Source organism: Sorex araneus, chromosome 1 (assembly GCF_027595985.1).
Source record: "Sorex araneus isolate mSorAra2 chromosome 1, mSorAra2.pri, whole genome shotgun sequence".
In the NCBI taxonomy this organism is placed as follows: domain Eukaryota; kingdom Metazoa; phylum Chordata; class Mammalia; order Eulipotyphla; family Soricidae; genus Sorex; species Sorex araneus.
In genome coordinates this window covers 11,874,996-11,989,724 of record NC_073302.1, presented here as the reverse complement: position 1 = coordinate 11,989,724, position 114,729 = coordinate 11,874,996, and the positions used below count along the sequence as shown (strand labels likewise).

General features: G+C 52.9%; 1 protein-coding gene across 4 annotated transcripts; it reads right to left on the bottom strand.

The window, feature by feature from the left end:
* Nucleotides 1-19,273: 19,273 nt before the first annotated feature.
* GGTA1 (glycoprotein alpha-galactosyltransferase 1 (inactive)) lies at nucleotides 19,274-95,709 on the bottom strand. 4 transcript variants are annotated; one of them, XM_055136253.1, is made up of 8 exons: nucleotides 95,612-95,709; nucleotides 53,989-54,093; nucleotides 43,572-43,660; nucleotides 37,286-37,321; nucleotides 34,197-34,262; nucleotides 33,194-33,280; nucleotides 26,634-26,771; nucleotides 19,274-22,077 (listed from the first exon to the last, which is right to left on the bottom strand). In XM_055136253.1, the coding sequence occupies exons 3-8, from the start codon at nucleotides 43,649-43,651 to the stop codon at nucleotides 21,384-21,386; spliced, it is 1,101 nt and encodes a 366-aa protein (XP_054992228.1). In that variant the 5' UTR covers nucleotides 43,652-43,660; nucleotides 53,989-54,093; nucleotides 95,612-95,709; the 3' UTR covers nucleotides 19,274-21,383. The 4 variants fall into 4 exon arrangements, with proteins under 4 accessions (XP_054992228.1, XP_054992218.1, XP_054992233.1 ...); XM_055136243.1 differs by lacking the exon at nucleotides 95,612-95,709 and adding an exon at nucleotides 94,270-94,330; XM_055136258.1 differs by lacking the exon at nucleotides 95,612-95,709 and adding an exon at nucleotides 93,988-94,047.
* Nucleotides 95,710-114,729: the final 19,020 nt, after the last annotated feature.

The following is a 114,729-nucleotide window of genomic DNA, read 5'->3' as shown; positions in this document are numbered from 1 at the left end:
GAAGGAGGGAGGGAAGGAAGGAAGAAAGAAAGAAAGAAAGAAAGAAAGAAAGAAAGAAAGAAAGAAAGAAAAGAAAGAAAGAAAGAAAAGAAAGAAAGAAAGAAAGAAAGAAAGAAAGAAAGAGAGGAAGGAAGGAGGGAGGGAAGGAAGGAAGGAAGGAAGGAAGGAAGGAAGGAAGGAAGGAAGGAAGGAAGAAGGAAGGAAGGAAGGAAGGAAGGAAGGAAGGAAGGAAAGAAGGAAGGAAAGAAAGGAAAGAAAAGGGAAAACCTCCAAAGAAAACTGCTATGGATATTACTAATGTATCTAAGAACCGCATTTTCTTACATGTCATTAGAAATCAGATAAACTGAAGAAAGAGTTTCTCGGAAAGGGCTAGGTCCTTACAAAATAGCTCACAATGGTCGTAACTGTACGCACCGAATCCCAAGATCTTCTAGCACACATAGTTGAAACAGCCCAAAAGCAAAGCTACATTTCCCCCTTCTATTTGGACAAAATCTCTTGGGAGTAGGCTTTTCAGAGACCTTATTTTAGAAATTAATTTGCCCCAGCTTTCATAATCTGAAATGCCAGTGCTTCTGGGATTGTCTCCTGTTCAAATCAACTTTGTCAGGACTTTGGAAAAAGAGCCAAAGGTTTAAACCAACCCGGTCAAGGTTAAACTGAGAAAAAGGTGACTCAACATGATAGAAAGCTCCTGGTGTCCCAATTAACCGTGGCCAGCCCCTGTTCTCTGCTTCCAGAAGAAACGCAGACCTACTCCAAGAAGCATGTTACTCGACTTTGACCTGTAATTTCCCGGAGGACACATTCCTCCTGCTTCCTTGTGCTCCGTTGACATCAGAATGGGAATATGGTCAAGCAGATAACACTCCTTGAAAGCATTTTTAAGATTTCATTTCTTGGAGCTGGAGTGATAACACAGCGGGTAGGGCATTTGCCTGCACGCGGCCGACCCGGGTTTCAATTCCCCAGCATTCCATATGGTCCGCTGAGCACCGCCAGGAGTAATTCCCTGAATGCATGAGCCAGGAGTGACCCCTGTGCATCGCAAGGTGTGACCCAAAAAGAAAAACAAAAAGGAATTTCATTTCTTGACCTTTGACTCTCCACTCTCCCCTGAAAACTTACTTTGGGGGCCACACCTGGTGGTGCTCAGGGTGTTTCCTCCTGGCTCTGTGCTCAGGGATCACTTTTGGTGAGACTTGGGTGCTAGTGATCAGACCCAGGTCAGGTGAAGCAAAGGCCTTACCTGCTGTACTCTCTCTCCAACTTCTTGAGAACATTTTAAAGCAGAATAGGTCCTTGATAACTGTTGGGATTGGCAGGAGATAACACTGAAAGCCTGAGAACAAACTTTTGGGAGAGAATTCTTTGGAAAATCAGGGCTTGGACAGGAGCCCGTGTATAATGAGGAACTTGAGAAATCCATGGCCATGTTCAGGGATGCAACTCAGGAGAGTCTAGACTTCTAACTCTGGCTGATATTTAGACCCAGTGTAAGCTGAAGACTAAGACAGAGTTATAACAGCTAAGCAGTGGTAAGAGCGACCCCCCCCACACACTCAACCTTCAAAAACTGTGTTTCTGTTTTACTTTATTATTCTGGTTTGGGGGCCACATCCAGCAGTGCTTGGGAGCTACCCAAATTTGTTGGTCAGGAGTCAATCCTGGTAGTGCGTGGGAAAAAATATGATGCCAGGGATCAAACCCAGGGTCTGGCACATGCCAGGAAAGTGCTTTACCACTGAGCCATATTGATGGTCCCTTTGAGAATTACTTTTCTTTCTTTACATCCCCTTCCTTTTCTTTATTCTTGGGATGGGGTTGGACCAAACTCTATAGTGCTCAAGGATTACTCCTGGCTTTGTGCTCAAAGATCACCCCTGGCAATGCTTGAGGGACCAATGCAGTGCAAGGGATCATACCAGCATTGGCCATCTGCAAGGCGAGCCCCCTAATCTCTGTTCTATTTCTCTGGCCCCACATCTCCTTTCTTTCCATTTTTTTTCCTTTCCCTTTCTTTCATTTTTCTTTCTTTTTCTTATTTTAAAAATTCTTTTTTAGGGGTTTTGTTTTGTTACTCCTGGCTCTACACTCAGGAATCACTTCTGGCACTGTTCAGGGGACCACACGGGATGTTGGGGATTGAACATGGGTCAGCCGTGTGTAAGGCAGATGCCTACCCAAAGTACTATCTCTCTAACCCTCCTCTCCACCCCTCTCCCTTCCCCTTCCCGTCTCCTCTCCTCTTCTCTTCCCTCCTTTTCCTTTTCTTCCTTTTCTTTTCTTTTCTTTCCATTTCTTTTCCTTATTCTATTCCCTTGCCTCTCTGGCTATTTAAGGAAATCTCTGTCAAAACACTAGCTGACCACAAGTTAAAGGAATGAGACCATACAAGACAAAGAATGCGATATTTAAAAACTAGTTTTAAAAAGTCACCAAAGAGAAAATTACAACCCACAGAAAGCAAGAACAACAAAGTCCCAAGGAGCCAAAAGAATCTGATTTTCAGAGTGAACAAATTAAAAATGTATTCAAAATGTCTAGTTTTCAAGACTGGGAAGAAAGTCTCACATATGTGAGACCCTGGATTCAATCTTCAATCTTTGAAAAACATTAATGTAAACTGTTCTCAAAATCATCCAAGAAACTGAAGAGGAAACAACACTTTCTAGGTCATTCTATGATATCAGCATTACTCTGATATCTGGCTTTGATAAAGCCAGACAAAGATATTTCTAGAAAATAGTAGACCACTGTCCATTATGTACATGGATACAGAAATACTCAGCAAATTATTAGCAAATTGAGTTCAGCAGCAACGGGGAATCATGACCAAGTGGGACTTATTCCAGAGATGTGAGACTGGTTCCACATACAAATAGCAATCAATGTAAAATAATGGATTGATAAAAATGAAAGAAAAAAATTCCCTATTATCCTAAGTGATGCAGAAACAGCATTTGATGAAACCTCAGTCTTTCATGATAAAAATACCCAGCAAACTTGGAATAAAAGGGAAGTTTCTAGTCATAAAGAGCATCTGTATAAAACTCATGGCTGATATCATACTTATTGTTGAGAGACTGAAAGCCCCCACACAAAAAAAATAAAGAACAAGACAGTGATTTCTATTTTGTCCATTTCCATTTCAGCATTGGACAGGAAATTTAGCCAAAGCAATTAGGCAAGAAAAGTAATTAAAAGCATCCAGTTGGCAAAGTGCAAAGTAAAATGATCTTTATTAGCTAAAAAAATTACTAACAAGGGGCTGGAGCGATAGCACAGCGGGTAGGGCGTTTGCCTTGCACGCGGCCGACCCGGGTTCGAATCCCAGCATCCCATATGGTCCCCTGAGCACCGCCAGGGGTGATTCCTGAGTGCATGAGCCAGGAGTGACCCCTGTGCATCGCCGGGTGTGACCCAAAAAGAAAAAAAAAAATTACTAACAAATCTAGAATCAAGTATTGGAACCAAGACATGAAACTAGTGGAATACAAGACAAACATGAAAAATTAATTGATCACACACACAAAAATGAACAATTAAAAACTTGAAACAACTTCATTTATAATTCGATCAAAATGAATAAGTTATCTAAGAATAAATATAGCCAAGGGAGTTAAAGATGGTTATGATGAAAACCAAAAAACATTGTTGGAAGACATTAAGAAGGTCTAAATGAATGGTACATAACCCATGTTTATGGATTGGAAGATTCAATTTGGTTATGACAGCAATACATCCCCATTATCTACAGTTCAATGTGATTACCCACCAGAAGCAGATTGAAGGGCTTCTGACCCAATTCACATTCTCTTGGAATTCCAGAATTTTACCTTGTTTTTTTGTAATGTCATAAAGGGTCTCACACACTCGGGGCAAATGCCCTACTGCTGACTCTGTCTCTGACCTGAATGTTACCCTCTTTGAAAATCCCGTCTTCACAGATGTAATTAATGATGATGAGGTCATTATCCGTAAGACTGCACCCAAAAATGCAAAGATGAGTTTCTTTCTTTCTTTCTTTCTTTTTTTTTTTTTTGGTTTTTGGGTCACACCCGGCGATGCACAGGGGTTACTCCTGGCTCATACACTCAGGAATTACTCCTGGCGGGGCTCGGGGAACCATATGGGATGCTGGGAATCGAACCCGGGTCGGCCGCGTGCAAGGCAAACGCCCTACCCGCTGTGCTATTGCTCTAGCCCTCTTTCTTTCTCTCTTTCTTTCTTTCTTTCTTTCTTTCTTTCTTTCTTTCTTTCTTTCTTTCTTTCTTTCTTTCTTTCTTTCTTTCTTTCTTTCTTTCTTTCTTTCTTTCTTTCTTTTCTTTCTTTCTTTCTTTCTTTCTTTCTTTCTTTCTTTCTTTCTTTCTTTCTTTCTTTCTTTCTTTCTTTCTTTCTTTGTTAAGAAAGGGTTGCTCCTGGATCTGCACCAAGGAATTACTCCTGGTGCTGCTCAAGGGACCATACGGGATGCTGGGGATCCAACCACGTCTGCCGCATGCAAGGCAAACTTCCTTCCCACTGTACTATTGCTCCAGCCCCAATGATGTTTTTTTTTTATAAAATGAAAGGACATAATGGTAACAGACCCTGATTCTACCTATAGATCAGTACTCCCAGTCCACCAGAGCAACGGGGCTGGACTTCTTTCAGTAGCCTATTTGGAATCTATGTAAATAATCATGTGGTTTTTGGCTTTTTTTTTTTTTTGGTTATTGGGATGAGTCATTACCCTTAATGACCAGGAGGTGCCTGCATAGATTGTTAGTGAGATGTGGTGGCTGTGGTGATGCTGTTGTCATATAGGTAAACCCTCCACACTACCCCCTGCTTCCTTAAGCCATGCTGGGCCTCTTCAAACCCCAGTTGTTCTTGGCCACGTTCTGAGAATAGAGGGTATTGGACCCAAATTACAAGCTGACGGGAAAGAAGAGCTTGCTCTTCCTGTTTCCGGTGGAGTCCTTGGCTCACTTCTCGTTCCTGCCATTCTGGCAACACAACGGAAATTTCTTGCTAGAGCAAGTGCAAAATGCAGGTTTTGGTTTACCCAACACTTCCCAAACCAGGCTCACTGAGCTCGTGCTGAGAGGTCTGATCCATTTTCTTGTCCTAAGTGGCTTCGCTTGTGCCCAGGGACTTTGACACAGGTTGAGTAGCTGGCCTGGAGTCTAAGCTCTGCAAGCTGCTTCTTTCCTTCTATTATTATTTTTTTTAATTTTGGGGTCACACCCAGCTATGCTCAGGGGTTACTCCTGGCTCTGCACTCAGGAATCACTCCTGGCAGTGCTCAGGGGACCATATGGGATACTGGGAATCAAACCTGGGTCAGCCGCGTGCAAGGCAAACACCCTACCCGCTGTGCTATTACTTCAGCCCCTTCTTTCCTTCTAGTGCTTGGTCATCTCAGCCTCTTCCTCTTGCTTCTTCAGCTGTAGAGGAAACAGGTCCTGCCTGTTCTTCTCCCCAACATTCGTATTCTCATTTCTGTCACGCAGAGTTACGTACATAACACGTGTATACCAGTTCAGTATCTTTATGTTAGAGGCTGGGGGTGTAGAGCAGTAGCAAAGCACTTGCCTTGCCTGTGCGAGGCCCTGGGTTCGACCCCCAGCACACACACAAAATAAAATGACTTGAAAGAACTTGATGCTAAATTCTCTGCCTAAGTGACGGGTAGGCTGCTCATTTCCCGAGCGTCATAACATAAGGGGAGGAGGCCTGAGGGCCTCGAGCCTTTCATGGGCATAACAGAACATCTCGTTCAGAGTTCTGATGCCAAGAAATCCTAAATCCTCAGGAGACACTGTGGGGGAGGTAGAGAAGAGAAGACGGAAAAGACAGAGGAAAGGAGCAGGCAGTCACCCAGTACACAGGCGACTCCTTATCTGCTTTGAGCTTTGATTCTCTCATGGGTGATGCCGAGAATCAGCCAAATGATTTCAAATGCATCCTTAGACTTTGGACCTGCACCGTTACATGACCTTTGCATTTCTGTCACCCCCAAACCCACTTTTGTCGAGGATGCATCCTCCCACTGGACACTTAAAAATGCAACCGAAGATCCATCTTCTCCCAAACTTTCGGCATTTTCCAGTGGGGAAGTGTTGCCTTCTCTTAGCTTCTGGGGAGGGAACTATGGTTCAGAACGTGTGTTGGGTGTGGAATTCTTACTTGGGTCTATACCAGTCAGACAGCTGTAATTCTCCTGGTGGCTTATTCACAGACCTATCGGGGAAAATAAGGCAAGGAGTCACACTCGACTGGAATTTGAGATAATCAAGTGTCTATCAAATCATGGACTAATAGGAACTATGTCTTATAAACAAGATACAAAGTGGCAAATAAGTGTGAAGGAAAACGGGTTCAATTTGATGGCAGTCGCAAGAAAAAGTATATATATATGATTTCCAATCTTAACGCTAGGGGTCGCCCTGAAACCTTTCTGTTTCTATAATTCTGCCACTGATTCTCATTCTTCTAATTCACAGAGGAAAGAGCAGAGCTTGGATGAACACTTTCCCTCCGTTTTTGGCCTTCTTACCTGTAGCACTGAGTCTTTTCTCTCCTCAATCACAATGAAAAAAATCACTATTTGTATTTGTTCGTTTTGCTTTGTGAGGGGTCAGGAGACACACTCAGCGATGCTCAGGGCTTACTCTTGCCTCTGTGCCGAGGGATCACTCTTGGCAGGGTTGGGAGTCCCTATGGGGGTGCAAGGGGCCAATCCCAGGTAAGATGCCTACAGGGCAGGCACCTCCCTGCTGCACTGTCCCTCTGTCCCTGGGTCCCTTCTGTCTAGCCTCAGATATCCTCTCAGCCCAGGAGACTTTATTTAATTCATATTCTCAAGCAGGGGACGGGGTGAGGGGTGCCCTCTTAGACCTTCCTGTGCTGGCTACTCCTGTAGGCATTTTCCTGCAGCGTCAATTTCCTATATACAATTAGAACCTCGCTCATGTATGTGTGACTCATGCAGCTGTGTTCCAACGTCTTCCCCACTCAGATTTTGGAACCTCGCTGTGAGTAATGTTAAATGCTAAACTCAGATTCTCATCTCCAAATGAGGTTTTCTTCACATATGGCTGACATCATTGGGTTCATTTGGGTGGCCCATGTAGAAAGAGGTGATTGTTTCATATGTGAGCATCTCTGAACCCCAGCATCACACCCACTCCCAAACTCTGTGCACTTTAGCTCTGGCCATCTAAAGCCACCATCTAGTTAAAAATTTAACTCTAGCTGTATTACTCCATTTAAAATTTTTTAACTCCTGGAGCACGTGACATCTAAAACTCTACATCACTGTTAAACCAGGACTAGCACATCTTATTGGATGGGATGGAAAGTAGAAGGCAACATCTCAATTAAGAAAATATAAACACACAAGACTCAACTGGTGACACGTTAGTAATCTCTTCTACAAGGGCTTACTGGCTCCGTAGTGAGATACAACAATATTCACGTACCTTCTTCTGAGAAAATATTTTTGATCATTTTTATTGAGTTAAAACAAGCAATATAAAATAAATCATCAAGGTCCTGCTATACGGGCAGGCTTGAGGAGTGGTTGGAAAAGTTGGAAACAATGGTGGTGGGAAGACGCACTGGTGGGGTGATAGGTATTGGAATACTGAATGCAGTAAATCATGAGCAACTTTATAAAAAATTATATATTGAATGTAATAAATCATGAACAACTTTACAAAAATTATACACACACACACATGCACACACATACACAGTGATCTTCCCAGGGAGTTCCTTGCCCTCTCCACGACGTGACAACTATCTATAAAACAAAAGTGAGCTTTATTAGAAGCCAAAACTTCCTTACTCTGCCCTTGGGCCTCTCATTCCCATATTTGCTTTCATCCATTAGAAACAAAGATTTTTTTCCTATAGGTAATATTTGTGCTTATCATTTAGGTATATTTGGGGTCTAATTTATTAAAGAGGTGAGTCTATCATCTTTCTGACATACCCCATGCTTTCCAAACACCAGAAAAACTTATGTTTTTATTATTATTTAAGTTACCTGAAAAGAAACTTTTTTTGCAAAGTCCAAAGAAGCAGTAAGAACAGTAAGAGCAGTAACAACTGAGTTTTCCTTTTGCATCTTATCCTCCCCTGGGAAAGAAAGAAATAGAAAAGAGTAGATTGAGTGAATTATGCCAGAAACAGAGGAGACAATGCCGAATCTGGTGGTTTGGTGAGGACCTAAGGTCCTTCTGTTCTGGATGTATCTCGGTATGGAAACAGAATCTTGTGAGTGGAGACTATTTTAATTCCTCCAAGTCTTAGGACATTAGCTGGCCTTGTCTTTAGTAAAGTACAAAACACTTTTCCTATACAAAAGAAAAATACAAATGTCACGTTCCGGTGTAACTCAGGGTGGAGAGAAGAAGAGGAGGTGGTAGAGGAGGAGGAGAAAGAAGAGAGAGAGAAAGGAGAGAGAGAATTTTGAAAAGACTCGCTTGAACTCTGAAAAGGGCATATAGCTCTGAGGGAATGTGTTACTTTTAGTTAAGTAATATGATGAAGATCATGTTCAAGAAAAGTGATAGGATCGATATATAACAGCATAAAATAAAATGTCCCCTCTTAAAGTTATTTGAAATTAATTCAGGGAACTGGCTAGAGGCTAAACTATGCATTGAAGATTATTTGTACATTGAAATTTTAGTCATGAAGTCTAATAGAACTCCTCTGTGATTCTAATCTATGCCATAGGAAATTGTGTGCAGAAAGGAGCTGTCTGTGCATCAACTTTGTTGAAATTAAGGACGAGCACTTACAGGGCTGGCGCAATAGTACAGCGGGTAGGGCGTTTGCCTTGCATGTGGCCAACCCGGGTTCGATTCCCAGCATCCTATATGGTCCTCTGAGCACCACCAGGAGTAACTCCTGAGTGCAGAGCCAGGAGTAACCCCTGAGCATTGCCGGGTCAGACAAGCACTTACCTTTTCTTTTCCTAAGATCATGTCAAAATTTTACAGCACGTCTTCCTGGAGATGTAACACGCATGGCATGGCGACTTCGGAAGATAGGAGGGAAATGCAAAGGAGACCCAGGGTTTCCAAGAGGGACATGCCAAGACCTTTGAAAGTCAGGGGTCCGATAACCAGGTAGTCCTCCTGTGGCACTCCTCAGTGTGTATGTTTGTCATTTCATTCTTCAGTGATTGCTGATGTCATCAGATTCTCTTTTGATGATGACAGAACTGGATCCTTATAACCATCACAATTCAGTCACATCTCCGTCGTTACTGAAGACCAGACATTTCTTTTAAGGCTCACGTAAGTTCCTTCCATTTTCTTGGTGCTATTTCTAGTGCTTTATAACACATCTACCACTTGAATCCTTACACAAATAAAGTATGTGCCATTTTAGTGTCCAGTTCATTGGATGTGTAACATGTGTGCATGCATGTATGAAAATTAGTTCAAGATCTGGAACTTCAGGGTTGGAGCGATAGCACCGCGGGTAAGGATTTTGCTTTGCACTTGGCCAACCTGGTTTCAATCCCCGGCATCCCATATGGTCCCCCAAGCACCAACAAGAGTAATTCCTGAGCACAGAGCCAGGAGTAACCCCTGAGCATCACTGGCTGTCACCCAAAAAGGAAAAAAAGATCTAAGAACATCTCCATGAACCCCACAATTTTCCTGGTGCTCCATTGGTACCTGCTCTCCCTCAACCAGGAAGCCAATGTGCTGATTTCTACTGGCCTAGCCAAGTTAATGCTGTGAAACTTCATATCCATACAACTGGATAGCAAGCATGTTTGGCATCTGGCTCTTCACTCCTGGATTTTGCAATTGGCCCATGTGGGTAACTGTATATCACACAAAGAAAAAGACTGAACTCAAAATGAATTTTAGGCACAAACATAACAACTAAATCTTCATCTTTTAGCCTTTTTAATGTGTGTCTGACAGGTAATAGGAACAAAAAACTTTAAAAATATGAGCTAGCTAGTTAGGATAGAGGAGGGGCCAGTATGACAATAATAGTTGAAAATGATGACTCTGGACAAGAACTGAGTGTTGAAATAGGTAAATGGGATATACCTGATAACATTTCAGTGTCTGTATTGCAAACAATAATGTCCAAAAGGAGAGAGAGAGAGAGAGAGGAGAGATGCTGGTGAGGATTTGGGGAGAAAGGGACTCTCCTTCATTATTGGTGGGAATGCTGGCTGGTTCAACCTTTTTTTTGGAAAATAATATGGACTTTTCTCCCCAGAACTAGAAATTGAGCTCCCGGTCGACCCAGCAACATCACTTCTGGGAATATACCCTAGGGGTTCAAACACATATAGCAGAAAAGCCATCTGAACTTCTATGTCCATTACTGCACTGTTCACAATAGCCAGAATCTGGAAACAACCCAAATGCCTGAGAACAGACAAGTGGATACAGAAACTATAGTACAGCTACATAATTGAATACTATGCAGTTGTTGGGGAAAATGAAGTCATGAAATTTACTTATAAATGGATGGACATAGAGAGTATCATGCTAAGTGACATGAGTCAGAAAGAAAAGGACAGATATAGAATGACTGCATTCATTTATGGGATATTTAAAAAAATAGTATGAAACTGATATCCAAGGCCAGGGAAAACAGGGGCCAGGACAGCTGGTCAATGGTTAGAAGCTTGCCACAAGTGTGTGTATGTTGGGGGGGTTTTGGGGGGTGAGGGAAGAAAGGGCAGTTTGGATAGAAAAGGGACCAGTGCGACAATAATAGTTGGAAATGATCACTCTGGACAAGAACTGAATGTTCAAAGTATGTAAAGGTATATGCATGATAACCTTTCGGTATCTCTATTGCAAACCATAATGCCCAAAAGGAGATATATATAATATATATATTATATATATAGAGAGAGAGAGAAAGAAGAAAAGTGCCTGCCATAGAGGCAGGTGGGTAGGGGGTGAGAGGGAAACTGGAAACATGGGTGGTGGGACATGTACACTGGTGAAAGCACGGGTGTCATTGTATGACTGAAACCCAATCATAAACAATTTTATAACTGTGTATCTCAAAATGATTTGATTAAAAAATAGCACTGTCTTCCCGTTGTTCATCAATTTGCTCAAGCGGGCACCAGTAACGTCTCCATTGTAAGACATGTTGTTACTGTTTTTGGCATATTGAATGCACCACGGGTGACTTGCCAGGCTCTGCCATGTGGGCGGGATACTCTCGGTAGCTTGCCGGGCTCTCTGAGAGGGACGGAGGAATCAAACCCCAGGGTCGGCTGCGTGCAAGACAAGCGCACTACCCGCTGTGCCATCATCGCTCCAGGCCAATTTAAAAAATCACTGGTCACTGTCATCCCGTTGCTCATCGATTTGTTCAAGCAGGCACCAGTAACGTCTGCTTTTGGCATATCCAATATGCACGTGTAGCTTGACAGGCTCTGCCACGCGGACTCGATACTCTTGGTAGCTTGCCGGGCTCTCCGAGAGGGGTGGAGGAATCGAACTTGGGTCGGCCACGTGAAAGGCGAACGCCCAACTCCTGTGCTATCGCTCTAGCCCTGGCTGCGATAGCAATTAAAAAATAAAAGGAAAAAATACAAAGTAAAAGGAAAATATACCAAATAAAAGGTGTGGTTGCAAAAAAAAAGCAAAAAAGGAAAGCAAAGGAGTTGGGTATTTTTGGGTTTTTGTTTGTTTGTTTGTTTATTTCACTTTTATTTTATTTTGCTTGCATTCAGTAGACTGGGAGCACCTATAAGGATGATTAGAGACTGCCTGAAAAGCCTCCGTCCCTCTTGGAGAGTCACTCCCATTCCTTTGTTTATCTGTAGACTCTTCTCTGTGCTCTCTTCCCCAACCAGTCTATCACCTTTTTCCCCTAATCAGATTCTGCTAACTTGTAAGGTTAGATCCTTCTAAAGCCACTGAACTTGTAAGTTAAATATTGCTCTTCTCCTTCTCTTATGTCTTTTGCACAGTTTAATTTAAAGCAATGTCTTTTTTGTATGGACACAGGAAGACAGTTAATATTATGCTTTTGTAACTTGGGAGTTAATTGACTCTGAATAATATTCACTCCCCGGCATTTGCTTTCTCAACTTAAGCCTCAGTTGCCCTTAGTTCCTAGCACCCCAAAAGCAGGGTCCCGACGAGAGACTGAATGTACACAGGTCAAGCTGTGAGCTACCCCAGCATCAAAATGCTCCAGGCCAGAGCACCACATTACTTTACTATAAGTTAAGAGCTTGATCATGGACAAATTCTGTCATGATCCAAAGAGTAACAACTGGACAAGGATCCTGCTGAGGTTAGGAAGACTAACCTGGCCTGAGGACTGTGGTCTGAATATATAGTGAGATGTCCTCAGGAAGAACCAAACTTTAAGGTTGATATATCTCTTACTGTGCTCATACAAAATGACATTGCTAGAAATATTAGAAGTAAATTTACTACAACTATTTAAGTGGATTACTAGCTGGGGAAAAAATAAAGCAATACACCCTGATGGAATCCCACCCTTGAGCATCTCCTAGTATCACTGTATCACTGTAGTCCCATTGTTCATCGATTTGCTCAACGGGCATCAGTAACGTCTCCATTTTGAGACTTGTTACTGTTTTTGGCATATCGAATACATCATGGGTAGCTTGTCAGGCTCTGCCATGTGGGCGAGATACTCTCGGTAGCTTGCTAGGCTCTCTGAGAGGGACGGAGGAATCAAACCCAGGTAGGCCACATGTAAGGCAAATGCCCTACCTCTGTGCTATTACTCCAGCCCATCTCCTAGTAATCTGGAGTAATCTCTTTAGATGAGATTTTGTCCTTGAGTTAATCTCCTGGAGGAGAGGCCTTGCCTCTCTTTGTTGATTTGTTAATGTTCAACCCCACCTTTGTATCCCCACCCTACATGATTCCTGTATGAACTAGGCTGTAAGAGTGGGCTGGGGGAGGAGAGAGAGAGAGAGAGAGAGAGAGAGAGAGAGAGACAGGAGAATCAGAGGAGATGAGATTGGAATAAACTGCAATTGAGACCAACCAGCCTGGCCCTCGTTCCTTCCTTCGCCTGCCCGTCGCCAGGATGGGAGAAGCAGCTTGGCTTTTCATATTTTATTTTTTGAATACACAGAAAACAAAAGTGGAGTTACAAACCATTGTTATACGATTAGCTCCCCAGCCTCCCAGCCCACTTCCTTCCCTTCTCTTGGTTGTTGTTTTGGTGTCGGGGAGTTACACATTTGGTTGCAGTGGGCCAGAGGTTACACACACACTCCCCGCCTCAGGCTCGCACACTCGCAGGCTTGCACGTTCACACTCATGGTTGCAGCTCTTTCTGTTTTCTTTTTGGGTCACACCCGGCGATGCTCAGGGCTTACTCCTGCCTCTGCATTCGGGAATTACTCCTGGCCATGCTCAGTGTACCATATGGGATGCCAGGGATTGAACCCGGGTCCACCACACACAAAACAAATGTCCTCCCCACTGTACTATGGCTCCGGCCCCCTTGGTTGCAGTTCTTGCACAGTACTATGATGTGCCCACAGTTGTTGCAGGTTGTATGCTGAAAATCACACCTACGGTGCTAGAGATGGCACTTAGGAGCATGGGGCAGTGCCAGGGATTGAACTTGAGGCCTCATGAACACAAGACAGGCTCTCTGCCACTAGTCACATCCTTGGGCCCAAGACTATATGATACCAAATAGATTTACTTTTATTGAGCTACTTCTTTCTCCAGGTGACTTCAAGTTTCTGTCTAATGTCTTCATGTCTTTCTTCAGTCCTCTGCAGTTTTTGATGAGAAATCCACCTATAACCTTATAAAATCCCCGATATGTGAATGAATCAGTTCTTTCTTGCTGCTTTCTGGATTTTCTCTTTGTCTTTCTATTCATCTTCTCGAAGTTTAATTAGGGACTGGAGAGAAACCAGAAAACAAAGAGTGTGCTTTGCCTGTCAGAGACCTTGGTTTGATTCCCAGCACTGCGTGGTCCTGTGAGCACTGCCAGAAGTGGCTTCCCGAGTACCACCATGGGTGGCCAACCTTAAAGTGTTTTTTTTTTATCATTATGTATCTTGGATGGATGAGAATTCTCTGAGTTCATCTCCCCGGCAGTTGTTGATGGTTATATTCATATCCTTCATCAAAGTCGGGAAGTTTTCAGGCATTATTTCTTCCTATAGTCTCTCTTTTTTCACTCCTTGTGTGAGTTTCCTATATTGATCTCAGCTTACGTTGATCCTTAAGTCTCTTAGAATCTGTTCACTTTTCTTCCATCTTTTTTCTTTCTGTTCTTCCAATTTAGTAATTCCCTGTGTCCCTTAATCAAGTTCACCGATTCTCTCTTCTGTCTGAACAAAATTTGCATTTAAACCTGTCTAATGAATTTTGCACTTCAGTCATTGCTATTTATATCTCCCAAATTTCTTTTGGGGAGGTCGCTCTTCATTTATATTTGCGTTTTGTCTAGATATTATTTTGACTTTTCCTACAGCTTCTCTGTGTTCTCTGAGCATTTGTGACAAATAATCATTTAAAAATTTCTCCACTTTATCTACGCATAGGCATATTTTCAGGACTAGTTTCTATATTTATTTTTTTTAGGTGAGAATACATTTTTGCTTATTTGTATACCTTATGGATTTTGGGGGGTGTTGTTGAAAACTGAACATTCGGACCATATATTGTGATGAATCTGGAAGTCAGATAATCCTTCTTCCCCAGGGTTACCCATATTTTTGGTTCATGCTTTTATTTTTATTTTTATAGTTTATCTCTGCACCAAAGATTAGCCTACATTGTACATATATGGTCTTCAGAAGATCTCTTTCTGAGTCTCTGAGTATGCACGATCACTTACTAAATTCTATTATACATGGTGTTGTTGTTGTCGTTTAAGATCCCTGTGTCTAATATCTGAATCACTGTAGCACTGTCGTCCTGTTGTTCACTGATTTGCTCGAGCGGGCACCAGTAAAGTCTCTATTGTGAGACTTGTTACTGTTTTTGGCATATCGAATACGCCACGGGGTTGCCAGGCTCTACCCTGAGGGCAGGATACTCTTGGTAGCTTGTCTGGCTGTCCGAGAGGGGCGGAGAAATCGAAAATGGGTCAGCTGCTTGCAAGGCAAACACCCTACCCACTGGGCTATCGCTCCGCCATCTCACTCACAAAGAAGGAAAAAAAGCAAAGGAGGGAAGGAGAGAGAATCAATCAGTTGTCCCTTTAAATCACCCAGCAGTCACTTTAACCTGCGGGGTGGGGGGTGGCGGGGTGGGGGGCAGGCCTTTCAACCATAGGCCTCAGCTGGAAGAAAATTGCCGGAAGCAGTTGCTGGGCTTTCCATCCCACAGTGGTTGTTGGTGATCTCTTGTAAGCTACAAAGACCCGTCACGCTGTAGGTGTCCAGTGGCCAGCGGACTACCCTTCCTCGCAAGGCCCGAGAACCCAGAAGCCAGAAGCTCACCATTTTAAGCGCTGCTCTGGCCATGAGTGCCATCCTCCTGGGGCTTCTGCATCCCGGAAGCCAGAATGTCAGATGTCAGAAGTCTGGGGAGGGTTGGAGAGGGGTCACAGTGGCAGAGCGTGAGGAAGAACTCGGTTATCACGGAGGGAGGCCTTTGGGCTCCGCTGACTCCTCGCAGAGTACTAGTGATGTGCTGGCAAACCTTCCTAGCTCCTAAAAACAGAAAGGTGGAAAGGCAAGGGTGGGGGGGGGGAAGCTAGGAAATAGAGGAGGGAGGGCGAGCCCTGATTTCTAGTGTTTTCCGGTTCTTGCCATGTAAATGCTTCCCCTGGGCTGCTTTCAAACTGCCACAGTGTGGGGCTGGAGTGATAGCACAGCGGGTAGGGCATTTGCCTTGCATGCAGCTGACCCGGGTTCGATTCCCAGCATCTCATATGGTCCCCTGAGCACCGCCAGGGGCAATTCCTGAGTGCAGAGCCAGGAGTGACCCCTGTGCATCGCCGGGTGTGACCCCCCCCCACAAAAAAAAGCAAACCGCCACAGTGACATCACTGCATATAGATTGTTGGAAGAGTTTGAAGCTGGCCAGCAGGTCTGATTCAGCACCAACTGGTCTCCAAGGTGTTCTTTGCATTCAAGGTCAGTCCCCATTACCCGCCTCCCAGATTTAGGCAGTGTGGGCAAGGGATGGGGGTGACGGGCTCTGTTCCTTCCCATCAAAATATCTGTAAAACAAGGGATTAGAGAGATCATACAGCGCATAGGGCACTCACCTTGCATGCAGCTGACCCGGGTTTGATCCCCAGCATCCCATCTGGCCCCCAGAGCCCCGCCAGGAGTGATTACTGAGTGCAGAGCCAGGACACTGGATGTGACCCCCAAACTAATAAATAAATAAATAATAAATAAATCTTAATCTTTAAGACATCCAAGTAGAATATTAGCCTGAAAGACAGGCTCCTCTAAAATATCCAGCGCAGATTCTCCCAAGATCCATCTCTTTGGCCTGTGCCTCTTCAAGCTGAGGTCTATTCAGGCATCGGTGTTTAAAAACACTACTCCTTTAATTTCCTAGAAGACTGAAAATTAGCGGTGGGGGGGGGGTGGAGTATTGGCCCAAATTAGGATTTTACCAAAAATGACCTGTTATAAAGCAGGGCAAACATAATGATAGACTGGTCATCGGAGTCCCTATCCTGGTCAAATAGTCTCCATCTCTTCTGCAAACCCCAGGACCCTAACCCAGGCGGTCATACTTATAGACCCTGTTTTACCTTTGTGCTTTTGGGATCATATGTCTGCGCAGATTTTCTGTACATGCATCATTTTGGACTGGAGCAACAGCACATGGCCGACCCGGGCTCGATTCCTCCGTCCCTCTCGGAGAGCCCGGCAAGCTACCAAGAGTATCCCGCCTGCACGGCAGAGCCTGGCAAGCTACCCGGGGCATATTAGTTATGCTAGAAACAGTAACAACAAGTCTCACAGTGGAGACATTACTGGTGCCTGCTCGAGTAAATCTGTGAAAAACGGGACAACAGTGCTACAGTGTTACAGATTTTCTAGGATTAGAGGGGATGAGTTCAAGTCTTTGACACTACTGGGGCTGTTCCCGAGGTACAAACAGGTGGGTGTTATGGAAACTGAGTCTCCAGAATATTATGGCGGTGGTGGTGGTGGTGATGGTGGTAAGCCAGGGGACCACGTGCAGTATCAAGAATTGAACCCATGTCAGCTGTAATACCTTGCCCTCACTCTCTCTGACCCCAGAATATTTTTCTCAAGCCCAAGGAAACTTTTGACCAGAGTTTCTCAGCTGCATCATTATTGACATTTTGGCCCAGACAAATCTCGGGGCAGAGGGAACTGACACGTGCACTCAGGATGCCTAACAGCATTTCTGGCCTCTGCCAACTGTTCTGACTGTTTGCATCCACACCCAGTTTGACAGCCAACAATCCCTTTGTACATCACCAAATGTCTGTGGGGTTGGCTCAGAGGAGTCCCAGTCCATGGTGCCTGAGGAGTCCCGGATTTAGTCCTACACCCACATGGTCCCTCAGCACTACCAGGAGTGACCTGGGAGCGTGGAGCACATCCTGAGCACTGAGTCTGGCCCCAAAAGAAAACGGATATAGAGAGCATGCACCGGGGGCCGGGCAGCAGAGAGACAGCCCAGAGGGCAGCACACATGTCTTCATGTAGAAGCCTGGGCTCCTTCAACCATCCCACACCAACTTCCTCATCCCACTCTCAGCACCACTGGGAGTAGCCCTGGAGCCCAACCAGAACAAGAGAGAAAGAGAAGGAAAGAGAGAGAGAATGATAAAAGAGAGAGAAAGAAAAAAGAAAGTGAATGAGAGGGAAAGAAAAAAGAAAGCGAATAAGAGAGAAAAATAGAAAGAGAAAGAGAGAAAGAAAGAAAGAAAGAAAGAAAGAAAGAAAGAAAGAAAGAAAGAAAGAAAGAAAGAAAGAAAGAAAGAAAGAAAGAAAGAAAGAGAGAGAGAGAGAGAGAAAGAAAGAAAGAGAGAGAGAGAAAGGAAGGAAGGAAGGAAGGAAGGAAGGAAGGAAGGAAGGAAGGAAGGAAGGAAGGAAGGAAGGAAGGAAGGAAGGAGGGAAGGGAGAGGGAGGGAGGAAGGAAGAAAGAAAGAAAGAAAGAAAGAAAGAAAGAAAGAAAGAAAGAAAGAAAGAAAGAAAGAAAGAAAGAAAGAAAGAAAGAAAGGGAGAGAGAGAGAAAGAAAGAGAGAGAGAAAGAAAGAAAGAGAGAGAGAAAGGAAGGAAGGAAGGAAGGAAGGAAGGAAGGAAGGAAGGAAGGAAGGAAGGAAGGAAGGAAGGAAGGAAGGAAGGAAGGAAGGAAGGGAGAGGGAGGGAGGGAGGGAGGGAGGGAGAAAGAAAGAGAGAGAGAGAAAGAAAGAAAGAAAGAAAGAAAGAAAGAAAGAAAGAAAGAAAGAAAGAAAGAAAGAAAGAAAGAAAGAGAGAGAGAGAGAGAAAGGAGGAAGGGAGGGAGGGAAGGGGAAGAAGGGGAGGGAGGGAGGGAGGGAGGAAGGGAAGGAGTGAGGGAGGGAAGGAGTGAGGGAAGGAAGGAGGTAGGAAGGTAGCAAGGTAGCAAGGAAGGGAGGGAGAATGTGAGGGAGTAAGGGGAGGGGTGAGAAGGGGAGGGGAGGGGAAGAGTGGGGAGGTGAGGGAAGGGGAGGAGGGAGAGACAGGTCAGTGGGCCAAGAGTATACTGTATATTGGAAGCCTGGATTCAATTCCTGGCACTATGTGGCTTCCTGAGCCAGGAGTGATTCCTGAGTGCAGAGCCAGGAAGAAGCCCTGAGCACTGCCCGTTGTGGTCCCAAACCCCAAAAATGTCATTACAGTAAATGAGAATGTTTCCCTGCTATTAGGGACTCCTGTCCTGTTGTATATGTAGCACGCCTCACTTCATCAGCCTGCTCACTTTTAGTCACTGTTCACGACAAACACACCTGCTCAGACTTGCTGGAAATCCAGCCTTTTCCCACGGCCTTCCCAGGAGGCCAGAACAAATAACCCCCAGACATAGCAACGGCATTGCATTCTGTCCTGGACCCAACCTGGCTTCTGGCACAAACCTTTCCCTCTTAGTTCTTCCCACAGTTTGCAAAGCTCTGTGCTAGCAGAGATTGTTTGAGAAGTTTGGGAGATCTCCACTAGTCACCTTCTCTTTCTAGCAGCAAACACACTTCCAGAGGGTCTGGCAAGTTTCTGCAGCCTAAGCATTCCAAGTTCTACCATTGACAATTTTGAACGACTTGGGAGAACACTTACAATCCATGACCAGACCAGGGCATACTGAAAAAATAATTTATTTGATTGCAAATCAGGAATTTGATTTTTTTTAACGTTGAAGAATAATTATGAATGATGTCTTGAATGTATTGATTTAGGATTTAAGTTTAAATGATTTTCTTTAAAGCAAGATTCTGCAAAAGTAAATCTCAATCCTAGAATCTTCGAGGATAGATCACTGCTTTGGTTCAGGCTATAATCTCCGTACTTGTAAACGGACCCCAGACGAGTTGAATTTTAGAGAAACAAGACTCCTGACTGATGGGGTCTCCTTGTTCTTTCTCAACGCTTACTCTCAGGATCCATGTGGACTGAGTTCTACTGGCCAAGTGATGAGGGTCTCCCGGCCTTTTGCCATTGTCATGACCGGGACTGATGCTTGCACACACTTGATTGTGGGGGACTTGCCCGGAGTGACACAGTGGCTCCTCACACATGTTGGTTATCTTGTCTGAAGGATGCATACTTTGGTTGTGGTACCAGGGATTTCCAATGGCAATGCTACTAGGATCCCATTCGGCATGTGGGGTGATGGCTGGCACCCCCTCCCACCATCGAGTTCCCCTCGGACCCTGTTGCTGGGATATTTGGGGGGCACAGAGTGAAGAGTAGGAGGCACAGGGAGGGCCCTGGCAGGGAAAAACACAGATTTTGTGTTATCAAAGAGGTCCGGGGCGCTGAACACCGAGCCAGCACAACGGTGATTCTCATAAATCACTTGAGAATGAAAATATACGACCCAAGCTGGGACACAAGCAAAATATAAATATAAGTGCACGTGTCAAAGTTGCTCCCAACTGCCTTTGCACTGAGTAGCTGAGCTTTAAATATCATAGAGGTTTCTGGAGCTTCTCTTAGAGAAGGGAACTGAACTCGAAGCTGTTTCAGCAGAGGACTCGGGCCTCTGCCACCCGCCTTTGTAATGAAATGAAATGAATGAACGACTTCACAAAAGGCGTCTGGTTCCTACACATCCATAGTGCAGATGGGGCACAGGGAAATGAGAAGCCGTTTGATGAAAGGGCTTCTCCAGTCCAGCCCTTGGTCTCAGCCTTCCACCAGTAGAATGAGAAGGAGAGCAGCAGCTGGCGGGCCACCACGGAACCCAGTCCTGATGACTGCCTGCCTGCATGTCACGCCAGGAAAACGTCACTCTGGGCAAGCTTCTTCTGTTCACTGTAGGCACTTGTCTTCTCCAATGCCCTCTGGCCTAAAGTCCTAAGATACAAGCTACAGAGTCTGATACATTATGATTCAGGCCATCCAAGAAATCATTCATTCAGATTTCCCTACCACTCCCCAGACATTCATGGGGCAAGGGGCAAGGGGGGGCTGAAGACCACCCATGTGGCTTCCCATTGAAGGCACGGATGGTTTTAAATACCAACTCCCGGTTCCAGGCCCCTCCAAGGTGGCATTTCCCCACTGTTATGAGCCCTTCTCTTTCCACCCATCTTAGCTGTTTCAAGGCAAACTCTCCTTGATGCTCTGTTTCCACTTCACCCTGAGCACCCACTGCCCATTGGTGACTCCAAACATTCACCACCGTGTCAGCTGTTGGGAATCTCAGTCCAACCTTATGCACAGAAGCCAAGCAACATCCTGAGGAGAAAAGGACCGTGAGGACTGAAGCCACATTCTATCAAAACCGTCTGAGGATTGCCAAGGCAGCCTGTGTTCTCATAACTGTTCTCCTACCGCCAAGCCACTCTGGGTTGCCTGAGACTCACCAAAGACAGGAAGACAGTGCGACCTAGGAGACAAGTGCCCACAATCATACTTTGTTGTGAAACACCTGCTGTAGCTCCCGTTAGTCCAGTGGCACATGTCGAGTATTTCTGGCTGTTAATTGGCCTTTGGTTCAGCTGATTGCATCTCCCCCCAAACCCAGAATTGAGTCAAAATCACTGGGAAATAATCTCTGACCACCATAAATTCATTCTCCCATATTAGAAGGCTCGAGGTTAACAGGAAGAAATAAGTTGCACTTGTCCCGTTGGTATTTGATTAGTATCCTTTGGAGTTAGAATTATGTGATTTTTTTTTTGTCTGATTAAGTAGCCAGAGTAATACTCTCTTGAATTCAGAAGGCCAGTGGCACCATTCCAAGTCAGATGTTGTTCCTGACCACACTATACTCTTTCGTCTGCCAAGAGATCTTAACTATCTTAATATCAGAAGTCTCTCCTATATGATAATCCCAGCAGTATTCTGGGGATAAGATCTTGGTGGGTTTGTGGAGAAGGAAATACTTGTTTAAGTGGCTCTCATCATGCCACTCGGCTTCTATATCATTTTTCTTGTCCTGGAGGATCCCCTCGTAGCACGCCTGGGTGATGTTTAGGACCTGCAGCGGGGTTCCCCCGAAAATGGCCGCGTGGTAATAGAAATCCCCCTGGCCAAAGGGAATGTAGGCAGCGGATTCCTTCCTCCTCTCGTAGGTAAACTTAATCGGGTCGGCCTTGTACCACCAGGCCTGCAGCTGGGCCACCGACTGACCCAGGGTCTCCAACCCGAAACTGTCCTGGAAGACCTGGTCCACGTCCATGCAGAAGAGGAAGTCCACCTCGTGCTGGATGTGGGCGGCGATGTGCTCGCCGATGGTCTTCATGCGCATCATGCTGATGTCCTGCCAGCGCTTCTCGGGCTTGACCCTGAACACCTTGAAGGAGCGCAGCGGGCTCAGCTCGATCCAAGGCACGCGGGAGACGTCGTCCACCATGATGTAGAAGATGACCCTGTGGCCCACCATGAAGTACTGGTTGGCGGACGTCAAGAACTCCTCCAAGTAATGCTCGATGTACCTGAGACAAAGCACAGGAGGTGGGTGAGATGAGAATCCTTCCGTGGGAGTTTGACGGCGGAGGAGAGAGGGGGTGCCCCCTCCCCTCGCCTCCAGGTGGCCTTTTCACCCAGAGGGATCTCTGTGAGCTATAATAGTCCCTGTAGCTGTTCAACCCCCAAGGGATCGGGGCTCAGCAGGAGGCTGAGTTGACTGAAATGAAGAGGCAATGGAGGGCCGGAGCAATAGCACAGCGGGGAGGGCATTTGCCTTGCACCGGGCGGACCCGGGTTCGATTCCCAGCAACGCATATGGTCCCCTGAGCACCACCAGGAGTAATTCCTGAGTACAAAGCCAGGAGTAATGCTTGTGCCTCGCCGGCTATGACCCAAAAAGCAAAAAAAAAAAGAAAAAGAAAAATAGTCAATGGACTATCTGCAAGGACTGCCATCTGCCCACTTAACTTTCAGGGTCTTCCGTCTCAGTGGGTTCAAATGCCAGGCAGGCCAAGAGAGTGGCGTCCTTTGCCCCAAGTCTTATTGAGGAAAAGCTGGTGAACTGGCACCTGACATGGGTACGTCTAAGGTGGACGGCCTCGGGCTCTCTGCCAAGATGCGACCCGGGTGGCCGCACATTTATGCGGCCCGCTCTGCTGCTGATTGACCACGATCTGAGGCCAGCTAGACTACTTTTGGTACCAGCAGCTGCTTGCAGAAATATCTCTAGACTGTGAACTAAGCCTTAGCTCCATGCTGCCCCAGGAAGGGAAATGATGCAATTTCTAACATAAATCTCCCCAGACTTAGTTACTAAAATACAGAAATCCTAAACTTCATATCTCTTCATTATCAGCAATGGAAAACTAATTATCAAATGCTTCCTTTTCAGCAGGGCTATTTTTTGGGGGGAAACTCCAACAATAGTGAGTTTTGTGTTGAAATATGGATTGTAATCAAGGTAAAGAGAAAGTGAAGTGAAATTTATCAGCTATGCAGGCGGGGGTGGGGGGTGGTGGGTTGGGAGGTATACTGGGGTTTTTGGTGGTGGAATATGTGCAATGGTGAAGGGATGAGTGTTCGAGCATTGTATAACTGAAACATAAGCCTGAAAGCTTTGTAACTTTCCACATGGTGATTCAATTAAAAACAATTTTTTTTTAAAAAATAAGGTGGACGGCCTCTGGATTGGATGCCTAAGACTTAATCGTGGTATTACAAAACGCCGAGCGTGCTGTCAGCTAACACGGCTGTCCTATCAGATCATTCGTGTTTCTTTGTTGTGGTGAGACATTATGACCTACGCACCTAATGATTTGCGGTCTGTAACAGACTCTTGTTAAGTGGTGCCCCTCAAAACTTACTCATTTTATAACTGGGAGCTTGGCTCCTTTAATCAGTGGCTGGGTGCTAGTTCTTAAGTCCCTCTCAAAACCCCAGCCTCTACTGCATGCTGCTGAGGTTGACATGACCTTCAGGGGAACACTTGGCCTAATCATTGCCAAGGCTCTCTTATCTAAGTCCCTCTGGCACAGAAGGGACCTGGAATGGTAATGACAAGTGTCAGCCTCCAGCTAATCACCCCCAAACACTAACCCAATAAGGTACCTCCCTTCTGAGACCTCTCCAAACGCCAGAGAAAATCTCCTCTGAGCTTACACTAATGTAATTGTTCTCTTCCCATTTGCTCGAGCGGGCACCAGTAACATCTCCAAGTGAGACTTGTTGTTACTGTTTTTGGCATAACGAATACACCACAAGTGGCTTGCCAGGCTCTGCCATGCGGGCGAGATACTCTCGGTAGCTTGCTGGGCTCTCTGAGAGGGACGGAGGAATCGAACCCGGGTCGGCTGCGTGCAAGGCAAACGCCCTACCCGCTGTGCTATCACTCCAGTCCGGTTCTCTTCCCATCTTTTGAAAAAGAATAACTTATGTCTAGAGTGTTTTAAGGGTCATAGCACCATTGAGTTAAAAGCAGTTTTTTCTTCTCCACCCTTCATTTCTTTTCCATACATCCTACCCTCAGTCCCCGGCACAGTTCTGCACCGTCGCCATCCGGCAATGAAGCAGCACATTTCTCACCATGAATGTTCCCTGACACAGCTGGATCACCCTACAGCCACAGCTGTCAGTGGGAGTCATTTTCAGACAACTGTGCAAAGAGCATCTGTCATCATGCTCTACCATACGGTCACTTTTGCTGGCCTGTGACCCCTCTGTGCTCTCCCTATTCATCTCTTCCCCATCCCAATCCCTGGCAACTGCTGATTTTTTTCACTCTCCAAAATTCTTTTCCAGCTCAGGGAGATGTGATCACACAGTCCATCATCATATCTTCACATTGGTTTCTTCTACTTGGTTATACATAATCCAGTTTCCTCGGGTCTATGCAGGACCGAACAGCTTTTTTTTTTTTTAAAGTGCCAATAGCATCCACTCTCTTAGTGATCACCCCTTCGCTTCCTGAAGGACACTGTGATTGCTTCCAAAGGTTGGCCTCAGGAATAAAATCTCTGGAAACATCTGTCTGCAGGTTTGTGTGTGAACAAACGTCGTCAATTCCTTAGACTAGGAGAGCAGTTGCTGGAGCTCCCGAGCTCCTGGTGGCTGGGCAGCGCGGGGTAGAGCAGCTGCAGTTCCTGTAAGAATCTGCCACACAGCCCTCCAAAGGGCGGCACCCTTTGACGTTCCCACCAGCAGGGAAGGAGCGTTCCCAGGGCTCCCCCTTTGGGTTGGAATTTGCTGTTGCCAATGTGTGGGGATCGCTGTGCCAGGAGGCATTTCGTGGCGCTTACGCCGTTCATCTAGTCACTCAAAAGGTGCCATGCTGATGTTTTCTGGAGCCCACAGCACACGCTGCCTCGTGAAGGCAGGCAGAGCTGAGCAGGGAAAGGAGACGCAGTCACGTGGCATGACCTGCTACATGCCGACCCCAGCCTCGAGCTAGTAAACGTGGATGAACTTGATTTGCTGGTCACATTGCCGGCCCACCCGTATGCACCAAGAATGAGAGTCACTGGAGCTTTTTCTTATTTTTGGTGTTGGGGTTACATCCGGTTGATGCTTGCAGGGGAGACGGTGGGGGGTTACATTATCTTGCCCCTGTGCTTGGGGTTTAGGGATGAAACCAGCAGTGCTCAGGGGACCATGCAGTGCTGGGAATCAAACTTTGGACTCCTACATGCATGCTCAGCGCGTTGAATTATCCCTCTAGCCCCAGTAATAAGCACTTCTCTTCGCTTTGTTCTTGTTGTTGTTGTTGCTACTTGAATTCCCTTTCTTTACTCCCAAAATTAAGTCTGTTTCTCATGTTGGCCTTGGCAAAACCAAGGATTTACCTTATTGATTCTTGAAATGGAGAGAACATATCAGAGCAAAGTAAAGAGTGGGGCTGGCGTGATAGCACAGTGGGTAGGGCGTTTGCCTTGCATGCGGCCGACCCAAGTTCAATTCCCAGCATCCCATATGGTCCCCTGAGCACCACCAGGAGTGATTCCTGAGTTCGGAGCCAGGAGTAACCCCTGTGCATCGCCTGGTGTGACCCAAAAAGCAAAAAAAAAAAAAAAAAAAGAGCAAAGTAAAGAGAGGCATTGATATGGTTCTATGGCTGGTGGCCAGGAACTGGAAATATCTGTAATCTGAAGAGAAAAATCTACTGTGCCCTGAGGCTCGGGGAAGGACCCTGAGACGTGTCTGGGAGGTTGGACACTGTTATGAGATGTAGGCCCGACAGTTTGGCTCCGTGCAGAATTATTTGAAAACAAACTGAGCATCACACTTCCTAAAAGTCAAACTACACTCTGGGGAGGACTGTCTTGCTGCCAAGCACAGCCCGTCCTGTGTTTCTGTTCTGTCTCGGGGCTGAGAGCACAGAGCTTTCCCCGGCCTCGTCTGCTACTGAGTTCTGAAGAGGGTCAACCGCACAGCAAGGCTTTGGGACAGTCTGTTCTTTTAGAGACACCAGGATTGAATTAATCTGCAGCGTGGCTGGTTTGTCCCCTCTCGCACCGAGGCTTCTGCGAGCTGAGCCTCTGTTCCCAGCCCCTCAGAGTAAGAAAGCCAAAACTTCCGAGTCATCCTTTCCTGTCGAGAAAACCACCTGGGGCCCCAGAGCAGTGTATAATGACTTTCTAGGAAGTCCATTAAGATCTTCCCAGTGCTCTCCCCCAGGCTGCTGCTAGGCAGGGCTCAGCCTCAGATCCATCTGCTTCTTTGACGCTCTCTGTCCAAGGCAAAGGTCTCCCTGGGGCTTTCGGAAAAGTACAGAAGGAAGGGCCTGGGGTAGATCAGAACATGGACTTACTTTTCTTGGGAAATTTTTTTAATTAAAAAAATATTTAATTGAGGGGCTGGAGTGACAGCACAGCGGGTAGGGCGTTTGCCTTGCACGCGGCCGACCCGGGTTCGATTTCCAGCATCCCATATGGTCCCCTGAGCACCACCAGGGGTAATTCCTGAGTGCAGAGCCAGGAGTAACCCCCTGTGCATCGCCGGGTGTGATCCAAAAAAGCAAAAAAAAAAAAACAAAAGAAGGAGAGCAGGAGAGAGGCCAAGTTCCCTTTGACGACCAACGTCTACCTACTTTCCGATCGCAAACACCGTCAACCCCACGGTGACTTTCTGCCTGGTGTAGTAGCTGTCCAAGATGGCTCTGTCGAAAGTGCCTTCCCACACGACGGGCGCCTTCCACTCGGTGACCGTCACCACTTCAGGGCGTTTCCTGGGGACAAGCAGAAAGAAAGACCGTGAGTTGACTGGCCCCGAGAAAACAGGCATCAGCTGTGAATGTCCACCATGGCCCTTGAATCCCGACCAGAGCTCAACCCCATGCAGCCTGGGGGACATGAACACGGTTCTTGGACCCAACTTCACAGTCTGTGAATATTTGGGGACAGGGCGACAGTTTCCACAAACCAACCTGTAGGTCCGGAATACCAGCTGGGTCCCTACAACTCAATTCAATTCCCACACTGCCAATGCTGAGCTCATATGCGACCCCACAAGACTCTCCCAGGACACTTGCTCTCCCCTGCCCCCTTCATCACCTCCCCTCCACACCCTTTTCTTCAGATGTCACTGGCAAGGCGGAGGTGGGGAGGGTGTTTGTCCTTTGGGTTACAGGCCAGCCAACTGGCTCTGATCCTGAACTCCCGCTACCCCCACCTTGGGTGGGATTGATTTGCCGGGGCACTCACAGACCTCAGAGACGCGTTCTAGGCCCCAGAGTCACTGGGATGAGGGCAGTGTAGGGGGGAGGGGCCCGGAGCATCCATGTGACCTCACATGACCCTCAGCCTGCCAAGTGATCTCCCAGATCCCGGAACTCCACCTTTCGGATTAAGATAGAGGCTTCAGGATTTAGGCTGATGGGTGAAATCATCAGCCACTGGCAAGGGACCCGAGCTGTCACCGCCCTCCTGCCCCTGGAGGTGGAGGGCGAGGGCAGAAAGTTCCATGCCCAGATTGTCCGGGTTGACTCCCTGGACAGCCAACTCCGATCGTTGGGGTGAAGGGTCTAGAAGTGTCAAGTTTCACATTAAAAGACTCCGTTGAGGGTAAATCTCTGAAAAGTTTTTGTTTTGTTTCGTTTGGGGGCCACACCCAGCCATGCTCGGGGGGGGGGGGGGGTTGCTCCTGGGGGAATTTCTGGACTCACTCAGGAATCATTTCTGGCCGTGCTCAGGGGTCCCCGTGGGATGCCGGTGATGGAACCTGGGTCAGCTGCACGCAAGGACAGTGCCTCGCCCACTGTACTGTCCACCCGGCACCCTCGTGTGGGGTTTTAGAGCGCCGGGCCAGAAAGGGGGGGGGTCAAAGACCAAAGACAAGTCCTGACTCTAACTCCTGAGCAGGCGTCTCTCTCCTGATACGGGACGACACGCTGGGTGTCCCAGCATCCCCGCATCCCTCCAGCTGAAGTCTTCGTCCCCTGGACACAAGATGTGCCCAGGAAAGGCTGCTCTGTTTCCTTCCACCGGGAGAGAAGCTACTCGGACCTCTGCACTCACCAGGCCCTTCATGGCCGCTTTCTCCCTCCATCCCTGCCACAGGGGAGAGGCCCAGGGCCCAGAAAGGATCTTCAGCCTGTCCCTGCATAGCAGGTGCTGAGGGGGTAATGGGCTCACTCCCCCAAGCCGAGCACTTCCTGTGCAAGCAGGACCCGTGCTGAAGGTGTCACCCTTCAGAGGTGGGTGCTTCTGAACCTCCGCTTGATCAAGGAGGAAACGAGCTCAGAGAGGTTAAGTAACTAGCCCGAGGCCACACAGGCAGCAAGGGACACATGTGGGGCTCTAATTTCTGGTCTAACTGTGGGGCCTTGCTCTGCGCCCCGTTCCCTCTCGCCTCCCCAGCTTCCGGCCCTGCGTCTCTGTATTTTCCTAAGAGCAGAACGGGGAATGGAGAGCAGTTTTGTTTGGACTCGTTTTAAGGTTCCCCGGTGAGGCATCGCGTCACTTAACTGTCCCCACCCAGTTCTGGCGAGTGGCCCCGCTTCCCACCCGAGCACACCCAGGCTTCCACCAGCGCCCCCACCAAAGCTGCTGCGTGCAGACCTCCCCAGGTCTCATGCCCTCCCCGAACACGGTCCCTTCTCCGGGTCTCTGAGGGGTCTCTGAGCAGTCCCGGGCCAGCTCTGGCCTCGGTCTGGCAGCAGGACTCCAGAGCCTTAAGGAAGAGAGAGGAGGGAGGGAAGTAAGGTATACGGACTTGGCACAATACTGAAGAGATCTGAAACATGGGACTTAGCACTAAGCACTGACCCTCCTTTTCTTGTTCAGGTCTCACAAGTGGGAACACTCTCCCCTCAGCCCTGCTGTATGAAGAAAGCAAGGAGACGACAAGGAAGGGAACCTCGTGGTTCATCTGCCGGTTCTTTGTTCCCTTTGGGGGAGTGCTCAGAAGTGCTCCCAACAGTGCTCAGGAGTGCTCCTGACAGTGCTCAGGAGACCTGGGGACCCTCCTGGCAATACTCGGCCAACCGACCCCACGGTCCAAGGCTCAGAACAGCGATGCGGTTTTACCCTGGCCCAGTGGTACTAGGGGCCACCTGTGATGCCCATGGGGGACCATGAATGAGCAGTGCCAGGGATCAAACTTAGGGCCTTGTGCAAGGAGAGCATGTGCCTCGGCCCTCAGCCATTTCCCGGCCCTGGGAACTGCATCTGTAGCCATTTCACTTACAGGAAGGGCCCAACCCGTTTCCCGAGCCCCTACTCCACCCCAGCTCAGGCGCTGAGCACGGAGACCAGAGAACCAGACCCTCTGCCCCGGACATGGCTCGGGCCTGCACCCAGCGCTCAGGGCTGTGACCTCTGGGCCACCTCTAAGAGATGGAGTTATAAAAGCAGCGTCCAGCTTGGTAACTTGGCCGGGAAGAGTCCTTCAGGCAGGACCATGAAAGCAGCGGTATTAAATATGCATGTCTCGTTAAAAATTAAAATGTTCTATTTCCCAGCTGTTAATTATTCAAAGTCACTGGCCATCCCGACATGGGAGTGACCCTCAATGCCAAATCACAGCTTGAAACCGCAGGCGGTGGGAGCAAACGTGAGGGATGGGGGTGACACGAGGCCGTGAGGACGGCTTCTGGGTGAACCTTCCCTCGACCCTCACGCTTCCCTCCCACCCACACATAAAAGGACAGGGTGAGAGGTGAGGCCTCACCCGAAAGCATTCATTTCTGCCAGGGTCAGCTGCCAGCTGCCAGAGGGGGTCCGGGTCACCCAGACGGATCTCTAACAAAAGGAAGGAGACTCGAAGGACCCACAGACACACACACACACACACACACACACACACACACACACACACACACACACCACCATTCCCAGCAAGACACCAGTTGGGTTTTGGACCCCACCAATCAAAAGGGCCTCCAGGACCTCCAGGACGCAGACCACACTGCCCGGGCTACGGGCTACGGGCTGTGTCCATTTTCACTGTCCTCACCTGAGGGTTTCTTGGGAGACCCAAGGGTAAGGCAGGGGAGGTGCTGAAATTCCGCGAACAGAGCAGATGAAAAATGGAAATCGGGGCCGGAGCAATAGCACAGCGGGTAGAGCGTTTGCCTTGCATGCGGCAGACCTGGGTTCGATCCCCAGCATCCCATATGGTTCTGCCAGCACCGCCAGGGGTAATTCCTGAGTGCAGAGCCAGGAGTAAGCCCCGAGCATCACTGGGTGTGACCCAAAAAGAAAAAAAAAGAAAAATGGAAATCACGGGCCAAGGACTGGGTCATAGGCTCTGCATGCAGGGTCCTGGGTCTTTCCCCCAGTGCCACAGCCTCCCCCGACACCACCAGGGGCGAGCCCCAAGCCACCGAGCACGGCGTTATTAACAGGGAGGAGTGTGACGGGATGCGTTCACTCCTGAATTTCTCCACACAGAGGCACACTGCACAGCCACAAGGGGCAGGACAGACAGACAGACAGACACAAACAGGGATGGTGTCTGGGCGGTGGAGGGAGAAGGCAAGGTCGGGGGGGACTCTGAACAGAAGAGGATGTGAAGGCACTGGGCTTTGGGGTGCGGGGTGGGAAGGGGTGAATGGGACAGAGGACCCCCGGAAATGAGAAGGCGAAGGCGCGTGGGGCGCCATCCAGTCGCATCAGGCATGTAGGCATCGCCAGGCATTAGACAGAAGCTGGGATTCAGAGCGAACCTGGGACCAAAGATGGAGAGGGGCTTTCCACGGCAGACGAGGGCTGGAGGGAGACCCCAACTCCCCAACGGTACAAGGGAGAAGGCACTTGTTTTGCCTGTGGCTGGCGGGGTTCAATTCCTGACACCACGGAGTCGCCTGAGTACTGGCAGGAGGGAGCCCCGAGCACACAGTCAGGAGTGACCTCAGAGCACAGAGCCAGGAGTAAGTCCTGGTGTCCCCAGAGGTGACATTACGAGGCTTTGACCCAGAAACTCGTGGGAAGAGTGGGGAGACCCCAGGGAGGGAGGGACAGAAGCTAGGAACTGGCTGGGCACACATAAGCCATCTCCGGCGCTGACAGGAGAGCAGGCGTCCTCGGGGACAGATTTTTTTGTTTGTCCCTCACTCACGAAGTCGAGTGCCAGGGATGGTCTAGATTCGGAGCTGCTTTGAGCCGACATTCTTTACATTTCGGCTTGACATCTGTTTGGGGAAGCTAAGCTAAGCCGTTCCCTGGGGGAGAGAGAGAGGTGACAGCTGGTGGCCCCGATCTGCCTCCTCTCCACTCCTGTCACTCAGCCCAGCTCCCCAGACCTGCTCAGACAGGCATCCCTAGTGGGGAGCAGTGACCATCTCTGGCTCCCCTGGCCTACCCCTTGGGGGCGGGAAAGGGGGGCTTTACCCGCCTATACACGCTCATCACGGGACTTGTCAAACCAACAGTGTGTTCGTATTTTTACATGTCCAGCAATGATCCACAGTCACCAGCCAGGTGACATCTGACAGGCCCTAAACCCACCCCCATCTCACACACACACACACACACACACACACACACACACACACACCTCTTCCCCCAGAATAAGGCCACAGAGACAGTATAGGGGCTGAAACTCCTGCCTTGCATGAGACCAATTCAAATTCAACCCCCCGCACTAATATATATATATATATATATATATATATATATATGTATATATATATGTATGTATGTATATGTATATATATATTGCTATACTAGTGGTAATCATGCGCTGCCCCTATAATAGTCCTTGATCAACTGCTCCTAGCTAGGTGCTCAGGGTCATGCAGTACCAGGGATGGGACCCAGGGCTCCAGCACGCAGAGCCTATGCTCCAGCCCTTTAAGGCATCTCCCGGGCCCTGTCCATGGTATCTTGCTGTAACGGCCAGAATAGACTAAGAGAAAGAAATACTCTGGGTCTCCAGGGCCCTGGATCCACCTACACCCACCACCCACCCCCAATTGGGCTCACCATCACCCCTCCCTTCGTCCTCCCCTCCTCCAGCCCTCCTCTGGCCACGGGTGCCGCCCCCGACAATCCCTGAACCTCGTGATCACCCACAGAGCTCCCCCTTCTCCCTCCCCTCGCTACCGCACATCCTGTGCGTCAGATTGCCTCCAGCTCCAGGTCAACCTTAACAAGGGTGCGTCTCATATCAACTACCCTAGTGTACCCCCAGTGGACGGGTCACTCCTGTCTCCTGTGTCCAACTCACTGTCTACCACAGAGCCTGGGATACAACTCAATGGTGAGAAATACTTCGAACATCACAACTCTGCACACACATGGACCCTTGGGACAGACATGAAAATCCCATGAAGCCCCACTGAGCCTGACTGAGCTCCGTACGTTAGAGGGTCGCTTTGTTTGCTGGTTGGTTTGTGGGTTTATTGGGGGGGGATGAGGGTGATGGCGTTGACTTTGGGGCCTCACTTAGCGATTCCCACTCCCAGCTTTGAGCTCCTGGCTCCCTCCTGGCAAGGCTCAGGGAACCACACGAGACACCGGGGGCCGGGGGCTGGGGGCTGGGTGGGCAGCATGCAAGGCAAGCACCCTACCTGCTGTCCTATCTCCCCTGATTTTTTTGTTTCTCTTAACCCAGTTCCATTGTTTGAAAAGCAGGTTTATGGCCCCAAATCAGGTTCTGCGCCAGGAGACTGAAAACCCCCTTAAAGCCAACTTAAGGCACAAGGGTGGATTCTGACTGGCAGCCGAGGTATTTGCCCAACTCCGGCCGGGATGTTCAATGGAACTTAAAAAATTCAGCATGCCTGGGAGTTACATCTATTCTCAATCATTCCCCCTCCCCTCCCCACCGCCGTTTCCCACCCCACCCCATCAACCCCGCCCCTCCCCCACCGGTCCCCACCCTCCCCACCTTTCCCCCGGATCCTAGCATCTGTTCTCAACCACCCTTGACATTTTAGAGAGCACTCAACTGAATCTCGGGGAGAATTTTCTTGCCCTGCCTTTCTGATGTGGTTTTTCACTCTGGTTCGTGGCCCTGTGGCCCTGGGTACGGTGATTTGTAGGTCCCCTGGCGCCCTTAACCAACACCGGCTGCAGCACTGAGCCACCAGACCGGTTTCCCATCTCGTGGGCAGTGACAGGTCTCTACCCCAGCCAGCGACCCCCACACCCGCCCTCCCCCTGAGCGGGGCTGTGCCTCACGGCAGGGCAAGGCTGCTTCTCTTACTCTGGATTGAACCAGTCCTGGAGCGCCAACTCATCATCTTCTTTCCTGGGTTCCTTCTCTTTGTCGGTGTCCTCTTCCGGGTGGGTCCTGCGTGCCAAGGGAAAGCAGACAGAGTAAGACAGCAGGGAACAGAGTGAGACGGCAGCTGGCCACACATACACACCCGCCAGCCAGGGAGCAGGGGCGCCGAGGAGAGGATAGGCCGGAGGGACAGGCTCATGACGCCAGACGCAATGGTCACCTTCCTATCATCGTCCTAAGGGACCAAACCCCTCCTCGAGAGGACGCCGAGGGGGGGCTAGAGTGACACACAGTGCTCATCAGAACAATTTTCCCATGGTTTGCTTTTCCCACCATCTCCCCTTCGGCCTGTCCTCCCTCAGCCCCAAGATCAATGGGACCAAAGCAAACCAGATCAAGCCAACAAAAGTCAAGGTCGTAGCCCCCACCCTGCACACAGATTCTTCATCTGAGGCCAAGAAGTCAGAGGCAGGGGCTGGTGCGATAGCATGGAGCCATAGCACAGCAGAGAGGGCATTTGCCTTGCACATGGCCAACCCGGGTTTGATTCCCACCATCCCATAGGGTCCCCCGAGCACCGCCCGGAGTAATTCCTGAGTGCATGAGCCAGGAGTAACCCCTGTGCATCACTGGGTGTGACCCAAAAAAGCAAAAACAAACAAAAAACAAGGAAAGAAGTCAGAGGCGTGGGGGTGGGGGGCAGATGGTGGTGGGAGGGAAGATGGACAGAGAGACATGCCCTTACCCAGAAGGACAGACAGACATGCTCTTACCCAGAAGGACAGACATGCCCTTACCCAGAAGGACAGACAGACATGCCCTTACCCAGAAGGACAGACATGCCCTTACCCAGGATAGACAGACATGCCCTTACGCGGAAGGACAGACATGCCCTTACGCGGGTGGACAGACAGACATGCCCATACCCTGATGGACAGACAGACATGCCCTTACCCGGAAGGACAGACAGACATGCCCTTACCCATTGCCAAACCAGCTTGGAAACCACCAGTTCTTCTGGGAGATACTGTCCTCAACTTCTGGATTTCTGAGAAATCAGAGAGTGCAAATACATTCAGAACTGAAGGCGCACCCAAGTGGGGGCTTTCCAAAGCAGGAGATAAAAACTTTGTTCTCCTAAGTTTGTAAAAAAAAAAAAAAAAAAAAGGGGGACAGAAGCAGAGCTGCTCCAGCTGCCTGAGGGCAGGGCTGACCTCGGGTGCTTCCGCCTCCCAGAGAGTCCCGGGGAGCAGAGCAGGCAGAGAGGAGAAAAAAAATAACAAAAGGGGGGGCTATGCGTGCACCCTGACCCCTAGGGGTGGGACTGCAATTGGACCGGCTCCCTCACTGCTTCTTGACTCTCCCCTTTGAAAAGGCAGTTGAGGGGAATGACAGGAAGGATAGATCTACCCTGAGGTTAGCTTTAAAAACTGAAGTGAAATCTCCCTCGAAGGGCATTATTACTGGAAAGGTCCGTGACAGGCTGCAGGCGGGCTTTTTGGTGGTGGTTTGGGGTTGTTTAGCCCCCTCCTGGCAGGGCTTGGGAATTGCTCCTAGTTCAGTGCCTGGGGTCACCCCTTGATGGTGCTCAGGGAACTGTACCCAATGCCAAGGATCAAATCAAGGTCAGCCACACGCAAGGCAAGACCCTCCGCTCTGGACTCTCTCTTTGGCCCCACAAATGGGAACATAAAAACGGGCATGGGCATGGGTCAACAGGACAGAGGGTCCTTTGCATGTGGGACCCCTGGGCTCAGGCTGCGATAACCCCAGGACCTCTGAGCACCAGAGCATGTGACTGAAGCATAATAATAATAAGTAAAATAGGGGTCAGAGAGACAGAGAGAGCTCAGAGGGCTGGACTCGCACATGGCTGACCTGGGCTGGATCCCGAGCATCAGAGAGGATCCCCAAGCACTGTCTGGAGTGATCCCTGAGCACAGAGCTAGGAGTAAGCCCTAGGCACCTCCAGGGAGAGCCCCCACACCAAACCAAACCAAAACAAAAAGCTAAAAGCAGCCCCCAAGAATGGCCCCTTGCTAAGGGGATTCAGGCACAAGCCAGGTCCGTGCCAGCAGCAGTGACCAGGCCAGTCTGAGGGTCTTGAACCCAGAGGCCAGTTCACATGCCAGTCCCCGCGCAGTCTCAGGGTCCCTGCACATGGAAAGGGATTGGGGGTGCCGGAGGGGGTGTAGTGTGTGCGACACCTTTCAGTTGCACAAGCAAGGGGGAGGGAGGGTGCGTTGGAGACTAAACAAGCGTCAGGACCTCAGGTAGAGGCTCCTAAAGCCCATCCGTTTCCCCAAAGTGTTCAAGATGGCTTCTGACCTGACGGATGGCTCAATATACCAGAAAATACAGATTTTTTTTTTTTCCCCGAAAGGGAACAACAGCGAGAGGCCAAGGATTGGGCTTGGTGACGCAGGCCATGCTTTGCTTGGGTGAGGCCCAAAGCTCACCTGGCAGTGCAAAGACAAAAACAAAACAAACAAATGAAAAATGAAAGATGGATGGGAGAGGGCAGGGACAGGGGGAGGGAGGGGAAGAGAGCAACTGCCACTCGGGCAGGTATTTTCATCTTTGAGGAGCTGTGGGCCCCTTACTTTTACCTTCCAGCAGAGCTGGAGGCCCAGCAGACCCGCTGGCCTTTGCGAGGCGGGGAGCCAGGACGCTCCATGACAGGAGGGTGGCAGGGACGGCAGGGTGCTGCGAAGGTCAGGCAGGTGGGCGTTCCCGCAGCTCTCGGCTCAGCCACCATGCCAAGGGGTGAGGCAAGTTGCCCACGACCTCGGGGCCAGCAGGAAGTATCCGACTGGCACCAGAATCTGTCCTAGATCAGTGCTTGTCAGGTCCTGCCTATGGGTCCACGGGCTGCGGTTATCACCCGGGCACAGACCAGTGGTGTCCATCTCTCTACATCTGTGGACCGGTGGTTCTAGAAGCATCATAACCTACCTAAGTCACCTACTATATATATATATATATATATATATATATATATGTGTGTGTGTGTGTGTGTGTGTATGTATACATATGTATGTATGTGTGTATATATATGTATGTATATATACATGTTAATCTATCCTTTACAATGAACATTCTATAGTATAATCACATGTATCGACAGTCCATATGCTTACATGTATATAAATAGATCTATTATGTATAAATAAACTCATCACTGTATCACTGTCATCCCGTTGTTCATCGATTTGCTCGAGCGGGCACCAGTGTTGTCTCCATTGTGAGACTTGCTGTTACTGTTTTTGGCATATCAAATACACCACGGGGAGCTTGCCAGGCTCTGCCATGTGGGCTGGATACTCTCAATAGCTTGCCGGGCTCTCCAAGAGGGATGGTGAAGTCAAACCCGGGCCGGCCGCATACAAGGCAAACGCCCTACCCGCTGTGCTATTGCTTCAGTCTAAATAAACTCATAGATCTACTATATAAAACTATATTCTACGCAATGTGTTAGAGAATTATACTAACCTATTATTATATACACACAAGAGACCCAATGTTTTTCCTGATCCTTTGTCCCCAAGGAATATTTTCCTTTCTTTCTTTTTTTTAAACATTGAATCACAGTGAGATACACAGTTACTAAGTGATTCATGACTGAACACAATGTTCCAACACCCGTCCTTTCACTGGTGTCCATTTCTCGCCACCAGTGTCCCCAGTTTCCCAACCGCCCCTCGCCCCCCATCCTGCCTCTATTTCTGTGCGCGCTCTCTCTCTTACTCTTTCGCTCTCATTCTCTCTCTTGCTCAGTCTCACACTCTCTCCATCTCTCTCCCTTGCTCACTCACTCTCTCTCGCTCTCGCTCTCTCTCCTTTTCCCCACCTCTGAGGGGCGGCAGGACACACATGAACTGTCTCCCTCACTGACTCTGCCAGGGAGCAAGAATCTTAACCTCACTCAAGGCTCCTGAGGACACGTATGGGCAAACCCCAAGAGACAATTCTACAAGGCCGGTCTGGGGAGCGGGTCCCAGAGACAGCCCCCAAGGGGCCCGGAAGGGAGCACATGCGGACACGGGGGTCATGAACCTTGGAAGCACTTACTTTGAATGATAGATCCACAACAAGGAACCTTCTGGGCTGAAAGCAAATGAGAAATAAAAATAGCTCAGGTTACTTTGGGTTCAGTTAAAAAAAAAAAAAAAAAAAAAAAAGCTCTTTTGCAACCGTTCCTGCTAAAGCCCAGAACTGAACTTCTCCTAAATTCACACCTTCCTCCAAGAAGTGGCCAGAGGAGCAAACCAGTCCCGGGAATTTCCACTCGCAGGCACTGCATAGCTAGCTGTCCAGAACGAGGGGTGGGGAGGAAGTTTCTGGAGAATCTCAACCCACGGAAAAAGAAAAAGGAAAACAAAGACGCCCACAGGGTGGCCGCCCTGCCCCCGCCGAGCTCACTGGCCAGGACTCTGGGGTCTGAGCTCACTGGGGACAACAGTGCCCCCCCCCCCCCGTGCCAGTCCCCCACCCACACAGCTTCCCCACCGGAAGAAAACAGACCCCTCACCTGCCTCGACTTCCCTTCTGAGCCCAATTCACAAGAACCAGGATGGACACTAGGTTCGTGCCGTTTGGGTTTGGACGAGATTAACACGGACACAGGGTCCAGACCTGGGGGGGAAGGTTGACTTTCACGGAGCCACTTTCACTTTTCTCTATGATGACGATTATTTTTCTATTGTGGCAGGGGCCCCTGCTGGCTGTGCCTGGGGCCCCTCATGGGTCCATGCTATGCCAGGAGCAAACCTAAGACCTTGCCTCTGTAAAGCATGTCCTTGGCTGCTGGGGTTCCCACGGAGCCCTCTGTGTTTGGGGGCTGTTTGGTTTGGGGGCCACGCCCAGCAGTGTTTGGGGTGTTCATTCTAGCTCAGGGTGGTGCTTGGGGGGAGCAAGCAGTGCTGAGGGTCCAAGCCAGAGCCTCACACAGGCAAGGAGATGCCCTACTGCTTGCTTAGTCACCTCGTGGCCCCGTGGAGTCAGAGTGGAATGGATGGAGCGTGAGCCTTGGTGAAACCGCATTGCCAGTCTCCCAGGAGCTGCACCCAGGACCTCTGAACGGGGCCAACAAAAGCAACTGATTCAAGAAAGCATCAAGCAACCCATTGTTGGAGAGATCGCCTGGGTCATCAGAGCCGATGGTTACAGCCCTGATGCCAGAGAGCAGAATCAGTGACCCATTATTGAGAGCCCAGAATCTTTTGTTAACTCTTTGTTCATTCTTTGACCCTTGGTGTCCTCTCACCTCTGTCATCTTTCACCCTTTGATGTCATCTTGCCTTTAAAAAAATCAGTCTTTCCTGGGGCATGCATCTTGGGTTTCCACCTGAATCTCTGTACCCCAAATTGCAATTCTTTGACCCTCCATTAAATGTATTCTGCCTTTAGCCCTCTTGAAATTTCTGCTTCCAGCAGGTCACTGGCGTTTATTTGTTCATCAAATCCTTGCAACATGGAGCTGGGGAGATAGCACAGTGGGCAGGGCACTCGCCTTGCACATGACCGACCTGGGGTTTCTCTCTCCAGCATCCAAAACGGTCACCCCAACACTGCCAGGAGTAATTCCCGAGTGCACAGGGAGGAGAACCCCCTGAGCATTGTGGCTCAGATGTGCCCTCCAAATCACAATAATAAGTAAAGAAATAATAAATCCTTGCAACAACCAAGGAAGGTTCTGTTCTTTCTCATTCCACAGATCAGAAACGAGGGCGAAGAAGCCAGAAGTGAGGTGCCCAAGGCTAGACTGCTAAGGGGAAGTAGAACCAGTATCTGAACCGAGAATCAGATCATCTGGCTCTGGTGTCTTCAAAATGAGGGGCAGGGGGGCGGGAAACAATCTGATGGATGTACCCAGTGCAACACAGCACTCAGACCCAACTACCTGCCCTCAGGCACCAAGTGGTGGATTCGGATTCACCAAAGTTGCCAAGTCTCTCAGACACATCTCCTCTCAGCCGGATTCCTTCAACACCCAACGGTCCCGACAGCATCTACCCTCCAGTCTATGGCTTTTATGGCTTATTCATCCTTAAGGCACTGCTCAGCTATCACCTTTCTATTCAAGTCATATGTTAAAGGAATATAACTATATATAATATATAGTTTAAACTCTATATTAAAGTTTATATATAGTTAAAGGCGATAGCATCACCTTCATGTGATCTTAGTACGGTGCCTGGCCCAGAGTAGATGCTCAATAAATATTTGCAAATGAATGTTAAAAAAAAAAAACAGATCGCCTTTAAGCCAAATAAAATCTTAGTCTTCTTAAACTTTTGATGGTCCCTTTCTCTATATGATATCCTTCTACTTTGTATCCTTGACTATCTACGTAAAATATATTTTTTTTTCGGGTAGGAGTATTTTTGTTTGTTTTGTTTGCTTAGGGCCACACCTGGCAGTGCTTAGAGAACCATATGAGATGCTGGGGATTGAACACGGGTCTGCCACATGCAAGACAGGCACCTTATAGGATTAAAAATTTCTAATTGGCTCACAACACTGGGGACAGACAGGAAGCTCAAGAACGAATCTTAGATGGTCCACCAGGTATGAATTCTAGTTCTAACTTGAACACAAACTCCACTAATCTGTAGAATAACACGGGTGTGTCATTTCTCCCTGGCCTTAGGTTTTTATTGGGGTACACCCACCACAGTGCTCCCGAGGCACTCCCATTCCTGTGTTTGTCTTTCAGCTCTTCTCTGCACTCTGCTTCCCTGACCTTTATCACCGTTATCCCCAAAGCAGTACCTGTGACTTGTAAAGTCAAATTCTGCAGAAATCTCTGATTTTGTGTTTGTAAGTAAAATATTGCTTTTTCTCCTTCCCTTATATTCTTTTGCATAGTTTACTTCAGAGCAATGTCCTTTTGATATAGATACCGGGAGACAGTTAATGCTATGACATTCACTCCTGGGCATCTGTTTTCTCGACTTAAGCCTCAGTTGCCCTTAGTTCCTAACACCCCCAAGGCAGGGTCCTGACGAGGGACTGAATGGACCCAGGGCAAGCTGTGAGCTACCCTGGCATTGAAAGGGGCCAGGACAAGCATCATAATAATTAACTATATATTAAGAGCACAGCCATGGACAAATCCTATCATGATCCAAAGCATAACAATTTGATTAGGACCCTGCTAGGGTTAGGAAAGACTAATCTGGCCTGAGCACTGTAGTCTGGGGTCCGAGATGTCCTTAGGAGAGCCATCCTACAAGCCTCATGTATCTCTTACTGTGTCCATAGTAAGATTATTTAGAAATGAATAAAGATTATTTAGAAATGAATCTAAGGGGGCTGGAGCAATAGCACAGCGGGTAGGGTGTTTGCCTTACACGCGGCCGACCTGGGTTCGATTTCCAGCATCCCATATGGTCCCCTGAGCATGACCAGGGGGTAATTTCTGAGTGCATGAGCCAGGAGTGACCCCTGTGCATCGCCGGATGTGACCAAAAAAGAAAGGAGGAGGAGGAGGAGGAAGAAGAAGAAGAGGAGGAAGAGGAGGAAGAGTAAGAAGAGGAGGAAGAGGAGGAAGAGGAAGAAGAGGAAGAAGAAGAGGAAGAAGAGGGAGGAGGAGGGGGAGGAGGAGGAGGAGGAGGAGGAGAAGGAGAATGAGGAGGAGGAGGAGGAGGTGAATCTAAGATGGCTGTTGGACTAATGAAAGGAGAAACACACCCCGAGGTGGTATTTCACCCTTGAGTGGATCTCCTGGCTTTAGGAGCCCTTTGTCTTATCTTTGAAGAGCTTCCCCGGAAGGAAGGACTTTCATATGTTGATGGTGCTACCTGACCTGGGTTTAGTCCCTACACCCCCAGGCTGGGAGGTTGGGCGCTAGACCAAGGGCGAGACCAAGCATGCAGAGGCTAGCGTGGGGGACGGGAGGAGCCGGGAGTGGGGAGCGGTGTGAAACTGGAATGGGGCACTTAGGGAGACTGGCACAGGCGCGCGGGGAGAATGGAGTAAACGGCAGCTGATCACCAACCAGCCTGGCGGTCCTGTTCCCTCCTCCTTCATGTGTCTGTTGGCAGCTGTGGCAGGCCGGGGGTAGGGAAGTGGCTCGTGGCCACTGAGCACACGTGGCGGGTGACAGAGACCGTGCCGCCCCGCCGCGCTCACTTATTTATGATTTCACACTCATCCACCTCACCTACTCGGTCTCCGAGTTTCACCTGGAAGATGAAAACCCTCCTGTGAGGCTCTGGGTTTGATTCCTGACACAGGATGGGGGAAAGAAGGAAAAGAAATGAAGAAACTCGGGGGCCCTCACCAAAGGCAGGCTGTGAGCGGATAAAGGAACGGGTTGCCAGCAGACAGCCCTGCGCCTAGACCTTGCCGAAGGGCTAGAGAGAGGGGGCAGGGTTAAGGCTCTTGCCTTGCGTGCAGTTGATCCTCTGAATTCTGGCATATGGTATACCCTAAGCGCCCAAGGAGTGACCCCAGGGTGCAGAGTTAGGAGTAGCCTCAGAGGTGCATATGCTGCCTGAGCCCATGTGCTGCTTGTGCCCACGTGGCTGAGCACATGTGGTGCCCGAGCACATATGTCGCCTGCATCTCCCCCCTTGAGATGTGTACTTTCATGCTTTCATGTCCAGTGCTAGGATGTGTGTAGAGCTTCCTCCACCCTTGGAGAAGCCCACGTTCTCTCTTGAGCGCGTTACTCCTACTGTTTTTTTCCTTTCCACTTATCCCTTCCTTCTTCCCCCAGAAACCTCTAAATAAAATCTGTTTCTTCAAAAAAAAAAAAAAAGGAGTATTCTCAGAGTACCATTGGGTTTGCCCCAACCTCTCCCCTCCAAAAAAAAAAAAAAAAAGCCTAAAATATTGCTGAAAATGTCATCTTGAGGGGCCAGAACAATAGTACAGTGTAGGGAGGGTGCTTGCCTTGCACATGGTCAACGCTGGTTTGACCCTTGGCATCCCAGACGGTCTCCAGATCACCCCCAGGAGTAATTTCTGGTCATAGAGCCAGGGGTGCCCTGAGCACCACTGAGCATAGTGCAATAACAAACAGGAAATGTTAGTGTAACCTTGAACATAAGGACACGAAACTGCATGGCTCAGAGCTAAGTGGTGACACAGAACCAGCCCTCAGCAGCCACTGCAACGAGGATATTTCCTCACCCCCAAGTATCTCCGGGAGCCCCAGGACCCCCAAATCTAACTCGAAGTCATCATGCCTTTGGACTAAGTATCCCCAGGTCCCTCTGTGTAAAAGATCTGGTTTTCAGACCCTTTTAACTTGGTCACATCCCAGCTTCTATGTTTTTTTCTTAAAACAGTGCTTCAAACTGTTCCCTGAAGGTGCAGTTCCTTTGTTGGCACAAAGGTTCTCCTGGCTCTTCACAGCTCAAAATTTGAGAATTTAAAAAGTCAAATGCTAATCTGGGTTGTCACCTTGAACTTGGAGACTACTGGATAAAAAAATATCACCGAGAAAACGTTGATGTTCCTTACATAGGGGACGTTAAAGGCAAGGGTAAGTTGTCCCGGCACCTCCGGAGTCAAAGGTGTTATGTGTCTGGGGAGCAGCTTGCAGACTCTTCTTTGCAAAAATCCCTCCAGCTGGAACCTCGGATCCATCATCGGTTCCAAAAGCCCAGAAGCCGCACATTTGGGGTGAATCCATGGATGCAAATAAACACTCCGAAATGTTCCATTCAGCTTGCTTTTCTCAGTTTCAAAAACCAAAAACCAAGCAACACCCAAACATTTTAGCTAGGCATAAATGAATCACCCGGGATAAAGTCTCTTTTATAGCTTAAAGTCAACAACTAGAGGGTGCAACGATAGAGTCCGGAGATATTTCAGGATTGCGAAAGTCAAGGTGGGTTTCACCTAGAATTCCAATTTCTTAAGGGACTTTCCCGCTCTCGTCACAAATCACGTAAAGTGAGATTCTGGAGTTGAATGGGACCAGCCAACCCTGAGCTACTCAGGGCCGTGGAGGGAAGGAAGGACAATCTGTTAGCCAGAAGGTGGTGGGAGAGAGAACTATTTCGTTCCATTCTATTTGGTTCAGAGATGCTCTGGGATTATTCCTGGCTCTGCACTCAAGAATTACTCCTGGCGGTGGTAGAGGGACCATATGGGATGCCAGAGTTAGAACCCAGGTCAGCCACGTGCAAGGCAAGCGCCCTCGTGCTGTACTCATTGCTCTAGCCCCAGAATGATTTTAAAGATAACTCAAGACTTGGGACCAGAGGAAGAGTGGAATCCCTTCCTGATGGTTTGACTTGGTCCTAATTTAATTCTACCTGGCGGCTTGGCGGACGTGCACCATTGGTCAGAGTCCAGGCAGTCGGTTTGCCCACATCATTGCTTCCCGTCCCATAATTACCTGTTGATATATTCCCAAAACACAACCACCACAGTGGAGGCCACCAGCGTAGACAGAATCACTTTTCCTTTGACATTCATTATTTTTTCCTGCAGGAGAAGGGGGCAAGAGAGGGGGGGAAGGGAAAAAATAGATTAAATAAGGCCAGAACAGGCCATAACTTCGAAGCACTGCTTCTCTCTCCATGCTGTCCAAAAGGATCATCATCATCATCATCATCATCATCATCATCATCATCATCATCATCATCATCATCCTGTTGATCCTCGAATTTCTGAGCGGTCTCAGTAATGTCTCCAATCGTCCTAGCCCTGAGATTTTAGAAGCCTCTCCTTACTCATCCTTCCCAACGATGCTGCATTGGAGGCTCTTTCTAAAAGGACATGTTTAGGGATATTTAGCCAGCGTTAAGGAAAGCATTCTACCTTCCATTACACTGTTTATGAAGGCCAGGGAGAGGAGCACGAGGAGCAGACAGGGTGGCCAAGTTGTAAGGACACGAGGGGAGTGTTTCTGACCCACCGGAGGTCCACAGCAGATGGGGAAGGGCATGGCAGGTCCCCAGGACTCAATCCCTCTGCATAGGACGGTGACCACCTGGCCCATCCTTTGCTATGCGCCTTTGATAATAAAGACCCCTCACCCCATCCCAAGGCCCTTCTAATCTAGGTTCACCCACTTCCCAGCCCCCTCCCCACAAAGAGCTGTCTCCCACTTCGCCCGCCAACAAGCCAGCCATTGGCACACAGTAGGTGCACAGAGGGGGGCAGCGTCAAGCAGAGTTTGGAGGGACCAGAGGCCACTCCAGGACAGTCAACCAAGCTGAACGGGTCAAAGCTTGTGACCATGATGCAGTGCTGCTCAGGGCCCATGGGTTTGGGGTCCCCCCCCAAGGTTACACCCAACAGGTTTGGGAACCTTTAAGGCTACACCCCACAGTGCTTGGGGAGAGGGTGTTTGCGTGGTGCATGGACCAAACTCGGGTCCTTGGACACGCACCCCTGAGCTTGCTCCCTGCCCCACACACAGCGGGGAAGAGGGGCGGGCCACACTCAGCAGCGCTCAGGGGCTATTTCTGGCTCCGTGCTGAGAAGAAACACCTGGCAGGGCCCAGGGCCCAGGGGAGGTGCGGGGAATTCAAGCCGGGTCAGTGGCATGAAAGGCGAGTGCTTTGGCCCCGTGCCTTCTCTCTGCTTCCACGCATTTTCAGTTATTTTATTTTTTATTTTTTAATTGAAGTGGAAGGGAGAAGGCATGCTGTGTGGGAAACAGCAAGTCAGGAAATACTCTGATTCAAGCATGGAAGGAGACCTCAAAAGTTGTTTTGTTTTTTTCGTTTTGTTTTGTTTTTGGGTCACACCTGGCAATGCACAGGGGTTAGTTACTCCTGGCTCTGCATTCAGGAATCACCTCTGGTGGTGTTCAGGGGACCATATGGGATGCTGGGAATCGAACCTGGGTTGGCCTCGTGCAAGGCAAACACCGTCCTCACTGTGCTATTGCTCCAGCCCCCTCAAAAGTTTTTTTTCTTAAGTTTTCAGGGGGGATGAGGACAGGATGGGGGAGGAGGGGACCACTGTGAGAACAGTCTCTACCAGCAATGACAGGCAGAAAAGCTGCTTGAGTCTGAAAATAATAATAATAATAATAATAGAACAAGAGGCCAGAGAGATAGACCAGTGGGTAAGGTGCTAGCCTCACACATGACCAACCCTGGCACCACATATAATCCCTCAAGCACTGCCAGGAGTGATCCCTGAGCACAGAGCCAGGAGTAAGCCCTGAGCACCGATGGGTGTGGCCCAAATTCCCTCCCCATCCCCCCAAATAGAAACCAGGGTAAGTCTCTCTTCCCTCAAAGTGGTTGACAAGGAGGGGAGGGAGAGAGTGGGGCAGGAGAACTCTGAGGGGGAGCTGGAGGGATAGCACAGCGGGGAGGGCGTTTGCCTTGCACGCGACTGACCTGGGTTCGATTCCCAGCATCCCATGTGGTCCCCAGAGCACCGCCAGGGGTCATTCCTGAGTGCAGATCCAGGGGTAACCCCTGAGCATCGCCGGGTGTGACCCAAAAATCGGGGAAAAAAAGAACTCTGAGGGGTGTGGAAGGGGGCTGGAGGTCACCCAGGCACACGGTCCTCAGCGGAGAAAAGACCCTTCTGGTGTGGGGTGTGGAGCATAGATTAGGGGACAAGAGCCCAGGGTCTGGGGAGGGCTCAGCAGGCCAGGCCAGTGGCCTAAGGACAGGCCGGCCTGTGCTGGAAGGTGGCAGAGGAGAAGGAGGGAAGATTCATTCAAAACACCCTGCAGAGGGGCTGGAGCGACAGCACAGCAGGTAGGGCGTTTGCCTTGCACGCGGCCGACCCGGGTTCGATCCCTGGCATCCCATATGGTGCAGAGCCAGAAGTGACCCCTGTGGATCACCAGGTGTGACCCAAAAAGCAAAATAAATAAATAAATAAATAAATAGCCTGCAGAGCCATAAGCAGGAGGAGTCGGCTGGGAACCGCAGGTGGAGCGGAGAGAAGAAGGCAAGTGGCACGCAGCTGGCGGCTGGGGGTGGCATGAGGGGCGCCAGCTGGTCACCTGAGGGACAGGAAGGGGCAGGGAGGCCCAGGTTTGGGGGGGCTTCTCCGGATGTGCCGACACCAGTGAGAACCCCTGGGGGTGCGTGGCCAGCAGGCAGGTGGCCGGCCGGGAGTGAGGCTGGGAGAGGTGGGTGGGGGTGGCTGGCCCAGGATGTGGGCTGGACTGCCAGGAAGGAAGCCAGGAGCGGACCACCCAGCAAAGGATGTGGACAGCGAGAGAAAGGCCGGAGAGCCTGGGCCGCAGCCCGAGGGCACCGGCACCTGCGGGGAAGAGCAAGGAGCAGGGGGCGAGCAGATACTGCACATGGGAGCAGGGGGGAGGCGGGGGGAGGGCTGAGCTCGAGCCCCGGCTCCACCAGCCCCCCGGGGCACTGTGCTGGGAACAGCCCCAGAAGATGGAGAAGGAAAACTCAGAGTGTAGACACCCAGGAGGCAGAAGGAGAAAGTGCCCGGCCACGCCGTCCCCCACTGTCACCTTTGAAGTCACGTCTGGCCGGGACCACGTAGGGAGGGATGTGCTGCCTGCAGGTGCCCCAGCCCTCTGCAGACCACACCTGACATTCAGGGGGACAACGCCCCCGGGAGTCTCTCCTCAGTGCTATGTCTCCTCTCCCACGCTGGCCGGGCCAACCCAACAGGCAGGGGGGTTCACTCAGGCCCCCCAATCCCCAGGACCCGGTTCCCGACCAGGAGGCCTGTCTGGGCCGTTGGTGAATGAACGCTCACAGCCCCGGGTGTGGAACAGGCTCCGCGTTCAGGGAACAGTTTACGACAGCCCGGCGGCTGAGTCCTGCCCTGGACGCCGGGCGCCACACCCGCTCTGCTCCTTTCTGAGTCCAGCGAGTGGCGAGCCAGACAGACGCGCAGTAAGGACACACTCCCGTCATCGCCCTGGCTCGGAGAGCGAGCCGTGTTTGGAAAGAGAGAGCCCGGGGCGGCACCGGGCCACAGGGCACGCTCTCCGGCTCCCCACGCTCCCGCCACACATGGTCTCCGTGGTCTTGCAGGTGAAGGTCAGTCCTGAGCATCTGTCTCGGGAGGAAGCGTCAGGTGGGCCCAGGCTGTGGGTTCCCGGGCAGAAGGCTATGTGCCGCCCAGCCGCCAGGCGCAAAAACCGTGGAGCTCTGAGCAAAATCTAAGAGCACGGAGCACTGGGCGAGGCCTGAGCGTGGCAGCAGACAGCAAAGGGAAGCATCTGGCTGCTTCTGGGGTGAGTCCCTCTGCCCCCTGGGAAGGGCTGCAGGCTGCCAGACCACACGGGCTTTGGAATGAGGCAGGGATTCCCAACGGTAACGCACAGGACGCTGGGCCACCCCCAAACCTGGGACGACTCCTATAGCCCCCACCTGTGCCGACAGTCCCCCCACTGAAGAAGGCTCGGGAGAACGGGGACCCTCTCTGCCCTTCAGTTGGCATGAAAGCCCCAGGGCCCAGGAGGCTGTTTCTGAGCCCAGCCTGTCCCCAGCGAGCCTGTTTAAACTCTGCATAAATATTGATGTATTATTCACGGGGTGCTGCCACGCTGTGGCTGTTACATAATATATGACTCAGAATTCACACTCTCCCTCTCCAGTTCTGGGTTTCCACCTCCCCAGCCCTCGGGGCCCAAAACACTAGAGACGGGGAACCTAGGATGAGTCCCGAGAAATGAGTTTGCAGGTCTTTAAAATGAGGGGGCAAGAGTGCTAGGAGAGGGGGTAAGGCACGTGCTTCACACGCCCCAGACCCTGGCTGGGTCTGCGGTACATTGCCAGGGTTAGTCTTGGAGGACCCAAGCATCCCGGGGGCGGGGGGCGGTGGGTGACCCCCAGCACTGCAGGAATAACACGTCACGCTCAGGTTCCCCCACTGAAATGCCAGCCCAGCTGGCAACACCTGCAGGGTGCGGGGAAGACTGGGGGGGGGGGACCCGTGGGGCCGCAGAGCACCACTGATAAGCCAAGTAAATCGATAAAGGAAACTGGGGCCAAGAATGGTGGTGATGGGACCAGAGCGATAGCAGAGCAGGTAGGGCATTTGCCTTGCAGGCGACTGACCCAAGTTCAATCCCCGGCATCCCATATGGTCCCTCGAGCACCGCCAGGAGTCATTCCTGAATGCAGAGCCAGGAAAAACCCCTGAGCATCACTGGGTGTGACCCAAAAAGGAAAAAAAAATAAAAGAATGATGGTGATGAGGGGAGATCGTATCCCCCTAATCCTCAGCAGGGTGCCTGCCACGGTACAAACCAAAAACTACATTTTCTCATGACCGGGCCTGTGAGACCAAGATTCATTCAAAACACCCTGCAGAGGGGCTGGAGCGACAGCACAGCAGGTAGGGCGTTTGCCTTGCACTCGGCCAACCCGGGTTCGATCCCTGGCATCCCATATGATGCAGAGCCAGAAGTGACCCCTGTGGATCACCAGGTGTGACCCGAAAAGCAAAATAAATAAATAAATAAAACCCCCTGCAGAGCCATGAGCAGGAGGAGTCCGCTGGGAACCGCAGGTGGAGCCGAGAGAAGGCAAGTGGCATGCCGCTGGTGGCCGGGGGTGGCATGAGGGGTGCCAGCTGGTCACCTGAGGGGCAGGAAGGGGCAGGGAGGCCCAGGTCAGGGGAGGGCCTGGGGAGCCAGCTCCACGCCCAGGACCTAGCAAGGCCTCACCACACACATATTTGCCGAAAAGGAAGGAGGGTTTTAGAATAAGAACATGTTATACAATGCAGTAGGAATAGATGCAAATGAGGGACTCCGCATCTGTCCTATGCCTCCCTCCATCTGATTAAGAGGGAGGAGGAGGAGAAGGAGGGGGAGGGGGAAGAGGAGAAGGAGGGAGAGGAAGAGGAAGAGGAGGGGGAGGGGAGGAGGAGGAAGTGGTGGAAGAGGAGGAGGAGGAAGAATAAGAAGGAGGAAGAGGAGGAGGAAGAGGAGGAGGAGGAGGAGGAAGAGGAGGAGGAGGGGAGGGGGAGGGCCAGGAGGACCTTCCACTCTCCTCGCTCCAGCCCTAACTCTCCGACAACCTCCCCATAAGTTCAGTGGAAGCGACAGGGCCACAAGGCAGTGACAGGTGGTCCCAGGTCCCAGGCTTTGCCAGCCCCACCCCCCACCCCCCACCCCCGCGGGGACCAAACGCAACCTGCACCCCCGTGTCAGGAGCGACACCCAGAGGGACACAGACTGTCCCTTAGAGCCTAGGGATGCTCAGGCAGGGAGACCCCAGGTCCCGGAGCCACGGGCTCGGCCCCTCTCAGAGCAGGCGGGCGTGTGCCAGCCGCTGCCCCGGGAGCGAGCGGCACGCCCAGCCCTGCCCAGCCTGGCTCAGGGCCGCCGCTCCTGCTTCCCGCGACTGTCCTCGCTCCTGTGCGAATCGGAGACTTGGCGGCGGGCCAGGGCCCCAAGTGAACCTCTAGAAACGCTTGTAGACAGCTTCCTGGAAGCCGAGGCTGCCTGGAGAGCTTAGAAAACGTTTATTTATTTATTTTTTTCTCCCTCTGGACAAAAGGAGGCGTGGGGCGGCCAGCGTGGTCTAAAGGTCTTTCTCTGATCTCCTTGGCGCCCTGGGAGAGTTTAAACACGCCGTGCCCTTCGGGAGACCCGAGTCCTGCCCACCAGCTCAGAAATGGGGGGTTGCTTCCGCTTCCCCCGGCTCAGGGCTACAGCACACGTGGGCTTGTGGGGGCTTCGGAGGGGGCTGACAGCGCGCCTCCCCGCAGTCTGGGGCTCTACCCCCTCCCCTCTGCTTTTCTGTTTTTGTTCTGGGGACACAGCGGGCTGTGCTCCTGGCTCTGCACTCGGGGGTCACTCCTGGCGGTGCTCAGGGGGACCATATGGGATGCCGGGGATCGAACCCGAATCGGCCATGTGCAGGGCAAGTGCCCTCCCTGCTGTGCTCTCTCTCTAGCGCCCTGCCCGCTCCTCCCTCAGCCCCCTGTCACACCCAGCTCACGGGTTCTCTCGGAATCCGTCCTTCCAGAACCAGCCCCTGCACGGCTGGTCCCGCACAGCCACGGGTGGGGGGGGGCTGGGGGGGGGCTCCTGGAACTCACACACGAAGCTCAAGTCCGGGGGAGCAGGTGCAGAGGGGTGGTCCCAGCAGGGGGTGTCTGTCCCTCCCCTCCTCCCCTCTGCTCCTTTCCCGACCGTCACGCTGACCTGTCCGTGAGACCTACGGACATGGCCCAGCGGAGACACGCATGAGTGTCAGGCTGACCTGTCCATGCGGCCTGGGGACATCGCCCAAGCGAAACACGTATGTGCGCCTCCACACGAGCACACACGGTGGGTGCGTCTCCCCTCTCGGGCGCCCAGAATTGTCTTGCTTGCAGGGGAGAGGTGACAGGGCTACAGGACAGGCCTGGAAAAGCCATTAAGTGAGGGAGCTGGGGTCCGACGGGGAAAACGCCAAATCTCCGCCCATTCCTGGCGGCTCAGGACTTCTCTTGCTGTGCCTCCCCCCCACCCCCCAGCCCGGGATGTCCCCACCCTCCCAGCTGCCCGAGTACTCGCAGGGGCCAGAAGGATGCAGGACACCAGGCAGGTGCTGCGAAGGGAAACTAAAGCAGTGAGGCTGTGAACGACTCGGTAAGTCTCTCTTCACCGCCCCCCTGCCTCCCCTCAACCCCCCAACCCCCGCCAGCATCCCCCAGAGCAACCGGACTGGACGGTCGGGAGCTGCAGGCTCCAGGCGGAAGTCAGAGACGCCCCACAGAGAACCCTCATGGGCCAAGAGTTCTCTGGCCAAGTGAGTCCCGGTCCCTGGTCCCAGCGGTGGGGACGGGGGAGTGGAGACACCCTTTAATGCCAAAGAGCCCGGGCAGAGCGGCAGCCATCCCTCCAGCCTCAGTTTCCCCAGCCTTAAACCAGTGCTTGGGACTTTGCACCTCAAGGTTTCCCCGATCAGCCTGGACAGGGGTGAACAGCACTCCCCCCCCCCCGACCCCCTACCCCACCACAGGGCCTGGTTTGATTGAGGCGCCTGCTCCCCCTTAGCCATCAGGAGCCCCTCGGTCCCCAAAGCAGGCTCCAGCCCCTCCCCTCCCCGCTCCTCGCCCCCGTCCCTCTCCGTCCCTCTCCCGCCCTTCCCTCCCTCCCTCCCCTGCCCCCTTGCCCCTTCTTTCCCTCTCACTCTTCATCTCCCCCTGCTCACTTCTCCATCTCTCTTTTCCTCTCCTCTCTGTCTCTGTCTCTGTCTCTGTCTCTGTCTCTGTCTCTGTCTCTCTCTCTCTCTCTCTCTCTCTCTCTCTCTCTCTCTTTCCTCCTTTCTTTCTCTCTCGTGGCCAGAATGGACACGAGCACTTTACGCTCCCAGCCGCACCCTGAGTCCTGCCTGATTTCTTGAGTGATGGACATGAGCTGTAATGGGCAGTGAAATGTAATACCCCCCCAGCCAAGGAAGACTGGGCATCAGGTTCCCTGCACCCGCGCCCCCCCGCCGCCCCCACAATGCTTCCCGAGGCAATGATGGCAGCCCTCAGCCACAGACCTTCCCACCTGCACCCACGTGGGCCCAGACGATGCCTCCAGGTGGGCCTCCAGGAGTGCCGGAGCCTCCCCTTTAACAACAAGGAACAGCAAAGCCAGACCTGGCTCTGCTCCCAGCTCAGCGTCTTGGGGGCCCAGCCTCGGAGCTCCCCCACATCACCCAGGCAAAGACCGAGCTGCACACCAATACCTAGAGAGAACCCAGGAGCCCAGCCAGTTGTCCAAGCTCTGCCCAGATGCCCCTGGGTGGGAAAGTGCCCACAGATTCACGGCTGTGGTGTCTCAGGAACACGGAGGGGGGACATGTGTAAACTCTCAGGAAGACTAAGCAGCCCTTGGCTAGCCTTGCAGGTGGCTGGGGGGCAAGTGCCTGCAACCTCCTGTGGGGGGAGGGGACCCAAGAGGCCAGCACTGCAGGCCACTGGGATACGCATCACTCAGGGGCCTTTTCTTCTCTATAATGGTGGACACTGCCTCAACCCCCCACACACACACCTACCATCATTTTTTTGGCCACTTTTTGCTGGCTCTTGTGCTTTTTTTTTTTTTTTTTTTTTTTTTTTTTTGCTTTTTGGGGTCACACCCAGCGATGCTCAGGGGTTACTCCTGGCTCTGCACTCAGGAATCACTCCTGGCGGTGCTCAGGGGACCATATGGGATGCTGGGAATCGAACCCGAGTCGTCCGCATGCAAGGCAAACGCCCTACCCGCTGTGCTATCACTCCAGCCCCTGTCTCTTGTGCTCTTAATCTAAGTATCCCTCCCGGGGGTCGGTGCTCCCCTTGCACGCAGCCCACCCAGGTGTCAGTTCCTAGCACCACAAGAGGTCACTGCCAGGAGTGATCCCTGAGCACAGAACCAGGAGCAAGCCCTGAGCTCAGCTAGATGTGCCCTTTCCACAAACAATAAGTAGACAAACGTGTGTGCAGACGGAGCTCCCACGCCAAACGTTGTGTTGGCAACCTCGCCCCCATTTTCTTCGAGAGGGGCTGGCACGCAGCCGAAGGGGTGGGAGTGAGCGCTCTCCTACGTGGGAGAGGCCCGGGTTCGAGTCCCGGTAGCACCGCAGGGGGCCCTGAGCACACTGCAATCAGCACTGGGTGCCGCCCAGGAAACCAACCCACAAGAAGAGGGCGCGAACACTAAGTCCATGTTGTGCCCTGTGACCCTCCCAGCCTTATCTGTGGAGCCAGGCCGGGCCCCAGACTAAAGCTTCGAGCAGCTTCTCCCTGAGAGGTTTCACTGCTGCCTTGCCAAGTCACCCTCGAACCACCTCAGTTCTACAGAGGTGGAAATAGAGGCTCAGCAAGGTTAGGCAACTTGCCCAAGGTCACACAGCACCGAGTCCTAAGGCGGGAACTTAGAACTAGGGAGCTGGCCCCTTCACCGCTCCAGGAACCAAAAACAGAGACTGGGAGTGGAGGTATGGATGAAGGGGGTCCCCCTAAAGTGGCTGGGAGGGTCCTAGTCTCTTCTCCCCACCTCCTCTAGGACTCCGGGCCCGAGTCCTCATTCCCTCTGGGCTGTCCGCCTCTCAGTACGGGGGGGTGGGGGGCTGCAGCGTCTGTGAAAGCTGGGGTCTCTGCACCCACCCAGGAGGATGGGGGCTGCCTGGCTTCAAAAGTGGCCCCTCGGCCTTGGAAACCAGCTCCTGGCACGGGGCGGCGGGTGCCCTGCACCCCAGCCCTGTCTCAGCAGGTGGGCATGGCCGGGAGGGGCGGCCCTGGCAGGAACAGGGTAAAACAGGTGGGAAACCCCGAGTTTTGCTGGCGGCTTCCAGAGCCGTGTTCCCCTGCGGGGGCTGGAGTCGGCCCCGGGGCTCAGACTCAATACAGGCTGTGGGGGCTGCTGCTGGCTGGGGCTAAAGGACAGTCTGGGAACCTCCCGCTCGCGCCTCTGCTTCTCCCACTCCCCTTCTGGGGACCGGAAGCCTGAAGCCTGGCTGCCAGCCCCAGGATCCACCATGCCAGCGTTTATTTTTCCAAGAGAAATAAGGCTAAGCAACCCCCAAACGCTGGTTCTGCAGCCCCCAAGCCCCAGACCTCACCCACCCCACCCCCGGCCCTGCCTGGGGCTCAGAAGCCTGCAGAGAGAGAGAGAGAAAGAGAGAGAGAGAGAGAGAGAGAGAGAGAGAGAGAGAGAGAGAGAGAGAGAGAGAGAGAGAACCCCCCCCCCCCCCCCCCGACCACAGAAGGCAGGGACGGTCTGCCAGCAGGAGGCAACTTCAGCAGCACTCGCAGAAGCCAAGCATTTCTCCAGCTCCCCGCCGCCCTGTTTTCTGCAAGGCTCTGTCTCCTTCCCGCCAAAGGTCTCCCGGGTCAGCCCCCAGGACGGCAGAAGTAAACCCTTCGGGCGTGCCTGCACGTACCTCATTGCCATAGAGTGGAAAGCCAACCAGGTCCTCCCTCTGGGCGGCAGGCGGGCAGAGAGAGGGAGGCAGGGGTGGAAAGAGGGAAGCTGCCGGCCTCGGCGCCTGTCAAAAGAAGAAACAGCTGTTGCAGGGAGAAGGGGGCCAGCCAGACCCCACCACCACTGCCGCCACCGCCGTAGCCCGTGCAGTCAGGGGCTTTGTCCCCGCCGCCCCGGGAAACGGGCTGTTGATCATCGGGGCTGTTGACTCAGAGACATGCCACGGCACAGAAGCTTCCTCAGCCCGGCCGGCCCAGCCTCCTGCACCCCGCAGCTCTGCAGGCCCAAACTAGGACCGGGGCAGCGCGCAGGGAGGCCGCGCGCACACACACACACACACACACACACACACACACACACACACGTCACCTACTCCCTGGCACGAGTGGGAACCGCGGAGTCTAAACAGCCCCAAGTGGCTACCACCAGCCAAAGAAGTCAAAAATAAAAATAAAAGAGAAAGAAAAGAAAAACAAAAGGAGGAGGAAGGGGGCGGGCAGGGCGCGGAGCGGCTGCGGGCGGCTCCCAGCTCACCTCTCCTCTACATCGTGAGTTACTTGCTTCGGAAGTTGCTTTGTTTGAGTTTTTCTCAGAAGGCCAGGCCGGCCCCCTCGAACCACTCAGAGAGGTCAGTCCGTGAGGCCCGGCCCTTGCTCTCGGGCCTAAGGATGCTTAACCCTTCCCACACCCACCTCTGCTCCCTAAAATAGATTTTTTTTTTTCCCAGCCCGAGGGAACCTCCGGAGAGTGGGTTTTCAAACATCCAAACAGCCACAACTTAATAATAAATAAATAAATAAAAACCAAACCGATGAAGTCATGCTCCGAGCTCCACTGTGTCAAGCGGAGAATGGAGAGGGCTTGGCTGCAGCCCCCATCCCACCCCCAGACACACGGCCGCTCCCCCAACGAGCCCCAGACGCCTCCCCCAAAGCACTGTCTGGAAGCCCAGACTCAGAGGGGAGACCCACGCCAGACAGGAAGGAGGCGAGTTCTAGTCCCACCCTGAGTTCCCACCGAAATCAGCCCCTTCCTCCCTTCCTCCCACCGCTCCCCAACCCCCTGCCTGGAAATGCAGCCAAACACTTGCTCAAGTCTTTCCTGCAATTCACGCTGAACCCATGCTTCCCCAACTAGATTCTTGTTCCACCTCAAAGCTACAGCCCCAGAAAACTGGACCTCAGCTAGCAGACATGACTGGAAGATTCATCATCCCCCAAGGTGGACACAGTTCCCAAGCCTCAGCATCAGAACACACAAGTGGAAGGGCCTGGAGGGAAAGTACAGAGACGCTGGATATCTGCTTCAAAAGCGTGTGGCCATGAGTCAAAATCCCCAGGGACCCACATGTGCCAAAAAGTAGCTCTGCCCTTTTTTTTTTAAATGTAGGAGTACTGCTATTTTTATTCAGCCGTTGTTTAAGCTGATTGAATTGGTAGCCCTGCTTTCTGCACCCTTTCACCCCACAAGCGAGTTCCAGCCACGTCACACCGCCAGGGGCTGGTGGGAGTAGCACTGGAAATGAGAGCAAGCCCTGGACTGGAGCCATAGCACAGCGGGGAGGGCATTTGCCTTGCACGTGGCTGACCCGGGTTCGATTCCCAGCATCCCATAGGGTCCCCTGAGTACCGCCAGGAGTCATTCCTGAGTGCAGAGTCAGGAGTGACCCCTGTGCATCGCCAGGTGTGACCCCAAAAAGCAAAAAAAAGAAAAGAAAAAAAAATGAGTGCAAGCCCAGGCAACTGAAAAAAGCTACATGGACGCCATGGTCAGGGATAGTGACCCCCCCCAACACACACACACACACACACACACACACGTACACACATACACACCACCACCGCACGAGCACGTCTGTGAACTTCACGGCCAGCAGCACCACGGCCAAGTGCGCCTCCTCCCCCTCCCCCCGTGAGCGCCCCTGCTAGAAATTGTGGGAGCACAGGAGCCAGGCATGCGAGCAACCCTCTGTCATCTCGTCAACAGCAGCGGCCACAAAGGGAAGGGAGACAAGGAATAAAAACCTCACGCTGTTGGTGCTGGAGCGATAGCACAGCGGGGAGGGCATTTGTCTGGCATGAGGCCAACCCGGGTTCGATTCCCAGCATCCCATAGGGTCCCCCGAGCACCTCCAGGAGTCATTCCTGAGTGCAGAGGCAGGAGTAACCCCTGGGCATCGCCGGGTGTGACCCAAAAAGCAAAATATCAAAAACCAAAAACCAAAACCTCACACTGTTTGAAACACACAACTCCGGCAGGTGGAGCTGTCGAAGCAGCAGGGCGCCATGAGCAACTGGTGACCGTGACGCTATCAGCGTTGCCCCCCCTCAGACTGACTGGTCATGCTCATTTTGCGCCCCCCCCGCCCCCAGCCCTCATCTGCAGTGTTAAAGGCAGGAGTGGGTAGGAAAAACAGGCGTGGGAATCAAGGAGGGGGTTCACGGGGAGGGGGATGGGGAACACAGGTGTGTCTGCATGGTCCAAATTCATCACCGGTGTGCCTTCCCCGGGTTCGAGCCAAAAGGGGGTGCATGCCTGGCGTGGGTGAGGCCCCGGGCCCACTCCCCGGCACCTCACGCTCCCTTGACCAGATCCCTGCCTGCTGGCGGCTCTTGTCCTGAGCACGGAATGCAGGGCTGCAGCGTCTTCCTCTGGCCGCCCCCGCCCCCCACCCCCCACTCCCCAGGGCCCAGCTCTGCGGTTTCCCTGGGGGCTCCAGGAGGACACAGCACGTTCGCTGGATGGTCCCACTCTGGAATCTCAGGAATCTGGGCCTAAGGTGCAGGGAAGGGAAGATGGAGTTTCCAGGCCGGATTCCGATGGTCCCTTCGCTCGGGGCTTCCTGTGTGGGTTTACTTGGGTTTTTGTTTTTGTTTTTGAGGTTTTGTTTTGTTTTGTTTTGGGTCACACCTGGCAGGTGCACAGGGGTGACTCCTGGCTCTGCACTCCAGAATGACTCCTGGCAGTGCTCGGGGGACTCTATGGGATGCTGGGAATCGAACCCTGGTCAGCAGCGTGCGAGGCAGACAAATGCCCTCCCCGCTATGCTGTCGCTCCAGCCCCTGTGTGTGGGTTTACGTGCGGGTCTCCACAGCAGCAGACTCTCCCGAATCTCATGGGGCCCAGGCATCACCCACAAAATACCTGCCGGGGCTTGTTCCGGGTCCTCGGATGGGGGCTCCGGGGCTGATGCTTCTCTCTAGCTGCCACTGGGGTGGGCAGAGTCTAGTGGGTCAACCACAGTCCGACTGCCCCCCCCCCACCTCGAAGGAAGAAGACTCGGCTCTCCGGGGTCTCACAGACCTTTCTTCCTTTCCCAGCTGTGTCTCTGCTCTGGGTCTCACACTCCGGGCTATGGGGGTGCAGGCTGGTGGGCCTCCTTCCCGGAGGGGCGGACGGCAGAGTGGTGGAGCCCCGGGCACGTGGCTCTGCCCAGCCAAGCAGGCCGGAGGCCGCGCCCGGGGAAGCGTTTGCCTGGGCCCAAGCCAGAAGCCCGCAGGCAGGGCCAAGTATGCCGCCGCCGGGGAACCGCCTGGCTTCGGGTTCCAGGGTCACTTCCTGCTGTGGAACGTGCCGTTTCAGATCGCACCTGCTTCTCGGGAGGGCGTGAGGATGAAATGTTCTTGGCAGCGAGCACCAGACACAAAGGCTGCAGGTCGTCGCTTCTCATTCACTCTCAAAGGCATCTGGCGATACCGACTCTCTTACATAGATTTATGCATTTTTTTTTTCAGTACCCAGTTTGGAACCCAGCATCTCATGCACGCAAGGCACGTGCCCTACTGGGGCGTGTGCCCCTAAGAGATGGTCACTGTATTATTTTTTTTGGAGGGGGTGGGGGTTGGGCCCACGCAGCAGTGCTCAGGGATGGCTCCTGGTCCTGTGCTCTGGGAACTCTCCGTGGTGGTGTTCAGGATGGGTCAGATATGGCACTGGGGATCGAACCCAGGTCTGCTGCTTGCGAGGCAAGTGCTTTACCTGCTGTACTATCTCTGTGGCCCCAGCACATTCATTTTTGCCTGTGCTTGCAAGTGATAGAACAGTCTGGGTGGTTTCTCTCTGTGTGTGTGTGTGTGTGTGTGTGTGTGTGTGTGTGTGTGTGTGTGTGTGTGTGTGTGTGTGTGTGTGTGTGTGTGTGTGCGCGCCTGAGGGGCTCTGACCGCACAGCAGAAACAAGCCGTCACTCCAGGCCACACTGCCTGGCTGGAGTCTTTTTTGGTCTCTTTTTGCTGTGCAATCCTGCTCCACCTCCCAGGGCTGCAGACATGGGTCTGTGTGGATGTGGGTCTCTGAGACATGGTCTGTGTGAATGTGGGTCTCTGAAGACATGGTTCTGTATGGATGTGGGTCTCTAAGAACATGGGTCTGTGGGAATATAGGTTTGTGTGTGTATGGGTCTGTGAGAATATAGGTCTTTGGGGGGGGGGGTCTATGTGTTTGTGGGTCTATGTGTGTGGGGGTCTGTGTGTGTGTGTGGGTCTGTGTGTGTGTGGGTCTCTGTGTGTGTGTGTCTGTGTGTGTGGGTCTGTGTGTATGTGGGTCTGTGTGTGTGTGCCTGTGTGTGTGTCTGTGTGTGTGGGTCTGTGTGTGTGTGGGTCTGTGTGTGTGGGGGTCTCTGTGGGTGTGGGTCTGTGTGTGTGTCTCTGTGGGTGTGGGTCTATGTGGGTGTGGGTCGCTGTGTGTGTGGGTCTGTGTGTGTGTGTGTGGGTCTGTGTGTGTGTGGGGGTCTGTGTGTGTGTGGGTCTGTGGGGGGGTCTCTGTGGGTGTGGGTCTGTGTGTGGGGGGGTCTGTGGGGGGGGTCTCTGTGGGTGTGGGTCTGTGTGTGTGTGTGTCTGTGGGTGTGGGTCTGTGTGTGTGTGGGTCTCTGTGGGTGTGGGTCTGTGTGTTTGGGTCTGTGTGTGGGTCTCTGTGGGTGTGTGTCTCTGTGGGTGTGGGTCTGTGTGTGTGTGGGTCTGTGTGTGTGGGTCTGTGTGTGCGGGTCTCTAAGGTCCACGGCCTCTCCCTTTCCTTTCTCTCAGCAGGGTGAGCGACCCCCCTACCCTCTGGCTCAGGCCCAGCCATCCCCCTCCCTGGCGCTGCAGGGGGAATCTGCACTGCAGCTCCCCTTTGGTGGAGGGCGGGAGGGGGGCAGAGTCCCAGCCTCTCAGAGCCCCACTCGGCCTCCCAGGGGAGGCCACACACCCTCGGGGAGAGAGAAAGGGAAAGAGGGTCACAGGGTGGCCCTGAAATAGAAAAGCCAGTCAGGCAGGGAGAAGCCGCAGCTTTCTCAGAGAAGGGCCGCCGCGTGCCTTCTCCCCTTGGGGCAAGAAAGTGGCGACTGCAGGGACGTGACGGCACCCCGCGGGAAGAGGGGAAGCTTCTTTCTCCCAGACCTGAGGACTGGACGGGTTTGGGCGGGAAAGGATAAATAATTTTTTAATTAAGCTAATAGCACTGTCGCACTGTCGTCCCGTTGTCCATGGATTTGCTCGAGCGGGCACCAGTAACGTCTCCATTGTGAGACTCGTTGTTACTGTTTTTGGCATAGCGAATACGCCACGGGGAGCTTGCCAGGCTCTGCCGTGCGGGCGGGATACTCTCGGTAGCTTGCTGGACTCTCTGAAAGGGGCAGGGAATCGAACCCGGGTTGACCTCGTGCAAAGCAAACGCCCTACCCACTGTGCTGTCGCTCCAGCCCCACTTAAGCTAACAGTAACAACAAACATAGGTGAGGGAGATGTCCAACAAAGGGCCTGAGAAAACCCAGGGGCGCCGTGCCACAGGCCCAGAGCGTCACGCCAGGCCTGTCACCTGAGCGAGCCCCACGGTCCCCAGGCAGACACCGAGGCAGCTGCTGCAGAACATTCCCCGGCCCGTTGGCCCCGGTCTGGCGGGGAGCCAGAGGGCCTGTTCCCACTCGCTCAGACACAGCAGGGCTGAGGCCGCACCCGCCCCGTCAGGGCCGGGAGGCTGTGGGCTTCCGAGGGGCAGTGCGGGGGCACGCGGCGGGCCAGGCCCACTCCATCCCGCCCCGCACGCCCGGCTCCCAGCCTGAGCTGGAGGCCGCTGGGGTTCCTCAGGCCACACACAGGTAGTCTTTGCGCAAAAAGAAACGGATCTGCTCACGGGTCGGGCGGGAGGGGGGGTGGCTGAGCTGGTTCCCTGCTGGACGGATGCTGAGAGCCGGCGTCCAGCCCATCCGAGGCCTGTCTCCGGACACAGCCTGCCAGCGCTGCCCGCTCGCTCTCAGCCCGACGCGGTGTGCCTGGGTCCCAGCTGCTGCCCTCTGCCCAGGAAGTGGGGCTCACCACGGACCAAACCCCACATGGATTAAACACGAGAAGAGCGAGGCCGGAGCCATAGTACAGCGGGGAGGGCGTCTGCCTTGCACGTGGCCGACCCGGGTTCGATCCCCAGCATCCCACAAGGTCCCCCCCAGCACCGCCAGGAGTCATTCCTGAGTGCAGAGCCAGGAGGAAGCCCTCCTGAGCCTCGCAGGGTGTGAACCAAAAGGAAAAAGGAAAAAGAAAATAACTTACTCCCAACTCCCCAAAACCTTAGGTTTCAGAGGCAGGAGGCAGCCCTTCATCAGACCCTTTCTGCTTTTTTTTTTTCTTTTTGGGTCACACCTGGCGACTCACAGGGGTTACTCCTGGCTCTGCACTCAGGAATTACTCCTGGTGGTGCTCAGGGGACCATATGGGATGCTGGGGATCGAACCCGGGTCAGCCGCATGCAAGGCAAACGCCCTACCCATTGTGCTATCGCTCCAGCCCCACCTTTTCTGCTTTTTTCTCGGGGGGTGGTGTGGGTACCACCCCAGTGGTGCTGGAGTTGCTCTAGCTCACGGGTGGGGGGCTGCTCAGGCAGTGTCGGGTCCCCTCCCGGGCCTCCTGCATGCCCAGCCTGTGCCCTGGCCCTCGGAGCCATCCCTCCGCCCCCTGCACACAGCTGCTTCAGGGGGATCCTTACCCAGGGCCAACACCCCACTGCAAGGCCGGAAGTTGGGAGCCCACCAGGTGGGAAGCCAAAGGGGCATGTCTGGGAGGTCGCTGATGGCCGAACGGGGTCCATCCATGCAGCCCCGAGAGCAGGAGGCTGTGGGGGTGCTGAGGAGGGGAGGGGCGGGTGGGAAGAAGAGAGATCCTGACAGGCCGGGTAGGCACCGTGCCCATGGCCGCCCAGACCTGAGAGGCAAAAGCAGGGAGGCACAGGCCAGGGCCCGCTGCCTGTCGGGTGTGGACAAGGTCACCCTTCAGCAACAGGGCAAGAAGGGCAAAGGGCCCCGGGGACAGCTGGCATGGACAGCCCCTGGCAACGAGGAGCCAGAGGCACTGGGTCATGGGGCACAGCCTCAGGGCAGGAAGTGACGTCTGGGACGGGCTGGGACAAGCCGAAGGGGTGGGGGTGGGGGTCTGCCAGATCCCCTCCTCTGGACTGACCGCTGGTGGTGGGGAGGACCCTGCCGAGGAAGAGGGGGAGAGCAGGGGGGTGCAAGGTGGGCCCAGAGGGGGCTTCCCTCGTGCAAAGGCAAGAGGTGGAGGGGGGCTGGGTCGGCGGTAAGATGGGGGGGGGGACCAAGGAGAACACTGACCTGTTCCAATGCAGAGCAGTCGGAGTGCAGGGGTGGGTGAAGCGGGGACAGGGGAAGCAGGTGGTAGAAACGGGGTGTGCTGCAGACCCACCCCCAAATCTTGCAGGAGGCGTCGCCCCACCCTGGCAAGGAGCTGCAGGATCTGAGAGTGCTTCAGGCGAGGGGGGTTTGTAATGTGCCCTTGCTTTCATGTTTATTGTTGTTGTTGTTGTTGTTGTTGTTGTTATTATTATTATTATTATTATTATTGGGAGGCAGGAGGATTGGACCACACCGGGTGGTGCTCAGAAGCTATTCCTTGTCCTGTGCTCAGGAGTGATCCCTGGGCAGTGCTCGGGGGACCCTAGATGGCACCAGGGATCAAACCGGGGAGGGCCACCTGCAAGGCCAGCACCCGCCTCTGTGCTCTCTCTCCGACCTGTAGGAGGAACCTTTGGAGATGGGGTGAGGCTGGGCGGGAGACGGGCAGAGAGCTGCTGGCGATGTCCAGACAGCAGGCACAGAGCAGCGCCGGGAGAGGAGACGGGGAGAAGGAGAACGGGGTGGGGGGGGGGACTGAGAGACACGAGCCGCTTCTCCGTGGGCCCTTTGTGGCTTCTGTCCCCCTTTGCTCTCTCTCTTTCACCCCTCCCTTCCCCAACCGGCCTGACGCCACCGTGGGTGGCACCTGGGTATGTTCCCCGCCAGGTGAAGGAGCCGTGGGAAACTCTCCAGACCTGCTCTGGGCTCAGACACGGGTGCGGGTGCCAGGGCCTGTCTCGGGGCAGCGCAGGCTCCCGTGTTCCGGGCATTGCTCGGCGCCCAAAGCATTGAGTTCACTTCAGTGGGCATGAGAAGAAAACCAAGAAGGGCCAGAGTTTCAGGGCAGTGGCCAGGGGCGCTTGCCCGGCACTGCGGCTCAACCGGTTTGATCCCTGGCACTGCAGACGGTCCCCTAAGCACAGAGTGATTTCTGAGCGCGGAGCCAGGAGTAAGTCCTGAGCACAGCTGGTGTGGCCCCAAAATTGATGAGAGGGGAGGGGAAGGGAGAGCAGGGAAGGGGGACAGTAGGGGAGGGGAGGGGAGGGGAGGGGAGGGGAGGGGGCGGGGCGAGGCGAGGTGAGGTGAGGAGAAGGGAGGGGAGGGGAGGGGGGGAGGGGAAGGGGAACAGAGGAGAGAGGAAGGGAGAGGAGAGGAGAAGGGAGGGGAGGGGAAGGGGAAGGGAGGGGGAGGGGGCGGGGGCGAGGCGAGGTGAGGAGAAGGGAGGGGAGGGGAGGGGGGAGGGGAAGGGGAACAGAGGAAGAGAGGAAGGGAGAGGAGAGGAGAGGAGAGGAGAGGAGAGGAGAAGGGAGGGGAGGGAAGGGGAAGGGAGGGGAGGGGGAGGGGGCAGGGTGAGGCGAGGTGAGGAGAAGGGAGGGGAGGGGAGGGGGAGGGGAAGGGAGAACAGAGGAGAGAGGAAGGGAGAGGAGAGGAGAAGGGAGGGGAGTAGGAAGGGAGGGGAGGGGAGGGGAGGGGAGGGGAGGGAAGGAGAGGAGAGGAGAGGAGAGGAGAGGAGAGGAGAGGAGAGGAGAGGAGAGGAGAGGAGAGGAGAGGAGAGGAGAGGAGGGAGAGGAGGAGGAGGGGAGGGGAGGGGAGGGGAGGGGAGGGGGAGGGGAGGGGAGGGGAGGGGAGGGGAGGGGAGGGGAGGGGAGGGAGGGAGGAGGAAGGAGGAGAGGGGAGGAGAGGAGAAGGGAGAAGGGAGGGAAGGGAAAGAGTGGGGAGGGGAAGAGAATAGAGGAAAGGAGAGGAGACAAGAGGGGAGGGGAGGGGAGGAGGGAGAGGAAGAGGGGAGGAGGGAGGGGAAGAGGGAGGGGAGGAGGGGAGGGCATGAGGGGAGGAGGGAGGGGAAGAGGGAGGGGGAGGGCATAAGGGGAGGAGGGAGGGGAAGAGGGTGGGAGGAGGGGAGGGAGAGGGGAGGGAGGAGGAACAAAGATGCCCACAGAGCAGTGCGTGCAGCTCTCTGCCAGCACCGTGCACGTCACAGAGATGTCAGGAATGCAGAGCATCGGGTCCCACAGCCTGGGGGTGCCCGGGCGCCCCGATATCAGGCGCGCTCCTGCGGGGTGAGGTGTGGGGCGCGGAGACGCCTGTGCCGGCGGTGCCCTGGCTCTGGCCGCTCCCCAGATTCCGCCCACAGGCCCCACAGGCGGCGAGTTGCAGCTGTCGGCTGAGGAGGCGTGAGGGGCTGGGTGTGGGTGAGTGTGAGTGGGGAGGGGGGCTCTTTCGCAGAGGAGGGGGGCTGCAGAGGGGAGCCCGGCGGGAGACAGCCCGCGGGAGTGCGGGAGAGGCAGGCCTGGCGCGCCCCCCTTTGTAGCAGTGAGCACAGCACAGATGCTCCCTCGGAGTGCTCCCTGAGCACACAGCCAGGAGGAAGCCCCGAGCACAGCAGGGTGAGCCCCCAAACAAAAGCCAGAAAGCAGGGCGTCCTTATCAGGCGACCCCCCGCCCCCCAGTCTAAGGCACCGTGGGAGTCCTGAGTGCCTCCCAGCCGGAAGACAAGACAGAGTTTGCATCTGGGGTCCGACCTCGACTCAACAGCCCCCCCAGCACACACACTGCCAGCCTCCTCTGAGCACCTCCTAGCCCCTCGCCCTCAGGGAGAGAGAAGGGGCCGGGTCCAGTGGGACACAGTCTGAAAGCCCCAGGGCACGTGAGGCCATCGCATGAGGAGTGGAACCGCCAGTCACCCAGGGAGTTTCCGACCCCTGCACGGTGCTGCCCCGCACGCCCAGCCACAGTCTCAGGGCAAAGACACACACACATGACACACATACACAACACACACGCATGCATGCACACTCACGCACACACACATGCACGTACACACATGAACACACACATGTACACACATGCATGCATGCACATGCACATACAGAGACACACGCAATGTGCACACATGCACATACACACAAACACATATGCACACGTGCACACACGGACACATGCATGCACACATACAAGCACACCCACGCACACACATGCACACACATACATGCACACACATATACACGTACATGCACACACATGAGCATACACACGCGTACATGCACACACGCGTGTGCATGTATGTACACACACATGCACACGCACACGCACATATGCACACAAGCACACACGCATACAACACACACACAGAGGAGCAGTGTTGCTTTCAGAGCCAGAGATAGGTGCTCGGGCTCCAGAGACTCCAAGAAGAGACAGAGACGCTTCGAGGCGGAGCAAAGAGGGTCTGGAGAGTCTCGGGCTGGATCTGGGGGAAGCGTGGGGAGTCGCCTCCTCAGCCTGCTTCCTCCTCCCCTATGCGGCTGTGGAGATCACACCCAGGGGATGACACATGTGACAGGTCACATGTGCCCTGTGTGAGGCGTGTGTTCTCTCAGGGAGCCACGCCCCCAACCCTAAAGAAAGGACCTGGAACCAGCAAGAAAAAGAACCTTCCTCTGGGAGGAAGAAGTGAAAGCTGTTTGTTGCGCTTTGGGGGCCCCACACCAGCGGTGCTCCTGGCTCAGTGCTCAGGGCTCACTCCTGGCAGAGCCTGGGGGACCCTGTGCAGTGCCGGGTGCTGAACCCGGGCCGGCCACACACACCATCGCTCTGCTGGAAGTGAACGGTTTTCCCTCTCCCCGCCGCCCCGTTTCCTGGTGTCCTGCCAGAGGCAGAGTTTCCCTCTGAGAGGCAGCTTCCCGTCGGCGGGACCCCCCTGGCCAGCACGGTTCTCCAGGGCACGCAAGCGGGGGACACACCTCTCAGGCTCCCACAAAAGCCAAGGTCCCCGCCGCCCCTTCTAGCAGCAGCTCAAATGTCAGCTCCTCCGCCCAGCCTGCTCTCTCTGCGCTGTTCTGTCAGGACACACGTTCCCCACACGCCGTGAGCTCCGCTTCCAGAACGCACCTCGTCTTGTTCCTAAGATCCGTGACCGAACCCGCCTCCTCTGATGCCGTGGCAGTCAGAACCAACCCTTCCTGTGGCCCACAGGGAGTGACAGGAGCCGACACGCCGACGGTCCCTGCTGCCTGCTCTGTCACAGGGCTCGACTCTGGCCTCTCTCTGCCCACACCACCATCGCCCACCCCCGAGAGAAATGTGGCCACCCCGACCGGTGCCCTCAGAAGCCGCCGGGAGGACCCAGACTCGTGTGCAGAGCTGTTGGCGCTGGGATGGGCACAGAGATGAGTCAGAGCCACACCCGGCACACAGCAAGCCCAGGGGGCCGGGAGGACACCGTGTGCTCCCAAATCCCAAAGCTTGTCTGCAGAGCTGGGCTGGGCACGAGGTCGGGGGTGCCCTGGAGTCCTGGGGTTGGCCCTGCTCCTCCCTCCACAGGGTCATGGCTTGGGTCCTTCAGTGAGACCCACTGGTCACGCTTGCTCTTTGCACAGAAACTCCACCCCCCAATCGAGAAGTTTTTTCCTACTTTTTTTTTTTCTTTTTGGGTCACACACCAGTGATGCTCAGGGGTTACTCCTGGCTCTGCACTCAGGAATTACTCCTGGTGGTGCTTGGGGACCATATGGGATGCTGGGGATGGAACCCAGGTCGGTCACATGCAAGGCAACTGCCCTAACCACTGTGCTGTTGCTCCAGCTCTTCTATTTTTTTTTCTTTTTGGGTCACACCTGGAGATGCACAGGGGTCACTCCTGGCTCTGCACTCAGGAATGACTCCTGGCGGTACTCAGGGGACCATATGGGATGCTGGGAATGGAACCCGGGTTGGCCGCGTGCAAGGCAAACGCCCTCCTCGTTGTGCTATCGCTCCAGCCTCTCTCCTATTTTTGAAATCAAGAAAGTGCTCTTAAAATCTGGCCGTGACCCAGTTCATCCTTGGCACTATGCATGGTCCCCCAAGCACCGCTAGGGGTCAGTCCTGAGCACAGAGCCAGGAAGAGATCTTGAGCACTGCCAGGTGTGGTCCAACCCTCCCCCTCCATCATGCTCAGTACTGGGGTGTTTGATGGTCTGAGAAGGTTGTTCTCAAAGAAGCCCACCCACGCAAGCACCCACTTCCTTTTGGATTCTGTCAGGTTACAGCCCTGGTGCCTCTCTCTCTCTCTCTCTCTCTCTCTCTCTCTCTCTCTCTCTCTCTCTCTCTCTCTCTCTCTCTCTCTCTTCTCTCTCTCTCTCTCTATCTCTCTCTCTCTCTTCCCCCCTTTCTCTCTCCTCTCCCCCTCTCTCTCCCCTTCTCTCTCTTCCTCTCTCTCTCCCCCGTCCCTCTCCCTCTCTCTCTCTCTCCCTCCCTCTCTCTCCTTCTCTCCTCTCCCTCTCTCCCCCTCTCTCCTCCTCCTCCTCCTCTCTCTGTCCCCCCTCCTCTCTCTGTCTCTCCTCTCTCCCTCTCCCCCTTCTTTCTCTCTCTCTCTCCCCCCTCCCTCTCTCTCTCTATACTGTTTACAATGTTCATATAGAAGAGTTTATGCAAAAAACATTCCAACACCGCACCCTCCACCCGAGGGTCAGCTTCCCTCCACCATGCCCCAGTGAGCCCCCCACCCCCCTACAGAAACATGCTTCCTAGTAAAGACGAGTTTCTGTTGCCTACAGGTGTTGTTGGTCCTTTACCACGTAACTCTCTGTCCCACCTTATGAGAGAGATCATTCTGTGCCTGACCCTCCCCTTCTGACTTGCTCTCCAGACTCGTCCACACAGACATGCAAGTTTTCATCTTTTCTTGCAGCTGAGTAATATTCCACTGCGGGTATGTCCCGCGGTTTCTTTATCCAGACATCTGTTCTCAGACACTTGGGCTGGTTCCCGATTTTGGCTGTCATGAACAGTGCTGCAATGAACACAGGATGTTCTTTTCTGAAGAGTGTTTTCTGAAGATTTGGGGGGCCCTTGGGGTAATAAATACACAAAAGTGGAGTTGCCAAATCATATGGAAGCTCGATTCCTAGTTTTCTGAGACAGGTCCAAAAAGGCTGAACCAGTGAACATCCCCCAGCACTAGATGCGGGTCCTTCACACACACACACACACACACACACACACACACACACACCCGCCCTACCAACATAGGCTGTTTTCATGACAGTTTCATTCTTTGTGATCTGCGCCAGTCTCACTGGTGTCAGGTGATATCTCATTGTGGCTCTGATTGCAGTTCCCTGAGTGATGCTGAAGACTCTCTCATATGCCTTTTGGCCGTGTGTGTGTGTGTGTGTGTGTGTGTGTGTGTGTGTGTGTGTGTATTTGTTGTTGTTCCATTTCAGTGTTTTCTTTTTATGTATTTTTGTTTGGGGGCTCTCCCAGCAGTGCTCAGGGGTTACTCCTCGCCCTACACTCAAGAATTACTCCCGGTGGTGCTTGGGAGACTATCTGGGACGCCAGGAATCCACCCCAGGCCAGCTGCAAATGAGAGAAGCTTCTGTACGAATGCTCCGGCCACTCCCTATTTTTCACATCAAATGACAGATGAAGGTGTATGGCTTGTGGACTGAAAATGTGGAATTGACTCTTAGCACATGCCTTCAGTGTATTCTAGAAGGAAACAACTTTCACACAAAACGGGCCTGCATAGAAAGCGCCCCTACGGGGGACAGGACTGGCTGGCACCTTTTGGGGGTTAGTTTATAGGGTAATGTCTCAGCACCTGCTTTCAGGGCCCAAAGACACAAGCTCACTCAGTAGGAAAAAAAATGTTTACTGCCTATGGTTCCCGGGGTGAAGACGCCTGCCCTGTGCCCCGCTGACCTGGGCTCAGAGCAGCCCCCGAGCGAGCACAGAGCCAGAGCAAGCCTCAAACAACAGAAGGTCTATCTCCAAAACCAGGAAGAAAAGTTCCTTAGAGGAAGGGGCCTGGAGGGGCTGCATCCAGGATACAGGGCTTGTGCCGACCACCTGCCTTTCAGGACCATCAGTTCGGAAGTGTGTGTGTGTGGGGGGGGGTGCCCTCAGCGCCTCCTTCCCCTCCTCCTCCCCCCAGCACATCTCTTAGTGCCAATGGCTGGGGGCTCCCCGGCCTTCACTGCACCCCTTGGACAGATCAGGAATTTCTCTTAGCTGCTCTTAAGGTTGGTTTTTCTTCCTGTTCACAGAACTTCTCTTGTAATTAGATGACTCGAGCATAAAAGCATAAAAGGCCTTTCAAGAATTCATCGCTAATGATAAGTTTCCTGGAACCCGAGCAGGAAGTAAACATTTGTATAAAACAAAGAAACAAGCATGCAATAAAGAAAATAAAATGAATTTTAAAAATTAAAATGAAAACAAAAAGAGGGATTGGGAGGTAGAACAGGGTCAGGACACAGGCCTGGCAGGAACATCTCCTGGTCTGATCTTTGGCACCACCACACACACACACACACACACACACACACACACACACATACCACACAACACACATACACACATATACACACACGCACACACATACACATGCACACACGTACACATACATGTGCACACACATGAACAAACACACATGTACACACTTGCACACACATACACCACAAGCACACGCGTATACACATACATGTGTGTGCACACACGTTTGCACACATGTGTGCACACACAAACACACATGCACACACGTGCACACACACACACATACACAGCTGGGTGTGGCCCTGAGAGGGCCCCTGGCATCACAGGACCTCAGCAGCTCTTCACCCTCAGGCCTGAGCATTAGCTGACCATACCAGGAGTGGCCCCTGGGACCCCTAAGCACTGCTTGGGAGCCCCCTGCAAAAACCAATAGTAATGAAACCAGCAACTCAAGCTTCCATGGGTCAGTTCACTGCCTGCTCTCGGTTTCAAATTCTAACTTTCTTGCCAGGTAACCCTGGATAAATCATTTAACATCCCTGAGCCTCAGTTTAATCATCTGTAAAATCGTACAGCATTGCCTTACACCTGGAGGTGTGGGAAAGTCACAGGACAGGACTGCCCCCAGTGCCTGAGAGACAGCAGGGTCCCTGCCCCCTCCACAGGCAACAACAGGGGTTAAGGTTTGCATTCAGAGGGACAGGCCTGGGCGTGGTGCCGAGGTAAGTCTCTAGAACCTTCGGGACTTGGCTCCTCTCTCCTGGGAAATGAAAATAGCACAGAACCTAACGCTGATCAAGTGTCCAATAAATGGCAGCTACTCACTTCCTAAAAATGACTCCTTCTAGAACATTCCAATACGCCAACTCTGCATTCCATGCGCTGGGGGTTGAGGGAGGGGGTGGCCCTCAGCCGTTCCCACCGGCTGGGATCTCCACACAGTGCCACAGGCAGAGGGCGGGGGGCTGCACTCGCTGCTACACAAGGAGGGGTCCCAGGCATGATCCAAGACGCCTCAAGACTGGAGTCTGGGCTTGGGGGAACCAGGAACATCCCCCACTTCCTCGAGGCCCCTCAAGAACCCGCAAGTCAGGTCACTGCCTCGGCCTAAGCGGGGCCAGGGGGTGGGGTCTCTTGTAATTTGTGAAGCAAATACCACCAGAGCCTCCTCAGCAGCCCAGTGGGGGAGACTCCAGTGGGGTCCTGCAGGAATCAGCCCACGGGCGCCTGCTCGGGCTCCAGCCGGAAGCTGATCCTGGGCCCAGCCCACACGCACCTCCAGAGAGACTCTGCAGTTCAAGCGGGCGTCCGGGGACAGCGAGGGAGGACGCCATCCCGGCCTCCAGCTGTGGGATTCCGAGGGCTCCCCGCCCGGCTCCCCAGACCACACCTCTCTGGAGGACCCTTAGCCACCGTGTGGGCAATGCCCAGACTCCAGGCGGAGCTGCCGTCCATGGTGCTCTCACCTCCAGTGCTCATCTGTGTCTGGCAAAGCCCACTGAGGGGGGCGCGCATCAGGGGCTTCCCTCTCCAAGCCCCTTGCTTGTTTTCCCAGTGGGGCTGGGCGGGGGCAGAGACTTGCTCATCTCTGCTACCCCCGGGATGGAGGGGACTGTGAGGTGAGGGCTGCAGGTGAGCGGAGAATTGCACTGGCAAAGGCGCCAAGCACCCTCACAGGGGACCGATGAAGCTGGCGAACACCGCCGGGCACCATGAGAGCAAGTGGCTGTCTGGACAAGCGGTTTGGGTCCGAGGCTGGCACCGCCACCTCTTGGCTCTGAGGATCGGACTCTGCTCCTGCAAGGCAGCTGCCCACCCCGCCCCCCCGGCCTGGTGCTGCCCCCCCCCTTCCTTCAGACCCTCAGAGATGTGGCCTTGCAGCCTGGTGGGCCTTTTTTCTTCCACCGTGGAGCACTTTGGGCGGAGAAGTGGCTCTGAGATTTTCCCATCTCTGGGCATGCTTTCCGAGCACTCAGCGCTGGAGCACCCACAGGCGGGCTGTCCCAGCCACAGGACTGGTCCCTGAAGCTGGTGGGGAGCTGACACACTGGGCCTGGGCCAGGAAATGTCGCACCAGGGGGCACATTCTTGCTATTCGACCCATTGTCCACTCCCTGGCCCTCTGCAAGGAGGGATGCCCACATCACTGAGTCACTGTCACTCTCATCCCATTGCTCATCGATTTGTTTGAGTGGGCACCAGTAACGACTCTCATTGTGAGACTTATTTGTTACTATTTTGGCATATCTAATATGCCTGGGTAGTTTGCCAGGCTCTGCCATGCGGGCAAGATACTCTCGGTAGCTTGCCGGGCTCTCCGAGAGGGGCGGAAGAATCGAACCTGGGTCGGCCGCGTGCAAGGCAAACAAACGCCTTACCCACTGTGCTATCGCTCAAGCCCATGTCACTGAGTATTCCAGTAAAATACAAAAGGACCCAAGCATTGAATGGCCCCCTGCACAACTTTCTAGAACCTTCCCTCTGTGTCACAGAGAACATTCCAGGGCTGGGTGGGAGAGGCACGCTGTACATAAAGAGGTCTGTGTCCAGTGGCCAGTATAACCTCATCCCCAAAGCATTGCTTGGGAGCGACCCCCAGGAAGCCCTTGCGTACCTTAGGGTAGGACCCCCAAAACTAAAAGCCCAAAGCTGTGTTCTTGGGCTCTGGCTGCAGGGGGAGGGTTTGGAAAGGGGGTGAAGACGGGAAGAAGCTCTATCTCTCCACCTGCTCTGGGCTACACAGGATGAGGAGGGGGTGAGGAGGGTTGGGCTGAGGAGGGGGCTAGAATGGCCAGCACCCCACAGTGTCAGTGGGGGCTCCAGTCCTGGTCTCTGCAGTTCCAGGGAAAGTTCTGGAAGCATCTCCTTGTTTCCGTTTGTTCGTGGTGCTGGACATCAGAGCCAGGCCTCATGCACCCAAGGCTGAACTACACCCGCCAGAGCCTGTATCCTAAAAAGGTATTTAACTTTACTGGCGGTGGGGGGCGGGGGGAGGTTGGGCTACCCCTAGCCGCACTCAGGGGCTAGCCTGGTGCTCGGGGACCAGGTGTAGATGGAACCAGGGTCACCCAAAGCAGCGTCCGACCTCGTGAACTGTTGAAAAGTGCCCCGCCCCCCACCCGTCACCCCAAGTGGAGGGGAGAGGAAGGACGGGCTGCCAAATTGAACTTGACCTCAGGCAAAGCCCCTCTGCTCTCAGGCTGCCTGCCCTTCTTTAAAAGAAAGGTGCTGGCACAGCCTGGTGGTTTTCAGACGGGTCCAGGGAGTGTCGCCTCGTCCCCCAGGGATACCAGAGAGGAGGTGAGGGCAGGAGACCAGGTCGCCGCTCCTTTGGATAGATGTTCCCAGCCTGTTTGTTGAGGGACTGTCTTGCTCCCCTGGGCTTGATGTAGGCGGGCAGGCAGATAGGGAAGCCCCCCCCCCTCCCCTCCCCAGGCAATGGCAGTAAATCTCCTGGGAGTAACAGCCCTGGCCTCCTGGAGAACTAACTAACATTCCATGACAGGCCTTGAGGAGGCTGGACCCCCTACAGAGATGATAGCGGAAGAAATAGAGACAATTAGGGACCTCAAAGAGATTCACCAGAAACCTCCAAAGCTGTTCCTTTGACACCTGACCAACCCCCATCCCCAGAAAAACTCCAGAGTAGGGCATCCTTAAGATATAAAAACCAGTCTTAGGGGGGCTGGATCGATAGCACAGCGGTAGGGCTTTTGCCTTGCACGCGGCCAACCGGGGTTCAAATCCCAGCATCCATATGGTCCCCTGAGCACCGCCAGGGGTGATTCCTGAGTGCATGAGCCAGGAGTAACCCCTGCATCGCCAGGTGTTGACCCAAAAAGAAAAAAAACAAACAGTCTTAAAGGCCAAGTCAAGGCTTCTCCGCCTTTGGGGAAGCCTGCACTCTCCCTTGGGTGCATTACTCCTCTCTCTCTCCCTCTCTCTGTCTCTCTCTCTCCTCTCTCTCCCCCCTCTCCCCCTTCTCTCTCCCTCTCCCTCTCTCTTTCTCTCCCCCCTCTCTCTCCCCTCTCTCTCTCTACCTCTCTCCCCCCCCTCTCCTTCTCTCTCTCTCCCCCCTCTCTCTCTCCCTCTCTCTCCCCCTCTCTCTCTCCCCTCTCTCTCCCCCTCTCTCCCTCTCTCTCTCCCTCCCTCTCTCTCCCTCTCTCTCTCCCCCACCTCTCTCTCCCTCTCTCTCTCCCCCCTCTCTCCCTCTTTCTCCCTCTCTCTCCCCTCTCTCTCTCTCCCTCTTTCTCTCTCTCTCTCTCTCCCCCCCTCTCTCAAAACCTCCAAATAAAATCTGTTTGTCTTACTTCACTGCTCGTCTACTCCTGAAATTCTTTTCTGCGAGGAGAGACACTAACCCCTACAACCTGGGTCAGGCCTGGGACCAGCCTCTCCTTTCCCGCAAAGAGCAAATCCTCGCCCCAGCCTGAGTCCGTGGCTCCCTGAGAAATCAGGCGGCGGGGGTCAACTCCCGTGCCGGGCAGACCAAGTGGACTTCAGGTGTGGCCTGACGGCCACCTGGTGGGTCCGGCGGGTTCAGGCCCACGCGGAGCTGGGGCTCATCGCAGACTTGACGAGTCCCAGTCTCCACGGCCGGCCCGGGGGGCGGAGGCAGATGGGGAGGAAGTGACTGTCTTTTTCCTCCCTCCTGCACACAAGTCACCTAGAGGGGCCCGCTGACATCAGGCTGGTGGGTTTGGGCTAAAGTTTCCTTTTGCTACAGGAAACTTTTTTTTTTCTTTTTAAATGACTTGACTTGGACCATTTCCAGGCAGAGATTTTAAAATCCCTTGAATGTAACCTACCGTTGCGGAGGACTTTTCAAGCCAGTGTGAAGGAAGCACGAGGCTTACAAAGGCAGTTGTCTATTGTATCATCGTGATTTAAAATATTTGGCTGTGGGTCTGAGAACTAAATAGCACAGGGGGTGATGGCGTGTGCCCTGGACGTTGGCAAATCTGGTGTTCCCGGGGTCCAAGGGTGGGAGAAGCAGAGGGAGAGACTGGAGGGGAAGGGAAGAGGGAGGGGGAAAAGAAGAAAGATGCGGAGAGGGAGGGGAAGAGAGAGGGGGGAGGGGAGGGGGAGAGGGAGAGGCCAGCATGCCTGGTGTAGCACCGGGGACCCCAGGGTACCACTGGGGTGGCCAAGGTAACCCCCAGCACCACATCCTTGGGCCATCCCATGAGGAGGATTGGGGATTGATCCCCAGCAGTGCTCAGCCTGGAGCACTGAGCTTGGAGTGGCCCCTGAGCCTGGTTTGAACCTTCCCACACAAGGAGCAAAAAAAAAAAACAATTCTGTGTGGTTCGTGGTTCTCCTTACACAAAGTCCCCAGAGGAAGTCAAGCCAAACTGACAAGGACAGAAAGTAGAAGAGAGGTGACTGCAGGCGGGCTGGGACTGGGAAGGCGTTGCTCAGAGGGTGCCCTGTCTGCTGGGGGTGACGGAAACGCTCTGGTGACAGTTACCCCAGTTACCCCAGTGCAAGAACGGTGGCAAATGCAACTCAGTTGTAAATTCCGGTTGCTCTGGAACAGCCAATTGCTTGATAATACAGTGTATCATCATAATAAAGGGGAACAGACCTGCCCCGCTGGGCTGAGGGGGCCCAGTCAGTCGTGCTGTGGGGTCTCGACCCTGAGATCCAGTGATCCCTTGAACCTTTTCACGTCTCTGCACCTCCCACACCTCCCCCAAGGAGCACACAGGCCTTTTCTCCGCAGATCGAACGCTATTCCATCCCGTAAACCTGGTGCTCGCTGACACGCTCCAGAACAGCATCGCTGTGTCTTCCGGAAAGCTAAGTAAGACACTCTCAGCCCGAAGAATCAAGGGAGCCGGCTCCAGGGCACACCATGCTGAGCCGTCCCCTTCTGGAGACGAGCTGTGGACTGTGCTCAAATACACTTCAAGTAAAGACAGAACCAAAGTAAATCCTCCAGGGAACCTCCGAGCAGCTGTCTTGGAAAAACTCAAACGCCAACAGAGAGAGTGTATGAGTGTATGGGTAGAGAGAGAGGGGGGAGGGAGGGAGAGAAAGAGAGAGAGAGAGAGAGAGAGAGAGAGAGAGAGAGAGAGAGAGAGAGAGAGAGAGAGAGAGAGAATGAAATTTTAGCACTCTGGGCAGCAGCCCATGTTTTTTCAAGACTGACATTCACAGCAGCTGGGAAATTTGACTGTGGCCGAGAATTTCTATCCCTTCAGCTTCTGGAAATATCCTTGCGGGCGCCGGTCCGAAATCCAGAGAGGCCCTCAATTGCCTCCAGACCTTCCCACCCCGCACATCACAGGTTTGACAAATATTTAAAGGTAATCAGTTTGGGGGCTGGATGATATAGTACAGCGGGAAGGATATCTGCCTTACACGTAGCTGACCCGGATTCAATCCCCGGCACCCCATCTGGCCTCCCCAGCCCTGCCAAGAGTGAGCCCCGAGCACAGGGCCAGGAATAAACCCTGAGCACTGCCCGACTGCCCGTGTGGCACAATAAAACCAAAAAAGAATTGCTTGCCGGGGTGCCTCCGTCCTGACCACAGGCACCCACCTTTGCGGGCTCCCGGTCAGGGCTAGTAGCTGGAGGGTGCAGAGGAGAAGGTGGTCCCCAAGATGGGGAGGCTTGGTGAGGGTGGGTGGGGGTTGAGGCTCCTGCTGACTGGATCCTCATGCTGGGGAAAGACCCCGCCAGCACGCGGAGCCCTCAGGAAGCGCCTGGTGGTGCGGGGCTGAGGGTCTGATGCCCAATGGGAGCTTAGGCGCCTTGCCCTGCATCCGAGATGCCATGAGCATCCTTAAGGGAGCTCATGCCAGCCACCCAAGCAACAGTGGAGGGTGGAGCCGGGGCTGCTCGGGCTTGGCATACAGGGACAGTTCTGCAGGGATGGGGGGGAGGGGACCCCAGCTCAGGATTCAGCAGCTGCCACCCAAAGGGTCAGCCGGAGCAGGGTCCACAGCACTTGCCCCTGCCAACCGCCGTCCCTGGTCAGCTGCTCGGTTTCCCCATCCACAGCCAAGACTCCGCCCCCGTGCCCGGCCAGGGCTGCTCCCAGTCCTTGGGCAGACCCGCAAACAGGAAGGAGGAAAAGCACTTGTTTCTCTGCAGCGAGGGCTGGCCGCAGAGGGGGACAAAGAGTGCCGGATCTTTCCAGCCACCACCAGGATGCCAGGCCCGAGGAGTGGGCACGGTTTGGCGGGAATCTGGCTGGATCTCCTGCACCACCCCAAAGCATTCACGGGGGGTCACACGCCTGGTGCTGGCAGATGAGGGATCCTGGACCGGACTTTGAGGCACTAGACCAGGCTTGCTGTGTGACCCCAGGAATGCCCTGCTTCCCCCTCAGTGCTGAGTGAGGGGGCTGGGGGCTGTGCCCACTCCCTGCATCCCCTCTCTAAGGCCGGGGCGCTCAGGGGAACAGCCCCGTCTCCTTGCTGGCACCTGGTGCCCACATCTCTGCCTGACCACGCAGCCCTGGGAGAGTCTGGCATCTCTCTGTACGTGTTACCCCACCGTGTGCCACAGGAAGAACCATCCCCCGTGCCCGGAAGTTCTGGACCACCGTGAAAGGCAGGCGTCCAACAATCCCTGGAGGGCACAGGCCCATTTGACTTTTATTCAACTTTCAGGGAGATTCCCCAGTTTGCCCGTCAGTCCACAGGGCAGGCTGAGCCCAGAGAGTCTGTGGGAGCGACAGCCCGGAGAACGCGCAGCTGAGCAGCAGCTGGTACCCAGGTGGCAAAAGAGGAAACGGCGGAAGTCAGGAAGTTCCTTGACCAGGGCCAGAGCGGGAGGGCACGTGCCTTTGCACGAGGCCGACCCAAATTCGATCCCCAGCACCCCATGGGGTTCCCTGAGTCCCACCAGGAGTGATCCCTGTGTGCAGAGCCAGGAGTAAGTCCTTGAGCACTGCCGGGTGTGGCCTCCCAAACAAAAACAAGTTCTTTGAGGCTGTATCCCAAAGCGGATGCTGTTGAGGCGGGGGGCGGAGGGGGGGTCAGCCGCTGCCCCGGGCACCAGAGGAGGCCTCCAGCTACATCCAGACACAGGGGCCGGGGAAGCAAATCCAGGCTCTCTGATCCTTCTGGAGAGTGGAGCAGGGAAACGGCCGACGCTGGGCTTATAGCCATCCCTCGGCCCACTCTGAACCTCGGGGACGAGGAATCTGCACGGGCGTGGGCCGAGCTCAGGTGGGGTGGTGGCACCACCCCCTCCGCTCCTATACCCGGGGCTCCGCTGGCAGCGGCAGAGCCCCGACACCCCACGAATGTCCTTACGGGATCTCGGAAACTGCCTCTGAGCGGGAGGGCTCAGCGAGAGGCTGCTTCCTGCACAACTTCCTGCCACCCGCACCAGCGGCCTGGCTCCCCCCTCCTCGGCCTGAGGGGGCTTCCAGAGCCTGCTGGGCTTGCTGCAAGAAGCCTGGGGGGGCCCCTTCCCCACTCTCCCAGGGGGGCCCTTGGCCTCTGCTGCCCGTTCCTCTGACGGAAACAAGTCCCTCTTGCAGCCTTTCACAGGGACGGCAGAGACAGAGCAGGAAGCCAGGAGGGCACGGGCTGGCCAGTTACAGCCCTGACGCAAATGCGAGCTCCGGACGGGGCAGGAGCCCCCTGCAGCCACCCCTGGTGGTCTCCTAGGACTGTGTTCCACGTGGACTTACGGATTGCTGTCCTCCAGGACCCCACAGCCTGTTCCCCAGCAGCAAAGCCCCGACGTGCTTTGAGGTCCCGGCTCTGTCGGGACAGACAGACAGGGCCTGCCCCGAGCTCCGCTGGGCGGCCGGGCCGGCCTTGCATGCTCAGGGCTCTGTGCACCGGGCTAAAGGCTTGCGCAGAGGACAAGAGGGAATCGGCGGTGCTAAGAAGCAGCGTGCTGGGTCCAGGGCCACGGGACCTTGGCAGAGGCTCAGGATGTGGCCAGTTTTGGCCGGGCACTAATGAAGGGATGTTGGAGTGTGGGGAATGTGTTTATTTTGCTCTCGGGCCACGCCTGGAAGTGCTCCGGGGTTACTTCTGGCTCTGCATTCGGGATCACTCCTGGCAGTGCTCAGGAAACCCTATGTGACACTGGGGAGAGAACCTGGGTGGGCCGGTGGCCCCAGGCGTAGACTTATTATTGGCTCAAGGGAGACTTAGGGCGTCTCTGCAAAGAGATTTTGCTTCTGGGAGTGGGGGAGGGAGGAGGGTTAGAGGTGGGTCACACTCAGCTGGGTTCAGCAGCTTCTCCCAGCTACCAGTATTCCAGGGCTGCTCCCACCGGTGGTCCCTGCCAGGACGGTGGAGGGGGGGCACGGGGGGGGGGGGACGAGGGGGGGAGTGGGGGGAAGGTCCTGCCCCCAAACCTGCAGTTCCAGCCCTCTGAGTCAGCTCCCTGGCCCTTAAAAGCTTTCAGATGCAGAAATTACTCAAGGAAAGACATTTACTGCCAGAGGCTGGATTTGAACCCTTAAAGGCTCCCAGTCCTGCCTCCATTCATTCCCTCAGTCCCGGGCAGGCTCCTGCAGCCGACCCAGCGAGGCAGACTTCTTGGGGTTCTCCGTGGGGAATCAAACACACATGCTCGTGTGTGTGTGTGTGTGTGTGTGTGTGTGTGTGTGTGTGTGTGTGTGTGTGCGCGTGCGTGCTCTCACAAAGCTCGTATTCCAGTCAGCAAACACATGAAGTTAATCATTACAATAAACAAATAGTAGGGCCACCAATTCAGGTAGGAAAAATGGCTATAAAGTCAATAAAATTACATTGTCCTGATAAGACAGGAACGGGCAGGGCTAGGCTCGGTGCCAGCCCCGTTGCACAAGCCCTGTCCGGAGTGCCCTGCCACCTCCCGGGCAGCAGCAAGCAGGATTCATCTGGAGCAGACAAGCGGCCGGCAAAATTTGGGGGATTTGGCAAGCAAGTGGTTAAACACAACCACAATGAAAATTGCATTGCATAGACTTACCATAAACTGAATTATATCATATATAGATTTTTATATATAGAACATATGTAATCTATTCTATATCAAATTATACACTATATATAACAAATTATATGTGTGTATATATAGTACGTGTGTGTGTGTGTGTGTGTGTGTGTGTGTGTGTGTGTGTGTATAAAACAAAGGCTGTCAGCAAAACTCCTCACCTTCTGGGACTACGGAAACTGTGTCTGTAGCTACTTGGACATAAACTCTCTTTGGCCTTTTTTTTTTTTTTTCGGTTTCCTGAACAAGGAAGGACGTCTGGGAGCCTGAAATACATCTGTCCTTTTCTTCAAAAGAACTGGGCTCCCGGCAGGAGGGAGAAGGCAGCAGGGAGGCGCTTGCCTTGCAGGCTTTGCAGGCTGGAGTCACGGATTCAAACCCTGGACCCACATGGCTCCCTGAGCACCAAGACAGGAGGAGCCCCCAAACACCACCAGGTGTGGCCCAAACCCCACCCTACACCCCCCTCCCTGGCCCGCTTCCCAAATCCCTCCTTCCTGATTGTTGCACTACATTTGGCTTTGGACCTCCTGAGACTGGATCTAGATGTCGCGTGACAGTGAGTATCTACTGGGGCCAGAGAGAGAGTACAGCAGGTAGGACACGTCCCTTGCATGCAGCTGACCAAGGTTTCATCCTCAGTACCCAGTACCCCATATGGTACCCCTGAGCACTGCCAGGAGTGATTCCTGAGCACAGATCCAGGAGTAACTCTTGAACATTGCCGTATGTGCCCCTTCCACATCCCCCCCACAAAAAAAAATAATAATAAAACCCAGTGAGTATCTATCCTTTATAACGAAACATTCCCAGCTCAAGTCACAGCTTGGAACTGGAAACTAAAAGCGTTCCGAGCCTAGACGGTGAAATGTTGGGAGTCTGTGCTTCGGCCAGAGGTGGGTGCTGTGGCCAGCACCTCCATGGATTGGCGGCGGGGGGAGGGGGACGACAGTGGGCCGGGGTGTCTGTAGTCACGGGGGTGTGAGCTTTTCTCTGTCTTTTTTTAGGTTTCCTCAGTGAGGAAGGATGTCTGGGAGTCTGAAACACATCTGTCTGTTTCTTCCAAAGAACCACTCTCCGGCCCGGACAGGGAGAGAGAGAGAGAAGCAGGGAGGGCGCTTGCCTTGCAGGCTGCCCATCTGGGTTTGATCCCGAGGACCACATAGGGTCCCGGGCCCCTGAGCCCTGCCAGGAGTGACCCCCAAGAGCCAGGAGTAATCCCTGACCACAGTCAGGTATAGCCAAAAAAAAAAAAGAACTGCTCTCTTTATAATATTGACCCAGACTGTGTAAAGTTTACCTACTTGCTCTGTGTGTGTGTGTGTGTGTGTGTGTGTGTGTGTGTGTGTGTGGCTGGGAATCAAAATCCAGGGCCTCTATCGTGGAGCTACACCCCCCCCCCCCCCCGTGAACTCTCTTTCACTGTTTGTGGATGTTGGGGTCCATTAAATCCTACGAGTATCCCAAAGGCACAAATGTACACGTCAGAGAATCCCCGAAGAAGGAGGGAACATACTGACCCCTCTACACTGTCCTCTGTTGGTCTCCTTCCCTAGAGGGCATGACATGTGCTGGTTACAGCCGTGTGAAGGGATCGATACTCGGACTACTAGCCCCGGGGACAGTTGCCGCCACTCCATAGCACGTGGGCTGGGTGCCAGATAGGGGCAGCACCTGGAAACGCCACATCCACCCACAGAGCTGTGCCTCCAGCAGGGTCCCCCCTTCCCCTCCGTGTCCTCTGACCTCTTTGGGACCCGTGGCACTGCTGTGTCCCCTGTGTTGGGATGTGGGGACTTCGTGGCTTCTGGGCTTAGTGTCAAGGAGGATGCATGGTGGACAGAGGTGGAGGGAGAGAGGGCCACCTCCATCTGTCTGTCTGCACCTGGGATGCAGAGAGGACATTGTCCAGATCACTGAGCTGTCCCTGGTGCTAGGGAAGTGGCTCTAGCCAGAGGGATGGAATATTCCACAAAAAACTTACAGCCACCTGAGTGGTAGCAAAAACTCGAAATCTCTCCCACTTAAATACAGAGATTTCTCAAAAAAAAAAAAAGGAAGGAAGGAAGGAAGGAAGGAAGGAGAGAAAGAAAGAAAGAAAGAAAGAAAGAAAGAAAGAAAGAAAGAAAGAAAGAAAGAAAGAAAGAAAGAAAGAAAGAAAGAAAGGGAGGAAGGAAGGGAGGAAGGAAGGGAGGAAGGAAGGAAGGAAGGAAAGAAGGAAGGAAAGAAAGAAAGAAAGAAAGAAAGAAAGAAAGAAAGAAAGAAAGAAAGAAAGAAAGAAAGAAAGAAAGAAAATTCCCACGTGACCCAGCAATACCACTTCTTGGCATCTATCCCCAAAATACAAAAACACTAATTTGAAAGAATGACCACACACCTATGTTCATCCCTACAATAGCCAAACATGGAAACCACCCACATGCCCAACTACAGATGAAGGGATCAAAAAGTTGTGGTCTATATACATGATGGAATGCTATGCAGCTCTGTAAAGGAATCAAATCACGCGACTTGCAGCAACATGGATGGAACTGGAGGATATCATGCCGAGTGATGTCGGATGGAGAAGGACAGATACAGAACAATCTCTCTCAGATGAGGGGCTAAAAGATACACAGTAAGGTAACAACAGAAGTCCAAAGTTCATGTAACAGAGGGAACTTACACATGCAGCCTGTGGGGGAGAAAGGTCATGAGGGGGAGGGAAGGGGAGGGTGCTGGGGGAGGGAGATGGGTACACTAGTGATGGTGCAGTGTTGAAATTATGTCCATGAGAAACCATTATTAAAAGTATTACCACTGGGGGCTGGAGTGATAGCACAGCGGGTAGGGCGTTTGCCTTGCACGCGGCTGACCCAGGTTCTATTCCCAGCATCCCATATGGTCGCCTGAGCACTGCCAGGAGTAATTCCTAGTGCAGAATCAGGAGTAACCCCTGTGCATCGCCGGGTGTGACCCAAAAAGAAAAAAACAAAAGTATTATCACTGTAGCACTGTCATCCTGTTGCTCGAGCGGGCACCAGTAACGTCTCCACTGTGAGACTTGTTGTTACTGTTTTTGGCATATCAAATATGCCACGGGGAGTTTGCCAGGCTCTGCCATGCGGGCGAGATACTCTCGGTAGCTTGCCGGGTTCTTCAAGAGGGACGGAGGAATCGAACCCGGGCCAGCCACGTGCAAGGCAAGCGCCCTACCCGCTGTGCTGTCAAAGTGTAACTGGTCCTGCTGAAGAAAGAACTGATGTCTCTCAGCAGTGTCTGCCAAGTGCGGGGGTCTCAGCCTCCCCTTGGTTGCCCTAAGCTATAGCAACAACAGGTCCATCTAGAGGAGACAGGAGGCCTCTTTATGGCCTCCACGAGCTCGAGTCTCTCTCTCTGTGACTAGCCACCGTGATCGGAGTGCTGGAGGGTCCTCCTGTTCAAGTGCTCCTCGGGCACTCCCCCACAAACACTCGTATCTCCACAGCAGGGGGTGAATTCCCAAGGACTCGATTCAATTTGCAAATGGGAAGATGAAATCTCCCTTCTGCACCCAGCTCTGGAAAGCGTGAAGGAAAATCGAGATGCAAAATGCCAGTCTCTCAGTGACCATGCCCCCCCACCCCGGGCCCTGGTCTGGGGTGCAGGACACCCCCACCCGAGCCCCCGACCCCCACCTCTTAAAGGAAACCCTGCTCTTGATGTTGGGAAGTGTTTTTGCTTTCTCACGAATGCAATGCAAAAAAGTTCCGGGGCAGGGTAGTTGGTTGGCCCTGAAGAACCTGGGGTTTCCTTGGAGGAGGAGGCAGTTGGCCAGCTGTCTGCTTCAGTTTGGGGTCCCACCCAGTGGTGCTCAGGGCTTACTCCTGGCTCTGCACTCAGGGGTCACTCCTGGTGGGCTCAGGGGACCGTATGGGAGGCTGGGATGCGGCTGTGGCAGGCAAGGCAAACGCCCTACCCTCTGCACGATGGCCCCAATCCCCAAGGGAGCTGTCTTAATGCACTCTGCCAAGGCCAAGGCCGCTGCCCTGGCAGACTCCCTCTGGGGTGTCCTTCCAGCCCTGGGGTCTGAAGCTGCGGGGAGATGTCAAGATGAGGGGTTCTCACAGCCACTTCCCTGTCTCTGAAACACTCTTCCCTCAGGGCCAGAAGAAAGGCCACTTCCTCAGGGAAGCCCTCCCTGACCACCATCGTAATACTTCTGCACTCCTCTTCCGCTTTAGCTGGTCCTCCCGTGACTAGGTCCCGAGAAAGCCCCTGGGCAGGGCTGTGTGTCTCTCTCTCTGTCTCTCTCTGTCTCTGTCTCTCTCTGTCTCTGTCTCTGTCTCTCTCTGTCTCTCTCTGTCTCTGTCTCTCTCTCTCTCTCTCTCTCTCTCTCTCTCTCTCTCTCTCTGTTCACAGCCACACAGCCGTGACCTCAGCACAGCACACAGCAGGGGCTCCATCCACTCTGGGTGAGACTAAGGGAGCGTGTGAGTCTGTCGCGGCCCTGTGAACTCGAATGAGCGTGTCAAAGTGTGAGTCTCAAGAAAAAAAGTGTGAGTCTCTGGGCGGTTCAACCTCAAGAAAGGCAATTCCCCGAGTCGGGGCTATCGCCAACGGCAACAGATGCCAAAAAACGGGACTACAGAACTGAGCTGACCAAGGCAGGGAAACGGCAGGGAGGAAGGCGGGAGGGGGAGGCAGAGGCTGGTGGGACCGAGACCATAGATAGCGGAGGCAAACGGTCACAGTCGGGGTCACGCATGAAACCCTGTCACTGCAAATCACGGTGACCAAAAGAAAACGAGACCAACCCAACCTCCGGGTACCCACGGGGCTGGCGGGCGCTGGGGCACTGGACTGGCTTCCTCTGGCACAAGACCTGCTCCCCCCTCCCCACTCCCCGGAGGTTGGCGCTTCCCTATTTGCTGGTCTCACGGTCTGCAACAGCCCAGGCTGCTCAGAGGAGAAGCTCAGGGGATCGTCACCTGCAGCCCGAGGCTCCGAGAAGGAAAGTGGGGCAGTGGCAGCACCGGCACCAGGAGAGCCGTCGAGGTGGCCCCTGGGGAGCATCCAAAGCCAGACCCCTCAGGACAGAGCCTGGAACGCAACCAGAACCTGCTCTTTCTTCTCTCTGGTGGTGGAGGCATATCCAGAGGTGTTCAGGCACCCATCCTGGCAGAACCGGGGGTCCACCCCAGCGCTCCTGCAGGCAAAGCATGTGCCCCCCTCCCACCCCTCTCCAAACCACCCCCACCCCGGCCCAGGAACTCGTAGGGAAATCCTTTCCCCGCTCAGCCTCTTCCAGCTGACATCTCTCCCTCTCTCTGCTGGTGGGAGGGAGGTGGGGGGATCGTGAGCCCCTCCATGAGCCCCTCCGCCCCTCGAAACCCCCCTCCGCCATAGGAGCCACTCTGGCTGTATCTGTCCCACATCCTGCCTGAGTTTCCAAACCACATGGGCGATGGTGTCGGACCGGCCTTCCATGACTCACACCAGCTGCCGCTTCTCTCGGCCACGGTCTGAATCGCAAAGCCACTAGTTCCCCATACATAGCACTCGGGGCTGGGGTGGGGAGATGGGGGGCGGGGGGGGTGGCGGGGGTTGTTTTTGGCTTCACTGACCTCGTGGGACTTTTGCACGGTGCGGGCCACACGGGTAGACTCTGTGAGCCGTTGAGAAGGATTCTGACAGCAATTGTGTCACTCGCGTCTGTTTCCCCGGGGCCGGACTCTCCTAGCACGCCCATCACTTCCGGGGCCGCTGTCTTGACACCCCTCGGCCCCCTGCACCCCATCCTAGATCTCCTCCCCTCCTCCCACTCCCCAGACCCACTCCTGGGCTCCCCCCTCCAACCCCATCACTCCCTGAGTTAAGAACCGGCTTCATCCTGCCTCATGAGCTGGGAGAGGGGGCAGCTGGGAGAGAGAAGGGACCACTAAGAAAATGATGGTTGGAGGGGTCAGTCGAGATGGGAGACGTGTGCTGAGAGTAGATAAAGCCCCAACATGATGACCTCTCAGTGTCTGCATTGCAAACCATAATACCCAAAAGGAGAGAGAGAGTATGGGGGAATATTGTCTGCCATGGAGGCAGGGGGAGGGTGGGAAAGGGGGGGGTACACTGGGGAGATTGGTGGTGGGGAATGTGCACTGGTGGAGGGATCAGTGTTTGATCATTGTGTGATTGTAACTCAGACATGAAAGCTTGTAACTATCTCACAGTGATTCAATAGGAAAAAAAAAGAATTTCATGAAGTCAGGAAAGATTTTATCAATTTAATTTTCTCATTCCCCCACCAAAAAAGGATAAAATAAATAGACTTAATATAAAATCTCTTCTCAAGTGATAGCACAGCGGGTAGGGCGTTTGCCTTGCGCACGGCCGACCCAGGTTCAAATCCTCCATCCCTCTCGGAGAGCCCGGCAAGCTACCAAGAGTATCCCGCCTGCACAGCAGAGCCTGGAAAGCTACCCTTGGCGTATTTGATATGCGGAAAACAGTAACAACAAGTCTCACACATTACCGGTGCCTACTCAAGCAAATCGATGAATGACAGGACAGCAGTGCTACAATGCTATTAATGTAAAAAAAAAAAAAAATGAATGGGCTTCATGTTTCTTTCTGCTTTTCACACAGGGCTGCAGGGAACAGGCACAGTTGTGCCCAACCCCTCCATGAACCCCCCCCCCCCAATTGGGAACCTCTCTTGGGGGTTCTCAGGACACAGAGATGGCATACACTTCGCCTTCCTGGCTGCCTCTCTAAGATGTGGTTTCTGGGCTATGCCCATCAGCACCCGGGAGTGCAGGGCCTGGCTACCGCATGACCACCAGCCTCCCGATCCAGCACACAGCCAAGGTCCGGGACATCTGTGCTGAGTTGGGCAGGCTGAATGGTTCCAGCATCTGGTAGGTGACACTCCAGGGGGACACACTCAGGGGCTGGAGCCCAGGGCTCCTGCATGCCAAGCGTGTGCCCAGGTCCTTGGAACCATCTCCCCACCCTTGAAAGGACACTTAGAAATCACTGGGGGTTCATAACCATTTACAATCTTAGAATTCCAGAAGCATGTGGCCGCTTTTGCGGCCACGCGACCTCTCATGATATTCAAAAAGAGGAATGGAAAATAAACTATCTAGCCTCTGCCCCTGGCAGGTAGGCTTGAATGGTGGTGGGAAAATTCGAGCAAAATATAATCCCTAAAAGGAGATAGAGAGAGTATCAGGGAAATTGTCTGCCATAGAGGCAGGGTGAGAACCGGGATGGGTGAGGGGATAATGGGGACACTGGTGGTACACTAGTGGAGGGGTGGGGGTTCGATCATTATATAGCTGAATCTCAAACATGAAAGCTTTCTAACTGTATCTCACTAAAAATAACTGTATCTCAATAGAAAGAAAGAGAGAAAGAGAGGAAGGAAGGAAGGAAGGAAGGAAGGAAGGAAGGAAGGAAGGAAGGAAGGAAGGAAGGAAGGAAGGAAGGAAGGAAGGAAGGAAGGAAGGAAGATGATGACCCTCTGGTCTGTCACCCAGGAACCGAATCCAGCTCACCCTCTGAATCCCAAACCCACCCACTGGGTTTCCCCAATCAGGGGAGGGAGTAAAACTCTCCTCCACGGCTGTTTTGGCACTGACAAGTGAGAGGTACCTACCTCACCCAGTAATTAAGATGCAAATTCAGGATCCAGACCTTGGACACTCCCTAAGGGAGTGTGCATTACCCTGAGGTACAGGTGGAGGAAGAGAAGGGCGGGATCAGACGCCTCACCCCAAAGAACGGGTGGGTGTCTGCAGGTGGGGCCTGGCCTCAGTGACAAGACAGGCTGGCAGGCAGGGCAGAGGCACTAAAGGGAGGAAGGAAAGCTGCAGGGGTGAGGCTGGAGGGGGTGTGGGAGATGGTGGACTTGGGAGGAAAAGAACAAAGAGGCAGGACTGAGGGACAGAACAGACGGTGGTCTGGTCACCGTTGTAGATTAGATAGTGGGGCCGGGGAGGGGACGTGTCGCCTCCCAGATCCCAGATACCAGACCTGCAGGGACAGAAACAGGACTTGAAAGGGCATTGTGTGCTCGATGCAGGGGGGGGGCAGATGGAGAACAGGCAGCGGAATGAGATTTCAGAGAAAACAAAGATACGTGCAATGATATCAGGGTGTTATTAACAAACAGAGGTGGTCAATGGGGCTATTGTTCCCAGATGTTCACTCCCTGCCAAGACACAGAACCAGGGGCTGGAGCAATAGCACAGTGGGAACGGCGTTTGCCTTCCACATGGCCGACCCGGGTTCGATTTCCAGCATGCCATATGGTCTCCCGAGCACCGCCCGGAGTAATTCCTGAGTGCATGAGCCAGGAGGAACCCCTGAGCAGGTATGACCCAAAAAGCAAAAACAAAAAGAGAGAGAGACAGACAGACAGACAGACAGACAGAATCAATCTCTCTGTCTCTGTCTCTCTCTCTCTCTTCCTCTCTTCCCCCCCACCCACTGACTTATAAAATTATTTATTTGTGGAGGGGAAGTATCCAAGCATTGTTCAGATGTCCCAGAGACCACCCCCAGCAATACTCAGTGAGGGCCCCAAGGACGCAGTGCTACTTGGGAGTGGCCATGCTGGGGACCACCAGAGCCAATCAGCAGTGCTCAAGAAGCCAGGTACTGAACCAGAGTCCCCTAGCCCCTCTGCTAGCTCCCTCGCCCCTGCGCTATTGCCTTCGGATGCGGCCACACACCCGGCTTTGGCCCGTGCATGGAGCGGGGCAATATGTGACAATGAGCCATTTCAGAAGAGGGCCTTTGAGAGCCATGAAATCATCTCTTCCTTCCCTCCACCAGCTTGCAACATGTGCCAGACAGAACAGAAGTCCCAGCCTAGGTCCTGGAAAGTGGGGTACGCGGGGCAGTTTATCCGGCTGGCTGGCTCTTGCAACAGAGCCACGAAACCAGGCAGGCAGAACTGGCCTGCAGCTTACGTGTCATCTGACCCAGAAAAAAAACCCTCCATGACTCTACATTCGGCTTATTTGTTACACAGCCAGGCTGCAGCAGAGGCTGACGGACACCTAGGTGGCGAGGCACCTACAGGTGGTGAAGTGCCTTGGACATGGGGAGTCCACAGGGAGCTTTATACTCAATGGGCCTTGAAAAGGCTGGAAAAAAAAAGCTTGAAAATGCTGAAAGCTTCATCCACACACAGCCAGTCTCAGAGATGATGATGCTACCCTCTTCCAAGCCCAAACTCCTCCTAAAACCTGGGCCTTGGTGCCATCCCTTTCACTGATGGACTGAGCACTTGCTAACTACACTTGTCTTCTATCTTAAAACCTCTCCCATTGGATGGCCACTCAACACCTTTATTGCAAACCACAACACCTAATCAGAGAGAGAGAACAAAAGGGAATACCCTGCCATAGTGGCAGTGGGGGGCGGGGGGGGGGAGACGGGACTGGGGAGGGTGGGAGAGATGCTGGGTTTACTGGTGGTAGAGGATGGGCACTGGTGAAGGGATGGGTTCTCGAACTTTGTATGGGGGAAACATGAGCACAATAATGTATAATTCATTTCAATTCTTAATGTAATTTTATTAGATCAATAAAGTCCAGATGAAAAAATAACCTCTCCCATTGGGGCTGGAGCCATAGTACAGGGGGTAGGGCATTTGCCTTGCATGCAGCCCACCTGGGTTCGATTCCCTACATCTCACATGGTCCCCCATGCACCACCAGGAGTAATTCCCGAGTATGGAGTCAAGAGTAAGCCCTGAGCATCACTGCATGTGACCCAAACAAATAAACAAAGAAACCAACTAGAAACCACCTCTGTCTCCACCCAGTCTTCAGACTGCTACAACTCAACCTCAATCTCTCTCCTGGCCTTAAATTTACTGAAAGAGCCAACCCCTATCTCTTTTTTCTTTCCTCTTAGCAATCCCATCTGCCCTCCTCTCTGCCCAAACAGTGCTCATTATATTCCTGTAGCCTCCTAATTGCCTGATGTAATCTCCGCCCCGAGCTTCCAAATTGCTCTACGCCATTTAGCCTGAAACTAAATTTATTATCCACCACCATCATCACCACCACCATCATCTCTGACATTTCTCTTTCCCTCCTCTCCCTCAGCAGCTCTATCATTCATTCTCTGATGTGTCCCCACAAGCCAGCAGGAGATAAGAAACCAGCCCATACTCACTCATCAAGTTTTAGGGGCCTTTCCCCAACTGGGGACAAAAGTGGCTGTTCTAAAAATAGCACTTCTGGGGCTGGAGGGATAGCACAGCGGGTGGGGCGTTTGCCTTGCACACGGCCGACCCGGGTTCGATTCCCAGCATCCCATAGGGTCCCCCAAGTACCGCCAGGAGTAATTCCTGAGTGCAGAGCCAGGAGTAACACCTGAGCATCATGGGTGTGACCCAAAAGGAAAAAAAAAATAGCAATTCTATGGTGCCAGAGAAGCCAGGAGGGGTGTCTACTCAAATGAAGGTCTCAATGGCCTTCGTGGCATTTCAATTTTTGTGTGGTTGGTTGGTTGGGGACCACCTCCAGTGATGCTCAGGGGTTACTCCTGGCTCTGCATTCAGGAGTTACACTCCTGGTAATGCTTGGTAGGCTGTACGGGGTGCCGGGGATCCAACCTGGGTTGACTACATGCAAGGCAAGCACCTTACCCACTGTACCATTGCTCTGGCCCTGCTGTAGTGGCCTTGGCTGCTTTAGCTTCCTCTCGCACCGAGAACCTCTATGTGAAAATAAACTGTTCTATGCAATGGGTGCTGGCCTCCGTCACCCCATGTACGTGTAGCAAGAACGAACACACAGACTCTGATGAATTCTATCTGGGGACAGGTGGCCCAGTGACTTGACTTGGATACAAACATATGCATTGGATCTTACACAACTGTGACATCAGGATAAGGGTCATTTCAGAGCGCACACTCCTTTTGCAAACTGAGACCTGCTATAATCTGAGGAACAGGCTTAATTAACGTCAGAAATTTCTTTTGGCACGTTTTATCTCTAGGAAGTCAGTGTGGCTTATAGAAAATGGCATAAAATTGCCAAATAGTCACTTTAAGGCTGACTTTGGCACAGCATCAGAAAAGTTAGGAGTGTTTAGTTCTGATCACACTTGTTCCAAGAAGAATACAATGCCTGAAAGTGGTTCAAATTTTGTTGGACAATAGTGTTTTATATGGGAGAATGATTTTTTTTTGCTTTTTTTTTTAATCACACCGGCAATGCACAGGGGTTACTCCAGGCTCTACACTCAGGAATTACCCCTGGCGATGCTCAGGGGACCACATGGGATAATGGGAGTCGAACCTGGGTCAGCGCGTGCAAGGCAAACGCCCTACCCACTGTGCTATTGCTCCAGCCCCAGGGAGAATGATTTTTTTTCTCTATCTTTATACTGGGCTGGAGTGATAGCACAATGGTTGGGCATTCGCCTTTCACGACGCCGACCCGAGTTCGATTACTCCACCCCTCCACCCCTCTCGAAGAGCCCAGCAAGCTACTGAGAGTATCGAGCCTGCGCAGCAGAGCCTGGCAAGCTACCTGTGCCTATTGGAGATGCCAAAAACAGTCACAATAAGTCTCTCAATGAGAGACATTACTGGTGCCTACTCAAACAAATTGATGAGCAATGGATGACAGTGACAGTGACAGTGATCTTTATTCTATTCCTAAGTTCCTAATTCAGTGAAGTGCCTGACTTAATAAAGGCATTTTTTATACAAGAAAAATCATTAAGGCTATGGTTTATTAATTTAATGTTAACTGCTAAGCAGTCAAATTTCATGGGGGTTTTTTTTCTTGCTTTTTGGGCCACACCCAGCAATGCACAGGGGTAACCCCTGAGCCTCGCAGGGTGTGACTCAAAACAAAATAAAGCTGTGAGCATGGACAACTTGTTCACTTTCTGTACTAAAAGTACCAGGCCTTTCCACCTTTGGTGGATGGTGAGCGGTCTCCTGAGTCCAGCATCCCTGTCCTTGTTTGGTTTTGTTGAAAGTGGGCATTTACTTAAGAAGATAAAGGAGCAGCTTCCCCCGAGATCGAAGAGAAGCACTTATTTAAGGAAATGAGAACATAGCAGACAGTGCCGTGAGCTGGGGCCCGAGGGACAGCACTCTAAAGCCCTCATCACTTGGGGACAGCAGGAGTGATTCCTGACTCATGCTCAGTGCTCAGTTGATCCTGTGTGAGGCCAGGGAAGGAACCACAGCTACAGGATAAAGCAAGAGCCTCAAGTCCTCCTCCTGCCTGAATTCCCATTTGCAAGGGCACCGATGCCACCATCGATTCCGATCCTTCCCTCTGAAGTCTGTTTCTCCTGGTCCCCACGCCACCATCTTGTTTCATAGCCTGCCCTGTGCATGCCATCTCCATAACCCTCAAACTTTCAGAAGCACCTCCCCTGCTCAAGGGCCAAAATGACTGAAGGAAAACAGCCAGCCCCCGCAAGGCGGAGTCCTCACACGGCTGTGATGAGGGGTGAGTTTTGATGACACCCAATGGCCGACAGCTCCACCTGCCCATGAAAACAAAACATCCACCAAAGATGTTCACAAGGGATGTAGGTCCAAACGGAAAACTCCTGGAGCACTTGTCAACAGGAAAGCAAGTCAATGATGGTACGTCCATACAATGGAATACGAATCAGCCATCAATAAGGAACAGATGACTCATACAGAAGACAGAGATGAGATTTCAAGAGCACCAACTACATCAAGTAACATAAACCTAATGATTCATTTATGGGAAGCTTCCCTCCCTCCCTCCCCCCCACCCCACCCCATCCTGGAAACTAGCAAAATTAATTAATGGTGATAAAAATCAGAAAATGGTCGCCTAGAATAGGACAGAAGGAAAATGACTGGCAAAAAAAAAAAAACGAAATTTTCTTGGAGGTTGAAAAACATTTTGCATGTCTTTCTGCGTGGTGGTCACCGGCTCTAAGCAATTCCAAACGTGCTGAATGGAATCCTTGATGTGTGTAGGTGGAATTGTACGCAAATGACATCTTCACAACGAATGAGACAAATAAAACTCTGTTTAGGTCGCTCTAAAATAAACTCACAGTTGGGGGGGGGGGCTGGAGCAATAGCACAGCAGGTAGGGAGTTTGCCTTGCATATGGCCGACCCGGGTTTGATTCCCAGCATCCCATATGGTTCCCCAAGCACTGCCAGGAGTAATTCCTGAGTGCATGAGCCAGGAGTAACCCCTGTGCATCATAGGGTGTGACTCAAAAAACAAAATAAAATAAAATAAAATAAAATAAAATAAACTCACGGAAGTTCAGGACAGAAAGCACATTTATTTATCTGTGAACACCTAGTATCCTATTTCACACTTCCTCCCCTTGGACAGCCCCCTTGCACCCCATTCTATCTATCCATTAGCCATTTTCTCTGCATCAGGAGATGATGACATCAAGAAAAGACCACCAGCGTGTGAGCCAGAAGAACTGGCACTCAAACGCCAGTTTACATTTAAGAAATGAACGCTCAGGAAGAATTGGGCCTCGGTACTTCCTTATCCTCAACTCAGCCGTGTAATGGGTCCGTGGCACCCGTGGGGCGGAGGCTTGCTGCTCTAGGCAGCTCTTAGCTGGACCAGTGCAGAGAAATGACACAGGCTCTGCCCTGCAAGCGATAAGGAGGCACTCCCCTGGGGGAACCCCAGAGTCAAGGTCTGGGGGGGGGGGGCTGGCAGGGCTGGCACAGAGACTGCCCAGGGCAGAGGTGCGGGTCTCAGTCAGGACCGGTCCTAGGTCCGCCTCAATCACACTTTCACAACTCTAGACTCAGTTTCCCAGCCTCAACCGACCAGCTCAGACTGGATTCCAAGAATGTGATATCAAAAAAAAAAAAAAAAAAGCTGCTGGGGTTTCAAAGCTGAACAGGTTTAACGGCAAGGAAGAAGGGAGGGGTCCAGGCCTCTGCCCCTAGGCTGGGTCCTTGGGCTTCCACCCATCCCCCTCCAACACCTCCCCCACACACCACCTCCCCCCCCACACACACACACACACCAAGGAGGTCCAGTTCGGGGAATCTCCTCGCCCTGGGTAAACCCTGAGGATAGATTCCACACATAGTCACTCAGCACCTGTTACTTGTAACAATAACCGAAACCCACTCCTGCCCCGCCCCCCATCTGGTAGGGAAACAAAGTACAAAAGAAGTAACTCCCCTCAAGGTTACTTTTCTTTGCTTGTTGGAAGCAGGAGTACCGATAGGGCAGGCAACATTATAACCCCTGCAGAAAGGGGACGGAGGGTGGCCCCTGACACCCAAGGGTCCTTTGAACGGAGTCTGGGTCAAAACCAGAGAGCACTAAACTGGGAGGACTCCCGCGGCACCACTGCCTGTGCACACCTCCACCTCCCTCATCGCACAAAACACAGAAATGCAACAAAATAACCATGTCCTTGCATGGAGCAGTCCCATACACATCACCTCCTTGCCAACCCCCCCCCCCGCCCCCCAGACTTCCTCACTCCGCGACTGTGGAAACTGAGTCTGAAGAAGCGACTCCAGAGGGCGCAGGACTCGGGATCCCCCTCTTCCCCCCGGGACCACCCCGATTTCCAGGGAAATGGAAGTAATGGAGCCTGAGAACTGTGCACGAAGCGGGGAGGGGCGGGGGGCACGCCGCCGCCGGGGCACCGGGGCTCTGGGGGCGTCGAGAGGGCTGGAGCGCCACCGCAGCCCCCGGCACGTCCCGCCAGCAGCCCGCGCGGGAGCCGGGGATCTGCAGACGCTGCTGCTCTCCCGCGCGCGCGGAACCGCTTCTTTTCCACTTTACTCCCTCCTGGGCACCTTTCAGGAGTTTGTGCAGTCCTTCTGGGGCACTGTTTTTCAAAAGCGCGGGGCGCTGCGCCCTGGGAGCGGGACCCGGGGCCCGGGTGGCGTGGAGAGGACGGGGCCCCGGTGCACGCCGAGGCCGCAGGCCGCTCCGCTGCCCAACTCTGGCGGCTGCAAAGTTTGCCCAGGCCCCCGCGCTGGGCGCTGGGTCCTCAGCGTGCGTGCTCCGAGCCGAGCCGCGGCGCTCCGGGTGCCGGGCGCGCTCCCCTTGCCCCTGACAGCTGCCCTCCCCGAGGGCACCCAGTTCCCACTTTCCCAGGGTCACTCCTCTCCAGACGCCCTCGGGGTGGGGGGGGAGGGGGCTGCCTGCCCCGTGCACCCACCTCGCAGCCTCTCGTCTCTCGCTCCCACCCCGCATCGCAGCCCCTTTAAAGTCTCTCCAGCGGCTCAGAGGCTGGGACCAGATCCGCCGGGGACGGGGACGGGGGACGCGGGCGGCACCGCGAGCGCGAGCAGAACAAAAGCGAAGACGGGCAGCTCGGCCAGATCGGCAGGGCCCTCTCCCCACCGCGGCCACACCCCACGCCCGCAGCCCCCGGCGCCGTGCGCTCCTCGCGCGGCCTCGTGGGGAGGGAGGTGTGCGGACGGCGCCCCGCGGGACCCACCTGATCGCCAGCAGCTGGGCGCGGGGGGCCGGCGTGCGGCGAGTGCGCTCGGGACTGGACCGCGCCTCGGCTCCCGGCCCCGGCGGCGCCCCCCACTGTCTGCGCGCTGCGTGCGCCCGCGCCCTGCAGGGCGTGTCGAGCCGGGGTGTGCCCGCTGCGCCCGGGCAGGGGCGCTCGGCGCGCTGTGAGCGCTGCCAGACCCGCGGCGGAGCCAACAGAGCCGGTCCCGCCCCGGACACAGCTGGGAGGCGGGCGGCGCGGACCCCAGAGTGTGTGCGTGCGTGTGTGCGTGCGTGCGTGTGCGCGTGTGTGCATGGCATGCGTGTGTACAATGCGTGCGTGTGTGTGTGTCTGATGTTGTCCATGGTACGGGGATGTTTCATTTTCACTCAAGTTTAAAAAAGCCTGAAAGTTAGGGCGGGGGGAAAGTGGGGAGGTCAGGGGGGAAGATGAAAAGAAAGGAAAAGAAAGAAATCCCTGATGTGAGTGTCGTTGCATCTACAGTCTGCACGTGACGCGGGGGAGCCCACAGCATCCGAGGCCGGGGTGCTGCTTGGCGGGACGGGGTGCGGTGTGGGGTGCGGCTCGAGTCCCGGGCGCAGCGCCAGGCCTAGGGCAGCGCCGCGTTGGGAGGTGGCATGCACCGTTCTTTTCCTGAGAAAGGAAGCGCGGGGCCGAGCCCTCCCCCCCCCAGTCCCCCACCCTCGCCCCGCGCATCCCGCATCCCGCGCTCGGAAGTGAGGGGCTGCTGACCAGCAGGGACTGTGAGCCCCGAATTTCTCCCCTTCTGCAGTTCTCCACGCCCACCCTTGTGGGTTGTCTGCCTGGAAAGGGACCCGGACCGCTGCGATCACAAGGGGGTGGGCGGGTGCTGAGCGACCCGCAGCTGATGAGACGCGTCGTGGCCTGCAGTGGCCACATCTTGCTGCCACCAGGCTAGTCGCCCCAGAGGTCGTTTCTGTCCTGCCCTTTCGCCGAAGCACCGGAGAGCCGCCCCTGGGAAAGTCCGAACCTCCTCCTCTTGCTGGAAACCCTTTGTGGCTGGAAAAAGTCACTTTCAGACTCTAATAAAAACTTCACTTCTGAACTAAGTCATTGCTGAGGGCTGCGGAGCAGGGCAGCACCGGCTGATGAACCACCCAGGAGGTGGTTCAGCAGCCAGGTCCTGGTTTCCATCACACACATGCGCACACACACACACACACACACACACACAGAGCGGGGGAGAGAGCCAGAAACAGAGAATGACAGAGCGCGTGGGCACCTTTGTATAGTGTCAAGGCCTCGTGCAAAGGAGAGGCATTTTGATCTCCTACAAGGTGATGGATTCGGGATCGTTTACCTGGAAGGTGAACAGAGCAAAGGCGGGAGCCCAGGTAACTTCTCAGAACTCCTGCGGAATGTCACAGAGGGTCCCGGGGAGGAAGCAGTGGGAGGACTGACTCACCAGCCCCACACAGCAGCTCAGGAATGAGAAACCGCACGCCAGTGAGTACAAAGGGCCCTTTGCTGGGGCATAAATTGCGCCTTTATTGTTCTCCGTGAACACCCTGGGAGTAGTTCATTAGTAGCCAGAGTGACGGACGTTGCAGAGAGCCAGCTTACACGCGCATGCTCATTCCCAGGCTGCACCGATGCATTGGGGAATGCATTGTTGAAACTGCTCACCCATCAAAGGAGATCACAAAAGAGTCCCCCACCCGCAGCTTTTTCTTTTTTTTAAGTAAACAATGACGCTAACGCTGACTATGGTTCCTCGTGACGCAAATCAAGCGGTGTTAATGACTGGGCCCTCTCACTGCGGCCTGTTCTGCTGGCGGTGGTTTGCTTCTGGCCACACATCCCCATCCTGTTCATGAGCTCTCACTCATTTGGATTTTACTGGTCTGGTGACTGTTTGTAGTACTTCCAAGGTTTGTTTTGGTTTAATGGGTGGTTAAGTAGCGCCACGGGCAGCGGGAATCGATGCTCTTTTTTCTCTTTACACTGACTTCAGTAACCGTAAACTCAAAAGTGTTTTGTCAGCCCTGGGACTCTGGAAGTTATTTTGTCTTGCTTGAAGAAAGGGAGCCATATGGGGGCCAGAGAGATAGTACAGTGGGTAGGGCACTTTCTTTGCCTGTGGCCAACCTGAGTTTGATCCCTGGCACCACATGTGGTCCCCCAAGTCTGCCAGGAGTGATTCCTTTAATGCAGAACCCAAAGTAAGCCCTGAGTACTGCCAGATGTGGCCACCCCCCAAAAAAAAAAAAAAAAAAAAACAAGAGGGACCATAGGCCTGTCAAGATAGATCAGGCTAGCAGTTCTGGGGACTAAAGGCCCTTTGAAAGGGGCCGGGAAGATGACTCTAAGGATTGGAGCAAGGCTTTGTATATAGAAGACCCTGAGTTTGGGGTCACACCCAATGATGCTCAAGGGTTACTTTTTTTTCTTTCTTTTTGGGTCACACCTGGCAATGCACAGGGGTTAACTCCTGCCTCTGCACTCAGGAATAACTCCTGGTGGTGCTTGGGGGACCATGTGGGATACTGGTGAATCGAATCCGGGTCGGCCGCATGCAAGGCAAATGCCCTCCCCGCTGTGCTATTGCTCCAGCCCCAAGAGACCCTGAGTTTGATCTCTGGCTTGTCAGGATCCTCTGAGCACCACGGGACGGGTGTGATCCAAAATCAAACAACCAAAAAAAAAAAAAAAAACCACTCTCCGGACTGGAAATACAGTACAAAGGTCAAGGTGCCATAGTACAGTGGGTAAGTGGCCTTGCAAGTGGCTGACCCGGGTTTGAGCCTTGGCATCTCATATGCACCCCTCAGTACTGCCAGGAGTGATTCCCGAGTGCAGAGACAGAAGTAACCCCTGAGCACCACCAGCTATCCCCCCCCCGCAAAAAAAAATAATGAAACTACAAACAAACCAAAAAAAAAAAAGGCACAAGCACTTGTCTCTGCATAGAACTGCTGTGGTAGGGACACTGGCTCGAACCCTGGTACCACTTATAGGTCCCAGCACCACTAGATGGCCCCTGAGCGTAGAATCAGTTGTAGCTCCAAGCACCGAGCCATGAGTAACCCCTGAGCACCATCCCCCCTGCAGGAAAAACTAACAAAAAAAACATCTTCCAGATGCTATAGGTTGGGTTGATGTCAGGAGTTCTAAGTTTGGATAAAACATGGCCTTAGATGAGTTCCCCTCTCGGGCTTATTTACCTCTTATGCAAAATGTGATTAAACACGAAAGGTGCATGTGAAGAGAGAATTTGACTGTGCTAACTGTTGGTGAAGGGCCTGTAGCCTGCAGACACACACACACACACACACACACACACACACACACACACACACACACATACCTACCTAGAGTATGCCGAATATCGGAACAAGGAGGAAAGCTAAATGCAGAGAGCATCGACTACGGTCCTGGCCTTGCTCCAAGTGCCACACCTTCATCCTCCCCTCTCCTTCCACACAGCCCTGCTTTCCAGGGTAGAAAGCGAAGGAGCTGGTGCGTTAAGGAACTGATGCGTTGAAGAGCAGGTGTGTACAGGAGCTAGAGTGTTAAGAAGCAGGTGCGTTAAGTCTTAAGCTGGAGTTTTAAGGAGTGTGTTCACTTGTTCGTGCTCCATCTGGGTCAGGTCAAAGCATGCTGGTTCCTGGAGACCATCCCCCTTCTCACTCCTTCACCCTCTGCACAAACACTCCCTTGGAGCTGGTGCTCCATGCCAGCCTGCGTGTGGAGAGCACCAAAGCAGATGAGTCCACAGACTCGGAGCCCTGAAAGGTGCCTTCCTGCCACTGGCCAGGAAGCCCAGAGGGTCCCAGTAAATGACTTCGGTTGTGAAGCACAGAGTGGCCGGTGTCAGATGGGAAGGCAGCTGAGGTCACTGGGTAAGGAGTTGGGGAAGTGCCCTGGGCAGAACTGTGCGCAGAGGTGGTGGGTGGGAAAGGTGCCGGGGTGGGTGACAAATGTGATTCCAAAGTTCAATGGAACTAAACAGGCAGCTCTTAGACTTACACCGGAACCGCCTTTTAACCAAGAGTTTGCACGAAGCAGAGCGGAGAGGGCTGGCATTGCTTCCTCAAATGGTCATACGGACTAAACAAAAGTCTTTGCCGCCGTCCCCCTCCTTTCCCCCCTACCCCACACCTGTGCTGGAAAACTTTGGCGGACGAAAACTAAAACAACCCCGTCCGTAGCTCATTGTTTGCAGGGCACGAAAATGTCTCCCTGCTGCATTATCTTGGTTTGTGGGGGACAGAGGGGGATGTTTTACTGAGAAGGAGCCAAGTCATGGCTGGACAGTACCGGCCAATGGACATTGTTGGAGCAACTCTTGACCCTCACTCCCTGGCGTGTCCTTAATAACGTTTCTTTGTCATTTTCATACAAGGGATGTACATTTGTTATTCCTCGGCTGTGCATGAATATGTGAGGTTCCTCAAAGGCTATCCTAGGTACAAGCGTTGCCTCTCTCTCCCTGTGAGGCTTTCAGCCAGAGCCCCTCTCCTCTCCTGGGACCTCTTCCCCCGCCTGGGTTGGCGGACACCCTTCCAACTGCAGTTGTTTTACGGGCAAGAGAAGAGGTGTCCCACTCTTTTCTCTTCAGTGGTTCCTGTGCTTTGGGGGATGATGCATGAATTCAGTGGGATCCTGGAGGCCAGGATGGATGTTTAAGCTGATAGCACAAAATAAGGAACCTTGGGTCCAAGAGACAGCTCAGTGGGTGGGAACATAGGCTTCGGATATGGGAGTCCCAGGTTCAAATCCCAGCACCACACAGTCCCTAACGCTGCCAAAAGAGACAAAGTCAGGAGTAGGCCCTCAACACTGCCAGGTGTGGGAAGGAAGGAAGGGAGGGAGGGCGGGCAGGAGGGAGGGAGGGAGAAGGAAGGGTCCCTCTGCCTGCCCCAGATGAAGCCTGGAAACCGCAAACCTCCAGAACCTAGTCTCTGCCACCCTCATGCCCACCCTTCACAGGCTGGCCCTGAGCACCCACTCGTGACAATGAATCCGCTGAAACACACAGGTATGCAGGACTAGTGGCTGGAAACTCCAGGCTTCACGGAGTCGGGGATGGGTGACCTCTCCCCATCTCCCAGCCCTTCCAGTACCCTGTCAGTCACACCACAAATTGCCTCTGGGCGCCACTTAAGCGCATTAACAACCAAGGTCCAGAGACTCACAGATAAATCTCGGAAGGGAGCAGCACGTTGCAGAGACAGCTTTGGACCCCCCCCCAAAAAAAATTATTTAGCATCTGCCTAGGGGGCAGGCTTGGGTGGTGATGGGAAAGTTCAAAATAATGGTGGTGAGAAGGTGTAACGACAGTGGAATTGGTGTTGAAATAGTGAATGTAATCCATCATTGTGAACAACTTTATGAAAATACAATTTAAAAATTTTTAAAAAAGGAAGAATTTCAGGAGGAGCTGAAATAGTGACACAAGAGAGATTTTATTGAATGAAACTTACTTAGAAAGATGGGAGGGGAGGGGCTGGAGTGACAGTACAGCGGGTAGGACACTTGCTTTGCACGCAGCCAGCCTGGGTTAGATTCCAGCATCATGAGGTCCTCAGAAGCCCACCAGGCGTGATTCCTGAGTGCAGCCAGGAGAAAACCCTGAGCACCACCAGGTGGGACCCAAACATAAATAAAACAAAGCAGAAAGACATGAGAGGAGAGGGGCTGGAGCAATAATGGGTGGGGGGGGCACGCTGCTGAGCCGGGTTCGATTCCCAGCATCCCATATGGTCCCCCGAGCACCGCCAGGAGTAATTCCTGAGTGCAGAGCCAGGAGTAACCCCTGAGCATCGTCGGGTGTGACCCCCCCCAAAAAAAAAAATCATGAGGGGAGAAAAAGAGAGGAAGAAAACGTCAAAGAGAGACCACGGGCTTCTCCCGAGTGGCAACTGCAAGAAAGAGACAGAGACGAGCAAGTGAGATACCTTTCAGGGAGAACATGGGCTTGAAGAGCCAGTCCTGGATGGGGTGGGAGCCTCCGTACAGTTCTTCCAAAAGCTTATCTCCTGGGCTTTTACCTATGTGAGCATGAGTCTCGGTGTTGTCACAGGAAACGCTTGTGTTGTTGAAGATCTCGTAATCTCATCCCCGGCACTGTTGTCGGTTGATGATCTCTTCATACGCCCAGACTCTTCTGTGGCTTCTTCTTTTCTGAGGCACCCACCCTTCCCTGGGGCCTCGGCAGTCTGCCTCTGGGTGGTGCCTCAGTTTCTCCTCTCCAAAGAGCTCAGGATTTGTTTTATTGTTTTTTTTTATCTTTAGTTTTTAATTGAATCACAGTGAGATACACAGTTCCAAAGTTGTTCATGATTGGGATTCATCATATAATGTTCCAACAACCATCCCTTCACCAGTGTACATTTCCCACCAATAATGTTCCCAGTTTCCCTCACCCCCACCTCTATGGCAGGCACTTTTCTTCTCTCTCTGTCTCTCTCATGATTTGCAATACAGATATGGAAAAGTTATCATGCATATTCCTTTTTTTTCTAGTTTTCTAGTGAAATATATTTTTGACTTTTTAAAATCTAAGACAATTGGGCTGGAGTGATAGCACAGCGGGTAGGGCATCTGCCTTGCACGCGGCCAACTCAAGTTCGATTCCCAGCATCCCCTATGGTCCTTTGAGCACCTCCAGGAGTAATTCCTGAGTGCAGAGCCAGGAGTAACCCCTGTGCATCGCCAGGTGTGACCCAAAAAGCAAAAAAAAAAAGAAAAACAAAAACAAAAAATAAAATCTAAAACAATTTTATTGAAAAACAAATGAAGAAACAGATGCCAAAGCCATACAAAACAAATATGTAGCCCAATAAGGTTGACAAGGACATGTGACTTACAGCCCAGGTAGAGAAATCAAGCTTTGTTGCCCATCCCAGAAACCATTCCTCTTTCTCCAGCACAATCACAGTCTTCCTTGTGGCTAATTTTATTTTATTTTATTTTATTTTTAACTTTTTAATTAAATCACTGTGAGGTAGACCCTTAGAAAGCCGTTCATGATTGAATTTCAGTCATACAGTGTTCCAACACCCATCCCTCCACCAGTGTCCCCGGGGTCCCTCCCAGCACCCCCACTCTCCACCACCTCGTGCCTGCCTCTATGGCAGGCACTTTTTTTTTTTTTTTGCTTTTTGGGTCACACCCAGCGATGCACAGGGGTTACTCCCAGCTCTTCACTCAGGAATTACTCCTGGCAGTGCTCAGGGGACCATAGGGGATGCTGGGATTCAAACCTGGGTCGGCGGCATGCAAGGCAAATGCCCTCCCTGCTGTGCTATCGCTCCAGCCCCAACAGGCACTTCTCTCTCTCTCTCTCTCCCTCCCTCCCTCTCCTCTCTCTCTCTCTCTCTCTCTCTCTCTCTCTCTCTCTCTCTCTCTCTCTCTCTCTCTCTCTCTCTCTCTCTCTCTCTCTCCCTCCCTCTCCTCTCTCTCCTTTTGGGCACTGTGGTTTGCAATATTGATACTAAAAAGCTTATCAGGAATATCCCCTTACCTACTTTCAACACTCAGCTTGTGTCCAGAGCGATCATTTCCAACAATTATGTCATACTGGTCCCTGCTCCATCCTAACTGCCCTCCGCCCCCACACACACTCGTGGCAGGCTTCCAACCATTGACCAGTCCTCCTGGCCCCTGTTTTTCCTGGCCTTGGACATTCGTCTTGGATACATGACGAGTGTCCTGCTGAGTGAAATGAGTCAGCAGGAGAGGGACAGATATAAAATGACTGCATTCATTTGTAGGATATAAAAAACAATAACAGGGTTTGTATTTTAATCCTGCAAAGCGGTCTTCATGCCTTTGGGTTATAGCAGGGTGAGGAAATCTCTTCTTAGGTTGCATTATTTCCTAAAGAAGCACTACCTGCAACAGACCTAAGGGAACGATGTTCAGAGTCTTCACTTTCGGGAACAGCAAGATCCAGTTTTACACACAGTTGTTACTGGACAGTCATTTATTTTGGAGAGATTCTTTCTTTATTTATTTTTTTTTAATTTCATTGAATCACTGTGAGATAGTTACAAGCTTTCATGTTTGGGTTACAATCTCACAATGATCAAACACCCATCCATCCACCAGTGCACATTCCCCACCACCAAGATCCCAGGTATACCCCCCTTTTCCGACCCTCCCCCGCCTCCATGGCAGACAATATTCCCCATAATCTCTCTCTATTTGGGGGCATTATGGCTTGCAACACAGACACTGAGAGGTCATCATGTTTGTTACATTATCTACTTTCAGCATGCATCTTCCATCCCAACTGGTTCCTCCAGCCATCATTTTCTTAGTGATCCCTTCTCTATTCCATCTGCCTTCTCCCCTCCGCTCATGAAACAATCTTCCAGCTATGGGGCAATCCTCCTGGCCCTTGTATCTACTGTCCTTGTGTATCAGCCTCATGTGATGTTATTCTATACTCCACAAATGAGTGAAGTCCTTCTATGTCAGTCCCTCTCTTTCTGACTCATTTCACTTAGCATGATACTCTCCATGTCTATCCATTTATAAGCAAATTTCATGACTTCATCTCTATTTTGGAGAGATTCTTATTCATCTGTCGCCATTTTCATGTGCCTAAGTTTTTTGTTTTGTTTATTTTTCTTTTTGGTGTAACACCCAGCAATGCTCAGGCGTTACTCCTGGCTCTGCACTCAGGAATTACTCCTGGCGGTGCTTGGGGGACCATATGGGATGCCAGGGATTGAACCCAGGTCAGCTGTGTGCAAGGCAAATGCTCTACCCATTGTATTATCGCTCTGGTCCCATGCCTAAGTTTTAAGGGCAGAATTCAATAGATTTTAATGTGCCTGGCTCCTTTTATAAGAATTATAATTGCTGGGGTCAGAAAGATAGTATAGCAAGTAGGGCACTTGCCTCCTTGCACACGGCTGACCCAGATTTGATCCCCAACACCCCATATGGTTCCCTGTTTTAGCACAACTAAAACGGAACCTTATACCTCTCTCTCTTTTTAATTGAATCACCATGAGATAGACCACCACAAAGCTATGCATGATTCCATTTCAGTCATACAATGTTCCAACACCCATCCCTCTACCAGTGTATATTTGCCACCACTAATGTCCCCAGTTTCCCTCCCACCACCCCCTTAGTATCCTCCACCCCCGTCCTGCCTCTATTGCAGGCACCTTTGTTTTTTCTCTCTCTCCCCCCTCCCCGTCTCTTTCTCTCTCTCTCTCTCTCTCTCTCTCTCTCTCTCTCTCTCTCTCTCTCTCTCTGTCTCTCTCTGTGTCTCTCTATATGTCTCTCTCTCTGTCTCTCTGTCTCTGTCTCTCTCTCTCCTTTTGTGCATTATGGTTTGCAATACAGTGCGCGCTCTCTCTCTCTGTCTCTCTCTCTGTGTCTCTCTATATGTCTCTCTCTCTGTCTCTCTGTCTCTGTCTCTCTCTCTCCTTTTGTGCATTATGGTTTGCAATACAGGTACTAAGGGGTCATCATGTTTGTGCAGGGCGTTTAGTATTTTTATTGGGAAGTAACAGCTGGAGTAGTTGTTCTTTTGTTTTGTTTTGTTTTTTGGCTTTTTGGGTCACTCCCGGCAATGCACAGGGGTTACTCCTGGCTTTGCACTCGGGAATTACTCCTGGCAGTACCCAGGGGACCATATGGAATGCTGGAGATCGAACCCAGGTCGGCCGTGTGCAAGGCAAACGCCCTACCCGCTGTGCTATCGCTCCAGCCCCAGGAGTAGCTTTTTTCAACTGGCTGGCAGCTTTGGAGTATGGGGGTTCTGGAAGTACAGGGAGGTGGAGGGAGGTAGCCCATCCCGACCCTGAGAAAGCCTGAAGATTTCAGTCACAAAACACGCATTCGCAAATTTTAGCAGATTAATATCTCAGTGAGGTTTGTCCCTAGACGGTGGAGTCTGACTGGGGGCATGGGGGTGATTTTGGCTTGTGGGAGCAAGCAGCTGCCAGGGGCTCTGTTTGGGCGGACACTGGGAGAATCTTACTTCTGTACTTGGCTGCCTTCTGACGTTTGATGTAGAGACCAACCCCACCCCACCCCCATTCTCTACAGAACATCCCAGAAATTCTTCTAGGAGAGAGGAGAGGATGAGGGGGGAGGGGCAGAATATTCCTATAAACCCTTATATACTTTTATATCCATGAGAATGTCTTACCTAGTTTGTAAATAAAGTCTAGAAGCATAAAACCAGAATATAAGCAAGCTAATACCTGGGTCTTTTCACGAGTTCAGATACAGGACCTGAGAGCTAGTACAGGGGCACAGGCACTGGCCTTGCATGCAACTAACTCAGGCTCAGTCCTCAGTACCACATGTGGCCCCCTGAGCACCATCATGAATGATCCCTGAGTACCACCAGGGATGGCCCCCAAACAAACAAAGCTCCTATCGGTCTTTAGACTTTAGAAACACAAATTTGGCTTGTTTGGGGACCACACCCCGTAGTGCTCAGTATTTACTCTTAATTCTGAGCTCAGGGATCACTTCCAGTTGGGTTCAGGGGACCACAGGGGGTGCTGGGGATCAACCCCAGGTCTGCTGCATCCGAGGCACGTGCCCTATCCACTATACAGTCTCTCCAGCCCCTAGAAATACATTTAGTGAGGCCAGAGAGAGTTCAAGAAGCTGAGTGTGTGGTTTGCACATAGGAAATCCAGGTTTGATCCCAGGTCGCACATGATTTCCTGAGCATTGCTAAGATCAACCCCTGAGCAGAACCTATGGTGGATGCCCAGAATGCCAAGTGTGACTCCCCCCCCCAAAACAAACAAGCAAACAAAAAAAATAGAAACAAAATACACAGTAGAGGGTTGGAGAGATAGTACAGAAGGTAAGGCACTTGTCTTATGCGGTCAACCCAGGTTGGATCCCTGGTACCACATATGTTCCCCAGAGCCAGCCAGGAATGATCCTGTAGCTCACAGTTAGGAGTTAGCCCTGAGCACCACAGGGTTAGGCCTGACCTACTCCACCAGCTAATGCATAGTAAAATCAGCCCGGTGTCAGTCTAGGTTCAGCCTGTCCTTGTTCCACAAGCTGTGTGACCTTGAGGGAAGAAAACAATCTCTAACTCTCAGGGCCTTATCTTATCTACAAAACCAGGGAAATTATCTCTACCTCTCTGGGATTTCTGAAGATATAAAATGGAAAAATGGGTGATCTTGTAAAAGGAACAACAAATACCATAAGGGTCAAATCAAAGGAAAGATCTTTTTTCCTTTCTCTTTCTTTGTTCTTGGATTTGGTTTGGGGGCTACACCCAGAGGTTGGTGATGCTCAGGGATCATATAGGGTGAAGGGGATTGAACTAGGGTCAGCTGAATGCAAGGCAAGTACCTTGCCTGTTATACTGTCTCTCCAGCACTAATATTTTCTATTTTTTGTTCTTGTTTTGGGCCACACCTGGCAATGCTCGGGTGTTATTCCTGGTTCTGCACTCACAAATTAGTCTGGTGGTGCTCAGGAAATCATATGGGGTCCCAGGGATCAAATGCAGGCCAGCCATGTTCCAGGCAAGCACCCCACCTGCTGTACTATTCCTCCTCCGGCCGCCCAATATTTTCTAATTCTATTGATTCTTTGAGGTCTGAGAGGTGACTGAAAGGGCTAGAGCATATGTTTTGCAAGTGGGAGTCTGAGTTTGATCCCCCAAAAAAAAATTTCAAGTATAAAATTTGTTTTCACTGTATCCTTACTTGCGTCTCTGCTGTCTACTTCAACACAGCTGCACTTGCCCCAGAGAAATGTGTCTGCAATTCTTCAGTTGTCCATTTCATTCCCCCTCCTCTGTACTGAGGCTGTATTCATGCAGTAATGCACTGGGGCAAGCCAGAATGCCTCAATACTGCACTCTAATATTCCGTCAGGTTCAATTCCAACCCAGGTTCAATTCCCAGCAACCCAGACGGTTCTCCGAGCACCACCAGGAGTAATTCTGAGTAACCGCTGTGCATCCTGCCAGGGGTAATTCTGAGTAACCTCTGCCAGGAGTAACCCCTGTGCATCGCTGGGTGTGACTCCCCCCCAAAAAAAAGCAAAAAAGAAAAAATCCACCGGGCTCCAATTGACATCCTGATGATTGTCCTTGAGAAATCACTGGAGAGGGCTGGAGTTACGGTACAGTGAGGCACTTGCCTGGCACGCAGCATACCCAGGTACAATCCCCAGCACCCGATACGGTCTCCTCCAAGCACCTCCAGGAGTGATTCCTGAGCGCAGAGCCAGGAGTAAGCCCTGAGCACCGCCCAGTGTTGCTCCAAAACAAGAGATAAAAAACAAAAGAAGTAGCTGGGAGCTAGGACTACAGCTCAGTAGATCTGTTTCCTTACTTGTGTGGGACCCTGGGCTCCATCATCACCCTCCCCAAAGAAGTTTCACTGCAGGGTTCACTCCCACAGAGTCCCTTTATCTATCCAAATCAGAAATTGGGGAGGCAGGAATCCTGAGTTCTTTGTCCAACTCAGCTATTTAATTAGCTGTGTGATGCCTTGGACAACTCATTACACCACTCAAGACATCACACACACACACACACACACACACACACACACACACACACACACACACACACCCACCCATAATTTTATCTCCTGGACAGGTTTCTGAGCCCCACTTCAAGCCCCCCACAAACCCAGTCTTCTCCCACAAGTCCAGGCTTCACCCATAAGTCAAGCCTCCACCCCCCACAAGCCCAGGCTCCACCCACAAGCTCAGTCTCCTCCCACAAGGCCAGGCTCCACCCACAAGCTCAGGCTCCACCCACAGGCTCAATCTCCTCACACAAGCCCACAAGTTCCACCCACCCACAAACCCAGGCTACACCCATAACCTCAGTCTCCTCCCACAAGCCCAGGCTCCACCCACAAACTCAGTCTTCTCCCACAAGCCCAGGCTCCACCCATAAGCTCAGTCTCCTCCCACAGGCCAGTCTCCTTCCACAAGCCCAGTCTCCACTCACTGGAAAAGCTCAGCGACTGTTCAGGAGTGCGGCTGCGCGGCCCAGTGTGAGGCAGTGTCTGCCCGTGAGCTCGCTGCCAGGCTGGAACATGGGCACACCTGCTGGTCAGTGCTACGGATGGTGTACACACCTGTGCTGTGGGGGTGCACTGTGTGCCTGTATGTGCATGTATGCAAGGGTGCGTCCTGTGAAAGGGTCTACATGCCTGAGCTGTGAGTGTGTGCTCAGGTGTGCTGAGTGTGTGCACGTGAATGTGTGCACTGTGGGTGTGTGCATGCTTATGTGAGTGTGCACATGCTGAGGACATGCATGTGCATATTATGAGGGTGTGTGTAGGTGTGTGCAGTGAGTGTGTGCATGTGTCTGTCAGGAGGCAGTGTGTGCAGACGTGTGCCATGAGTATGTGCATGTGTATGTGCTGAGGGTGCGTGTGTGCATGTTGTGAGGGTGGGGGCATGTGTGTGCAATGTGTGTATGCAGGTGTGTGCTGTGTATTGAGTGAATGGTGTGCACATGTGTGTGCAGAGAGGATATGTGCACTGTGAGCGCATGTGTGTGCTGTGAGTATGCATGTGTGTGCTGTGAGTATACATATGTGCACTGTGAGAGCATGTGTGTGCTGTGAGTATGCATGTGTGAATGTGGTTGTGTGTCCATGTGTATGCTGTGTATGTGCAGTAAGGACGTGTGTGCTATGAGTGTGCCTATATGTGCATGTGTGCTGTGAGTGTGCACGTGTGTGCTGTGTGTACAAACATGCTGTGAGTATGCATGTTTGCAGTGTGGGCATGCATGTGGATGTTGTGTTCATGTGTGTTTGGCACTATATGCAGGAAGCCTCCTAGCCCTGGGCCCATGTTCCCCCTCGCGGGCTACAGCAGGGGTCCATTCCCCTCTCACTGGCCTGTGACCCTGACGCCCCGTGGTGGTCTCCCCCAGCCTCCCGCCACAGTCCTTTGTTTCTTTGTGGGCAGTGGAAGGGCAGGGCTGCAAGGGCTCAGCTGGCAGTAGGCTGCAGGTCCCTGGCTCTCGGGACTGGAGAACAGCCTGTGGCTCCAACCGCCAGGACCTGGCCCCGTGCTCCCAGCCCACCCCCACTCCCATGAGGTGGGCTGTGCCCTGCAGCAGGAGTGAAAGGGGGGTACTGAGTCCGGCAACAGTCCTGCCCCCACCATCAGCAAACTGGGAGATCTGGAAAAGTCCCCAGAAGTCTCAAGGGGCCACTTCCTCACTAGGACAATGACATCAGGGAACCTTGCTGGCTCCTGGGAACTGAGCCGCCAGAGAGTGAAGCTGGTGTAGGGAGGAAAATAATGGCGAGCACTGGGCTGAGAGTAACCTGAACCCATCAACCTCTCCACTGGCCTCTTCCGGACTTCGTCCACCCACAGTTCTTGAGATTGAAGGGGGCCTGTAAGGGACCCTCTGTGCGTGCTTGCTCCTCGCGGGCAAATGTCTGTGAGCATTTTCTCGCTCCTCTATGCTGGAGGGCTCACTCCCTTTCTAGAAACTACTGCACTGAGAGGGTCACTGTTCGCCTCCGTGCATTCAGTGAAAGGTTTGAAGCACTGACGGGCAAGCCACAAGAAAAGCAACGATGATGAGCAAAGGTCATCACAGTCTAGTGAGAACGGGGTCTGTGGCAGAGACAGACAAAGAGAAACAGCAGCAGGGACAGTGCAGCCCTGAGACATGACACCAAGTGAGCGGGTCCCTGATGCCCAAGAAGGAGCCGGGGCTCTAGTGCTCTAGTTCCCGGGGTGGGGGCAGGGCAAGCTTTCCTGAGCAGGTGCCATCGGAGCCTGCTCTAGGGACGAACAGGAAGCCCCAAGGGGAATCCTGTTATGGAGAGAGGACACGTGTGTGCGGAAGGAACGAAGTGGGGGAGGGGGAAGTCAGGCCCGGGGGCAGAGGAGAATTCCTGGGGAACTGGCCAGGGCGGGCCCCCGGGCAGCGGCAGGCCACAGGCTGGAGGCATCACCCTCGGTATTCCAGACTCCTCACCCGTTGCGCTGCACCGTCCCGGGAGCCCTGGGCCTGCCGCAGCACGCCCGCAGCCCTGACTGTCTCTCCTCGCTCCCTGGAGTGACTCAGGTCACAGGTACTTCAGGGTCTCCAAGAGACACACCTGGAAACAATCTGACCACTGCCACCACGCACCCCACACACACTCAATGTATCCACCCTCGGGGGTCCCTCCGGCAACCTGAAGATGACCAGGGCCTTGGCAGTCCAAAGAACCCACCTCAGAAGTCTGGGGTTCTCCTCCTGGGCACCCCATCTTCTTCTGCACTTCCCATCACACACATGTGCACACACACGCACAAGCGCACACACACAGAAACACATGCACAGATACATGCACACATATACACATATGCACATGCACACAAACACATACACATGTATACACACATACACAATACACATGTGTACACTCACATACACGCACACACACATACACACATGCACACATGCATACACATGTATACACACGTGTGCATGCGTATACTCACATACATATGCACACATATACACATATGCATACACGCACACATACATGCACATGCACACACGCACATACATGCGCACATGGAGACACATACGCATGCACACACACGCATACGCATGCATGCACACACACACACTTCATAGGTGGTGGGGTTTCGGCTGTTTGTTGTTGGTGGACTGACAGTGCCCGGTCTCCAGAAAGAACCCGGAGCTTCCCACGTACAGTAAGAACACAGCCCTGGGCCCAGACCTGAGTTTGAATTTACTGTTAGCCACAGACCACAGTGTCTCCCTGAGGCTTCTGGGATTTTCTGAGCAGAGGCAGGAAGAGGCCCTGGCCGTAAGATAAAAGGGCTGGGTTTGGAGGCCTTTAGAAGCAACCACATTTACAGAGAGCGAGCAGAAGCCCCACCTCTGCGCCAGCTGCCTCTTTCTCCCAGGCCCCTGCTTCCTGCCCTCCCAGGAGGGACTGTGAAATGCAGACCCCCTCGTCTCCAAGACCGAGTCTGCTAGGGGACACGGAAGTCCAACTTTGCACCAAAAAGTGGAAGCAGACCCAAGACATGCCTCCCTGCCCCTCCCCCACCAAAGGAATGTGTATATTATGTGCAAAGGGGATTTCTGGAGTAGATGGAATTAAGATTGCGGATCAACTGACCTTAAAAGTAAAATTTTTCAGAGCAGGAGGAAAGGTACAGCGAGGAAGTGTTTGCCTTCCCTGTGGCCAACCCGGGCTTATTCTCCGGCACTGTCTGTTGTCCCTGAAGTCCCATCAGGAGGGCTCCTGAGCACAGAACTAGGAGGAAGCCCTGAGCATTGTCAGGTGTGCGACCCCCCAAAATAAAAATTTCAAATACTGTAGAAAAGCAACCACCATGACAATGATAGTTGGAAATGATCACTCTGGGCAAGATTTGAGTGCTGAAAACAGGTGAAGGAATATAAAGGTTGTCTGTCATAATCTGTCAGTATCTGTGTTGCAAACCATAATGCCCAGAAGGAAAGAGGGGGCTGGGGGGAGGGAGGAGAGATGGAAGAAGAAGGAGGAGGTGGAGGAGAAGGAGGAGGAGGAGGAGGAGGAGGAGGAGGAGGAGGAGGAGGAAGAGGAGGAGGAGGAGGAGGAGGAGGAGGAGGAGGAGGAGGAGAAGGAGAAGGAGGAGGAGAAGAAGGAGGAGAAGAAGAAGAAGAAGAAGAAGAAGAAGAAGAAGAAGAAGAAGAAGAAGAAGAAGAAGAAGAAGAAGAAGAAGAAGAAGAAGAAGAAGAAGAAGAAGAAGAAGAAGAAGAAGAAGAAGAAGAAGAAGAAGAAGAAGAGGAGGAGGAGGAGGAGGAGGAGGAGGAGGAGGAGGAGGAGGAGGAGGAGGAGGAGGAGGAGGAGGAGGAGGAGGAGGAGGAGGAGGAAGAGGAAGAAGAAGAGAGGGGGGCAAGGGTGGTGGTGGCAGGAGGGAAACTGGGACACTTATGTGCCCTGGTGAAGGGACAGGTGTGTGACTGAAACCAAATCATGAACAATCTCATGGTGATTCAATTAAAAATATTCCTGATAACGAGAGTAATCCTAGCCTAAATATTTCAGAGTTGGTAAATTTGGTGACTCACACCCCAGTTTACCAACTGGTTCTTCCTATCTTTCTTTCTCCCTGGCTTACAAGCTCGGGTGTCCAGTGCCCCAACTGTTACTACCAGACCCCTCTAGTAGTAATCCCTCTTGTTCTGTAATCTCTTCCTGGTGGTCCACCAAAAATTTCCTCCCAATCAAAGCAGCAGCAATGTCACACCGGTTAAAATTGTGATCTTAGAACATTTTGAGTTTAATAAATAAAATGCTATCTACATTGGAAAATAATTTACAATCCTGAATTCTTGTCAAGCCCAAGGAAAATGAGATCTTTAAAAGTGGAAGCAAGCCCCAACACAGTGCTGTGTGTTCTAGTGACAGTAGTAACAGTGGCCCCAGAAGAAAACAGTAAATTTAATAAAAGCAGAGGCTGGAGAGTTAGCTCAGCTGACTGGAGAGGCTGTATATGCAGAAGACCAGCTTGATCCCAGCACCACATGATCCCCTGAGCCAGGAGTAGGGCGTGGCTCCTGAGCACTGCTGGTGTGGTCTCCCCACCTTCAAAAAAGAAGTGATGGGGGGCTGGAGCAATAGCACAGCGGGTAGGGCGTTTGCCTTGCACACGGCCGACAAGGGTTCGATTCCCAGCATCCCATATGGTCCCCAGAGCACCGCCAGGAGTAATTCCTGAGTGCAGAGCCAGGAGGTAACCCCTGTGCAATGCCAGGTGTGACCCAAAAAGCAAAAAAAGCAAAAAAAAAAAAAAGTGATGGGCCCAGAGCCATGGTACAGCGGGTAGGATATTCGCCGGGCATGTAGCTGACCTGGGTTTGATCCCCAGCACCCCATATGGCTCCCCGAGCCTGCTAGGAGTGATCCCTGTTCCAGAGCCAGGAAGTAAACTCTGAGCACATCTGGGTATGCCTCCCCTGAAAAAAAATAGTAGAGAAAAAAGGGCTGGGAAATAGCTCAAGGGGCACATGATTTGCATGTGGGAACCTTGGGTTTGATCCCTAGAACCAGGTGGTTCCTAACTCCCTGCTAGGAATGACCTCCAGCAATGCCCGGTGAGCAGCCTCTAAGCACCACCAGGTGTGGTCCCCCCCAAAAAAAAAAGGAAGGAAAGAAGGAAGGAAGGAAGGAAGGAAGGAAGGAAGGAAGGAAGGAAGGAAGGAAGGAAGGAAGGAAGGAAGGAAGGAAGGAAGGAAGGAAGGAAGGAAGGAAGGAAGGAAGGAAGGAAGGAGGGAGGGAGGGGGGAGGAAGGGAGGAAGAGGGAGGGAGGGAGGGGGGAGGAAGGGAGGAAGAGAGGGGGAGGGAGGGAAGCAGGGCTGAGTAATGATCCGGCCAGCCTTGAACTCTGAGAGGGCAAAGGGTCACAAACCAAGGGGATAATGGGCGGCCTCCAGAAGAGCAAAAGGCCAGAACACAGCTTCCCCCCCCTCCGGGCTTCTGGAAAGCAACACGGCCTGGTGGAACCCGAGTCAGATTCCTGACGTCAGGGAGCAATCACTCGGTGGTGATTGCTCAGGCAGGATGAAATGAGCACACAGGCAGCTAACAGTTCTGGGGCACGCACCCCATCCCGAGCAGGTCTCTCCCGAGCAGGTCAGGACGGACAGACGGACAGACGCATTGCGGCCGAGAGCATTCTGCGAGTAGGCTCAGACCCAGCATCGCCCTGGGGATCCGAAGGAAACAGCTCTGAATCAACACACTCCTCCAACACAGCAGCTGGTTGAGGAGCTCGCAGGCAGGAGGAGAGACAGATGTGGGAACAAGTCGGGAATCTAGAACCATTAAGACCCAGGGAAGGATCCCCAAGGATGGGCGCCGGAGCTTAAAAGTGCTGTCTTGCAAGCCCGGGGCATGAGTTGCATTCCGATGGCTCCCGACCGGGTCTCTATGTAAATGAGGGTTTGTGGGACTGGCCAATCCGATTGCGTATGGAAATTAAGGGCCAGTCATAGGTCTGTGACATCTGGCCCCTCCCCCAGGCCATCACCAGGTGCTTCCTGGAGGTGCCCTCTGGGACCCTGCCCTCTGGGACCCTGGAGTCACAATATGAGACCCCTGGAGGGGCGTAGTCAGGTGTGTGTGAGTCCCGCAACAACAGGTTGCCACCTCCCAGGAAGCATCCCAGGAAGCATCGAGGCCAAACATGTGAGCAAGGCAACTGGATCTGTGTGACTCAAGTCTCTGAAACCAGAGCCACAACAGGGAGTGGGGGGCAGAAGAATGAAGGCTTAATTAATGACAGCATCAGACAATAGCCCTGAGTGCCCGAGCCCCTGCCCCACCCCCCACATACACAAATGCGACTTGTCTTATAAACCACATGGTCTCCCTTGGGAGAGGATAATCTGGAATCTTAGACCTTATTCCTGGGCGGCTATGGGACTTGAGGCAAACTGCTTCCCTCCCGACGATTGCACTGCAGCTGGTGCGCCCCCACCCCTCACCCCCACCCCACCGTAGACTGGGGCTCCTGCCTCTTTTAGTCCTTTTACTTTTGCCTGCAGGTGTGGGGGGGCAGGTGGACTGTTCTAACAATGATGCATATATGCGTGTGCACGTGAAGATGGTCTATGTGCGTACCCACACTTGCATGTTTACGTTATCTATGTATGCATGTACTGTATGTATACTGTGCATTTGTTTATGTGTGTGTATGTGCCTGCACGTATTATATATGTATTGTGTGTGCACACATATATATGTGTATGTAGAAGGTTCATTCAAAGAGATACTCTGGCATTGCAGGCCTGGGAGGTTTGTAGCTTGGAGTCAGCAATGTTTAGGGTCTCCCAAGACTATACCCTCTAGTACTCAGAGGTCAGTTGGTGTCAGGGGTCAAATTTGGGACCTCATGCACCCAAGGTCCTGTGCGTCATCACCTTTAACAGCCCCTCACAGCTGTTTATTCAAAAACCTCTTTAAGCACCTACTAGGTGCTCACCCCAAGTTGGGAGCTGCCTCTTGAGTGATGAGGTATTGTCTTATCTTCCCTCCAACACCCAAAGCAGTAGAGTGACAGGCCCCGGGAAGGACAAAGTTGTGTGATTTCACTCCGAGGAGGTTCCTGGAACATCAAGGTCACAGAGAAAGAAAATTGAGGGGTGGTAATCAGGGGTCCCGGGCATGGGGACTGGGCCTTCCAGTTGAACAGAGACAGAACTTCAGTTTGGGGTGATGAAAGGTTCTGGAGACAGGTGATGGTGAAGGTTGTATGACAGTGTTGATGCACCGAAGTGATTGGTTGTATGCTTCCAAATGGCTAGATGGGTACAAATATTTTACCAAAATAAAAAAGTAAGAATGAACAAACAACATTCCAGGGATACATCCTAGAGGTAGTGCCTACCTTGCACCAGCACTTCCCAGGGCTACACACACACACACACACACACACACACTATCATAAATGAGATAC

What these genes read in the sequence shown, in the direction of transcription:
- GGTA1 (XM_055136253.1), bottom strand. Translation starts at nt 43,651, where the DNA reads ATGAATGTCAAAGGAAAAGTGATTCTGTCTACGCTGGTGGCCTCCACT. An exon ending in TTTTGGGAATATATCAACAG is followed by an intron (nt 37,322 to 43,571) that starts GTAATTATGGGA and finishes ATTTGCTTTCAG; the next exon opens with CCCAGAAGGTTCCTTGTTGT. An exon ending in TTGTGGATCTATCATTCAAA is followed by an intron (nt 34,263 to 37,285) that starts GTAAGTGCTTCC and finishes CTGATTTCTCAG; the next exon opens with AAATCCAGAAGTTGAGGACA.